The 137,088-nt window shown below is 44.8% G+C and overlaps 4 protein-coding genes across 7 annotated transcripts; 1 reads left to right on the top strand and 3 right to left on the bottom strand.

Moving 5' to 3' along the window:
• Positions 1 to 8,355: 8,355 nt before the first annotated feature.
• On the bottom strand, positions 8,356 to 51,115 carry SLC39A14 (solute carrier family 39 member 14). Of its 2 annotated transcripts, none has more exons than XM_081135928.1 (9): positions 50,939 to 51,115; positions 22,269 to 22,546; positions 20,191 to 20,377; positions 19,205 to 19,374; positions 15,048 to 15,170; positions 14,144 to 14,332; positions 13,810 to 14,017; positions 12,788 to 12,972; positions 8,356 to 11,452 (listed from the first exon to the last, which is right to left on the bottom strand). In XM_081135928.1, the coding sequence occupies exons 2-9, from the start codon at positions 22,530 to 22,532 to the stop codon at positions 11,306 to 11,308; spliced, it is 1,473 nt and encodes a 490-aa protein (XP_080992054.1). In that variant the 5' UTR covers positions 22,533 to 22,546; positions 50,939 to 51,115; the 3' UTR covers positions 8,356 to 11,305. The 2 variants fall into 2 exon arrangements, with proteins under 2 accessions (XP_080992054.1, XP_080992055.1); XM_081135929.1 differs by lacking the exon at positions 19,205 to 19,374 and adding an exon at positions 17,113 to 17,282.
• Positions 51,116 to 59,515: 8,400 nt separating this feature from the next.
• PIWIL2 (piwi like RNA-mediated gene silencing 2) lies at positions 59,516 to 93,571 on the bottom strand (the record flags this gene model as incomplete). Of its 2 annotated transcripts, XM_081135544.1 has the most annotated exons (22): positions 59,516 to 59,860; positions 60,917 to 61,024; positions 61,688 to 61,941; positions 67,145 to 67,250; positions 68,216 to 68,304; positions 68,851 to 68,967; positions 69,721 to 69,822; positions 72,082 to 72,270; positions 73,233 to 73,346; positions 74,506 to 74,646; positions 76,267 to 76,356; positions 77,041 to 77,125; positions 77,685 to 77,873; positions 85,447 to 85,553; positions 85,858 to 85,945; positions 86,775 to 86,899; positions 87,348 to 87,465; positions 90,379 to 90,489; positions 91,107 to 91,313; positions 91,900 to 92,034; positions 92,435 to 92,526; positions 93,380 to 93,571. In XM_081135544.1, the coding sequence occupies 22 exons, from the start codon at positions 93,566 to 93,568 to the stop codon at positions 59,704 to 59,706; spliced, it is 2,913 nt and encodes a 970-aa protein (XP_080991670.1). The 2 variants fall into 2 exon arrangements, with proteins under 2 accessions (XP_080991670.1, XP_080991669.1); XM_081135543.1 differs by lacking the exon at positions 60,917 to 61,024 and having other exon boundaries at positions 59,704 to 59,860; positions 93,380 to 93,568.
• A 14,333-nt stretch (positions 93,572 to 107,904) lies between these two features.
• Positions 107,905 to 113,001, bottom strand: POLR3D (RNA polymerase III subunit D). Of its 2 annotated transcripts, none has more exons than XM_081137165.1 (9): positions 112,863 to 113,001; positions 112,475 to 112,644; positions 111,485 to 111,528; positions 110,741 to 110,892; positions 110,463 to 110,587; positions 110,089 to 110,257; positions 109,457 to 109,722; positions 108,859 to 109,011; positions 107,905 to 108,695 (listed from the first exon to the last, which is right to left on the bottom strand). In XM_081137165.1, the coding sequence occupies exons 2-9, from the start codon at positions 112,637 to 112,639 to the stop codon at positions 108,573 to 108,575; spliced, it is 1,197 nt and encodes a 398-aa protein (XP_080993291.1). In that variant the 5' UTR covers positions 112,640 to 112,644; positions 112,863 to 113,001; the 3' UTR covers positions 107,905 to 108,572. The 2 variants fall into 2 exon arrangements, with proteins under 2 accessions (XP_080993291.1, XP_080993292.1); XM_081137166.1 differs by having other exon boundaries at positions 112,886 to 112,991.
• Positions 113,002 to 121,711: 8,710 nt separating this feature from the next.
• PHYHIP (phytanoyl-CoA 2-hydroxylase interacting protein) lies at positions 121,712 to 132,926 on the top strand. Its single transcript, XM_081135256.1, has 5 exons — positions 121,712 to 122,274; positions 125,739 to 125,932; positions 127,076 to 127,250; positions 129,064 to 129,181; positions 130,812 to 132,926. The coding sequence occupies exons 2-5, from the start codon at positions 125,768 to 125,770 to the stop codon at positions 131,344 to 131,346; spliced, it is 993 nt and encodes a 330-aa protein (XP_080991382.1). The 5' UTR covers positions 121,712 to 122,274; positions 125,739 to 125,767; the 3' UTR covers positions 131,347 to 132,926.
• The last annotated feature ends 4,162 nt before the right edge of the window (positions 132,927 to 137,088 follow it).

Genomic DNA, 137,088 nt, shown 5'->3' with positions numbered 1-137,088 from the left:
CACCCGCAGACAGAGGGGTCGTGGGTTTGATTCCCAGTCAAGGGCACATTCCTGGGTTGTGGGTTCACTCCCCACCCTCATCCGACAGCCAGTCTCACATAGAAGTTTCTTTCACTGCCTTCCTCCCTTCCTCTCTCCACCCCCCTTCCATTCTCTCTGAAAAGCAATGGGGAAAAAAATAACCTCAGATGGAGATTAACAAAAAAAATTAAGCAACCTAGAGAAAAGAAATGTTATTAAAATCATAAGAAAAAAAGAAAATTCTAAGAGAAAATACATTTACAGTATTTATTGAAAAAAATCTGCAAATAAGTGGACCCGTGCAGTTCAAACCTGTGTCATGTAAGAGTCAATTGTATATGATTTCATTTGCATAGGAAAATGGTTAAATAAAGTATGGAACATTATGCCTTATGGAAAAATCATATTTTAGATTAGAATATTTGATATGAGAAAAGCCTCAGGAAGTAATAGAAAGTGAAAAAGCTAGAATATAATCGTGTACAGTAGGGATCCCGTTTTGTTAACAAGGAACTGTACACGTAAACAACTAGTAGAAAATATTAATATAGTCATTCATTCAATAAATATTAATTAGGTACTGACTGTGCCAGGCACTGTGCTAGGTAGTAGGGATACAGTGATGAATTAACATGGACATAGTTCATACCTTCATGGAACATCTCTGAAGAGAAAAAAAATGTTAACAGTAGCCATCTCTTGGTGTGTTTAAGAGTGACTTATAAAAAAACAAATAATTTTCTGTATTTTACAATATTTCTATGGTGAGAAAGTACTGTATTACTTTGTAACTGGGTACAAATAAAGAAAAGTGCTCTTTCAAAGGCCTGTTTTCCAGGCCCGTTTCCAGAAATGCTAAATATTCAGACTTTCTGCCTTCTCTAATCAAAACATTAGAACCACTCAATGAAAATACAAAAGGAAGAAAAGTTTAAGTTCCTTACCCAAACAATTTTTAAAAAATGAGTAAGACTTAACTTTATTGGTGGTGGTGGTGATGTTTTTGGTCATCATATTACTAGTTCCAAACAACAATTGGGGAGTTCTGTTTCACTCAGCTTGTACAACTCCACCACCTGGCTGGGGTCTATCGTATTTTTACCTAATTGATGAACCTATTCTCTTACCTTTTACTTTCTGCAGTGGTCAGAATTGGCTAAATATTTGTAATTACCTAGATTCACGTTTAATTGGTGTTTCTACTAATTTCTTCAAACCTAGATTTCCATCTAACAGGACTTGTGAGACTTGGTACATTTCTTTATGAAACTCCCTAATCACTTCAGAAACCTTAATTAATGACCAGCTCTTCTGAGAAATAATTATGACTGCTTTTAATTTAACAAAAGCACAGGGAATCCTAGTTTCTAGTAGGCTTCAGTTTCCACTTGTATGAAGCCATTAAATGCTAAACTTCTGCGTCAAATGCAGGCGAGAGAACTGTAGAATATGTTTTAAACTAGAGTAAAATGAGCATTTCTAAAATAGCTACACAGAACAAAAGGTATTTTATAGTGTATAATTTCTAATTTTATATGAAAAGCACTACATAAAATGTTTTCATTAGTAATACATATTGTATGGACATCATATACTATGTTTTACTCATTTTCCTATGAGTGCCTTTAATTTTTATGAAATTACTTTGGCATGGACCCCACTCCATACAGCTCCCCCCCCCAAAAAAAATTGACTTTAATGGTGAGAACGGAGAGGGAGGAGGTGGTTGTAGCCCTGTCAACACCATTCTTTACAGAAGACAAAGATGTCAGTGGAAGGGTCTCACCTGACTCAATTCACTATTCACTAGTGGTTTGTATGATGAAATGGAAGGTTAGGGAGCATTGGGTAGGTGGAGGGTTAAGGGGATAGAAAGGGCCAAGAGAAATATGCTGTTTAAGGATATTTAGATAGCAATATGAAACATACATCCCCAATCTTTAGGATCTGGGAACCTCTCTGTACCCTCCAGTCTTAAGGTCTAAAAAAAATGAGTAAATCCAGATTATAAAATGTTTGTTGTAATTGGAAAGACATGGCCCAAAGCAACATTCTACCAATAATAGCCTTATATCAAATTAATACTCTCTTTAGACAACTTATAAGGGGAAAAAATGCTAATAAAAGTTCTGCTGACATAATTATATATTTATAAGTTTATATTCAGTTCATTTTGGGGATAGTGTATAAATCTCTTAACAGTGCTATTCCTTCCTTGGTCTTCCGGGGGAAACCCACTCCTCTAAGAACTGTGACAAAGATTGGGAAGCCCCAAAGCTGCCAACACTCCCTATTTTGTTTGCATTACAAAGCAGGAGATAATGGTGGCAGTCCTTTCTGGCTCCATAATACAGTACAGGAGAATAGAATTTAATACCTCCCTCATACATTCCAGCATTCCACAGGTAAGATGCCACAGGTAAAGGGCACTAGCATTCATCAAGTTCCATGGTCCCAAAATGCAGTGGGGGAAGGGAAGGCTCATTTCCTCACAATATCATATCCTGTCAACTTACTCCCCCTACTGTCCATTTTCCATACAACAGCTTTCTAAACTTAAACCATAAATCTGATTTGTCATTCCTCAGCTGAAAACCCTCAAATGTCTCCTTTCCCAAAAATGGGCTGACTCTTGTCTACTTCTTTGAACTCAGCTCAAACCTCTTCCCCTATGCACGGTACAGTTTAGACACAGTGGCCTGGTCTATACCGTGTATACTATAATTTATACAAACTGGCCTCAAACTGACCACGCTTATTTCTGTCCCAGAGCTCTTGCATCTGCTGTCACTTTTGCTTGGAACATCATTTTCCTAGATCTTCACAAAGCTGCTTCATTACTTACAGCTCAGCTCAAATGCCTTCTCCCAAGAGAGGCCTTCCCTGACCATCATAGAGGCTCAAGCTACAGCACTCTCCCCACTCTCTACCTCATTACACTAAGTTAATTTTTCTGGAGCACTTGTGTCTTTGTGCCTGCCCTCACCCCTTAAGGGGAGCACCTTGATCTGTCTTCTTCACCATTGTCATGCTGTACCTCTCACGAAGCTAGAATTCAATTATTTGTTGAATGAGTATCATCTTAACTCTTGTTTGGAGCAGAGGTTTTTAACCTGTGGTGCAAAGGTTTCAAATCATTTCCTCCCCATCCTGCTCCCAGTTGTAAATAAAATTAAGGTCTTGAGGATATTTAGAAGTGCTTTTGGGTGTGTTTGAGAAATGTGTGGGAAGGCATATATTTTCCAGATTCCCAAAGGAATCCAAACAAAAAATGTTAATTATCACTGGTATAGTGTTTTAATTTATAAAGCACTTGCTCAGACATGTAGATCTTATTACACTTATAGAGATAGGTAGTATGAAAGTGATCATTTCTACCTTATGATAAAGACACTGAGGTGCAGAGAGTTTAATCATATTATCTGACTTCACACTGCCAGTCAATTGTGGAATTGATGCAAATCCATTCATCTGGACTCAAAATCCTGTGCTCTTTCACCCAGAACCCTGGGCTAGTAAGTTTGCATTCATTCTTATTTATTTGCTTCTAAAGGCACCAAGCTTAAACACTTTTTAAAGAACTTTCTTATTTAAACTTTCTTATAAGGCTGCCTTAAAATTTCCAATGGAAAAAAATTATCAGCTAGATCAAGGCAGTTTTCAAGCAAAAACAAAAAAATTGTTTTTATTGATTTTTTAGAGAGAGAGGAACATTGATGAGAAACATCAATTGGCTGCCTCTTGCATACCCCCACTGGGGATCGAGCCCGAAACCTGGGCATGTGCCCTGACTGGAAATTGAACCAGCGACCTCTCCGTGCATGGGATGATGCTCCACCGTCACACCGGCCAGGGCATGCAAAATTTTAATGTATTAACTAAGGAATGCAAAATAGTTTTCTGTTAGGCTGAGTATAACTAGGAAAATTGATTTGCACGAATATAACACACCCTAAAACCAAATGAAAACAATGTTGAGATCTCTAATGTTTAGATTTTATCTACCCTTTTAGTTAGGATACACAATTGAACCATCTATACTGAAAAAGCAATTTTAATTTTTTTAAAATTAGTTTTTCCAGGAAAGAAAAATCTAAACTTAATCTCTCTCCTGCTCATGCAATTTTCAAAAGAAAGGGGTGGGGAGAACTACATTACTTGGAAAATTACTGCAAAATGTTTAAAGCGTGTGAATTTGGCAGCATGAGAAATTTATTTTCAAGGGTCATGTAGATAGAGTACAACCAAACACTGGCCTCAAATGAGCTTGTTTTATTAACCTCAAGAAGTTATCAGGAATATGCCACTTGAAAGAATCTCCCATTTCGGGAGGATACAGACCAGAGACCTTTTCCTTTCCCTACTAGCATCTATAATTAAAGACCTAATACTTTATCTTAAGGGGGGAAAGTCTCCATTATTGAATTAGTTGTTTTTCTTCCCCGTAAAACCCACAACTTAAAGTTATGTTTTGTAAAAAATTTTCACCTGACTTGGGTGTCATTCTTAAATTTTGATGTATTTAAAAATAGCTAAGCAGCAGCATTCCGGGTCCTGCTACCTTGAGTACACTCTGCTGCTCAGGCAGCCACATGCACTAGGTGGCGGTATGCAGGCTCAGCTCCAAGTACAGCACAGGCAGCAAACGAAAAGACAACCCTGTTGGCAGTTGTGGGAGGAAGAAAGGTGCATTCACCAGTTCACAGGTGGGTCTGCAGCTAGCAGGGGTGACCTAGTGGTAGCAGACATCGACAACCAACGTATCCGGTTCTCTCCAATGAGGGCCAGTTCAAGGTCCACTTTGGGGTCTGAGGGCACTCACCTGGGCAGCTACAGTGCTCCACAGGTGTGGCAGTGGACATTATCATGGCAGACAATACAGTTGGGTCAGCATCCCTTTCCCTGAGGGCAAGTTCAAAACCAAGATTAGAGTGGGAAGCCCCATGGGCCCCAAAGGAGTGGCTCTAGACCTGAATGGACATATCATTGTGGTTGACAAGTCAATGTGTCTTCACCTTCTAGCCCAATGAGAAGCTGGTTGGCCATCTTGGGGGACGTGGGGCCACTGACGGCTGGGCCCCATTTTGTGGGTGTGAGATTGCAGTGATGGATTTTCATAACCTCTCATTGAAGGTGTACAGTGCCAGTAGAGTTCCTCTTTGAGTCTGGTTTCCACAGCGAGGGCAATGGGCAGTTCAGCTCCCCCACGGGTGTAGTTGTGGCCTCCAATGGGAACATCCTGTAGCTTACCTGGTCAATAAGCCACATCCAGGTATGCAATGGCTCCTTCCTCTTTGTATCAACACATCTGCAGAGCCATAGGGCCTGGCACTGACCTTCAGACAGCAGCATGATGGTGGCCAAAGCTGGAAACCACTACCTTAAGACCTATGCTGCCTCCGATAGCTACATAGGCACACTGCCTTGTTCAGAGAGGGACAGACATAGGGGTGATTGGATAAGAGGGTATGGCCAGGTGTGCCAGACCTGGCATCACTAAATGTGGGCTGTGGACACTGGTGCACCCAGTGCCTTCCTGTTCAGCATCTCCCAACCCCAGGGTTGCACCTTATTTTATTCTTGCTTTGGTGACTGGGTGGGCCTGGACTGTGGTCCCAAGGATGTGTGCAGAGCTTCCCCCTATTACACACTTCCTATCCCCTCAGTGTGCTCCCCACATCCCAGCCTGTAGCCAGAACAGCCTCATACTCGGGGCAAAAGCCCTTCTGGTTGTCTCCTTACCACCCCATATATACTGACAGAGACTATAATTCCCCACCTCCCATGTTAAATAAATGTGCTCACAAAAGGAATAAAGAACCAAAAGCAGGATAATATATATTTTAAGAGTGCATTTCACATTTAGAACTACTTCATCAGAAGATTTTTCAGCGGCCTCCACTAGGAATTTCCTGAAGGCTTTCTATTACATGTGTATTTATTTAAAAATGATGTGGATTATTGCCTAAATTGATTCTTAGGCAACCTCCATGTTCCAAAGATCTATTAGCAAAACACTGAGTGGGGGGAAATCCAGAGCCTAGTGGAGGAGCCACTTCTTGGCTTATGATTGCCAGAGTGAGAACACTGGGTTATTCCTTAACTACAACTGATGCTACCATCTTAGAATCCCACCCACTTTGGCCAGGGTCAAAGATTGCTGTTATACAGGAAGGGTAGCCAACACCCTTCCTTCATTTAAAGTAACCCTAAATAGACATCTGGCAAGTAGGGGTTGTGATATTGGAAAGAAGAATGGTGTTTGGCTAGCAGCTCTAAACATACTTAGCTAAGGTCTGATAAGACCCGTGGATCTTTTCCAACCACCAATTCTATTTTAAATGGAATGTAATTCATTTTATTCTAGAAGGGTGGATTTACTCCTGCTGGGATTCTAACCTACCCTTCCTCAGAAATCCAGGTATTTCATACTAGGTCACTGAGAGTAGAAAATCTTTAAGATAGACCAACATCTTGTTTTCCCACAAATCAAAAGCCCTGTGTCCACATTTGGTGTCTTTATTATTTCTTGAAATGGATTTTGCTCAAATCAGATCTCAGCATCACTGAATGGTAAGGAAGAGCATACAGAAGCAACACAATAGGTCATTCACCTTCCACCAAAAAGGTCCCAAATGGCTTAGCTCTAACAGTATTACAAAGACACGGCTAAGATCCAAGTTTTAATCTCCTTAGTGACCTGTTTACATTGCTTAGCTCTGTTCGATATGGGCCACAATCACCTCTCTCAAATGTTTCTAAATGAAGGAGGACCAGGTTACAGGGCATAAGCAAGACCAACACCAGGGACAGGAAAACACAACAGGAACTGCTGCCAGTGGAAAAGGGGCATGCTCACACACACACAACTTATAGGCACTTCATGTGTTCTTTTCATTCATTCTCTCTGGGTGGCAGGTGCCGAAATCACAGAAGGAAACCAGACATAGCATCACCCAGAAGGAACTTGGTGTGTAGAGAACAGCAGCAATTACAGTTTAATTCCAGTAACAGGTGTGTGCAGGGAGGCACCAATCCCAGCCTGGGAAGGCTCTCGAGAGGCAGCACAAAGCGAAGGATGAAATGAAGGTCATTCTGAACAGCCGATAGCAGTCTAGTATAGTAGCTAGTTAATGCAACTTACAGGACCAATATGAACCGCTCAATCAATTACCCATGAGTTTTAAAAACTCATGCACCAAAATGTTGCTGGTCCGATTCCTGGTCAGGGCGCATGCCCAGGTTGTAGGATTGATCCCCGGTAGGGGGCATGCAGGAGGCAGCTAATCAATGTTCCACTCTCACATCTATGTTTCTCTCTCTAATCAAAAAAATTTTTGTTTTTTTAAATCCTCACTAGAGGATATTTTTTCCATTGCTTTTCAGAGATAGTGGAAGGGGAAGAGAAACAATTTGTGGGAGAGACACATCAATTCGTTGCCTCCCACAAGTATCCCAGCCTCAGGGCTGGGGATCGAGCCCGTAACTGATGGACATGCTGTTGGCCAGAAATGAACCAGGAACCCTTCAGTCCATGGGGCCGACGCTCTAACCACTGAGCCAAACCAGGTAGGGCAATAAAAGTATTTTTTTTTAAAGTGAAAGGACTCAGCAATAGGCACCTGGGAACCTCTAACGTATATAGCAGTAAAATCACCTCAATTCTTTTATTTTACTGCTCACTTACAGTGTCAAACAAATTCTTGGTCCTATGACTAAACATAAATAAGGATTCAGAATTTAAATCTTATGACAGAACTTTTCCCTGTAAGACATAGAGATGTGGTTAACATGAGCCAAATGTACTAAAGTTTTAATTCATGGATTTATAACAAGGGAAAGCTCTTCTTAGGAAACACCACAGTTCCATCATGCAATGTCAGTGAAATCACAAGACCCATAAAAGATAAATTAATCATTTAAAATAAACATGCTTGTCCTGGCCAGTTTGGTTCAGTGGTTAGAGTGTAGGTCTGCAGACTGAAAGGTCCTGGGTTCAATTCCAGTCAAGGGCATGTACCTTGGTTGCAGGCTCAATCCCCAGCCTGGTGCAGGTGCATGAGGGAGGCAATCAATTGATGTGTCTCTCTCACATCGATGTCTCTCTGTCCACCTTCCACTTTCTCTGAAAAGCAATGGAAAAAATATCCTCAGGTGAGGATTAAAAAAAAAAAAAAATGTAATGAACATGTTATATTTAAGATTCCTTCTAAAATCTCTCCTAGTGTAAGCTGGACCAATAAAACAAAGCTTTGAAGTCAGTGAGACACCATTGCCACCTTGTGTTTAACAGGCATCATTGCACCCACATTACTGCAAAGATCACGCTTAGAATTCAATAGTCACAGAATATAGCTTTATTTCTAGAATCTTACAAATAAAACATTTAAAATCCATATAACTTATTTTCTTTTCTAATTTATCCTCATAACTCCTGAGTTATTTTAAAAAATACTGTGATGGAACTGCAGAACTGTAAAAGGAAATATGAACAATAAAAACCTAACCTCTCTTGCAAAAATCAGACAACTTTTCATTTTTAAGCAGATTTCCAGCGTACTGCCATCTCTTTGGAAGAATACTTACTAAAAACAGGTCTTAGGATACCCAAACAGAGAAGCTTTCTTTTTTTTAAACCCAGGGTGAAGGACTAATGACAGAAAGCCCCAAGTTGACACTAGACACAAAAGGCCTTTGGAGGCAAAGAAGGAAGGCAACCTGCATGGCAGGGGAGGGTGAGAAGCAGCAGAGCCCCTGCTCCCAGGTCACTGCTCCTGCACATGACACTGACCTTCCTCGCTATCATTAACAGGAGCTGGTTCATCTGGGGACAGAGGTGGAAGATGCGAATGCCAGAGTTGCAAGTCCTCAAAATTCACTACCCCTCAGACTTCTAATATATACAAATGCTTTTAAAACAGCAAATTCAACACTTGAAAGTCCAAAAGAAATCGGCCACATTTTCAACTCACAAGGCAGGTCTGTTGCCAATGGCAACATACAATCAGTCACATGGTTTGAGTGTTTTCTCCCTTCCTAAGCTCCAGGCAGGACTGGCCTCGGGACTAATGACAGTTTAAAGAGAACTTCCCTTTGAGGCCTCTGTCTATGAAAGGAAGGTTCTTAATACATATGTGCACAGAAAGGAAAAGCACCCTACTACTTCAAATGTTTTTAATCTGTTAAAGATTATATTTTTGAGCTCCTTCTAAAACTAGAAACCCACTAACCCTAACTTAGTATTTTACTCCAAGAATAATGTAAGGAATGATCTATAGGGAATGCTAAAATTATAAGTTTAATATATCAATGTGAATTAAGGAAAGCAAAATCTTCTAAAGTCTTAAAGTTTGAGTGTTATTTTCTGCTAGCTCCTGAAAGCAAGTTGAGAAAAATAAAACAGAGAAGACAAAGAATCAGTAACAATAACAACGATATAAAAAGTTAGATTCCCACATTCAAGGAATTGCTTCTTTGGTAAAACTGGACCATAATCCTATCAGGAGACAGTCCTGATATTTAATCTAGAATCTGGGTAACTGTTTTCCTTCTTCAGCCCATTCTCAAATCTGTCAGTCACCCGGCTAAAGAAGGAGAAAAAGTATAAAGCATCACCAGCAGTTTTCCTGCTCATGTTCTTTTCAAGAGTATTCCTAGTTTGAGGGATGTTTCCTAAGGAAAAAAAGAAAACAAAATAGAGTCTGCTTTTAATTACTGTATAGTGGAAAGTTTTTCTGGGTATGAGAGAAAAAACCCACAGGTGCTGGCAATGAACCAGCCCCTGTCAGTCACACACACAAATCAGTTTTCGAACACAACCCCTGGGCTGCAACTGTGGGCACCACTAAGAAAGGCTTCTGGAGAGACTGGCTCCCCAAAGTGGCTAGAGAATCTCACATTATCAATATGATAATAATAAATCAATTCACCTAGTGAACCTGGAGATGAGCTCCCCTTGAAGCCAGAGTTCTGAGAAGAGGGCTCCACAGTGCCGAAGAGGCTGGCCTACAGTCTCACAGACAAGTCTATCGATCCACTTTCTGAAGAGAGTTAGAGCAATTAATATTCAATACAGGATTCGCCCTTTCTTGTTTGGGGCGAGGGAGGGTGACCTAGACAGTGCCATTTGAAACCCATTCAAGAGTAATCAGTAGGTCGTCTATTCTGCACACATCTGCAGAGCCCAACCAAAGTTCTGGATGTTACACCTCAGGGTTCTACTGTTCATACTTATTTGTGCAATTAGCAAATCCTAAATGGTGTCTGCATTCACTCCTTTCCTGGTACCCTTGTCAAAAAGAGCACAAGTTGTACTCTGACTCCGCAAGTCAACTTGCCACTTTATAGCAGGCGTGTGGGCCAGGGGAGGAAAGTTTGTGCAGTCTCCCCACTAATACCAGCATCGTGAATGTGCTCAGAATGTACTTCTAGGGAGGCAGCTCAAAAGTCTCAGAAGAAGGAATTGAGAAAGAGAGGTGGGAATCACAACAAAACCAGTTGATTTCCCTTCTCTGCCCTCTGTACTTGTTCTGAAAGAAGGGGAGGTCCAGGCAACTGAACCTACATGCTAGCTCTCCCAGACGGCCAGGAAACACCACATCCAGCCACAAAATCAACATCCAGCTTCCCGTGGGCACGAGCAACTGTCCGGGCAGGACACACACCAAGGGTTCTACCTCCCCTCTCACTCAGGATGACCTCACCTCCCCTTTGCCCTACTCTTCTGTTCCAATTCTGTGTTCTCTTTGAGAGACGAGGCAACTGAACTGACTGGAAAAATGGGTGGAACTCCTGTCTCTTGTACCTTTTCTGTAAAATACAGGCGAATCCACTTAAGGTCCAGGATACACATTTAGATTCATAGGCCTTAAACTATAGATTCACCTCCTGATATTTCTAACCAGGTTAGGACTGCTGCCTGCATTTTTGCATTGTGGGGCAAAGGGTCCCAAATCTCTCAGCACTGGTTCAAAGAGAAAGGGGCCAGGGTAACCAGAGAAAAAAATTAAGCTTGTCTGCTAAACTCCATTCAGGTTCCAGAGTCACTCTGAGAAGGAGGGAGAGGAAAGGGAGAGAGGTGCTACCTAGAGACCGTTACCAGGCAGCTTATTACCAGCACAGAGCATTTTAAAAACAGCTGACATTTTAGCGCAGGAATACAGTCCGTGTCAGTTTCTCACAGAACCGCCACTCCCGAGGTGCTTCGTGGGTGCCGGGTCCAAGGGCCAGGGATTCAGGCAGCCAAGGGCCCTACACCTCCAGTTCCTCTGACTCCTGCAGGGCCCTATCCGATCTGGATCTGTCCTGAATACATGGTGAGCAGCAGCATGATGGCAAAGCCAGTCAAGAGGCCCAGGTTCTGGATGACAAAGGGGACCAACATGCTGCCCTTCCTTTCATCTTCCCGGGAGACTTCATTCATCTCAGGGAACTGACAAAGGAGAGAAAACACAAGACCGCTGCAGTTCCTTTCCTAACTTTGTATGTCCAGGAGAATTCAGTCCCATAAAGATATTATAGCTAATAATTGTCATCACATTTATTCTATTAATATTTATACATGGTAATCGTAGCAATTAGTATATAACATGACTTATGATAATAGTTATTGTTATTGGGGTGAAAATTATATAATAAATAATTAAGATATATATCTGTCATATACATATAAGGTATCCCAAAACAATGTATACACACTTTAACAGCTGATAAACTCACTTAATTTTCACTCCTTTTCAAGTTTAACTGATTTGAAATAATGGGTGAAGGCAGACTACGCTTTGAACAAAAGAATTTTATCCTAAAGTTCCACTAGACTTTTTTATACCGGGACACATAAAAGATAAAGTTTACAGAACAAAACTGCAACAGTCGACAAGCTGAGGGTGCACAAATACTGAACGAAATGGTTCTTCATGTTTGCGATTCCATTAATTCATGTTATCAGCAGTGCCTGGACCAGCATGGTCATCACTTTGAAAATAGGTATTGACAAAAAAAATCATTCACTTCTATAAATTCTTTTAAATTTTGAAAATGAACTGTATGTTAATAAACATTGACTTTATAATCTTTCAAAGTGTGTATACATTTTTGGGGGACACCCTGTACATATCAATTGGTTTACAAAGATAATTAACAGCAATAGCCCCTAGAACTTGAATGTAACAGACTTTCTCCAAGGTGGTTACCACTACAGCTAACCCTTGAACATGGGGATTAGGGGCGTTGACCCTCGTGCAGTTGAAAATCCATGTGTAACTTGACTCCCCCAAAACTCAGCTGTCCCTTAGTATCATGAAGGATTGGTTCCAGGATCCCCCACTACACCACAGATAACAAAATCCGTGGACGCTCAAGTCCCCTATGTAAAATGGCTTAAAACAAAGCACATTGTCAGCCCTCCACATCCATGGATTCCCAACCGCAGATTGAAAGCAGTACAGGTGTTTATTGAAAAAAAATCCATGTACACATGGACCTGCACAGTTCAAATCTTTGGACCCTGGAGTTGAGTTTAGTAATCATTTTCTTTTAGGACATATGCTAATGGAAACATAAGTTTTTTGTTCTTTAAAATCTAATGTCCCTTTAAAAACATTGAATTGCACACCTTAAATAGGTGAGCTTTGTGGTATGTGAATGATTCCTCCATAAAGCTGTTAACAAAAACTAACAAACATCTCCTTAGCTGTCCTCCTAATGACTTCAATGACAAAGTCCAGCTTTTGTCATTTTCCCGCGGTATAAACTATGCAAGACTTACCATATCAGCCAGAGAAATATACAAGAACATTCCTCCAGCCAGGGCAAAGATCCAATTGGCAGAGAAGTGGCTGCCGGCCAGGATGCCAAAGGCCAGACCCACGTAACAGCAGCAGGCAGAAAGGAAGTTGAAGAAGAGTGCTTGCTGGATGCTCATGCCAGCATTGAGCAGGATGACAAAGTCTCCTAGGGTGGGGAGAACAGAGGGGAGAGTATGGACAGTCACTCTAGGATGTGGGACAGACAGGAGGATGAACACAGACTGCTTCAAGTATGGATAAAGTCTGCGTGAAAATCAAGACAGCCCCAGACATGAGATGGCAGTGACAAGTCAAAGGCATCTTCATCTTCATGTCCAGAGCTATCTCAGATTTCAAAACTGGCCATGTACGTCCAGACAAGAGGCTGAAAATAATGCAAAATAGGCAACCAACTAGCAACAGCCTCATTTCTCTTCCGATTGATGGTGAAATAAGAGCTTCCCTCCTCAATGAATGGTATTTTTAGGAAACAAAATTGAGACCAAGGGAAGTTAAGTAATTTGCCCACAGTCACAAGCCAATAAATGGCAAACCCAGGACTTGACCTTGAGTCTCTGAGCCTCCAAAGTCCAGACATTTTACACTCCCTCCGATAAAACTAAAAGCCTCCCAACAACCCCTGGCTCATCTACTTTCTTCCACCCACCAGCCTTCTACCATGCATCTCAGTCTTTGGGAGATTAATAGGATGTAACAAATAATGAATAGGAAGTGCCTTTCACTAGTTTCCCCTTTCATCTTCATGATAAACCTACAAGGCAGGTACTGTTATCTACCCCAACGTATAGGTGAGGAAACTGAGCCACAGCAACTATTAATTCAACTGTTAAGAATTAGTGGTTAGATTTCACATCGCATAAAGAACGTATTAATTAATTACAAAAAGCGGTTTGAAGTGAGGGAGGAGTCAGCCATAAGAACGGTGCTGGTGTCAGTAGCGAGGCAGCAAAGTGGAACGGGGCTGGGGGGCACGTGCACTCACCTAGCTCGTGTGGGAACTCCTCACAGAGAATGGCCACCGAGGTGCTGATGCCTTGGAAAACGGACACAGTGAAGGAGGCTCCGATGGCCAGGCCGTCGATGAAATTGTGGAGGCCATCGCTCAGGGTTATCATCCAGGCCAGAGTGCCAATATCAGAGTAGCGGATGCCTTTCAGCCAGTAGCAGGCACTTTGGGAAGCTTGCAGGTCCTACAAGAAAGCCAGTCCCCACAGCCCCCAGGTCAGGGGGCGGACGATGGACCTTCAAGGTAGGCCTGAGTCATCAAGGCCATTATCTCTCAAAGGTCCTCACCCAGCAGCGGCTGGCCCACTCACCTGGACAGAGAGTGAGCCCACGATGACCTTCTCGTCCATCACGGGGACCTTGCCGTCCAGCTCGCTGCTGCAGTGCTGAGGAATCATGTGGTCCAGGTCCCCATTCTGCAGCTTCTCCGTCACCCCCTCCTCCTGGTCCTTCTTGGAAGGAAGCGTCTCGGAGGCATAATGGCTATGTCCGTGATGATGCTGGAGGGACCACAAGAAGCGGTGAGGACAACACTCACCAAGCCCATCAAGCTTCCTGAGACCTGTCTGAGTCAAAGCTGTGAGCACTGGGAAGACCCCATTCCCACCATCAGAAAAAACACACAAGTAGGCAACACCCACAGAAACCCAGCATGTTAAGAAAGCTGAGCCAAGGTGAATGCAAGGGCCTGGCACAGGACAGATATCACAGCAGTGACCGCAGGGCCCACACTCATTCCAGAGAGGCAGCACTGATCAAAATATTTAGAGTCCTTTGCAATGGCTAATTTTATTCAATTCAACAACTACTTGGGGAATAACTACATGGCAGGCACTAACGGCATCTTCCTGGATCTAGACTATAAATATCAGTCTTATTTCTTTGCGGTCATACTTCATACACAGTGCATGTCCATTTCCAGCCCCTCCTGCGTCTCCTAAAGGTATAAAAGTATGTTAAGGAAATCATTTAGAATGAAACAGGGAATAAACTGCCTAGTAAAAGGCACACAAGCCAGATCTTGTTTCTGGTCCTCCCCTGCCCCCTGCTATTACCCTTGTGAGGTGAAATGGGGTGTCTGCTCATGAAACTTGTGGGCTCTGCTCCCCCGGAGTCCCCTGCAGCGGTGCTGAGGACCCACTACCATGACACACAGCATTTTGGAGACAGATGCTTTCCCCAGGAGGACCTCCCTTACCAACAACTGGACCTCACCTCGTTTTTCTGCTTAAGGAGCATTTTCAAGATCTTCTCTGTGAAAAAGAAAAGATAGAAACCCCCAAACACCACTGCGGACTTGTAGACGTAACAATCCTCCATAGGTCTGAAACCAAAGGCCTGTGGACCCAGGAAAAGAAAATGAGTTTAATAAACAGTCTCCACTGGTCCCCTCTCATCTCTTAACCACTTCTGTGATTGTAGGAAAGGAGACAAGCGCACTGGGAGATCTGTCATCTACCCATCTCCTTTCAGCAAAAGCTAACTCTTGATGTTTCCCGAATGTCCCATCACCAGGCCTGTTAGGTTCTCTCTAGTTTATTTTCTGATGCAAAAGACAGAACGTCTTCAGAACTGTACTGTCAGGAACAATAGCCTGTAGACAGTTTTCTGCTTTTAATGAGGATGCTGTCTCCACTTCTCCATTTGCCAGACTCTGCTGGCAAATCCCACATTTATAGAGAAGACGTGTTTATTTTCATTGCTTTCTCATGTCCCTGCATGATCTGCTTGTGAGCACAAAGGGAGGGGGGCATGTGTAATTATACTTTCTAAAATGGGAAACCCATCTCCCAGTTAAATAGTAAGAATTGCGGCATCTTCCTGACCACAGGCCTCCCAGTGACCACAAGGCAGAGAAAGCAGACTGTGTCGCTGCATGTGTCAATTTTGGGGGTTTTGAGTTCTCTCTGGAAACCCCAGTTACTATGGAAGGGGAAGAGAGATAGAATCCATTGGGGAGTAGACAGGAGTAGAAATCAGAAGAATTCCTTTCTCAGGGATGCTCCTGACCTGTAGTGGGACCTTGGGAGAGAGTTTAGTGACCTGCTCTTCAGTTTTCTGATAGGAAACTGCCCCCTTAAGGGAATAAATTCCAGCCTTCTCACGAATGGGTCCAAGATAAAAGTGATTGTAAGTACCAAGAGCTCTGGGCTGCCTAAAACTTAAGTGTTTTTCCTTTCTGATTTTAAGGGACAAAATGCAATGTCTACTCATTGGTATAGTTTTCTAAGAGACATAAAGGTCAAGTTCCAGGACAGTCAAATCATCTTAGGGAAAAGTGGAGTAAAAACAGGCAATTAACAGTTCTCCACAAAAAGCCACGACAGACGGCAGAGGACAGGAGCACGGCTTCAGGAATTATAAACCTGGCCTCTGAAATACGGGCTCTTGTCCAGGTCAGATTCCTTATCTGGTAAATGAGTAAAACATTACTTGTTCTCTAGACATCACAGAGTTTATCTAAGGATCAACTAAGAAAACACAGAAACGCATCTTGGAAAACAAAATTGTCAGAAGCAGCATGTGGCGTCATCTTTGTGCTTCATCTCCCGCCCTGTCCGGGCCTGTCAGACCACCTATGGTGAAACGCTTCCAGCCTACTGTCATTAGCGGTTAGTAGACAGCTTACTGTCTGCTGTAGATGACACCCAATCAGATGAAACTTCTCCGGGGCCGCCTGCCAAACTTCACAAAGTCTGAGCTTCCTCCGCTTTTGTGGAGAATTTTCTCACTAACCTGCGCCAAGGGGCAAAGGTGCCTTCAATACACGTGACACCAGACTTTCTATTTGGATTACCTTTGCCTCATAATACCCACTGAGAGTGGATCTTTTTATTGTGACCTATGGATTCTGTTGAGTGTGTGTTTGATGTGCGCCAAAGCCCTAAATTAGTGATATAACTTCACTACATCTTTTCACCAACAGTTAGACAGCACCTCCCAGGCATTTTACAAATAGTAACTCACATAATCCTCATGACATCATCATCAAGTAGGGCCTGGTATTTTCCCCATTTTACATTATGAGGAAACAGAGAGGCCAAGTGACTTGCCTGAAGTCACCCTACCTGTCAATAGTAAAGCTCATATTTGAACCCAGCTCTTAAACCTGTGCTAAGCTGCCTCCCCTAGCTCTGCCTAAGTCTTAGCTTCACTTTCCTAAATCCTAAAGGAAAAGACCTCCTTTCTCTGCCTTCCATCGAACTGGAGGGTCCTCCCACTGTGCCCGCTGCCCCAGGAGACAGTGTGCTCCTGGGTGAGGAGCCCTGGCTTGCCATACCTCAGGGATGAGCTGGAAGAGGGCGTTGGAGTAGAGGGTGCCAATCGCCAGAGCTATGAAGTAGAGCAGCAGCCTCTTGTAAAAGGTCTTCTTCATGAAGGGTACCACACTGGCCCCCATGAGGGAGCAGAGGGAGATGATGGTCACGCAGAGAAGACCATATCCCCACACTGCCATCGGGTGAGGCCAGCCCCACCCAGGACGGGGAGAAGGGTGAGCGCCCCATGGCACGACAACCACCATTTAGGGGAAAGAAGGCGGAAGGGATGGGGCAGCAACAAGGAAGGTTTTGGTGGATATTAACAAAGGCAACAAAAAGAAAAAAATCAGAGAGACAAGTAGGGAGGGAGAGAGAAATAGAAAATTTGTTAGTGATTCAAGTCTGATGAAATTTCCTTTAATTAATTCAGAAGAAATGAAGAGGAATTCAAGGTGGCCCTGAAACTCTGTGGCCTCTGCCCCCACCACTTTTGGTGGCCGAAGTAGCACCTGCCAGCTGGTGTGACTGGCAGGGCGGGTGCTACCTCGGCATGTAGCCAAGGTGTACACAGATCTATCCAGAAGCTGCCACAGCAGATATTGGACCCGTGGGCTCTCTCTAACAGGAAACAAGAGCAGCTGGAAAGAGCCTGATACCGGGCCTCCGTGTTTGCTTTGTGTACCTGAGCCATACAGCACAGGCACATGCACCCACACCTGGGCTCGGCCTGATGTGCTCAAAATACAGCAAAGTGCAGGGCCGAGCGATGGGGAACAAGTGAGGCCCGATGCCCGTGAAATCCAGATTCTTAACTCCTCAAGGTGTGTGTTTGTTCAGTTTTGCTTTGAAAGGGCTCCAGTGTAGAGAACAGAGTTCCAAGACCACCCTGCACAGCAAATATTTCCTCTACCATTTCCCAGGGTCACACACTCCAGTGTGAACAAAACTGAGCCAGGATGAGGCACTTCCCTGTGAGCCACAGGGCTGGAGTGTGTACAATTCTCTATTTCCATCCAATAGGCAATGAGGCCTTTCATTTAACATAATTATTTTAAAATTAATAAATTCGACTTCTGGAGCTAGAAAAAAAAAAATAGCCCAAGATGAGGCCTCCCCTGAGAAGTGCTTCATGGGGAATTTTGAGACAACACTGAGATGGTTTATCTTAAACCAGATTTCTCTCCCATTGTTAAGAAGGAACAGACAAGACCTGGGCACTGCATTTGGTACCTCTTCTGGCTGAGTTTTTTGATTGGGAAAGGATGGGCAGCCAATAACACAGGCTCTTTTAAGAAAAACAGCTGCCACCATCCCCAGAGGAGGTCCCCACATAATCACCTCCCCTGCCTGTCCCTGCCTGAGCTGGCAAGAGGGGCAGACTGTCAACTTGGGTCTTTTTTTTTTTTTTTTTAGCTCCACAGTGGTCACAATTAAAAAACAAAATTAACAAACATTTCCAGTCAAGTAAGGGCACCAGGAAGTCAGTCCTATCAGGAGAAAGTCAAGATGCAAGGCAGAAATGATGGAGCGCCCTTCTTCCTTTATCTCGTAATTTGCATTTTGTTTTTGTGGAAAATCTTTGTTCTGTATTTGGCACTGCTTAAAAATTATGGCCTGCTTAAAAGTAAAAATAGATCGCTCACCTTTTAGACCAGTTCTACTTTATCAGGTGGTAACCTTTCCCTTCCACCTCATTCCAGATGGATCATCTGTTGGTGGCCACCCCTGAGCACTGTGAGGGCCTCTACTTAGAACAGAGGGGCACAGAGTGCCAAGGGCATGGATAGAGACCACCGGCTGCAGCTTTCTTTTTGAGCCCTGCAAACTGGGCTAAGGAAAGGCACCGAGGCAGGAGGCTGAGACCCCCGCAGACAGGAGGGCAAATGCTAAGAGCCTTGCACCTGACATCACCTGAGGAGGCCAGAGGTAAACCTGGGTGCCCCAGGAATGAGAGTCAGACGTCATCTGTGCCCCTTGATCTGAGGGAGAAGTTAATTTGTCAGGAGGCAGCTGTCAGGTGCCTCGGAGCAAAGGGCAGGGGCAGGATGTCGGCCAGGGGGAAGGCTCAGCGGACGCCCCAGGGAAAGACGCGCACGTTCTGTTCTACTGCACCTCTGGGATGAGCTGGAAGAGCGCGTTAGAGAACAGCGTTCCAATGGACAGGGCGATGAAGTAAGTGAGCACACGGCTGAAAAACGCTTTCTCCGTGCAGGGCAGGACGAGGGCTCCCAGGAGAGAGGCCAGGTTAATCAGGGAAACGCTGAGGAAACCAAAGCCCCACACTGTGGAGGAACAAGAACAGACGAGGGCCTCCATTACTGGGAGTGGGGTGCCCCTGCTGCCTGGGGGGCCACTCCGAACCCAGCTGTGATCAGGGCGCACAGAGGTCTACCAGCCCATCAGTAAATATTTGCCGAGTCCACCTCTTGCTGGGTGCTGTGGAGAAGAATGGAAAAAAAACCCACAAAAAAATACAGCACAGCTGCTGTCCAGAAGAAGCTGACCTTTTAGATGGAGGCGGGTGAAAACGAGAAAGGCTAAGAGATAAAGAATGGACAGCAGGAAACAATGAGGCGTGACACAGGCAGCCTGGGCCAGGTATCAAGTGCCAGGGAGCACGCACCAACACGACAGCATTTCAAAAGGGCGAGCTGGGCCCCAGCGAGTCGTGTACACTCGCAGGCCACGGCGAGTCCGCTGCGGCTGGAGCAGAGGCCCTGGGCAGGGGAGGGGGAGAAGGGTGACGGGGGCCGACGCCAGGCCCTGGAAGGTCTGAAATGCTAAATGGAAAAGCCAAGGTACTGGCCCCTGTGTAGTTTCATGAAAACTAAAGTGGCAAAGTCGCCATAAAAAGCTGGGCTGGTGCATAGTTGGGCTGGTCCAAGAGCCCAACACTGAGCGTGCACCGGCCCGTCTGACGACACGCTGGGCCAGTCTTCTAGGTGCAAAGATGCCAGGATCGCGGCCACTCTAATTTGCCCCTCCTGATGGTCGTAACCTGGTCACCAGTTAAACACTGAGCGAGCAGCCCTACCATTGCGCAGCAGAGGCCCACGTAAAGACAAGCGCGGGGACCGGGCCTCCCCGTCCCAGCTCACCTTCCACCGTGCTCGGCCTCCCCTCTTCTGTCTGTTCATCCTCTTCATTCTCCTGGTTCTCGGAGGAGCAGGCCCGGGAATCCAGCTGCTGGAGGATGGTGGGGCAGAAGTCCTGGAACTCACTCGGCCCGATCCGGGACTGGTTGCTGAAGTTGTGGGCAGCAAAGAGGGCTCCAGAACTGAAGCACTGAAACGAAGGTGAGGGGCAGAGAGCCTCTCAGAACCCAAGGTCACACCTTGCCCTAGGCAGTGACCGACTCAGCATTCCAAGAGGGGGGAAGAAAAAAAAGAAGGAAGAATTGTCCAAATATCGGTGATTCTGTAAGACTAATCTCCACGGGTGAGAGCAAGGTGGTGCTTCAACTAGAAAAACTGGTAAGTTATCTTGAGATCAGCCATTGGATTCATACATACCTGAGGTACAACATCTGTAAATGACTGCCCAGAGGTTCTGGGAGTAACCGAATTCCAATCATTATGACCAGGATGTGTTTTCTAGAAAACATGAGGCTATTTGCACACCTGAAGATACAGCTTCAACCAGATAGCAAATCTGGCTGCGTATCGCAATAGCCCAGGGAACTATTCTATTAAAATGCAGAGTCCAGCCCGGCTCGTGCTGGCACAGTGGTTGAGTGTAGACCTACGGACCAGGCGGTCACAGCTCCATTCCCAGTCAGGGCACATGCCCGGGTTGTGGGCTCGATCCCCGGTGGGGGGCATGCAGGAGGCAGCCAATCAATGACTCTCTCTCATCACTGATGTTTCTGTCTCTCTCTCCCTCTCCCTTCCTCTCTCTGAAATCAATAAAAACATATTTTAAAAATAAATAAAATGCAGATTCCAGATACTTTTCCAGAGCTATTGAGTACGTGTGGGTCGGCCAGTGGACATGAGCTTCGGTCCCCTTGGGAGACAGCAGTGAAGTTACTCTCACACACTGTTCCTGTGAAACATGGCTATTTCCCTTCTAAATTATACTTTATACATGTCAGTCTTTATCTGAGTTTGGATTTACATGGGCCTACCTCTAGAGTCAGCCTTCTGGGCATGCGGACAAAGGAGTTTTGGGCCTTCAAAGCTGAGGATTCTGCTGACCCCAAGACATTGCCATTGTGCCAGGAGGCCTCTGGGGTGGGGCTGCATCAGCCCCTAGGGCAGCCTCCTCACCAACTCAAGACCCTCACCACACTCCTGTGGTTCTGCATCCAGGTCACATGGGGCCCTTGACCTCTCCAAACTCCTTTCTCCTTCAAGTTGAAGCTCCAGGACACCTCACCCATGAGCCTTCCTGGACTATTCTAGCGCACACTCATCTCTTGATCTCATTTTTTGAACCCTACAATGGCTGTCCAATCCACAACATTTAATGCTTCCTGTTAATAACAGCTAACTGTCCTCAGTTGGTTGCGCTCCCCGTCTTGAAAATAACCCCCTTAAACATGACACATTTTTCTCTATTTCTCACAACACTAAGCACAGGAAAAAAATTGAGATATAAAGCCATTGCTGGCTGACATATCTGACTGCCTCTAATAGCTTTAGATTCAGAATAGCCAAAATGATATGGGAGAAAGAACAGAGAACCAGAAGCCAAAAAGACCTGGGCCTTAGTCCTGGTCCCCCCAGGATCTCACTATGGGGCCCTCAGTATTCTGTCCCATAGAATAAAGATTTTTCCATTTGCACCTAGAAGTGCTGTGAGGCTCATCTGGGAGAGAGGAAGAAGGGCTTTATAATCTACAAACTCTTAGAGATGCTAGCTGCCCTGGGAAGCTCCAGCTTACCAGCAGTTCCAGGTGATCCCAGTGTAGCTGCAAGGAAGAGTCTGCAGAGCTAAGAGCCCTACTTCCAGGCTACCCTTTGGTAATGGTTTCAAAACACCCATGGAAGAGGGCAGGCAGAGCTGCTGGAGACTCAGACTTGCTGACCCAGACAACGGGAAGGACTGGCCTCTCTGCTCTGTCATCAAGGCCTGCCTATCCCAACCCCGCCTGCCCTAAGCAGCTCATCTCCGGTGCCCCACTAGACTGGGAACCCCAAGAGCACAGAGTGCTGAGTAGAGCTGGGAGCCTTACCGTGGACAGGTTTCTCTGTCCCTGTAGGGGCTGGGTGACATTGTTCCGGCCCACTCCCACATCCAGGTGGTTGAGCAGGGCCTTCAGCTGCTGCAGGGTGAGGCTGTCACCCTCCCCATAGCGATGCATGAGATCCTGCAGGAAAGAGGCTGCACTGATGGCTGGCGTTGCCGTGGACCCCGAGTGAGTCTCAGAAGCAGCTGTCCATAAGCTGAGCAGGGTCAGCAGGAAGCAGCTAGGGAAGGCTGGGTGTAGCAGCTTCATGGTGACAAATAAGCCTGCAAGAGCAAAAAGCCAGGTGAGAGTGAGGCTTAAAAACCCACCTATCGGCCCTGGCCAGGCAGCTCACTTGGTTAGAACGTCACCCCGATATGCCAAGGTTGTGGGTTCAATCCCCAGTCAGGGCTTATACAAGAATCAATCAATGAATGCATATATGAGTGGGATGACAAATTGGTATTTCTCTCTGTTTCTCCCTCCCTGACTGCACCCCCTCCTTAGAGTCAATTAAAAAAATAATTTTTTAAAAAGTCCTTATCTTTTAGAGATACTGAAATAACCATGGATTAAATAATATCCGTGTTTTGCTTCAAAATAATTAAGGAGGAGTATTTGCATGAGAGTGTAGATGAGACAAGATCGGACACAAGTTTGGTCATTCCTGAACCTGAGTGATGCGCAGATGGCAATTCATTATACTATTCTGTCAGGTTTTGTATATGTTTGAAACTCTCCAAAATAAAAACCTAAAAAAATTAATACTACAACTAAAATAGGGGGGGGGGGAAACACACTGGGAAAAACATACACCATCAAACATGACAAAGGATTACTTCTATCCTGCCTAAATTAGGGAAAAAACATGGAAAATACTCAGTCTCTCTGATTTGCTATGAGTACAAATGGAAAAGATGGATAATGCTACTGCTACTTATTAAAATAGCAACACAGATTAAAAAAAAAAAAGATATAAAACCAAATGTTAGTGAGGTTGAACAAATAAATAAGATACAGCTAGTAGTAGCTAAGTAAATAATATGACTCTTGAAAAGTTATAATTGAAGCATTTAAATCCTCTGAATCTGTAATTCTTCTAGAATTTACACTAACAGACGCAATTCAAAAATAAAAAGGCTACAGGCAGAAAGAGGCGTTAGAGTCGCGTGAGTTCAAATGTATCAGTTTCAGGGATTAGTTAGTATAGCTCTAAAAAGGAGACTCATGAGCTTAATGTTAAGAAGCAGAACAATTACGTAGCAGAGTTAAGAACTGAGAAGGAACAGAGAAAAGTGAAAGCTTTAAGACAGTAGGACTAACGATTTTTCTTTTGTTAACCACTTCCCTTAGTACAGTTATAATTTAATTAGTGAAATAAATATCAGGAAGGGAAAACGAGCCTCCTATTTAATCCAGACGCAGGAACCCAGCCACTGCAGTTGTTCCCACACCTCCCCAGCCTCGAGGCCTCACAATGTGCGTCACTCTACCTCCCGGCCTTTGCTTGTGACATAAGACCACACAGCAGAGTGGTTCAGAGCAGGCCTGCTGGCATCCCGGCTCTGCCATTTACAAGCTGTGTGATGTACGGCGAGGTATTAACCAGCATCAACATTTTAGAATCGCCCAGAGCAATGATGGCCTTTAGTGTGAGAAAGACCTAGCTCAAATTTCCGCAATGCTGCTTACCCAAAGTGACCTTGGCCAAGTTACTTTGGCTTCTCTCCACACCTCGGTTTTCTCATCTATAAATCTGGTAGCACTCATTGGATTACTATGAAGATTTAATGCCATGAGCTACGACAAGTCCACCGGGTGCCTGGACTTTAGAAAGCACTTAATAAAACATGGCTATTATTTTATGACTTATAATTAGCACAGTTCCTCTACTTTGACTCTCTCAGCCCAAATACTGAACTGCTAACAGAAAGATCAGAAATACCCCTGCGTGGCTATCTATTCCAGGCCTGCAGGACACGCACATCACACAAATACCCAACCACAAGCACATCTGGGACATTCCAGGCTGTATGGGGCACACACAGGATCCAGGGACACAAAACATCACTCTTCATGGAATATACTGAGTCGAACAAATGAACAGATTAGGCATCAGCAAAAACGATGCTTTGTAAAAGTGTTACCTTGAGACTAACAACTCTCAAATCTCCACCAACAACCAAAAGTTAAATTATGGTGTGCAGGGTGGATCTTAATCCAAAAATGGCTAAACCCCAATGTACAAAGAAAGCTGTTCTCCGTCTGACCACATTCATCTGTCTAAGGCCTGTGCCGGACTGTCAAAATGAAGAGCTGCGTGGGTTTAGGAAAGGAGAGGCAGAGGCAGCTAGCGATACCAGCGTGCACATCACTGAATGCTGATATTCACGATTCCTGTAAGAGAAATTGGGACACTTATCCCCATCTACTAAATGAGGAGACTGGGGTTCAGAGATTAGGAAACGTGATCCATAGACAGCAAGTAGAGCAGTGAAGTCAGAAACTAAATTTTTCATGAAAGGAAGCCAGGTCTCAACAACACTAAAGCCAGGGCACTCTTAACCACTGTCCCCGCTGGGTAGAGACACAAAAGTGCACGCTCTGGTTCCCATGAAGACCCACAAAATCCTATCAGCCCCAGCAAGCACTCTGTATGGGAACCCCCAGGTATGCCTTAGCGGCTGGGCTGTAAGGGCTCCTTATTTTAGGGCTCCTTTTGTAGAATCACTTCAACAAAAACAACTGTTCAACTTCAGCTATATTTCTCAAATTTATCTGTAGCAACTTCAAAATACCAGAAAAAAAACCAAACATAACAACTCTTCAAGTATGAATTCTGGCTTTACCTCAGTGGGTCTTCATGTCACGGTCAGCATTTATTGAGTCCCAGCCCTCCGCTGACCCAGTGCCCGAGGGTGCTGAGCGAGGCTGCCATGGCAGCCTGGAGTGGGCGGGCAGATTCAGCAAGTGGAGCCCTCCCGCCTGGCCGACAGTGACCCCCCCCCCCCAGTCTAATAACAGGGGGCAGTAAGAAGTCCTGGTCCAGGGACCTGGGAGTTGCTAAAGACACTTCAAACCCAAGTGACCCTGGACTTCTGGCAGATACGAAAGGGAGCTTTCTGCTCCAATGCAGATTATCCTTCCCCTTACCTACAAGTTATTCTTAGGGGGAAAAAAGTTTATAAAAGATTCTTTGGAGGAAAGAAAGAAAACAGGACGAAAGCACATACAGTTCTTGGTGCAGCTGGATGGTGCGGACGGTCCAGTCTTCGCCGAGTGGCCCCAGCTGCAGACGGAAGCCTTTTCTATCAAGGGCTTGGAAATGGGCAGGCCCTGGGTGGGGCACTCGAGTCCTCCCAAGGAGCTGAGCCAACTACCCTCAAGGACACCTTCCTAGAGTGCTAAGAGCATGTGGGACACGGCATCAAAACAAATTGGGAGGGACAAAGGCTTGAGTGTGCTGGTGGCTCGGAGGACCAGGCTCTCCCACTGAAGAGAAGCTGCAGCCTCTCCACTCCTTTGTTCACTTGGCTTGGGTTCAAAGAAGTAAATTATTTTAGTGCCTTAGCACTGTCTCCAAGGTGCCAGACCCAACCCTTCCCAGGGGATGGGGGGGGGGGGAGGTGAAGGACCCGCGAGAAAGTCCAACGCTCTGTGGAACTTCGGAAGTTTCCTGAACATCTTGGAGGCTCCTGACTCAGAACTGTACCTGCCCATCACCCCTTTCACTTGGTCCAGAAGCGTCTCCTAGAAGCAGCACTCAGGCCTGTGGACATACCTGACTGCTGGATTCACTGTGCTGCATTTTTTTAACGCCCGCCTGCCCTCTCAGAGAAGAACAAACACTTCTCTTTGGGGTGACAGTGACATGCCAATGCCACGATGCCTGGTCCAGAGGTTAGACATTGGTGTGAGCAGAACAGGCAACAGAGACCCGTGGGCCCTGGGAGCTGCTAGGCCTCCAAACGTCCACTCCCGTCCCTGACCTCAGGCTAACCAGGTAGCCCACTATTCTCACTCTCAGATTCCTCCGGGCCGAGGAACGACACGTGGGAGGGAAGATCAAATGCTCCCAGGACAAGCATGGCTGAGGCACAGCTGTTTCCAAAGCCAACTAGTAAGTCACAGAAAGTGGGTAAGATGTGTGTGTTTGAAACCCTACCCACTTATGTTGAGCTGGTGCCCCCTCAAAGTATGGGCTATGTGGGAGCACAATAAATTACAAGGCTAGAGCTCTTGAGCTGTGGTCTCAGTCAGCTGGGGAGGCAGTCTGTGTGAGGGCAGTCTGAATTGGGTCTTTACATAGTATTTTATATAAAATTGAGTAAAGGCTGAGTGCCACACCAAGTAATGGCCCCGTGGGTTGGAGAGGTAGTGAGCAGGTGGGGTAAAAGGGAAGCTGTAGTGATAAGAATGATGGTTGCCAGAGGGCTGGCCCCACTACTCCCTGGCCTTAGTGAGTCACCTTGAGCATCCCTCCTTCAACTGTCTTCATCCCCACCTGAAATCCCAAGAATGTAAAAAGAGGTGTCTAGTTCTTTTATATTCCTCTTGGGACAGATAGCTGGTGTCTTGGAGGCACCTGTGTCCTCTGCACATTTCTCCAGGGCTGGGAGTATCAATGACCCCCAACCTGACTACTACAAGGCAGCTCCCATCCCTCTGGGCTTCTCTCCTGCCAACAGAAGACCTCACTGCCACCCCATTAGGAGGCTGGGAATTGTCAACCAAACAGGACCATCTCCCCAGTGGACACTCCCAAAGGCAGGTGGCTCTGAGTGAGTCCAGAGGCAACATTCCTGAGCCTCCAAGAGGAGACATGTACAAAAATCCCTGAAACTTGCAGGCAAGAGACAAAGCCAGGCCTTAGGGTGGAGGTGGAAGTGGAGGTCCTGAAGAGCCAAAAACCCTGCATTTGTCTTTGCTACAGTGGGTGCTACTAACTAGGGCAGTGCCGACTTTGGCAACAGAAGGACCATGGACTTGGTGTGAGAAGTCCAATTTGCAGTGACTCCAAGCAACTCACTGATCTCACCAGGTCTGTTTGTTCAGTTTGGAAAGAGGAAAACAAACCCTCAGTTTTATGAGTTGTAAAGAAGATAAAGTATGTTGAAACATTATATAAAAATATAAATTTCTGAATTAAGATGGAGAATTGAAATGGCATCAAAAATTTCCTTCCCCTGATTTAAAAAAAAAAGAAAGTATAAAGCCAGTTAGAAAAAAAAAAAGAAAAAAAAAAGTCACCAACAGCAACCAAATAAGGAGATGGGCAAACTCCAATATAATAACTTCAAAACCATAGGCAAGGAAAGGAATGTGGCGGCACCCTGCATGGCTCATCTCCTAGCCCTGGCCCAGGCCTGAAAGCCACAGGGATGAAAGCAGAACCGGAATTCTCACCGACCTCCCCCAAATCTGGGGGTGGCAAAGTGCCGATTCTTTTTCATCTTCAATATAGGGAGTAATGGGAAAAGCTGGTGGGAAAAACACCAAACGGGTGAAATTCAAAGAACAATGGGTGACTCTCTGAGGGACAGCAGGGCTCCAAGGCCACATATTGAATTGAGGGAAACTAACCAATTCCTCCCCCTCCAACAAAATGGAACACGCGTCCTAAATAAGTGGGCTGAGCCACGCCACAGGGGCTGTTATCAAAATCCCAGAATAGAAGACGCTCCATCATCTCCCCTCCTCATACCTACAGTCCTCGATCATTCAGGCTACAAAAAACAGGTTATAAATACCCAGCTCTCAGCACTGCTGTGGTTGGGGTGGAGACAAATCTACGTCAACGTGGTGGAAAGAAACTCATGTCTTACTTTAGAGCCAACAGGGCCAGAGAGCACTAGCATGAACACGAAAGGAAACAACAGGCCAACCATGCACAAGACAGAGATGGAAACTGAAGGCAGATGCACCTCCACGTCACTGCCTCACAGAATAACTTAATCTGAATGTGGGTGCAACTAGCCGCTCAAAGATGAGATTATGAAACAAAATGAGATAAAAGGAGACGCGGGTTTACTAAAAAAACAAAACAAAAAAACCCATGACGACATCACTGAAGAACTAATAAATAAATTATAATGAACAGAATGAAATTCTGTAATTCAAAATAAAAATACCGACAAAGGAAGGTTTGAGATAACCACAGTGAATGCAGACGTTTAAGGCAAATGAAAGCAGATACAGTCACGTACCGCTTAACCACAGACAAACGCTCTGAGAAAGGTGTTGTCAGGCAATTTCGTCATTGTGTGAACATCAAACCTGGATAGGGATAGCCTATTGCTTTATAGGGGAGGAAAAAGAATTCTTCTTCTACCTTCTGGGTTCCAGGCGGAGACATCACTGTAATAAAAGGTTAACAGGAGAAAAACAAACAAAAGTGTAATAACACATATACCTGCTGCACACACGGGAGAGACCCAGGAAAACTGAGTAACTCACCCAAGTGGCTGAAGCCACCACCTTCAATCCTGTCTTCAAGTGAAGACGAAAGAAGATGCCGAGACCCTGGCCGGGGAGCTCAGTCGGTTAGAGCGTCATCCAGATACGACACGGTTGTAGGCTGGGTCCCCAGCCAGGGCACATACAAGAAGCCACCAATGAATGCATAAGTAAGTGGAACAATAAGTCGATGTTTCTCGCTCTCTCTTCCTCTCTCAAACTGGTAAAAAATAAAAAAAATAAACAAGATGTTGGGGGTGGGGAGAGTCAGTTATGGGAGGTTGCCAGGAAAAGCAGAGTAAACTCGGGTAGGGTTGTTAAGGTTGTTAAGCAGATTCAAGTCATTGAAACTCTTCTGCACTGATAAGAGTCTCTAGAGATAAGGTCACCCCCCCCTTTGTGGTACAGTGAGTGAGACATCCTTACAAATGAAGGTTTCCCTTACAAATGTGAATGTCTTTTACAACGGTTTTCAGAGCTTTTCACGTGTGATGTTTCTTAAAATTAGCCAGCCTAAAATAATCCTTATGCCAAAGAGACGTATTTTAGGGTGATAAACTCTATTCCCCTACAGCTCCTAGGTTATAAACCTGTACAGCATGTTATTGTACTGAATACTGTAGGCAATCGCACTACAATGCTATGACAGCTACCACAGGAATTTTTCAGCTTCATTATAATCTTATGGAAGCACTGTTATGTATGCAGTGATTCGTTGACTGTATGTAATGTCATTATAGGGCAGATGACTGTTTGACTGTAACAAGAAGACAAAGATACCAATATAGGGATAATTAATTAGTGTTCCTGAAATAGAGAACCTGAGAATAGAATAGAGGATATGTTTCAAGGTAAATAACACAAGATTTCCCTGAAATGAAAGAAAAAAAACCTGAATCTGAAGATTGCAATAACACACTGTATTTCACAAAAATGTGAAGACAGAATGCTCAACGCAAGACAGTTCATTTAAGCTACTCAACTGTAAGGGACTTTTTCAGGCATCCAGAGTAAACTTTTTTTTTTGGCACCAAAGTATTTTATTATAAAAATTGTTAAACATACTAAAACTTCTTCTAAGTGGCAGAAAATTCAGGTTGCCTTCATCTTCCCTCTAGTAACATTCAGTATCACAAGAAAATGCAACAATGTTTACACAATTCTGAGAGAAAGAAAATATGAACCACAGATATTATTCTCAGCCAAGATGAAATGCAGCTAATTAACAGAAAAATTTTAAAAAAGGAGCCCAGGAATGCAGAAACCATGGTAAGATGACTGATGGTAAGCAATAAACCCTTTAAATAAGAAATAATATAAAAATAACTATGGGGCCCCTGACTGGTGTGGCCCCATGCACCAAAAGGTTGCTAGTTCGATTCCTAGTCAGGGCACATGCTCATGTTTCAGGCTCGATCCCCAGTGCGAGTGCGCAGGGGAGAGCGATGTTACTCTCTCTCTCTAAAATCAATAAAAACCTTTTTTAAATTTAAATTAAAAAACAAAACAAAACAACTATGGGGATTATGGTCATAGGGAATAATCTAAATGTTATAAAAATGGACAATTTAATAATGTAATTAAAATAATCAACAGATGGAAAGAGCCTGGCCAGGCGTGGCTCAGCAGCTGAGCAACCACCTAGGATCCAGGCGATGGGGATTCGATTCCCAGTCAGGGCACATGCCTGGGTTGCGGGCTCGATCCCCAGTCAGGGGTGTACAGGAGGCAGCCGATCAATGAGGACTCTCTCATCACTGATGTTTCTATCTCTCTGTCTCCCTCTCCCTTCCTCTCTCTGAAATCAATAAAGATATATTTAAAAAAAAGGAGAGATGGAAAGGAGATAAGAAAAAATGTGAAAATGGGAATGTCTTCATTTTTCATGGCAATCAGTACTGTTTAAAATGGAAACAAGTAAATTAAAGATATGGCTCACAAGGTCTTCTTTTTTAAAATATATTTTTATTGATTTTAGAGAGAGAGGAAGGGAGAGGGAGAGAGAAGGAGAGAGAAACATCAATACTCTCTCACATTCCCTATTGAGGACCGAGCCCACAACCCGGGCATGTGCCCCAACCAGGAATCGAACCAGCGACCCTTCAGTGCATGGGATGCTGCTCAACCAACTAAGCCACACCGGGCAGGGCACAAGGTCTTCCTTATTGGGTCTTTGAGGAAATAATCTCTCTTATGAAAAACGCATTTCTTTAATGCGTTTAAAGCTTGATAATTCCTTTAATTTTGCTATGGTTTTTATATCTCACTCTCTATATTTGTTTATCTGTGAGTATGCTTAGAAGATTATCTAGAATAATGTTCGTTCACTTAATATTAGTGATGACTATTTGAGTGGTGAGGTTTTGGAGTGTTTTTGTTATTATTACTGTTTTTTTTTTTGCATCAAGTCACTGATGTCTCCCAGTGGGTAGGGGGTGAGGGGGATACAGCAATATAAAAAAACATGGTTGATTATTTTTATAATCAAGGAGTTAAGGAGAATTTTCTAAGTACGGGGCAAAGCCTTGAGGCAGTAAAAGCAATAATACAGTCAAAAACAAAAACTGCCAAGTGTTCTACAAATAATTAGTATATTCCCAGTAATGCTGGTCAATTGATACAGTCATCGTGCAAGTCCCAGTAGACCAAGTTAGAATCCAGTCCTCTCACAGCTCGGTACTCAAGTTATTATTGCCCTACAGACTCTCTGGAATTCAAAGGGTTTTGAGAAAAACTACCCAGCCTGTGGACCTCCCCACCCACCTAATGAACACGGTCAAGAGGCCACTCTCCTCTCAGACAGCCTAAAACCCGCTCCCAGGCATAGTGCAAATATTACAGCTTAAAAGCCAGGCCTTGCAGCCCAGGACTCAATGGGCCCTTTCTTCTCCTGCGTCCTTTGGCCTCCCACCTAACTGCTCTCCAGCATACCCTCAAAGGATGTGTTCTCTTCTTCCAGGTACCACTCCCAGAACCTCAGCCTCAAGCTTTGACCAAGCCAATGGCCGTCCAGGGTGGGAGATTTAGGCAGACAGCACAGGAGGGCTGCCAACGGCAGGGGGCGGGGGTACCTAGAGGCAGCGGCCCACTTACTCTCCGCATGAAACCTCATGTTGCTGGGAGGGATGGGATGAGAAAACATTTTTTTAAAAATTAGTGGTGACCCAGAAGCAGGGAACAAAATTAGAACCAGCAGCCTGCTGCTCAGTGACCAATATTTACTGAGCTCCCCACTGCGTGTATCAGTGCCTGTGAGAGGGAGGTTGGGAAGGGCCGAGACTGGTGTCAGCTCAGGGCAGCCAGCACAGAAAGCAGGGATGGCTGACTTAGCCACACGCTGAGCCTCAAGTGAGGACCAGTAGGGGAGACAGGGACTGTATTTGCCTGGCTCCACTGTTCTAGCCAGAGCCTGGGCTTGACAAAGCAAAGAAGTCTTCCAAAACTAACTGACTGAGTCAGGCAGCCCAGTGAGCAGCAGCCAGCCAGGGATACTCCACCCAGAGACCTCCCCTCCACCAGAGGCATGGCAAGAGTCACCGCTATTCTCATCATTCGTCCATCAACATTTCCCAGACACTCAATTGCAAAATTCTGACCTGTTGTCCCTGTAAGTCCACTCCTGTTTGTCAGGCCATGGGGCCCAGCATGTGGATTAGGAATCATGGTACTATGCACATCCACCGCTTACATCACCCACCCGAAGCAAAACTCCCTGACTTGTTATTCAGGGTCAAATAAATAAGTAAAATGTAGGGTCTAGTGGCTAAATTGACAAGCTGGGCAGCCCTGGGCTCAAATGTGGGGCTTGCCACTAATTTACCACATGTCCTCAGCAAAACTACACTATGAAACATCCAACCTCACAGGGGACTCGGACAAATGAGAGAGCTTAAAGGTACATTACACACTGCAGGTCTGTTCCTTCTGTTCCCTGTCCTCCAAGTTCTCAAGCCCATCCCCTCCCCTAGACCTGCCTGTTCTCACTGGCAGCTCAGTTACCCTTTCTCCCAGGAAGTCTTCTTGGACCACTCTCTGAGCACTATTCTCTAACTACTTTGGACTCCCAATGACCCACTCTCCCACAGTGCCCCTCCAGCAGACTTTTGTTCTTTGAAGGCAAGGAGGGCCCTCCCCTTACTCTTCCCCACAACACATGGGGGAGAAGCAGAGCATTTCTGCTGGGAAATGGGAAGCTTGACCCGTCTTCTAACTGATGCCTGTTTGCATAGCTCCTAGGGCTTGATGAGTAACAGGGAGCTCAGTACCTCCCTCCCACAGGGGTTCTAACTCTCCAGGGCCCACAGACCAAGTTTAACCCTGAAGTCAGCTGTCATGACTCCTTATTACTCTCTTCTCTAAACAACCTCCATTCCTTCCATTTCATTTATACTCATTGATCTAATAGCTAGCTACACCTACCAGACTTTTACAAACTCAGTCCAAGAGTTCTTTTGTTTAGCAAACACTCACTGCCTACCACTTTCATACCAGGAATTATGCTGGGTACTGGGGATGTCCAGTACCTGCCTTGCAGATAAGGGAAATAAACAATTCAACAAGTAACTTACAAGAACGATGATATGGGTTATGTTTTGATCAGGGTTCAATTAGGCAATTTGAGCAGGAAGGGATTTTGTATGAAGTATTAAATGGCTAAGAGAATCATCAGGAAAGCTGGAGAAACGGACTCTAGGCTGAGCTTCCAGGAGCTACTCCTAAAAATCACAGCACGGAGCCAGGCTGCCAAGGAGCTGCAACCATCATGTAGCTAAGGCACAAAGAAGCGGCCTGCTCCAGAATTATGCTGCCCCTGCCATGATCCACACCAGCAAAATGGACATCTCGAGGCCCATCCGGAGGAAGGAGATGGCCATATAGTCAAGACTGGGTCACGTGCAGCCAACTGGTAGAATCCAAGTCACACTGGGAATTTTAGTGCAAGGATGTCTGTAAAGTATATAGTTTTTGATTCTCTACTTCTAATAGGCTGGACTATAATTTATTATCCAAAGCAGTGTACTTGCTAGTGAAAGGAGGCCCTATTTTTTTTAAAAAATATATATATCTTCATTGATTTCAGAGAGAGGAAGCGAGAGAGAGAGAGACAGAAACATCAATGATGAGAGAGTCATTGATCAAGCCCACTACCCAGGCATGTGCCCTGGCCGGGAATCGAACCGCGATCTCCTGGATCCTAGGTCGATGCTCAACCACTGAGCCTCGCCCGGCCGGGGGGCACTATTAATAAACATGCCAGGACAACAGAAGTAAACCAGTTTCTTTCACATGGATGCCTGTGAACAAGCCCACCCACACCACCCCCCACAGATCACGATGGAGCAGAGTACAGGAAGCTACAGAGAACACAGTGGGCAGGTGAACCTAGTGTCAGGGGTCAGGGAACGCTTCCAAAAAGAAACATTATTCAGTAGAGACCGAAAGGGCGGTAAAAGTGGGCCAGGTGAAGGTGAAGGGGGTGGAATCAACGGTCCAGGAAAGTGCAGTTGCATCTGGAAAGACTCTGTGACCACGCACATCTGAGAACTTAAGAGTCCAGTGTGGCCGGGGGGACTCGAGAAGATGCGATAGAGACCAGGGCAGGGAAGGGCCTGTAGGCCATGATAAGGTAGCTGGACTTCATCTGGAGGGCAGTGGGATCATTTTCTGTAGAGATATGATCAGATTTGAGTTTTTGGTATATCCACGTGGCTGTAGTGTGGAGAATGGACTCGAGATGGGCAAGAATGGAAGCCGGAGACCAGACAGACAGCAGGTTCTCTGGTGTCCAGGTGGGAGAACACAGTACCCAGTGTGGTCTAAAGAGCAAGGTTTCTTTCTCCCAGCTTCAAACCAGCCTAGGGTGCCTCCCCTGCCTTTGGGGCTGCTGGCCTCAGTTCTCCACTAAAGAACTGAATAGGCTCCTCTTTAGTGGCTGCGAGGAGAAAAACAAGCCCCATCACTGTCCTCATAACCCAAAGTATCAGAGTGAGTTTGAAAGGACCGACCTACCCCCATCATCTCCTAAATCAGGCTGAGACTAGTCTAGCTAGTCTCTTTCTGTAGCAGGAGAGCCATTTATAAGTGCCAACTCCAACGCCTTGGCAGCTACACTCTGGGGGCAGAATTTGCCACCAAGAGCTTCTCACAAGAAGTCTCTCTATGCTCCCTTCTTCCCAAAATGGGCAAGAAGAATCCTCTGAGCAGAGCCCCAGGCTCCCTCTCGGGGGTGAGGCAGGCCCTTCCTAGTCAGTGAGCCTTGATAAGACACTGAGCTACAGCAGGCAGAAGCATGCTTGGTTTCCCTGGAGCAGTGAACCTCTCTAGTAGAAGCCAGGCCCCAGGGCAGATCCATGATCTGCCTGCAGCAAAAACTACCTGCCCCAACAGGCCCAGCCATCCTCCTTCCTCCCTGCCTCAGTGCCCTTCTGTACCACCATCTCCACCTTCACAACCCTCCCATCCTTAAGCCAGCTCAAGCCCCCAGCCTCTAGAGCTGAGAAGCTAAATTCTGTGTGATAATTTCTCTAGGGAAGTGGTTCTCAAAGTGTGGTCCCTGGCCCGGCCGGGGTGGCTTAGTGGTTGAACACTGAACCAATGATCCCGAAGATCACAGTGTGATTCCCGGTCAGGGCACATGCCCGGGTTGCAGGCTTGGTCCCCAGTAGGGGGCGTGCAGGAGGCAGCCTATCATTGACTCTCTCATCATTGATGTTTCTCTCTCCCCCCCTCTCCCTTCCTCTCTCTGAAATCAATAAAGACATATTTAAAAACAAAAACAACAAAGTGTGCTTCCTGGACCAGCAGCATCACCATCACCTGGGAGCTTGGAAGTACAAATTCTCAGCCCCAACCAAACTTGTTGAATCAGAAACTTGGGGGTGGAAACCAGGAATCTGTGTCTTAAAGAGCCCTCCAGGTGACCATGATATGTATTACTCTCAGAGGGAGATCTATAGCTTTCCTTTGATCTCCAGATTTCTTCACCAAAGAGGGCAAGAGCCACTGCTGTCCTGTGGTGGCCCTTCCCACCCAGCACTCAACCTTTGTGCGGTGACTGCTCCGGGAACATGGCCAGGGCCCCCGGTAGAAAAGCACAAGCTGTACCTTAGATTTCTCAGTGACCATAAATATTACAGGTATCAGCAGAGCAATGAAAGAGCCCTATTCCCATGAGAAAGAGGGCTACTGGGAAAAAGAAAGAAAACCCCCAGATTTCCAAATTGGAATAAGAAAGGTGGCAGGAAAGGGAGGGAAATTGAGCAATTGCATTTCTGAATCAATTCTTCCTTTTCCCTCCCACTGTCCAAACTTCCCAAATGGCTCATTCTCTGTCCCAAGGTCTCTGGCAGTCACCGTCTGATTAGTGAAGAGAAAGGCCTTCCCACATCCTCTGCTTCCTCACTGTGGGCCAGAGTGGCCAGAGTGCCCCTCTTCCTGAGATTCCTGAGAAACCACTGCAGCCCACTGCCTCCCTGCTCGTGCCCACTCTGTCACATCCCCTCCAATCCACCCTGCACCACTTGGATCAAATCACTCTCCTGCTACCTTTACTCCTCTACACATCACAAAATACATAAATATTTCACTCCCCTTCACCCAACAGCAAAGATGACCTCCTCTGACTGGGAATCAAGGGTCCCTCCAACTAGGCTCCTACCACCTTTCCCCCTCACTTGCCTGGACCTTGGGCTCCATCCAAAATGCTCCACCCCTGCCCTTCCCATCTCCACAATGACCCGCAGGACGAGGAAGTCTGATCAACATCTGTTAGAAACATCTATCAGAAAGTCGAACATATCTGCCTGTGTTCTAGACATGCTCTCCACAAGTGAGAAGGGCCTGGATGTTATAAAAAAAAAAAAAGGAAGCAGCACCATCTGATTCACCCCAACTCCCCCTGCCCTCCCACAAGTCCCACCCCACCTGGGAAACGCGCTCACCTTGCTCTGAATCCTACCACTCTGTCCCAGTGGTATGCTGTCTTGGAAGACAGTTCTAATACTTTCAGTTAACTTTCTTGGTTGTTTCAGTAACAATCCTAGGAGGCTGGCAGTACTTGCCACATGAGTATGTAAATACAAATACACAAAAAACAGCCCAGACCGGGTAGCTTATTTGGTTAAGCGTCATCCAGACACGCCGAGGTTGCGGGTTTGATTTCTGTCAGGGCACATATATGAAACCACCAATGAATGCATAAATAAGTGGAACAACAAATCAGTGTTTCTCTCTCCCTCTTCCTCTGTCTCAAATCAATCAATAAAAAAAATTAAAAGAACACATACACCCTCACCTTCTCTACAGAATGGCTGGGTTGGACTGCACTGAAGATGCAGTACTCGGGGCATGGGTGTCTTCTCAAAGTTCCTCCTGTCCAAGGTGCAAAGGAGAGCACGAGGACCCCAACCCTGTGCCCTCGTGGTCCTCCCGTCTCTGCCAGCCTATCAGCTCTGGAGAGAGGCTGTCAAGAGCACTCACAGACGGATTCCAGAGCAAAGGCAGCCAGGTTTCTGGCTCCTATCACTCCTGGATATAGAACAGGGCCAGAAAAAGACGCACATAAGCAAAGTTACTCTTCCTCAGGCTAAAATGCCCCATCAGGGCTGAGTGTGTACAGCGGCGGTCTCGGACAATATGGTGCAAAAGAAGCAACTTCCCCAACAACACAGCAACTTGTGCCTGTATTTCCATGTGCCCTTCCACTCCCCTACGTCCTACAAACTGCTGCCTATTAAAAAGAGATCAACATTCTCGCCAGACTTAAAGGCTTACCTCTCCGGTTAACACCAACCCCAAGGGGCAATCGTATTGCCACCTGGAAAGGGTTTCTGATTTTCACTTGAACTCAGACGTGCTCTAGCTGGGTGACTTTCAACCCCAAACGGAGAGGGGAAAAAAAAAGGTGAACATGAGAATTCTTATAGCAGCACTTTTCACAATAACAAAAACCTTGCAGGCAACCCACAGGCCCAACAGCAGGAGAGTGGATGAATACACGAACCCATCCTCACAACAGAACCATACACAGCGAAGGGAACAACGGCAGTGCCGTTGACACAGGCGCTCCTCGTTCCTCACGACCTCTCCTCTGGGAGGACCTGGAGGGAATGAGCTGCCCGCTCCCTGAGGACAAGAGCCCATTCCAGTTTTCCTTGCAGAGCCGACAGACAACAGGGCAAGAGAATGGAGGCAATGTTGAAATGCTAGTTGAAATAACATCTCTTAACCAGCCTTCCAGCTTCCACTGGGCACCTACCCCGTACTGTCAGAGTTTTTTCTCTTTTAAGTATAACAAATACAGATGCAAAGCACCCAAATCTTCAGTGTAAGGCTCAAGAAAAGAGTCATCCTTTTAAAGTGCCAATCTGATCACGGCACTTTCTTTGCTTTAAACCAGGGGTGGGGAACATCTGGCCCATGGGCCGTATATTCTTCGGCCTGGGAAATCATTTGGTCAGGCCCTGCAAAAGCCTCACCCAAGAGAAGCAGTTCCAGCTATCACATTAGGGGTTAGTTAAATGTTTGACCAAACATAGCAGGCTAATTTTTAAGCTGATAATTGTGTATGGCCTGTGAACGATGTTACAAATATCCAAGTGGCCCTCGGCAGAAAAAAGGTTCCCCACCCCTGCTTTAAACCCTCCAATGCTTCCCAGTATAAGTGGAATAAAATCTAAACTCCTGTTTACTGTCATCTGGTCCTTGCTGGCTCCACTGACCGTTATTATTGAGCTCTCTTCTCACTGGGATCCAGCCATCCTCCTGCCTTCTTTCTCTCCCTTTAACACATCAAGTGCATTCTGACCTCAGGGCCTTTGCACTTGCTGTTCCTGCTACCTAAAATGCTCTCCCCTTAGACCTTCGTATCAAATGTCACCTCTTCTAAGTGGAGGGCCACCTGTTTTTTTAATAAAACAAACAAAAAAGCCCACTCACAGTCGTTCAGAACCCCAACACACTGATTTATTTTCTTCTTAGTCTATTATCACTATCTAAAATAGTCTTTTTTCTTTTGTTTACGTGTTTAATATCTGTCTCCTCATACTAGACTATAAACTCCACAGTGGCAGAGACTTGGTCTGCAGGAAACTCCTAAGAGCCTGGAGGAGTGAGTGCCTAGTACGGAGGCTGCCCAAAGGATATCTGCTGAATGAGGTGTCCACCTCTCTGTTTAGAATTTTATTGTGCTTTGGTCTCTACCCCAGGTGAACTACTAGCATCCTCAGGGGGTAGGACACCCCTTCTCCTGCAGCTTCAATAGAACAGAGGACCCTAGGAAAGTTGGTCTGGAGTTGGAGTACAAAAAATAAGACAGAAAAATTAAGAAAAACTTAGGGGATCTAGGGAGAAGGTGGTGGGAGAGAGGCAGGCACAAACAGGCTGCCTCCCCTTCCCCACAACCCTGAAAACAAGCATGTGGAGAACAGGCAACCATCTGATAATCCTCCTGAAAAGAACACATTAACTCTTCCCTGCGGCAGAGGCAGAAAAGTTAAGGAAACCCCCAAAGTAAAGGCTGTTTCTAGAATTTCTCAGCTGCTCATGGAAAGTCTGAGTCTTGGTCCCATTGCACACAGCCTCTCTCAATGTGCCAAGTACACACATCCTGTAACGCTGGCGGGAGGGGCTCGTGAGCTGCTGCCAGGAGGGAGTGGTGTGAGAAGAGCCAAGGTCACAGGCACAATCTGGCCAGCAGAGCTGTGCACACACCATGGTTTACCCACGGTCAAGGCCTCTGCCTCGGCGCAGTGTCTGCTGGATGTCAGGGGGCGGTCGATGAGGGAAGAGCAAGAACCAGAACAGAATCTCTGTTCCTGGGGCTGGTCGGGCTATAATAGAGGGCATGTTGGCAAGTGGCTGGAGTCAGGGGGATGGGTGACTTTGTACTTGTTGCACCTTTCTGGGAAAGCTGCTGAGAACAGCCGTGGCCTGCTGTCCCTGGAAACTACCCAGGGATCTAATCTCCTGAGAACTTGCCGGACCTCTCAAATGGACAGTCTCCAACATCAGGGAAACCGTCAGCACTGAAATACACGTACCCCAATCAATGTCACCTGGTCCTGGGGTGGCGAAGCCCAGGACACACCATCAGTGAGCAGGGGGAAAGGACAGAGGCAGGAAGGGACGCCAGGGCAGCCAGCCACCTCTGGCTCACCTCTGGATCACCTCCTGGGAGGAAAAGCAGGGCTAGCCTCCCTGAAGGCCAACATGGCTCCACTTCTTGGAGAAAAGGAGAGTACATGGGGGGCTGGCCCAGAGCCCTCTGGTTTCCAGGAAAGGATGAGAGTACCGACAGTTCAGCCTGCTCCATGGTTTACAGGGCTCTCTTGACTAACTGGACAACACATATCCCGCCCTCTTTCTCTCACACAAACCAACCTTTCAGGCACCCAGTAAAAGACACAAGGTAAAAACAGTGGCTTGGGCCTGTCTGCCTCCCTCTTCCTTTGGGAGGGTGGCCCAGCAATCCTGGGGGTGGCGGGTGGGGAGTGGGGGTGGTGGAAGCCTTGAGGTGAGTTGGCTGCCGGCTCCCCCGCCCCCACCAGGCAGTGGGGCACAGGGAAAGGCCCTAAGGGGTAAAGGCGATCTTCCCAGAAGAAAAGGAATCAGTGAGATCCAGGAGCAAGTTGGCTGGGGGACAGTCTGTGTCCCCAGGACAGTAGTCAACAAATATTTACTAAGTACTACAAAGATTTGCCTGTAACCGTCCTATGACCATTTTGCTGTCACATATTCATCTTTTTTCTTATTGGCGTATATAAGAGTTCACTGTATGGACTAATAAAATATTAACCTTTTGTCACATATTACAAGTATATTCCTAGTCATCTGCCTTTTAATTCTATTAACTGATACTGTGGACGGAAAAGGGGCCATATGCTAGCCTGACAAGCCCAGGGAAGGCCTGTGTGGCAGCCTTGCAAACTCAGACACCTAAAGTAACCACAAAGGATGGTCTGAAATGAAAACTTTTTAACTGAAAGCAGTTTCAGGCAGGTAGTCATGTGTGTCCTAGGCTAGAATCTTCAGGACAAAAGTCCATCTTACTTTAACTGAACCAGTTTACTGTCTTTAGCATCTAAGGTAACACACCTTTGGAATGTCCCTTTTTCCAGACCCCTCAGGGCACAACCAATGCACCAGAGCAGAGACTACAGATCCAGATCCTCTCATTGTTATTTTTATCATGTTAATTGTTGACTATTAACTATCCTGCACTCCCTAAGTAAGATGTATTTGTGTATCATTTCCCTTTCATCCAATTCCAGAGGTGTCGTCGTCCGTCCCGTGCCCCCCCCCCCCCCCCCCCCCCCCCCCCGCTTTGCGTTCTCTCCCATCCCTAATGGATCACCAATGAATTTCATGTATCCCACTTACATCTCCTCTTTCTATTGTAATGTATAAAATAAGGTGTAAAACTGCCATTCTCTGGAGCATTATCTCAATCCATTGAGATTTTGCTTCCCTGGAATTGTTAACAGTTTGGCTCGAATAAACTCACAAAAATTCTTCACAGGTTTGAATGTTTCTTACATTGACAGTATTAAAAGAGGTAAAGTTAATACATCATACTTTTTCCTTAATATTTCTGCTTTTAGTAGCATGCCTGGAAAATCCTTTTCCACCCTAAAATTATAGAAACACACACCTATATTTTCTTGGGTTTAAAAAATTTAAATTACCCTGACCAGTTTGGCTCATGGTTAGAGCGTCGGCCCATGGACTGAAGGGTCCCGGGTTCGATTCTAGCCAAGGGCACACACCTTGGTTGCAGACTGCAGACTCAATCCCTGGCCCTGGTCGGGGCTCTTGCAGGAGGCAATCTATCTATGTGTCTCTTTCACACTGATATCTCCCTCCCTTCCTCCCTCCCTCTCTCTGAAAAGCAATGGAAAAAATATCCTCAGGCGAGGATAAAAAAATTAACAACAGTCCGGCCGGGCGTGGTTCAGCGGTTGAGCATCAACCTAGGATCCAGGAGATTGCGGTTCGATTCCCGATCGCAGCACATGCCTGGGCTGCGGGCTCGATCCCCAGTGAGGGGCGTGCAGGAGGCAGCTGATCAATGACTCTCTCATCACTGATGTTTCTATCTCTCTGTCTCCCTCTCCCTTCCTCTCTCTGAAATTAATAAAAATATAATAATAAGAATAAATAAAAAACTTAAATTTCTAATTCGTCTAGAATTTAATTTTGGCAGAGTGAGAAAGCAAATCTAACTTTTAAAAAACAGTTAGCAATGATCTCAATATTGTTTAATGAATGTCGATTTTCCTTGTAAACCTCAACCATGGAGTCTGTAGAAGGTTAGAAATAGAGGTGAAGTCAAATATATCCTTGCACAGAGGCCACAGGTGGCTGGTCTAGTTGCACAGTGTGGGTGAGAGCCTGGGTTCCTACAGGCATCACTGAAAAGAATATGGGCCTCCCACGATGCTTTACATGCTACCTGCCAACCAGCATTGGCTGGACTTCGTTATTTGCATTTAAACACCCCTTGTAATACATCCATAATACTTTTTTCCTTAATTTTATAAGAACTGCTAGGATTTATTGTTATCTACCAGGCACTGTGCTAAGCAATTTGTTTTCATTATCTCATTTAATTTCTCTACAAGACACATTTACAGTACTTCCCTAATTGTAAGTATCAATGACAGATTTTCTGAGTAGAGAAAGACACTGCATTACCTGTATACATCAATGAGACACCGTCCTATTTCAGAAACATTAAAACAACAAAAAGCATCTTAAAATTCAGCAAGTATTTTACAGATAAGGACACTGAGGCTAAGTAGATTTGCTCAAAATCACACAATTAGTAAGAAATGACACCATTGTTGGTTGCTGAATTCCTATACATATTGAGGTCTGGTTTTGGATATTCCTATTTTGTTCCATTTATCTATCCCCATGCCAATGTCACGTTTTATTTTCTTTATTATTTTTTTTTCTGGTAAAGCAAGTCCAACTTCCCTATTTTCTTTTTTAATTTGTTTTTGGCTATCCTTGTACATTTATTCTTTCAGGGGGGAAAAAAACCTTTTAAAATTATCTCACTAAGTCCCAATACTTCACTTTGGGAACTCATCCCATGGAAATTATCTTGAATGGGAAAATTCAGTTTTAAGGAATTGATGGAAGTGTAGGTAAAATAACAAATACCTATGGAGTGCCAGGAAAAAGGCAATGAACAAAACAGACAAAAATCCCCACCTTCACGGAGCATCCACCCTCAGAGCCCCTAGAGCAAAAGCTGTTTGGATACAGAGAGGAAGAGCTTACTGAGTGAGACAGACCCCAGTGTGAACCCTGATCTGCCGCATTCACCGGCTTCCAGGCTTGGGTCAAGTCACAACTTCCAGGAGACCTATTCTCCTAATTTAGAAAAACAAAGCTACCAACAGTCCCTCCTCACAGCAGTTAAGAAAATTAAATGAGAAACTGAATATGAACGATCCAGGGCCTGATGTACAGTAATTGCTCAACAAGTACTAGTTATTTGGAAGAATGACATGGAAAGACATTCGTATGTTACCTGAAAAACAAGAGCTTACAAAACTCTAGGTACAGCAAATCATCTTTCCTTAAAATGTATACATTCACAGAAAAAGACTAAAAATACGTAACAACAAACTCTTCAACCACTGGTGGGTTTAATGGTAGCTTATTTTTTATTCATCTGTATTTTCTACGTAATACTTTTAAGAAGAAAGTTAATTTTTGAGTCAAATTAGGAAAGGGGAAAGGCTTAAAGATGACCAAGTGGGAAGGCCTGTTTCTCCCCTTTGTAAGGTCTTCACTTAGAGTCTGGAGGTGGATTCCAGTACTAACCTGGCTGCCCGGGTAAGCAGGGCCTCACCTCAGTTCTCTGGAATCAGAGCTTCCTGGGTGAGATCCAGCATCTATACATCTAGTTCTGATAGATCGACCTCACTTGTCTGGGACACTGGTCTGACACTTCAGGACTGCTGGACCGGACAGGGACCACCTATGACATACCGTAATTTATCTGGATTCTTTGAAGTCAGCTTCCCCTTTCCTGCAAATGGGTACCGCGACCTCTGTCCTGCCCAGCCTGCAGGGAAACTGACACTCAGTGAGAGCTCCTTGTGCAGAAGCTGGTATTGCAGAGTGTCTGGATCCTAAGAATGCAGAGACTCTAAAGCTGGCTTTATAATTTATACCCCTGAGGGGAGCAGGCAGCCTGAGGCTGGGCCCTTGGCTCAATAGCAGGCAGGCCTGCTTTCTGTCTTAGGTTTAAAAAGAAATCTCCCTTTCCTGTATAGCAACGTGAACCAGAGTTTACAAAGGACATTCCCTGCATCCTGAGTGCGGTGGGTTGAATAACATCACCCAAGTCCATGTCCACCTAAAAGTGCAGAAGGTGACCTTTTTGGAAATAGGGTCTTTGCAGTTATTATTAAGATATCAATGACTGGTATCTTTACATGAGAAAGTAGGAGATTTGGACACAGAGAAGAGAAGGCCATGTGAAGGCAGAGATCAGAGTGATGTTGTCACAAGCCAAGGAACAAATACCTGGAGCCCCCAGAAGCTGGAAGGATTCTCCCCTAAAGCTTTCGGGGGGAATGTGGTCCTGCTGACATTTTGATTTTGAATTCCTGGCCTCCAGAACTATGAAAGAATAAATTTTTATTGTTTTAAGCCACCAACTTTGTGACAATTCGTTAGGGCACCTCTAGGAAACTAATACTTTGTACAGGGATTAAGGCCTTTTATCTCAGGCTCCCCTGCTATGGTTGGCAGAATTCTAAGATGACCCCCAATGACCTCCACTCTTGTGTGAGGGCAGCAACTGTAAATACGAGCTATCACTCCTGTTGTGTTACATTATCTAGGCAAAAGGGATTTTGCTGGTGTTAGTTGACCAATTTAGCTGACCTTAAGACAGGGAAATTATCCTGTATGGGCCAGAACTGATCAAGTGAACCCTTAAAAGGGACAGGCTCCTCCTGGCAAAAGGGATTTGAAGCATGAGAAAGATTCACATGGGAGAGAGAGTAACTTTTCTAATCCAGCAGACACCAACTGAACCAAGCGATCCAGGAAAACACCACCAGTAATAAAACACTGACATCCTGAATGTCTGGATCTGATGCTCTGAAAAGAAGGCAACATCGTGTTGGTGATCCTCTTGCCAAAATGCATGACCTCATTCTGAGAAACAAAGATGGACGAACTGTTACAGATTGGAGGAGACTAAAGAAAAATAATAATTAATTAAATGCAATGTGGGATTGCAGATCAGATCCTGGAACAGAAAAAGGATATTCGTGAAAATACTAGTGAAATTGAAATAAGGCCTGTGGCTTAGCTAATGTGCCAATGTTCACTTCCTGTTCTTGGTAACTGTCCGATGGGGTGAGGGATAAAAAGGCACTCTGCTAAATTTTTTACTCTTTTTCTTTAAGTCTAAAATTAGTCCAAAATAAAAAGCTTAAAATAAAAGGAAATGGTTGAGTAAATTAACAGAGGTTGCCTCGGGAGTAAGGACTTTTTCTCCTATGCTTCTTTATAGTCATCTTTACAATAAGTATGCATTACTTTGATAACCAGAGGCAGAGATTGGAATTAAGTAGACTGGTGCAAAGGATATCGGCATGGGACCATGGGAGCTGTTCGAGGTAAGAGTAGGCTGGACGCCAGGAGAGGCTGCTAAATCAGAGCAGTAAGTCTTGATATGGAAACAGAGACTATGGGTACCTTAGACCCAAGAGACCTTCAAAGTTGCTGGACACAACCGAAATTTCTAGCCATGTCACTTGTCCCTCTACCAGCTACTTTGGCCCATATGGACCACCCCTGCCCCAGGAATATACATGTTGGTGTCATTCGTTTTTCATACAACTCTCCTTGCCAGCACTCCTCCCTCTCTCCCTTCTTCCTAGGGTTCAAAATTTGGCTTAATTCCACTTCCAGGAAGCCTTCCCAGACCACTCCTGTCCCCAATCGCCTCACCTTCCTCTGGCCTCCTTAAGTGTCTCTTGTCTGTCCCACTCAATGGAGCTTAGGAATGCCACAAGGTAGCATGTAACTTTCCATGTGTACTCAGTTCACCCACACACATATTTTACAAGCACCTTTGGAAGAGCGACAGTGTTTTGCCTGTCTTTATGGAGTGGAAGCTCTCTTATAGCTGAACACCGTGGGCTTGGACAATCCCCTCCATTCCTCCTGCACATCCCTGAAGCACACAGACCCCTCTGCGGTCACAAGCTGAGGATCTATTGTGCTTATTCCCAAAACTCTTTATGCCACTTCTATTTGTTTTTATGATTATAATTAAGTTAAACAGTAACTGAAATATAAATGGAGAGAGAAAGTTTTGATTTCTACAAAAGTAAATGAAGTGCTCTAGAACAGCAATTCTGAAACTGTCGTCTGCGATGACACCTGGGGGTCACTGAGACCACTTCAGGAGGTCTGTAAGGTAAAAGCTATTTTTACTATAATGTTAAGATGTTAAAACCTTTTTCATGTTCATTGTTCAGAAGCTACAGAAAGTGTGATGTGAAGCTACAGAAAGTGTGATGTGTGCCATGTAGTCTTGAGTTTTCTAGAAATTTCTAAGGTAGAAGTTTAGAGTATAAATATATACATTTTCAGCCCTGGCCAGGTGGCTTAGTCAGTTGGAGTGTCGGGGTTTCGGGTTCAATCTCCCATCAGGGCACATATAAGCAGCAGCCAATGAACACATAAATAGTTAGAACAATAAATCGGTTTCTCTCCCTTCCTTTCTCTCTCTCTAAAAAAATGATAAATCGATAAATATATACCTTTTCAGAGATTACCTCATTTTGTTCTCACGATTTCAACTGAGTATTTATTGTCAAACTTACATCATACTTATTATAATTGATCTCATTATCTAACAAATAATTACTTTGAAATCCTGAAGATCTACAGAAGTGTAAAAACTTTGTTTTGGAAGTTGTTTTTCATAAAAATATGCTTTTTATGTTAACAAGTAATGACCTTATTTTTGTTATTTTAAATAAATGGATAATAAACTTGTTTTAATTTTCAGCATGGTAACGGTCAATAAGTATAGCCACATAAGCAAAAGACAGTAATTAAGGAATCCTAGGATCAAAACATCTCAGAATTGCTCACCTAGAAAGATGTGTAACAAATGAAAAGAAAAAAAAACACGGGGGGTTAAATTAGGTGTGTGCATTAACAAAGTAGGATTCTGCATGTGGATTTGCAAATGTCTCTTGAATTCTTGCCTTTTTTTAAAATTGAAAACTAACAAACAGATGTGTAAATCCTTTCTCCAGCAATCCCACTTCTGAGAATTTTCCTAGTCACATTTACACAATGTAGGACATGCCATTTGTATAGTTTTTCACTGACGGCAGCATTGCGCATAATGACAATGCTGCCAAAGTGGGGAGACCCGGAAGCGAACCCACAACCTAGGTTATGTACCCGGACAGGAAATCAAACCCACAACCTTTTGGTGTAGGGACAATGCTCCAGTGAGCTGAGCCACCTGGCCAGGGCACGTGTGTGACTTTTTAAACTGATTTTTAGCCTTTTGATTTTTGAGCCAAACGAATATATGGCCTAGTGAAAAACATTTAACAAAAAAAGAAGTGAGAAATCACAGGTAATACACATGGTGTGATTTTTATATACAAACAATTTGCAAGTCTCACTAGGGGATGTAGAGACCCAAAGAAAAGGCCTTGGCCCTAAATCAAAGTTTTGGCTAATAAAAATAAATGCACATGTTTTTAAGGTAAAATAAATTGTTTTAAAATATGGATTTTTTTTTTTTTAAGTTCCCAACTTTTGGCTGATGTTCATTTTTATGCATAGTTTCAAGTTGATTTTTAGAGAGAGAGTAAGGGAGAGGAAGAAAGAGAAACATCAATATGAGAGCAGAACATTGACAAACTGCCTCTTGCATGCCCTGCACCCAGGATCAAGCCCACAACCCAGGCATGTGCCCTGTCTGGGAACTGAACCAGCAATCTTTTGGTACACGGGACAATGCCCAATCAACTGAGCCACACTGGTCAGGGCTGATGTTCTTTATTAACTACTAACACTGAGTGCATTGACCAAGAGCCTCTAGGAACCCACTGGTAATAAACTCAAGACAGCCACCTTCTCATTCCACCAAATCCCAGGCTCTCCTGGGCGTGATGACGGAGAAAGGTTAGGAGGCCTGAGCATGCAGTCAGATCTTCAGTTTCCAAGGCAAGGAATTTGGTTTCCCATGGCTGGTCATGCCAAGCTCTCTCAAGCTAATTCTGTGGCCGCCCTTCCTCCCACCTTTGTGGGAGTCCCAGAGGGCCCACAGGGGGCTCTGCCTCTGGATCTCAGCTGGGCTCAACAAAGGGTCCCCTGTGGGAGCTTCCATAGCTCCAGTAAGGGTGGGGATGAGGCAGCTGGGGCTTGGAGACCTTCTGGTGAGACTGCCCTGCTTGTCCCCTGGGACAGCACAAGGCCCCTGGCTGGCAGCAGACTCTGGACTCTTTATCTGCCGGCATTCAGCCAGCTCACCAGCCTTGAGGGCAGAGAAGTCCTCTCTAGACATCTAGTGAGTCCTGGCAGGGGTCCCATAGCATGACCCTTCCTTACCCTCCCATGTTCCCAGGGAGTCTGAAAAGAGAAAGAAGTAGAGGACTTCTCCAGGAGAAACTTCACTCCCTAAAATGAGCAAATCGACAACTGGCTCCTTCCTTTCACATTTTCAAGGAAAACACTAGGATTATCAGCAATTTCACCATCCCATTTAGGAATAAAAATTGAACCTTTCTTTGGTGTTCACCATCAAGCCTCTTGGCCACTAGCAAGCAGTGTTACTTGGGACACCCATTAACCTCTCTAGATCCAATTTCTTTAGTTGTAAAACCAAGGGGCTAGATTTGAATCTTCCCCAAGTCCCTCCAGTTCAACATCCTATAGTCTGTGGTTCTGCAAAATGCCCAAGCATGACTATTCAGCCATCAAGTGCAAACAGAGTGAATTATTTTGGCAGGATAGGGAGAAGGTCCCAACTCCCAGACATACACAATCTCTTCACCGCACTACTACTTAGCTCCCAAGATACTAGACAAGGATTGAGGTTGCTTCTGGAACACAGTGAAGTGTGAGCAGGTAAAGACCGGAGTGGGAAGGTTTTGAAAACAGAACCAGTCCAATGACTGATATATACTGCGTGCATGCACAGTCCTTCCTGCCTTTTTATCAGTCCCAAAGAGGAGTGTTTCCATTACCTAAAGAAATCAGAGTGGCTCCAAAAACTTAATGGTGGGGGAAAAAAAACCTCTTTTCCCTAAGGAGGAGATGAACCAACCTTAAGTCTGGGCTCCTCCCACTCCTACAACCCAACCCACCTATCAGCTTCTGGGGCCCCTACATAATCCAGTCCATCCCACAGAGATTACCACGATGAAGATAAGGAGGGGAGGACCTCTCCTATGCTCCAGGCACAATCACAACATGCTGCAGGGTGGTGAGAACAGGCCCAGAGACTAAGTATTTCTCCCTGCTCAACAGTTATGGGGCCAGGATTTGAACACACATTCATCTGGCTCAAAAGCCTGGCATTCTCCTGCTGCCTGACACCACCTTTTAGCAGAGTGCTGCTCTCTCTGGACTTAATTGGACACAAAAATGTAACCTCTCTTGCACTGCTACGTCATTCTTCATGTATGTGTGGATGTTCTTTCTGCTCAACAGGAGTGTGCAGGAGCCGGGCCTCAACTCCTCTTTGCATCCTGTGGTGATCAGTGCAGAGCCAAACAAACACCAGGTCCTGTGCCTTATTTATATACTGGAGGATGAATGACCGCTCTGAATCATGGAGCTTCTTGCCTAAACGGTAAGGCTAATCATTCTGCGTTTGGTGCCCTCTAGTCAACCTGCAAACCAATGGCAGGAAGAGCAGCATTAGTCTATCTCCTGGTTTCCACACAATTTATGAAAAACTCACCTCCGAATCTCCAACAGGAAACAAAATGTGTGGTTTTTAATCCCAGCTGCTTAAAGTTATGATTCTGGACATTCTTTCTATTGCTTCACCAAGCTCCTCTCAGTTTTTATGGCTCTTGTTTTAAGAGGTAAGGATTAATGGATAAGAGACCACAGATCTAGTCTGACCTCGGCACTGACCCTTTCAGTGGACTAGGGCAAGCTAGGAGCAGAACTGGACAGAGGCAGTTTAGCAAGGCCAGTCCCCACTACACACTATCATTACCACTTCCCAGTAGCCTACCCAAGTAGCCTGAATTTCCTAGGAAGGGTGACCAAAGACAAACCCAAGCCCAGAGTGGCTCCAGAAGGAAGGGTCAGGTCAAAGCTGCTCCTCCTGCTCCCACCCTTCCTTAGATCCCTCACAAACGATGTTCACACAGTCCTCTTGAACACCCAGGCCCCGGCAGACTCTAAATTCTCAAAACTGTAGTCACAATCCAGAGATGAGGAAATTTTCTTGGCTTAACTGGACCCCAGGATCACAAGGTGAAACTGCTTGTAGGGCTATTTTGTCCTATTGCCCTAACCCACCAAGAGAGGGCAGCCTAAACCAGACCACCTAAATTGGTAGGTGCCGACCAAAAATAGCTAAAAAGCCATGCCCGCCGGGCAAGGCAGGTCGGAGTTGGTTTAGTCCCTCCTTTGCCATTCTCCATCTCCTGCTACCCGCCAGCCGGAAGATTTGGGTCCTTTATCTTCAGCTGGGACATGGTCTGGCCAAAGTGAGGCGGGGGCCGCTGTTGCTGGAAAGCAAAGTACGGACACCAGTGCCCCATCCGGGCCGCCCCAAGAGCTGCCCATCAGATTCGCCCATCTCCTCCCCACTTCTCCTGTCCTCGCGTCGGTGAGCGCCAGGAAGCCTCCGAGCCCGCGGCGCCGCTTTCCATGTTCCCGGCGCCGTCCCCGGCTCCCACACCCCGCGCTCTCCGGCCCACCCGACCGCCGCTGCGACCTCCCCTTCCTCTCCTAGAAACCGCATCGGGCCACCTCGGCCAGGTGTCGCCTCCATCCAGCGTCCGGGCCCAAGTGCGGGTCCTCCGGAGCGACTCGCAGTCCAGCGCCAGCCTTAGGGGACTGCGGCCGGCCCCGCACCCCCACCCCCACCCCCACCCGGTGACCCGAGCCGGCAGGCGCGCCGCTGCTCCGGGCGCTGCTGCATCCCTCCGGCCCCGCATGGCCCCGCCCGCACGCCTCCCGCCCCTCACCTGAAGCCGGGCCGGACGCCGCCGGGCCCGTGCAAATTCACAAGCCCGCTCCTCGGGCTGCCCGTGCTGGCAGCGGCGGCGGCGGCGGCGACAGCAGTTCCGTCCCGGAGTCCCCGCAAGGAGACCGCGTGCCCTCGCCCCCCTGCCTGCGTCCGTCCCGCCGCGCCGCGCATGCCCGGCTATATACCCTGCGCGTCAGCCTCGCCCCGCCCCCGCCCCGCCCCGCCCCACCCTGCGCTCCCCAGGGCCTGCCACGTGGGGCCCCGCGGGCGGGAGGGCTACGTGCCGGGGCAGCGGGCCCGCTGCGGGCTGGACGCGGCCCGCGGGCGGCTCGCCCCAGGCAGCCCGGGTGAGGCCAGCGCCCCGCAGCGCCTCCAGGCCCCCGCCTGAGACTGGACGGCGAATTCCGCTCTTCATTCACTGAGGCCGCACGGGCTCCTTCTCTGGAAACCTCCCAGGAAGGCTTCCTCGCCACCCACCCCCACCCCAGCCCCCTCACGTGGAGCTCTGAGAGCCTGCCCTCCATCCCCCGGGAGTAAGAGCGCTCCTCACCTGACCTGTAGGTGTACATTTTAACACACCTATTTGATATAAAAAGCTGCTCTCTTCCCTCCCCAACTCGATTCTGAAATATGCCCTAAAACGGGACGCACCTAGACGATGTTTCTTCCGCAATTTCCCACCAGCCAAAAGAACAAAAATTTCCTGTCCCCGTGCCAAATAAACTACATTACACTCACTTTTCGAACTGGATGTCATCACTCCCCCAAATGATCAGGCTCTGTAAGGAGCCAGATTTCTTAACCCAATGCTGGGAGAAATGTTAACTTTTGTGTGAGGACTATTTTAGAAATCTCTAGGATGTGGTATTGAGATGGATATCAGAAATGCTAATTTCTTGAGAAAATAAGCCACCCGTTAAACTCCCATTGTTCTGTTCTGCTGGACATCACTATTATTTCCTCTGCTGCTAAGCAGCTGCCACCTGGGTCTAGGGGACCAAAAAGAAGGGCCTTTTGGCAGAACTGTAGCTAGTTAGTGCCCATGTCCCTGTTCTAGCTCAATGACTAGTGCCCAGCTGGCACTGTGTCTGTGCAAGTTGCACAGGGAAGGGACACCACATCCCACTCTGCAGGTCTAGGGAGAGGACACTCATTAGACAGCAGTACTAATGGAAAGGGAAGCAGACAATCTCTGGAGCAGTTGACAGGAAGAATCCAGGGCTGGATGGCAGCTTGCCCCTCAGGACTTGGTAGAGAGGAAAAAAGAATGCACTGAAGCAAAGCCAGAACTGGAAGATTGTTTATGCCACTCATGAAGGGACTAACTAGGCCCTGGGTTTTTCTAAAATTCAATTATCCTCACCCTGCAATTACCCTGCTCCAGTTGGGTAAGGGATGGAGTGATACTCTCATTTTCCAAGCAATTTCAAAATAATCTCTCTTGCAGAATTTCCCTCAGAGCCCGGTCATCTTTGTAATAATCTTTTATATTTGTGTTTCTTGGTTAAATGTGGAGTATGTGGAGTATTTTTCAGACATTATGTCACCCATTTGGGATTTAAAAAAATTTTTAGGACTTATAAAAAATTGATTTGAGAGAGACAATGATTCTACTTATTTATGCACTCATTGGTTGATTCTCATATGTGCCCTGACCAGGGACCAGGGATTGAACCTGTAACCTTAGCATATCTGGATGACGCTCCAACCAATTGAGCTACCCAGCCAGAGCATCCATTTGGGCTTTTTTTTTTTTTTTCTTAAAGAATAGTGTATTGATTTTGAGAGAGAGGGAGAGGGAGAGAAACATCGATGTTAGAGTGAAACATCCATGGCTGCCTTCTGCACATCCCCTACTGGGGATCCAGCCCACAACCTAGGCATGTGCCCAGACCAGCACGTGTAATTGAACCAGCAACCTTTCAGTGTATGGGAGGACACTCAACCAACTGAGCCATACTGGCCAGGGCCATTTTGAAGCCGGACACAATGAGTCTGGGCTGCCTGTCACTACTTTGGCCAATTAAGCAGAGAAAAAGCTGAATCATATATGAGTGTTTATTCCTATAATGTTTGCAAAATGGGACAGCAGTAGGATTTGTCCACATAAAATCTGCTCTAACCCACCCCTCATAAGCCAGTTCCTTATATTGGTTAGAAGGACAAAGATTACATGGGGAAGTGGGCAAAAGGAATGAGAATGGGTATAATGGTTTGCGGGTTACAGGAAATTCGGGCTGGGGGTTGCAGGAGGGTGGGGTACCTCCTGTACTCCTTTGTTTCGGGAACCAGGTTGTTAACCTTTCCATGATGATAGGCAGTTAGGGAGCACGGATCATATTCCAAATGTCCCTGGGCGCACAACTCCCAGCTAGGTTAGAAAGTGCTTTTCCTAATTAGGACAGAACAACCACAGTTAACAGAACATGATCAATATTTCTTATAACGATAGCTAACAATCATGGTCGACAGAGCATGATTAATACTTCTGCCCCCAACAATTTGGGATTCTTAATTCCACCTCCAAAGGGGCTGTCAGAAGTGGTCCAATCTTTACCACTCCTTCCTGTCCTTGAAGTTCTGGGAAAAGGAGAAACTCACCAAATATTAAGTAAAACAAGCATGTTTCTAACACATAGAACTCTGAAAACTATTAAGGTCATAAATATATATTACAAAGGGTGTGAATTTCTTCTGAAAACTGAGGTTTAATAGCAATCCCATGGCCTTTCCAGGTCAGGCGTCAAGACTGCACATGGGAATAAGGCACTTGTCAGAGAGAAGGGTGGGAAGGCAGGACAAGACACCCACCACAGGGCCTATCACAGCATTCTCGCTTATTTGCAACCAGAGGAAGGGTAGAGCTGCCAAAGTCCACCAAAGCTGATAAGCTATCAGTATTCCATTTAGGGGAATACAATTAATTATTAACATAGCTTGAAATCAAAAGGTCTTAACTCTCCATATCCACCCACACACAAACTTCTGTAGGTGTACCCTAAGGCCATCCTTGCTGCTGAGTAGTTAGTACTCAGTCTTGCACACCTAGTGCCAGGTTTGGGATCCCAACTCTATCTTTTCTCTACCTATATTAGTATGCCCCTTTTTCCTCTCATTACCCCACTTCCACTTGTCAAAATTCTAACTCTTCAAAGCCACCTCCCTTCAGAAAGCTGCTTGATTTCTCTGAAGCATTATTTGATCTGCCCTTTCAAAAAATTTTTTTTACTGTAACCCACATTAAAAAATATTTTACACTGCAACTCCAGTACAATAGAGCAAACAAAAATTTTATAAAATCTCTTTAGTAGATGCAGTGTACTGATATTTTATATTCTATTTCAATTTTTTAAGCCCAGTAGGAGTGGCTCGGTTGAGGGTCACCCCATTCAATTTCCAGTCAGAGCACGTGCCCTGGTTTCTGGCTCTATCCCAGTAGGGGGTGTCCAGGAGGCAGCCAATTGATGTTTCTTATATCGATGTTTCTCTCTCTCTTCCTCTCTGAAATGAATAAAAACTTATTTTTAAAAAAGTGGTAATAGCCCTGGCTGGTGGCTCAGTTGGTTGGAGCATCCTCCTGTACACTAGTAAGGTTTCAGGTTTGATTTCTGGGCAGGGCACATACCTAGGTTTCAGATTTGATCCCTGTCGGGGCAAATACAAGAGGCAACCACTTGATATTTCTCACATTCATATTTTTCTCTCTCCCCTCCCTCTTCCCTCCCCTCCCTCCCTCTCCTCTCCCTCCTTCCTCTCTCTCTAAAATCAATAGAAAACATATCCTCAGGTAAGGATTAAATAAATTAAAATAAAAATAAAAAGCGGTAACCAACCCACTAAATATATTTCATGACCCATTGTTGGGTCATGATCCACAGAATTAAAACATTTTATATGGTTTGTGGTACTTACATTTTCCCCTTAAAATTATTTCACTTCTATTCCTAACCTACTTATTAGACCTTAATCTGTCTTGATTGCCAAATATTTCTGTATATACCTGCATCCTCCACAAACATAACATCTTGCACTAACAGATTCTCAATAAATATTCGTTGGATGAATGAATAGGTTAGCTCACTAAGTTTGATGTTGGGCAATATTTAAGAGAACTAAGCACAAAAATCTGACATTTTCAGGACTGCTATTTCCCTCTGGCAAGATAGCATAGCTACCTGACAAAGGATAAGCAAACAGATTTCCTGTAGCTGAAGGGAGTGCCAGCTTTGGGAAAGAAACCAAAGGAATGAGTCCCCCAGCCTTGTATGTGTATAGGGTGGGACTGGGGACTAAGAATATTAAAGCACCTTGTGGTTTATGGCAGCAAGGTAGGCAATTTGACTCACAGGCTGGGGAAGATCAACTCCCCAGCTATCAGGACTGTTTGAGAGGGACTGAAGAGAGAATCCAGTGACCAGCCAACCAGGTTTCTATAATATTTTCAAGGAGAAAAATGAGTTTTCTGTGTTTTGGCATGACTTAACTAATTTGAAGACCAGAGGGAATGTGAAGGTTCTAGTTTACCCAAATCATGTCTGAGGACCAGCAACTTCTGATGTGATTTTCTCTATTGTATTTCTGTTCTCGATTTCATTAATTTCTGCTCTGATCTTCATTAGAAAATATACTCTTGTTCTTGCTTTTGAATGAAAATAGCTGGGGACAGAATTCCAACTTGATGTTGCAGTAAATTATTTTTTTTGTCTTAAACAACTATTGTGGTTGATGACAGTCTGTGTTGAAACTTTTCTTTGCAAGAAATCTTTTTCACATCTGGCTGTTTTTGTTTTGTTTTGTTTTTTAATCCTTACCCAAGGATATGTTTGTTGTTAGAGAAGGAAGGGAAAGAAACACTGATGTGCGAACCACTGATTGGTTGCCTCCTGTACGCACCCCGACTGGGGCTTGAACCCAAAATCTAGGTATGTGCCCTGACCCGGAACCAACCCCACCACCTTTGGTTGAATGGAACAAAGCTCCAACCAACTGAGACACCAGCCAGGGGTCACATCTGGTTGTTTTTAAGATTGTCTTTGATGCTCTGGAGTTTCACTCCAGCAAACCTGGGAGTGAGCATGCTTCCCTTTATCCTCAAAGAGTTTTCTCAGGTAGAAGATTCACATTTGTCTCTAATTCTGGAAAATTCTGTCTTTGTGTCTTCCATATTGTGTTGCTCATTCTATTCTAACCCGCAGGAACTCCTTAGACACATATTGGACCTCCTCCTCTGCTCTCCCTTCTCTTCCATTGTCCCCATTCACACCTCTCCCTGCTGCAATCCAGTTGACTTAGCATTGGTTTCTACAGGGCTCAGGGAGCTCACCAGTCTGGCCCGATCTTCATGGTAATTTTTCCCACATGCTAGTAATGTAAATTAGGACTGCACACGCCTGTATGTGGCCGTTGGAGATTTTTCATGAATGCCTTATTACCTTTGTGTTTCCTTAACTGCTGCCCCAGGATGACTGGCAGGGACTCTACTCCCTTTCCAGGCTCCAGATCTCTTTATCTAGATTTCACTCCAGCAATCACACACCTAATAGGGACTGAGGCCACATCTCCTATCCTAACCTGAAATAAAAAACCTCAGGGCTCCTGCATTTTATCCATAACCGCGGGAGCTGTGTTGTCATCATCTATTACCATTCTGGCTCTTTTTTTTTTATAGTATGTTTTTATTGATTTGAAAGAGAGAGAAAGAGAAACATCAATGATGACAGAGAATCACCAATTGGCTGCCTCCTGCATGCCCCCCACTGGGGATTAAGCCTAAAACCTGGGCATGTGCCCTGAGTCGGAATCAAAGGAGCAACCTCCCAGTGCACAGAACAAAGCCCAACCAAGTCACACCAGCCACAGCTTATTATTGAGTTTTAAGAGCTCTTTGTATATTTTGGATGAGTAGGTTATCAGATATATCTTTTTGTTTGTGAATCCTCACCCAAGGACATTTTCCCATTGATTTTTAGAGACAGTGGAAGAGAGGGAGGGGGAGAAAGAGAGAAACATAGATGTGAGACATACCGATTGGTTGCCTCCCACACACACCTGGACCAGGGCTGGGGATTGGACCTGTAACCCAGGTATGTGCCCCTAACCGGGAATTGAACCTGTAACCCTGTGGTCTGTGGACCGATGCTCTAACCACTGCGCCATGCCAGTGAGGGAGCATCATGATACATCTTTTGCAAATATTTTCACCCAGTCTGTGGCTTGTCTTTTCATTCTCTTGATTTTCCTAATTTTTCAAAGAAAGAAAGTCCAGACAGGTAGTCACTAAGAAACTCAGATATAAAGCCACAAAGAGAGGGAGTAGGGTCTTCTTCAATAATCCCAAATCACTGAGAAATTTCCAGGCACAAATTTTAACGTTTTCAATATAAAGAGCTAGGCATTTGGAAAACATCTTCCTTGCCTGGCTGGATAGCTCAGTTGGTTAGAACATTGTCCTGATACACCAAGGTTGTCGGTGTATCCCAGGTCAGGGTACATACAGGAGTCATCCAATAAATGCATAAATGAGTGGAATAACAAATCAGTGTTTCTTTCTCTCTCTTAAATTAATAAAGAAAAAGGAAAAGAAAATGTCTTCCTTTTTTACACTGTTCAACAAAATGCTGCCCAAGTAAAAAGGGCCTGTAGCACTGTATAGAAATTAGGTTCTTTCTAGAATGAGTTCAAAAACCACTGCATCATTTAAGAATGGAGTCTCTAAATAACTAGAAAGGGATGTAGTGATGCAGCAAGCAACCAAGGTGCTTTGGTAAGGTGTTTTTAAGGGCTACAGACACAATGCAAAGAACATGCACAAAAAGGCAAGCATTAGAAAAAGGGGAGGGGAGCTGGCTCTCACACAGAAATTGTCTGACGGGAAAGAGATTCAAAACCAAGACCACACACACACACACACACACACACACACACACACACACACACGTGTGCCTCATTTGTCCCAGAAGTAAGACTGTTAGTGTCTCTTCCAAGAATATCTTACTACCCAGGTCACAGTGAAATTACCTGGCTACTAATACAAGAGTTGCACCTTGCACACTGAGGAAAAATTAATAATCCTAACAAGTGTCTCTCTCTGAAGGAAAAAACAATATCATTGTATTGACAACATTACTTTAAACACAACTACACATTTATACAAATTTGTTTTCATTTCCCACTTGGTGACCCAATCATTTCATATTGACTGAAAAAACAGCAAGAAAACCAGGAATAGAAAGTGAAGAAATTTTGTATTATATTCAAGTATTTGTGGGGTTTTTTTATTATTATATAAGAGAAAATGAGTATTAAGAAATCCAACTTCCAGAGAGAAAGTCAAAATGCTTTTAAAGAGAGAATCAGAAACCTGACAGACACCAATGCTCCAATGTGTCTGATTCAGAGGTTTCAGAATTCCAGGTTTTCACCTGACCTTAAGAGCCTCACTCCAAATGAAACTGGAGTGCACTTGAGGCCCATCAACACCAGAGCTTCTCAACCCCTGCTGGGCTCTGCCACAAACTGATACTTTGCTTGACTTTCTTCTGAGGAGGAGTTTCAAGCTAATGTTTCTCTTCTTACACACTGTCATATAAAATAGGAATTTCTGCTTAATCCCCTCCTGTCATCACACCAAAAAATAAATACAAATTTGAAAAGGTTAAATAAAACTGGCTTTTAAAACCCAGTTAAAGCAAGACAATACTGAAGTAACCCTGAAGGGACTGGAAGATGATTTTAAAACTGGGAAAATAAATACAAAAAAACACTGAAACCCACAGGCACGGTGACAACTTTCTAAACTGAAATGTGTGGACTTTGGCAGAAGTGTCGTGTTTTCCAAAGCCAACTTCTGGAAACCTTAACCTGGATTCAGAAAAATTCCTAACAAAATGAGTCAACAGCCAGGAAAAGGTTACTGAGCAAGGTTCAAGAAAAACTCTCACCCCATCATAAATCTTCCTTGCTATCGAATTTTACCTGTTCTGATTCTTAATTCAAAAAATGAAACTTACTAAAAATCAGTAACAAAGAGCAAGGGGGTGGGGGTGAGGGAAGTAGGAAGAAATCAACATAGTCTACTGTAAAGTAACTAAAATATATAGAAAAAAATGATCTGGCCTCTCTCAGGAGGCCACAGGAGAGCAAAACACCCCTTTCAAAGCCAGCTTAAGTTATAGGTTTCATAAACTCAGTCCCCAGAGAAGATTCGGTCAGCAAGGGCCTGACTATTTACCACCAGCTGCTCTTACTACGTTTTCCACACTTGCCAGCAATAGTAATATCTTGAAAAACTCTGCCTCACAGGCCTTTTTATTACCTTTCCCAGTCACCGAAATAAAGTAACTCTTCACTTTAAAAAACTTGTGGTGACATCATTCATTATCACTTCTGGTGTCAGAAATGGGAAATGCTTAGTAAGCAGAGCTTCTAGGTGTAATTGCTGCTTCTGTGTGTTTCTATAGCTTCTGTTGGCTTTGCAGGCTCTTAAAGGTTCCCCCATATTCACCCACTCCATCCATGCAGTAGCAGTATCACACCCATTTTCTCTACAAAGGCAACGTGACAATTTCCAGCTGATACTTAGAATGGAACTTGCTTCTTGGTGATACCAGGTTTAAAATAGAAAAAACGGGAAAGAAAGTATCTTATTCTACTGGGTTGACAAAAGGGAAAACATCTACACAAAAATCCCTTCAGTCTCTTGATCCTGCATGAGTCACGTGCAGAATCTAATTCCTCTAATCAGCCCATATCCTGGTTGTCCAGTCACAGGAAGAACAGGTTCTCACACAGCTGGATGGCTGGTTCATGATGCAAGATTTGTCCTGATAGGAAAGCTAGCTTGTGGGCATACTTGCAAGGAGCTGGAACTCTGATGGTACCAGGCCAATTCCAGTACATGTGGCACAGTTTGAAAGTCAACCTGCAGCCCAAGAAGAAAATATTATCCTTAATACTTTCCATCTTCATTCTGGGGCATGATTATGTACTTATGGGTGCATACTTTCCAGCAAACTGGGGAATTAAGGAATACATGATGCACCTTTTTTTAAAAAAAATTTTTCCTGGCCAGGCGTGGCTCAGCGGTGAGCGTCGACCTAGGATCCAGGTGATTAGGGTTCGATTCCCGGTCAGGGCACATGCCCAGGTTGTGGGCGTGATCCCCAGTCGGGGGTGTGCAGGAGGCATCTGATCAATGACTCTCTCTTCATTGATGTTCCCCTCTCTCTCTCTCTCTCTCCCCCCTTTCCTCTCTGAAATCAATAAAGATATATTTTTAAAAAAAAAATTTGTTTTTTACATGACTTAACTTTTGGAAATCATTTTTTTAACTGATTTTTTTTTTTTTTTTAAATTTTAGAGAGAGAGAAAGGGAAGAGAAACATCAATTTGTTGTTCCACTTATTTATGCATTCATTGGTTGATTCTTGTTATGTACCCTAACCAGGGATCGAACCTGTAACATTGGCATATCAGGACGATGCCCTAACCAACTGAGCTATCCACCATCGCTGGGAATCTTTAAGTGGAATTGTTTCTGTTTCCACCATTTCTAAGTCAAGAGGACATGGGTGAATTCCCTCACTTTAGGTGCCCCTGTTTTTATATTAAAACAAGAATTTTTTTTTTTGCCTCAAGAGCAGGCTGCAGAAGGGTAAATACCCCAGCAAAGTATTTATATAATCTGAGCTTAAGAGCTTTGTATATCAAATTAGGCTGTATCTCATAATCATCATGAGCAGTTTTAAAAAATATAAATGCCTCAGAATGCTTAGGGGTGAAGCCTGGGCATCAGTATTTTTTTAAGCTCTTCAAGTAAATTTAATGTACAATAGGATTACCAGTCACTCCTCAAAAAGACACCATTATCATGAAAGACATGAAGAAACAAACTCAAGGAGAAACTATTACTGGGGGTGGGCAGTGACTCTACCTTAGTTAGCTGGTCAGAGTAAGAAAGAGTTGCTGGTCAGCTCACCTCTGCATATGATCAGGGCTCAGGTTTGCAGTGTTGAGGACACACACGTAATGGGTAGGAATGCCACAGCCCTGCCGTACGTGATGGGCCAGGAGGTAGAAGTCCACCCTGTAAAGAAAAGAGCAAAGCAATGGTGCGGCTGGGTCTGACCAAACAGATGGGAAAGACCTTGGAGATCACTGCAGTTCAAGTAACAGGCACAAGGACACACAGGGACCAGACCATAACTAGAACTCAGGTCTCCTGACTCAACAGGCTATTCAAGAATTGTGGTAGAAACTAATGTTCTGTGTGCAGAGCGTTAAGCATGCATGATCTTAAGAAAATATATGTTCAACAGTTTATACCTAAGAGGTAAAAACTTTGTTGTTGGTTTGTTTTTTCCTAACAGTTTTTTTGAAAGCTTTATTTTTTTTAAAGATGGAAACATGTATGTATTTAGCACATTTTGTTTTCAATTACAGTTTACATTCAGTATTACTTTCTATGTTTCAGACATACAACATAATGGTTAGACAATTATATACTTTATAAAGTGTTCCTCCTGGTATTTCCAGTACCCACCTGGCACCATATGTAGTTATTACAATATTATTGATTATATTTCCTATGTTATGCTTCGTATCCCCATTAAAGCCTTATTTTTTTAACATAAAAATCTCTGAGGATTCCATTCCACATCTCTCCACACAACCTACCCATTCCAATACCCAGGGAATGGATAACTTCTGCAACCTATTCTTACTGAAATGTCACGTTTTGTCCACTTACCACTCACAGCTTGTAATTGTATGATCTACCACAGTCCCAGGGGAAGGAGTTGAGAAGTGTTCAGTAGCAGCCAGGTACAGATTGGTGCTTATTTTCTTCTGAACTACAAATACCACCATCTTGGGCTGATAATTCTCAAAAGCTTCAAAACACTTCTGCAGCTGAGGAATCTCATAGTTGGCAACTGTCTTTAGCTGGCCGTCAGACACTCCATCACGGTACACCACAATCTTCTCTGGGAGACAGTGGTTCACCTGGAATGACACCTACTGAGATGAGAGTGGAGCCCTGAGACTAATGACCAGGCAGTGAGAGGCTTACTCAGTGCACAGCTGGGAGATGTAGCAGGAGTGTCAGAAAAGCAGGGGGAAAAACTTTTCGTCATTTTTATACTTCCTCAGGGTAGTAAACAGGTCTGTACAGCAAAGGCATTACAAAATACGAAAGCGAAATAAGCACATTATTAAACACGTGCATATGACTCATACTCAAACAGTATGAATAAAGTTAGAAGGAAGGTAGGAAAATTGGGGGTTGAGTCAATCTCCTACTACTTGGATTTAACACTAATTACTGTCTAGACCAAGAACAAGGTGAGCTGTTAGAGAAATTCTAACACAGACCACACATCCCACAGACCCACCATTCTCACATTTTTATGTACCAGCAACATCCAAAGTCACTAACAAGTGAAAAGGGTCCTTTGCTAAATACCATCCTACGACAGGTATAATGTGAAACATTTTTACTATAACTAAGTAATTATCAAACAATCATGGTAAATTGTCCATGGATCCAAGTCAAATTAAATGCTGGCTTGAATCAGTTGGAAGAATAATTTTTGGCTATAATTAAAAAATGGAAAATAAAAACTGTTAATGAGCACATGGAGAAATTGGAACCCTTGTAATTGCTGTTAGGAATGTAAGGTAGTACAGCCAGTGTGGAAAAATTTGGCAGTTCCTGAAAAAGTTAAACACAGAATTACCATATCAGGGTGTAGGTGGAGGTGGGCAAAGGAGGGGAAAATGGGGACATCAGTAATAGTGTCAACAATAAAAATAAAGTTAAAAAAAGAATTATCATATGAACCATCAATTTTACTTCTAGGTATATACCCAAAAGAACTGAATATAGGTACTCTAACAAATACATATATAGGCATCTTCACAGCAGCACTATTCACAGTAGTCAAAAGGTAGGAAGAGTTCAAACGTCCACTAGTGATGAATGGATAAACATACTGTGGAACAAACATGCAGTGTAATACGAGTCATCCATAAAAAGTAATAAAGTACTGATATATGCTACAACTTGGATGAACCTTAAAAACATGCTCGCCCGGCTGGTGTTGCTCAGTGGTTGAACCGGGAGGTCACGGTTTGATTCTGGTCAGGGCACATGCCCGGGTTTTGGGTTCGATCCTCAGAAGGGGGCGTGCAGGTGCAGCCAGCAGATGATTCTTTCTCATCACTGATATTTCTCTCTTTCTCCCTCTCTCTAAATCAATAAAAACATTTTAAAAAAAACATGCTCGCCAGCCAACGTGGCTCAGTGGTTGAGCATCAACCTATGATCCAAGAGATGGCAGTTCGATTCCTGATCAGGGCACACGCCCAGGTTTCAGGCTCCATCCCCACTAGGGGGTGTGCAGGAGGCAGCCAATCAATGACTTTCATCACTGATGTTTCTTTTCTTTTTTTTAAATACATCTTTATTGATTTCAGAGAGAGGAAAGGAGAGGGAGAGAGACAGAAACATCAATGATGAGAGAGTTACTGATCAAGCCCGCAACCTGGGCAGGTGCTCTGACCAGGAATCGAACCCCAATCACCTGGATCCCAGGTCGAGGCTCAACCACTGAGCCACGCCCGGCCGGGCCATCACTGATGTTTCTCTCTCCCTCTCTCCCTCTCCCTTCCTCTCTCTAAAATCAAAAGATATAAAAAAAATAAAAACAAAAAACACACATGCTCAATGAAAGAAGCCAAAAATAAAAGGTCACATATTTTATGATATCTCTATATAATATATCCAAAATGGGCAAACTCATAGACAGAAAACAGAGCAGGTGTTACTAGGAAGGAGGGGGGACAGTGAATGGGGAATAATTACCCTCTTCCAGGATCAGAAAGTGGTTGAAACCAGCAAGTAAACATCCTGATGTGCTTGCTTGGGGCACCTGGGTCCATGAAATGAGTGGACACTGGGGGCTGTAGCAATGCAAAAAAGGGCTGAATCTAGACAAATTTCTCTTGCACCCTCTGAAGTGCAAAATACCACCAAGAACTGTTCTGTCTGCCAAGAGGAGAGACGGAGAATGCAGATGGCTCTTGGGCAGAATCCCTGAGTGGAAAGCCCTGCACAGAGCTGGCAAGTTGGACTAACCTTGGTCACTCCAAGATGCTATACAAATAGTTCCTGAGAAAAACAGACACCTATTCTGGACTGGGCTTTGCATAACTGTTTGTAGATGCCAATGCTCAAAATACTAAAAAAGAACTAAAACAGAAGATACTGCACCAAACTGGCCTGCCAAGTCACGTCCAAAGAAGACACTTTCATTCTCAGCATAACAGTATGACAGAGAATTAGAATAGGCAACTGAAACATTTCATTTCTTGTCTCAAATGGGAGGGAATAAAGGTGTGAGAGTTGGCTTACACGCTTCCGTGAATCTGTACTCACATTCAACATGGGTGGGGTCAAGGAAATGTCCCGTTAAGACAGATTCCTCCCCTTCTCTAAAGGACCTAGAGAAGGGGCTGGGGTGGGGACAATGCAGGTATAACAAAACTTTTCTAGTCTCTTGAAACTGCCTCTCCCTAGCCAAACCAACCAGAAGCCAGAGGGCAAGGAAGTCAATGATGCAATCAACATGGGCCAACCTTCCAGGGCACAGAGCAGGGTGGAAAGAGGTTGGGAGGAAAGCTGGAAGAGCAAATGGAAAATATTCAATAGTTTCTCTCCAAGACAAGAATCAGCGACTGCATTCTAAAGGTTAAGAAGTTCAAGAATAATGATCAGAGATAAATACCAGGCAGGATAGTAAAAAGCTAGGGAAATTCTTTGGCAAGTGGAATGGGGAAACTGAGACAGATAGCTGAACAAACTGGTCGAGCAATTTACAGCCAGATACAGGTCACCAGGGCGGAAAGCCCTGGGTGCCTAGCAACAGGGAAAACTGGCTACCAACCTTGCACCTGGGTGGCCTTTCCTCCCGACATAAAAAACTAAAAAAACCCCCACAATACTTTGTTTTCCCCCACATGAATGTAACACTCTTTCCTACCTGATGGAGTGGTTCTTGGATCAGGGCTGCAACTGCATGTGCCAGAAGCTGGACATGTATTCATTTGCTAGAGCTGCTGTAATGAAGTACCACCAACTGGGTGGCTTAAACAACAGAAATGTATTATCACCCAGGACTGGAGGCTAGAAGTCCAAAATCAAGGCATTGGCAGCAGTGGCTATTTCTGAGGCCTGTGAGAGTCTTCCATGACTTCCTCCTAGATCCTGGTTGCCTCAGGTGTTCCTTGGCTTGTAGATTGTGATCTCCCTATGTCTTCACATTGTCTTTCCTCTACATGTGTTTGTCCCTGTGTCCAAATCTCCTCTTTTCATAAGGACACAGTCATATTGGATTAGGGCCCCCTCTAATGACCTCACCTTAACTGGATAATCTGAAAAGACCCTATTTCCAAGTAAGGTTACAGTCACTGGTAGGACTTAAACATCTTTTGGGGGTGGGGGCACAATTCAACCTGTAACAATCTCTAAGCAGGAAACTTTATATTTTTAAATATTTATGTTAGAGTTTCCTAAGCGCCTAATGGTGCTTTCACCCTCTCTGGCAAAACTGAAGTTTGCTGGCTCCTCCAAATGTTAGACATTCATAATGATACTACTCAACAAATAGAATGCAGTGGAACTGATACTGCATGACTTTCCAAGCTAAGGTATAAAAGGTGACATGGCCCAGCTGGGCGTGGCTGAGCGGTTGAGTGTCGACCTAGGATCCAGGAGATCGGGGTTTGATTAAAGGCTCGATCCCCAGTTGGGGGCGTGCAGAAGGCGGCCGATCAATGGCTCTTTCATCATTGATGTTTCTGTCTCTCTCTCCCCCTCTCCTTTTCTCTCTCTGAAATCAATAAAGATATATTTAAAAAAAAAAAAAAAAAAAAGGCGACATGACTTGCACCTGTTCTCTCAGTCTCTTGGAATACTCATGCCTTGAACTCAGACATTAGGCTGTGAGAAAGCCCAAATTAGCAGATGTGGAAAGACCACATGAGGAGGACCACATGGAGAAGGACTGTAGCCCACTGTGCCCTGTCCAACTTCCTGACCATGAACACCATAAATGCTCACCGCATGTCACAGGTTTTACAGTAATTTGTTATAGAGCCATCAGTAACAAAACAGTCCTCAAGTAATTTACAACTCAGAGGGAAAGATATATAGGATTCAAGTAATTAATATAGAGCAGGATGTGCTAATCACTACACAGAATATAAACTAAGGGCCTTGGGAGAGGAATATAAAGATGTAAGTCTAGCTAAGAACTGGAGCAATGGCGGGGGGGGGGGGGGCTTCACAGAAGTAACTTTCAAGCATGGGCCTAAAAGGCAGACAGAACTTTGAAGAAAAGCAATCACAACAAGAAAAAGGTAGGTGTGGTAGAACTTGGTGGCAAAGTAACATATCATGGATCTCCTTAGAGACAAAAATTCAACTTACTTTCTACATAATCTTCAATCAATCCTGAAACAGTATCAAACTATTTGAAGGACACCATAGGAAATGTTACTCTAAAAAGAAACAAGATAGAGTTCTAGAGATTGACTTTAATCACATGAAACTATTAAATTTCTTGCTGGTTACTCTCCATGCAACTCTGATCCTAAGAAATTAAAGTTACTTTATCAGTGCTTCCTTTGATGTATTGGCCAAGGAAAAACCCAGTATTTTGCTTGTTCATTTTTCCAGACCCTATATCAGCTTAATGATAGCAATTCTCCATGGTTAGCATCCCTTTGAGTTCTAGAGGTGATTTACAGGGAGGCATTTATCTTGAACCAAAATGAAAAGAGCCGGCAGTGCCTAATGACAGCCATAAAGCTGAGTAAATTCAAACTGCTTTAATTGCTGAAATTTACCCCCAGTTTCCCTGATAAGGGCATGAAGACTATTTCTACAGGCATTAGGCTGACAACCTGGGAAATAATCATTACCTACCAAACCAGAGCAAAGCATTTTGCTCTTTAAGCTGCTCTGTAGAAACAGCAGCCTGAACGTAGTCCTGTTGAGCTGCCTGCTCAGCAATGACTAACTCGGTCTGTTTAAGAGACCCACCTTCAATGTGGGATCCCTTCCACTAAATCAGACTTCCTCTTAAAGTGTTCAGGTACGCAGTCCTTCAAAACCCCAAAACTTTAGAATTTACATTCTCCTCACCTCATAAAACTTTTTTAAGGAGCCCACGAGGCACAGCTTCAGGCTATCCACAATCTCTTGATGAGGCATCTGGAATACTACTCGAGAATACCATTTTGTGAGGGTGCTGGGATGAAGGCAGTAGAGAGAGAGAAGAGAAGGATGGATGCACTCACAGAGGAAGGCCCATGGTCTGAATGTCAGCACACACAGGCTTCTCTAGGCACCAACCCAACAACAAGTAGTAAATGCATTTATGTTACATGTGAAAACACAAAGTGATGTAGGGAAAAGATACACACACACACACACACACGCCACATACAGAATATAAAAATATAGGCATAACTGTGGATATTTGCTACAAAACTGCTTCCAGTTGAAAAAACTGGATAATGAGAGACCCACCAACAGAGGACTAGTTAAATAAATAGTGCTGTGGCATACAATCACTCCATACAACAGTTAGAGAACTGGTTGAGATTTATTTCTATTGGTGGGAAACTGTCCAAAATATAATTTAAGTACAAAAATGAAGCTGAGGAACAGTTGTACTATGCCATTTATATATACATATATACAGCACCTGTGTGTGTTAGTATATGCACACAAGAGAATCTGAAAGTATATATGCATTACACCTTAGGGAGTGGTTAATAGAAGATGAACCATGAAAAACTCACTTTCTAAATTTCTGCAGATATCTGCATGAGCATGCCTTATTTTTACAATTTCTGCAGATATTTGCATGAGCATACCTTATTTTTACAATCAGAAAAAATAAACAAAAAAAACCCCTTCATTTCTGGGGTGAAAAAATAAATCACTGATAAGAGACAGTTCCCATTCTGAAGGAAACGGCACTATAGCCAGGAAACAAACTTACACCTCTGCAAGTGTGGTAAATACACTGTGTAAACTAATACCACAGGAAGACAGAGGAGGAAGGCCTTGAGTATACTTTTATGTGTTAAGTAAAAGTAAGTACACTTTTACTATAATATGAAATACTCAAAAAGTATTTTCTGTATTTATAATAAGATTAGGTATCAAAATGTAGCCAAACAAAACGGCAGGATAAGGAGTGCTTACAGGTTGATGCTTGCCACGAAGCCAACCACGGAGCGCATGCCTTTGCCGGGGTCATGGTAAACATCCATCCCGATTACCATTAACTGTTTCTGTTAGAAAACAAAAAACAAATTAAAAAAACCCAAATCAATCCATCATCCCATCTTTAATTATTATCTGAACCCCAAAGCAACATATGAAAATAAGTTCTGGTAAAGGAAGAGAAAGATTGGAACCAACTCGACTATACGAAGTCAAGATCTAGATCAGGGGTCAGCAAGCTTTTTCTGTAAAGGACTAACAAGTACATAAATGGCTTTGTGAGCCACATGGTCTGTGTAGAACTATTCCGTTCTGCCATCACAGCACGAAAGAAGACATGGATAGTACGTTCCAATAAAGCTATATTTAAGGACACTGGAAACTGAACTTCACATAATTTTCACGTGTCAGAAAATGTTACCCTCACTTTTTTTTCACCATTAAAAAATGCAAAAACCTTTCTTAGCTCATAGGCTATACAAAAACAGGCAATGAGCCATCTAGATTACTAAGCACTGAAAGTAGGGCTAGCTCTATGAGGAAAACAGCTAGACAGGATTCTCTGGAGAGATGAATTGAATGAAGACATAACTCAGCATTGGAGCATTACTCACCAGAGGAATATCCACTCCCCAGAGCTCACCACCCAATTTACAGTTAATTTGAAGTAAAATTTTCTGGGCCACACTCCGAAGCTTGGTGGGTTGACCAATGGTTCGGACATTGATGACCTATAAGGAAGGGTTCAAACAAGGTATGAGGAAAGAGAGCACCAGTGACCCCTCAGGCAATGTAAGCAACTCAGAGTATATACTACCTTTGTTTAAGAAACTCCAGCTAGTAGTTAATGCACTTTGCATTAATAATTCTAGGGTTTCTAGGCAGACACATGTGCACATACAAACCAAAATAAAAAAACAACACACACTTTTAAAAGATCTCATGCAGAGTAAAAATTTTTTTCAATTTCTATAGGAAAACAGCTTTTCCCTTTTTTAAAATCCTCACTCAAGGACATGTTTTACTGATCTTAGAGAGGGGAAGGGGGGGAGAGACACACCCCAATGGGTTGCCTCCCGTAGTGGCCCCCACTGGGGATGGAACCCACAACCTAGGTATGTGCCCAGACCGGAAATTGAACTGACAACCTTTTGGTGCACGGAAGGACGCTCCAACCCACTGAGCCACACCAGCCAGGGTCGCTTTCCTCTCTTCGAGTGAAGCCTACACTCTCAGAACCCAGTTATATGGAGACTCACCCTCTGAACAAACAAAAGTACTCATTTTGGAACATGAAGGCTGCATTTATGAAGAGCATCTGCTATTCTCCAGGTTATTCTGATAAGGGGAAGGCTTTGTAGGAAGGTGTTCACATGTTACCTTCTAATCGCTACTTTTGACTTTTTGCACACACGTGTGGATCCCTCTTTTCCAAGCCTCAAGGAGGCTTTTCCCTCTGTGCCTCCAGCCCAGCTCCCACTCACCTGCGAAGGCACTGGAGCCTGCACACAACACAGCTTTTTAATGGCACCATAGAGATCGTCACGTGTGCCCATGATGATGCACACAACCATCTGTATCTTCCCCTTGAGGAGATAAAAGTATATGTAAGTCCAGCTTGGGAATTCTGACAAGGCTCCAGTTAGAGGCAGTTTGAGACACCTTTAAGGTAGAAAGGGGACTGAAACAAAGATGGTGGGCATTCTAACACAGAAAAGGGTCCTTGATCCCAAATGTTGGGCCCAGTGCTTCTTTGCATAGATACATAATATGTTACCAAAAATTATCAAGAGCTGACTACCTCATTTATTTATTAGGAGACAAGATGCCTGGAAAAGGACCAGACAAATATATGCAAGGTTTACTTCTTATTTGTTGCTTTCAATTCTCTGTTATGTTTTTACCACTCTCTTTAGTAAACTAAGCACCTTATTACATTCATACCACAGAACTTTAACTGAGGATACATGGAATGCAATACCACAAGAAACAATTCGGGGCCAAATGCAGATGGAAATGAAGCTACTGCCAAATCCTTAAGTAGTTCTCTCTCCCTCTCTCCCTCTCTCTGGTTAGGAGAGAGAATGATACTGCCAGCAGCACCTCTCATATCAGCACCCTCTACCCCTCAATGCTTTAGAGATCCAGTATTAAAAACAGGATCTTTCAAAGTCTGAATAAAGAAAAGTAGCACTCAGGGGAAATAAAGTTGCCAACCCTTTATAGCAGAAACAGCTATAAATGGTGAAACAATAGTATTCTTTCTAAATCAAGATTAGTGTTAGATTAAGACTTCTCACAGAACATTCCAGCAATCACATCAAAGAACTTCCAAAGTCATATAGAACACAGGCTGCACACGGGGAACCTATGGGCTAGATCTAGCAAACAGATGTGGTTTTTCAATCCCTACAATGATTTGCTACTTGTTATATTATTAACATTTAAACACAGGGAGATGCACACATATGCAAATCTAGATTTCTGGCTTCTACTGAAAACAAACAAATTAAAAATCAATTTGACAATGCTGGGCTTTTATCTAGTCATGGGGTTTACTCTTTTTAGTTCATTATAGTTCCCTCCTGGCTCACTCATCTGTGTTACTCATCTGGCTCCAGTAGACATCTGAGTTTGTGACCCTTAACAAAGAGAATAAAAAAAATGCCATAAAGATTACAGAGAAACAGCAAGACCAATAAGAGTCAAATCTGGTAAACATTATGAATGAAACTCATCCATGTTGCATGAAAGCTGTTGGCAATACACTCTCAGGAAAAGAACACGAGAAGTTGTGAAATGAGGGCGTTGATGCACTAAACTGGGTGGTTTTTTTTGAAAGCAGAGCAGACTTTATCAATGATCAGGCCCAGGGGGAGGCCACAGCAAGTATAGTAGGCATGGGAGTCAGGAGGAAATTAAAAAGAGAAAGAGAACATGAGTGTGCTGCTATTGATGAATATACTCAGAGTGGTGGATCAAAAAAAGCTATGATGCCAAGATAATCTAACTTTAGTATTGATCCCACAAGAAATGATCAAGGACTAATTACTTCCAAAAACTTTCCTCGACTTTTGTTTCCTCCTTAATCTTCTTCCAGTTTCATGTACATACAAATAAGAACTACAGGCCTGAACTACTGAGATGTGAGGACTATGACCTGCTCAGCTCCAGTGATCCTGATCGACTATCAGCACAAAGCTGATGGGCCACCTGCCAAGTTCATCACTAGAGCAATTTGAATCTAGAGCCAGACCGGGCTGGAACAGCTCAGTACTGAATCGTGCAAGATGGCACCTAGCCCAAGAAACTGCTTTCTGAGCACGACATGTTCTATATAGATAACAAACTAAAGTTAAGTCAGCTATTCTGAGTCAATTACGTGATGAACAGAACACCAGAGTGAGAGTGCCAACATAGAATGAGAGAAGCAAAATTAACTGAAGGACATAAAGGCTATTTTCTTTCTTTCTTTTTCTTTTTTAAAGAGAGAGGAAGGGAGAGGGGGAGAGAGAGAGAGAAACATCGATGTGAGAGCAAAACATGGATCAGCTGCCTCCTGCACGCCCCCTACCAGGGATTGAGCCCTCAACCCGGGCATGCATCCTGACTGGCAACCGAACCAGCAACCTTCTCGTGCATGGGATGATGCCCAGCCAACTGAGCCACACCAGCCAGGGAAAGGCTATTTTCTTAGTTCAGTATTTCATGTGCAGATGAGTAAGACACAGGTTTCTGAACAGCATCAACAGCTCACAGATAACCAAGGTTATTTAAAATCAAGTATTTAATGTATTTTAGAACAGGCATCCTACAAATCTACTCAAATTAAATGAATTTATTACCTCAGCTCTCAGCATGGACTGAATGGTTCTGACATAGGTTTCTATTCGATCATCCTTTAGTTCAACCCAGGCCGGAGGGCTCATGCGCATGCCAATAGGACCAGCCACCTTCTCTAACATGTTAACCAGTTCTTGGGCCTGGTCCATTGCTCTCTTTGGGTAAAAGAGTGCCCAGAAATGCATGGGGACCTAGGAACAACCACAAGCTATTTTTAGTACTTCTCATAACTTGAACACTCCAGACTCACACCCAGAGATGTTATTAGAAAATAACTTGCTTTTTATTCTCTCAGCGTAAGTCCTACCTTATCTACTTACTATTACTAAGAGATGTGTATGATAAGTAAACTGGGGCATGGAATACTATACAGCAATGAGAACGGAGCTCTACAACCATACCTAACAATACAGGTAAAACTTACTAATACAAGACTGAAGAAATAAAGCTGGACATACAAGAACGTTTACTGTATGATGTCGAATACAAAAACAGTTGAAACAAATCTATGCTGTGAGAAATCAGGGTAATGGCTATTCTTGGGGTGTGTAAGGGTGAGAGGTAGGTAGTAACTAGGAGCATGGATGGGTGCTTCTGGGGTGCTGGTAAAGTTGTGTTTCTTAACCCTTGGTGTGGATCATACAGGTCCATTTAACTTGTGAAAATTCATCAAGCTATACACTTGAAAATGCAGATATTTTTCATATTTCAATGAAAAGTTTTAGAAACAGATGTGTGTACTTTATGTATGGCTATAAAGGCCAGGTTAGCTGAAAACATTTAAAAATAATTATATACCATTTTGTTCTTTGGTTCTCTTGGTAGGAAACTGTTTTAATTTTGCTTGTTTCACAAATAAAAACATCTCCCAGGAACCCCCAGGAAAAAGAGGGGGGAAAAGAATGGAAGAGTGGGTGGTAGGCTGGCACCATATGCAATTTATTTTCTTTTCCTAAGTCTATGGTCAAACAAAGAGCTTACCTCTAACAACTCGTCACTTTACTCTTTGAAGGACCCTGTTTAGTAGATAATTAAGGATGGGAATTTAGTTGAAACTCTCTCTCAAAAATAAGACACTAAACCATTCCTCCTTCCTAATTTCCACCATTTCAGAAATACTAGTCTTCTCTTTAACACCTTGAAAATCACTTACAGTCAAGATGGAAAGGTCTCTGGTTATTTCCTTAATCCAGTTTACTTCCTGAGATGTGATAAATGAAGTATTTCTTAAGTTAATTCTTTCCATTGGCAGAACACGTCCTTCAATCTAAACAGAAAAGAAAGTACCTATGACATGAGCCATCTGCAAACACTGTTTAGAAAAACATTGACATTGTTCTCTCTGGGCCTGGTCAGCTCCACAACATAGACTCGCCTCCGTTATAACTGCTGAGAATGGCAGAAAAATGAAACTGCTAGCAGTGGGAGTCCATGTCAATAAAACCCTGCACATATGCAGGTAAAATTTTTATAGGCACTGCTCTTTAATTATTGAAGCTTCCAAAGTGGTCTCCCAAGAAAGGGATTAGAAAACATTGTCTTTTAGAAGCAGAGACTGCATGTAAAACAACCATAATTTCAAGGTGAACAGGAACATAATCTTTAAATATATTTTAAGGGAAAAATTGAAAGTAGAAAATTAAAGGTAAAGTTTCTTAATAATGCTGAACATAAACTACTATTCTACTTTACACAAAGAAAAAGCTGGAAGGAAAAGGCATAAACATAATGAAAGAAAAAATTAAAGAATAATGAATCAGTTAGATCTAAATATCCCAAAATAGGAAGATAACTAGATTGATGATATATCAGTATGACAGACTATTTTGCAATCTTTAAAATCACTACATGTACTATAATCCCATTTCTGCAAAAAAAAAAAATAGCAAGGTATGATGCACCATAGAAAATTGAATGAGTCCCCACTCAGTAGTGATTATCTCTGGGGAAGTGTAATTATGGAGGATTTTTACTTTCTATGACCTCTACTGTTTGCTTTTTTTAAAAAAAGAACATATTTTATAATCAAAAAAATTTTAATGGTTTTCTTAATATTATAAAAGTCTATCTAACACAATGAATAACAATACACCTATTAGCAAGAGTGTTAAGAATCAGACTCATCTTATGCTTATGAGAGTAGTTTGGAATGGAAAACTGAAAATGAGGCCAAATTTAAGTCAATATTCCTCTACTACCTAACTGACTGAAAATTCACAGCTGAGATCCCTGGGAAATACAGAAGAAGAATCTGTAAGAGCTAGTAGGCAAATTAAATCCAGGAAATTCAAGTATTATGACTAGGACCACAAAGAAGTAAAATAATAAAGCAAGAATTCCAAAATAAAGACAAGATAGGAAGTTATCACTTAGTCTCACAAAGCTCTGAAACCGCTGGTTTCCTACCCCATCATCTTCTGGGTTACCTTATGTACATCCTTCTGCAGACAGAGTCCCCAACGTGTTAGTTCATTGCTGGCTGTCTCATTCTTTGAAATTCTCTGTATCAAACATTCCAAAGCATTATGGTGCTGTTTAGGGCTCAGGTTGATCTGCTGGGTCAAATCCTAAATAGAATTTAAATGGAGATAATTAGTTGTATTACTTTCTCCAATATGAGGTTAAATAAACCCTAATGAGTCTTAAATGTTTCCATAAGAAACCTCCTTCATATTGAAATCTGTAGAAATTTTCAAATATCTTCAAGGACTTAAATAATCTCTCTCAGAAATGTTAATAATCATAAAAGAATTCTTATTTTTAATCTTTTTTTTCTTTTTTTTCTTCTTATTTTTAATCTTAAATGTTGTTGCTCTCTCCCTCATGGCATCTGAGTCTTATCTCTTTTTCAAAGCTATGTTTGCTTTTTAAAAATATTTTCATTGCCTGGCCGGGCGTGGCTCAGTGGTTGAGAGTCGACCTAGGATCCAGGCGATCGGGGTTCAATTCCCAATTGGGGCACATGCCCGGGTTGCGTGCTGCAATCAATGACTCTCTCATCATTGATGTTTCTATCTCTCTCTCTCCCTCTCCCTTCCTCTCTCTGAAATCAATAAAGATATATTTAAAAAATAAATAAATAAATAAGTAAATAAATAAAAATATTTTCATTGATTTCAAAAAGAAGGGAGAGGGAGAGAGACAGAAACATCAATGATGACAGAGAGTCATTGATCGGCTGCCTCCTGCACACCCCCTACTGGGGATCAAGCCCACAACCCGGACATGTGCCCTGACCAGGAATTGAACCAGTGACCTCCTGGTTCAAGGGTCAACACTCAAGTACTGAGCTACAACATCCTTCTGAATCACATAAGCGAGTTCTTTATTTATTCTGGGACTAATAAATTATACAGCTCTTGTTCCCTGGGAGGCAGTCAGGGTAAGGAAGTGTATGGAACTATATAGATATTTCTGTCATCATAAAGTCATTAGGCGGCTGGGAGTTGTAAGGGAGGACCTTGACCCACATATTAAAATGACAAGTATCAGAAAGTAAACACGAAAGAAACTCTTACATGAATTTTAAGTGTCACTTCAGGCTCTTTATGATGTTACTAAAAATAGTATGTGGCATCCGAGTCAAACATGGTCCAAGGATAAGCTAGACATTGATTGGCAAAGTGAGGAAGAAGAGTATCTCAAGTGTGGAAAGCCCTAGGAGTCACAGAGTGACAGAGTGTGGAGGTGACACACTCAGCATCTGGACTCGTTTTTCTCCTAGCTATTTCCTACAGAAACTTAGCCTAAAAAACTTCCAGGTCACTCCCAGGCCCCACAAGATAAACTTCTATCCTTTTACCTCATCCTCTGACTTGCTGACTTTTTCCTACATTATCTCCTCCATCCCTTCAAATAAACTGAAGGCTTATAGCAATGTTTTTAAAAATGCAGTGCTCTCAAAGAATCTCATTTATGATCAGATGACCAGTTTACAGTCATCTATCCGCTCAGTAAGGGTGTTTGTTTCCTTTTACCTTACTCTCCTCTCTACTGTTCTAACCACTTTCAAAAGGAAGCTCCAAATGGTTTTTTCAGTGTGTGGGAAGGAACATGGATCATATTTTATGGAGAGGAAAATTGAAGCTTGGAAGAATAGACTTGCCCAGGTAAAGATGCAAGCCTAGCACGGTTCTAGCTCAATTTGCTCTTGAAAAAGTCTCCCACTCAAAGCAGGCATTTCTTACCTTCATGGCCCTGAAGTCCTTCTTCATCTTCTCAGGGATCCCAGTCATGAAGGAAAGCTCAGGCAGCAGCAGGATTTCACCTTTTAGAAGCTTTGAATAAAGAACGAAGAGGGAAAAATAAGGCAGGAAAAGACGATCCTGTTCCCCTGCCCTATACAGGACATGCCATGCCATGCCCAGTGCTGGCCCTGCAGGGCTATCACTGGCAAAGTAAGGAAGATAAAACCCCAAAGGGCAGTGAAACACTACAAGTACTTTACCCTTTTACCTTCAGTCACAATACTCACAGCTGTTGTAGTAGGTAAAGGGAAAAATATTGAAACTGTAAAGGAGAGGAAGAACTAGAAAAAAAATTGTCCCTCTTGAACCTCCAGACAAGCCAAGACAATACATCCTATCAAGCTGGTACCTCCACCTTATCTTCGCCTGTCAATCTTCACCATTCACACTTAAGACAGAAGAGTCAGGTGTCAAGACACTGCTCTGGCCACAGCCCTCTTAAAATGTCTAAAACTTCCCTAATGAATCCAGGGTTTTAATCATCTTTAGCAGCAAATTCTCCTGATTCCTTCATCTAACTTGCTCATGTGAATATTTAGCTCTTCAATATGGAGATCTCAAAAGCAAATCCTATAGAGGTGGCACCTCTGGCGAGAAGACACACACAAAACTCTGCAACAGCTTTCTGCAACCACACTATAATCATGTTCACTGCTCCTCGGCTCCCAGGGCAGTGAAGAAGGCTAAGAGTGGCTGATGAACACCCCCACTCACCATCCCTTGGTTATTCTGTCTCTCACTGGGCCTGTGGATCAGCAGTGGCTGGTCCTCTTCCTTAATTGTGATCCCATAGTTTTTGCTACAGTAGGATAGAGGCAGGAAAAAATTTCAGAAGCAGCATCACTACTCTTATAGCAACATAGTCTGATTCTCTTAACCAGCACTGAGGTACAAATCTGCATAAGACCCTTGTAAAGGGTCCACTGGAAACTCATCATAGCATATTTGCAAAAAGCAGGTTCAAATTACTGTTACAATTAAATAGAGACGAAACAGGCTAATGGTCAAGGAAAGAATTTGTTTAGAACTACATCAGGCTAACGGACTTAGGCAGCTAGAAAGGCAAAATGGTAGTTGAATGATTAATGACTTTCATTTAATCTCTCCAACCAGACTTCTAACCAAACCAGCAAAGGAAATACAATTCAAAGGCCTGAGATTAATTTATGAAGTAACTTCCAAAAGTACTAAAAGGAATGAAACTGTAAGGGGTGGCATAGTCAGGTCGAATCTCACAAAGGAGTTAACTACCAAGCCAATTATTTTAAAAGTGTCCTGTTGTATGCCACTAAGGAACTCAATATCCTGTACCGAATGGCAGACTATGCTCACCCCCTGCCAAGCCCAGTCTCTTCTACCTGTAGTATTCCAAGAACGTGATCTCCTTCCCATCAGACATCGTGAAGCTATCTTTTGGAGTCTTATTCCAATCTACATCATCAATACGATAGGTACGGTTGTTGTATCGGGTTATGACAATATTGCCAACAAGAAGCTTAGTACACTCATCCTGGAAGTTTTCTTTGTTCTGCTGATACATGGCATGCCTTTGGAAACAGACAAAAGACATTTGGATCACATTTGTATACACAGAACAATATGAAAGGGATTGGTGAGGCAAATAAGGACTTTAGCGGTACACTCACAACTACATAGCACCAAAAGGCTCCAATTATCTCTTTTAAATAGAGAGTTTTTTTCTCTCTCTCCTTTGGATTGGATACCCTCTGCTGACTTATCTTTATGTTCGTGATTATTTACTTTTGCCATTTTCAAATGTGCTGGTGAGCTCATCTTACCAGTTTTTCATTTTGGTTATTTTACTTTCAAATTCTACAATTTCTACATATTTTGTTTTGCTTTGCTTTTTAGTTTCTATTACTTTACTGAGATTCCATATTTGTTGACTCATCATCACATTTCCCTTTAGTTATTTGAATTTATTTATAATTGCTGCTTTGAATTCTTTGTGTGTGAAGTCCAGTATCTGAGCGCTTCAAGGTAAGTTTCTACTGACTTTTTGCATGATTACTGGTCACACTTTCCCATTTCTTTGTATATCTAATAGTTTGTAATTGAAAACTAAACATTTCAGATAATACATTGTAGCAAGTCTAGATTTTGTTTTATTTTTCTGTTGGTGGGGATGTAAAATGGTATAGCCACTTTGGAAAACAGGTAGTTGAAGCTACAATATGATCCAGCAATTCCACTTGTAGGTACCTACACAAGAGAAATAAAACATATGTCCACAGAAAAACTTGTACATAAATGTTCACAGCAGCATTATTTGTAATGGCACAAAGGTGAAAACACCACCAATGATCAATTGATAAATAGGTAAAACAAAGTAAGATATAACCACTCAATGGGATATTATCCAGTCATTAAAAAGGAATGAAGTACTGATACATGCTACAATGTGGATGAACCTTGAAAACATGCCAAGTGAAAGATTATTATACTTACATTATGCAATTACATTTATATTAAATGTTCCAAATAGGCCAACATATAGATATAGAAAGCATATTAGTTATTACCTAGGTCTGGGGAAGGATGAAGAAATTGGGAAGTGATGGCTAAGGGATGCAGAAGTTCTTTTTGAGGTCATGAAAATGTTCTAAAATTGATCGTAGTGATGAATGTACAGCTCTGTAAGTATACTGAACCACACTTAAGATGAGTGACTTATACAGCATGTGAATTATATCTAAATAAAGCTGAAAGTTAAAAAGGAGAATCACACATATTTATTATCTTATAGTTTCTGAGGGTCAGGAATTCAAGTGTGGCTTAGTTGGGTGCCTCTGGCCCAGGGTCTTTCATAAGGCTGCAAGCAAGTTGTCTGCCAGGGCTGCAGACATCTCAAGGCTCAATTGAAGGGTAATCTGGTTCTAAGCTCACTCAGTGAGCTGCTCCAGAACATAGCAGCTGGCTTCCCCCAGGGTGAGTGACCCAAGAGACAGTAATAGAGAACACTTAAGACAGAAGCCATAATCTTTTTATAATCGCACCTAAGAAGTGACATTCACTAACACCAAAAGAAAAGGCAATAAAAGCAAAAATAAACAAGTGGGATTACATCAAACTAAAAAGCTTCTGCACAGCAGAGGAAACAGCCAACAAAATAAAAAGGCACCCTACTGAATGGGAGTAAATATTTGCAAATCATATAGCTGATAAGGGGTTTATATCCAAAATATATAAAGAACTCATACAACTCAACAGCAAAAATACAAACAATCCAACTGAAAAATGGGCAAAGCATCTGAATGGACATTTTCCCAAAGACGAAATACAGATGGCCCACAGGTATATAAAGAGGTGTTCAACATCCTTAGTCATCAGGGAAATGCAAATCAAAACCACAGTGAGATATCACTGACACCTCTTAAAATGGCTACTATCAAAATGACAAAAAATAAGTCTTATCAAGTATGTGGAGAAAAGGGACCCTTGTGCACAGTTGGTGGGAATGTAAACTGGTGTAGCCACTATGGAAAACAATATAGAAGTTCCTCAAAAAATTAAAAATAGAACTATCATATGATCCAGCAATTCTACTTCTTGGCATTTATCTGAAGAAAATGAAAACAGTAACTCAAAAAGACATAAGATATATGCAACTCTATGTCACTGCAGCATATTTATAACAGCCAAGACATGGAATCAACCTAAGTGTTCTTTGACAGATAAATGGATAAAGATGATGTGATACACACACGCATATATATAATATTTATAGATAAAATATTTTTCAGCTATAAAAAAAGGAATCCTGCCATCTGTGACAATATAGATGAACCTTGAGGACATTATGCTAAATGAAATAAATCAGACAGAGAAAGGTAAATACTACATAATCTCACTTATATGTAGAATTTGCAAAAAGAAAAAAACAGCACTTATAGATACAGAGAACACATTGCTGGTTGCCAGAGGCAGGCAAAATGGGTGAAAATGATCAGAAGGTACAAACTTCCAGTTATAAATAAGTCCTGGGGATATAATGTACAGCATGGTGACTATAATTAATAATACTGTATAGTATATTTTAATGTTGCAAAAAGAGTAGGTATTACAAGTTCTAACAAAAACTTTTTTTATGACAAGAAAAAACCATGTGTGGTGAAGTTAACCAGACTTATTGTACTGATCATTTTCCATATATATATACACACACACACACACACATATATGTGTGTATATGTACATATATATGTATGTATATATATATGTATATGAAATCATTACTTTGTATATCTCAAACTAATATATGTTGATAATATCTCAATTTTCTTTATTAAAAAAAGTGACATTCCATCACTTCTGCCATATTTTATTCATTAGAAACAAGTCACTATAGGTTCAGCCCATACTCAAGAGGAGAGGATTACAGAAGGGCCAAGCAGTATAAATACTGGGAAACCACATCTAGACACACTATAGTAAAATTTCTGAAAACTGAACAAGACAAAAAAAAAAAAAAGGACATAATACTTAAAAAAAACCACCCACTAGCCCAGCTGGCCATGGCTCAGCTGTTGAGCATCAACATATATATGATCCAGGAGATTGTAGTTTGATTCCCAGTCAGGGCACATGCCCGGGTTTTGGGCTCGATCCCCAGTAGGGGGCGTGCAGGAGGCAGCCAATCAGTGACTCTCTCATCATTGATGTCTCTCTCTCTCCTCCTCTCTCTGAAATCAATATATATTAGAAAACAAACAAACAAACCCAGTAATACTGGTAGTTGATTTGTCAATAGAAATACTGTATGCCAGAAGATAATGGGATATTTTCAAGTGCTTAAAGAAAATAACTGCCAAACCCAGAATTCTCAGTTTAAGGCAAGATATAAAACACATTTTTATTTTTTTTTATTTTGTTCTCTTAAAAATATACCTTTATTGATTTCAGAGAGAGGAAAGGAGAGGGAGAGAGAGATAGAAACATGAATGATGAGACAGTCATTGATCGGCTGCCTCCTGCACGCCCCCGACTGGGGATCGAGCCCGCAACCTGGGCATGTGCCCTGACCAGGAATCAAACCCTGATCGCCTGGATCCTACGTCAACGCTCAACCGCTGAGCCACGCTGGCTGGGCTCACATTTTTATTTTTAAATAAACAAAAACTGAGAGAATATGTCACCAGCAGATTCCACACTAAAGGAAACACTACAGGGGGTTCTTCAGGCAAAGGAAAAGTAATCAGATTCCTAAGAGATGTGGAAGAAATGAAAAATATATAAAATTTCAGAAGACTGGAGTAAAGAGACACTCCCAAAGCTTCCAAGAGGATGTGGGGGAAGGAATGTATGAAGATTCTGGCATCAGAAATCAGAATGGCTTTATATCCCTTTCAGCAGCAAATTAGCAAGCAAAACAACAATGGAGCAAAATTGCAATGGCATTTTTGGGGAGCTCAACAAAAAGATTCTAAAATTAATCTGGAAAATAAATGTGAAAATAGTTACAGAAAAGATAAAGGAAGATAATAAAAATATGAGTAGGGAGGAAGAACCTGTATTACCAGTATTAAAATACATTACTAACCCATACTAATAATTTTTTGAAAGTGAATACCTATACAACATTTAACAGATAAAGTTGGGGGGAAAATATGGAAAAAAAGAAGGGATGAGACAATGTCAAAAGCAAGTTTTGGGCTTGCTCAAAAAGTAAAATAAGCTTAAAAAGACAGAATAATGCTGTAGAAGATGGTTGTTTACTCATCTACAGGATGAAGTAGAAAAATCCAGAAATAAGGCGTATTCAACTAGAGCATTACAATGAGAATAACCAAAGAGTTAGATTTAAATAAGGAAACAGTTTCACTGTGAAATATGTAAATGTAAATAAAGATTATTTTTTTAAAAAGGGCAATGGAAAAATGCTTTAAAATTCTGAGGGAAAATTATCTCCAACCTAGAATTTTATGCCCAAGCAAACTAAGGTAAAATAAAGACATTTCAAACATGTAAGATCTCTTAAACATCTGCAAATCTACCCTTCCCCAGAAAAACAGTGGAAGCTACACTCTACACAAGACGAGAGAGTAAACCAAGAAAATAGCCATGGATCCAAACTACAGATTTGGTGTACGAGGGAAAAGGACTCACTACAATAAAGAGGAGCCCTGCCCTGGTCAGGTGCTCAGCTGGTGGGAGCAACATCCCATACTCCAAAAGGTGGGGTTCGATTACCAGTCAGGGCACATACCTAGATTACGGGTTCGATCCCTGGTGGGGTGTGTACAAGAGGCAACCTATTGATGTTTCGCTCTCACATCAATGTCTCTTTCTTTTCTCTCTCCCTCCTTCCTCTCTCTCTAAAATTAATAAAACATATCCTCAGGTGAGGATAAAAAAAAAAAAAAAAAAAAATGAGGAACCCCAAGACAATGGTTGTCCAACCAGCCTGGAGAGCAACCAGTCCAAATTAAAGCCAATCAGGTTTTAACAGAGATTCAGAGATTTCAAAGACAATACTGAATTTTGTAGGGATGGGTCATTAAATGCATTAATAACAACATACAAAACTTAACCTTATTTGGCAAGCTTTAGTTCCTCACTATCCTCTGAACCATTCCTGGGTCATTCATGATAAAGATAAAAGCTGCTGCAGGCCTAAGGACTGGACGTTTCTGACCTCCAGCAAAATAATCACTCCTTTGTGGTTTCCAGTGGTTTATAAGAACATAAAGGGCACAGGGGAAGAGAGGTGGCAGAACCCCAAGTCTGTAACAGTTGCAAGGGCACAAGGGAGGCCTAGGACACCAGAGCTCCACACCAGACAGTGTGGTCAGCACTCTGTGCCCAAGTGCTTGGGCTCTGGAGCTGGAGTAAGGACCAGGATCACAAACACCCTGGAGTTCGTGTGTGTGACATAATGGGTTGGTACCTGACACAGGACTTCTTACTATCTTGGAGAATGGGTGCTCAAAGCTGTATCTAATTTTATTTAGACAATCCAAGAAATATAATTTGGGGTGGGGGAGTGAAGGAAGATAAAATTGACAAGATACACAGCATTGGAATGTAGAGTGAGGAAAATTTGGAAGTTGAATTAGTGGTAAGCATACATATACTTATGTACTTAGAAAATGAAAAAACAATTTTCATATCCAAGATAAACAATTATGCAGAAAACAAAAATAATCATAGTATATACTACATAGCTCACCTATGTATAGTTTTTGCGTAGTCACAATAAAATATGACTAAAAGTTTTACAGAAGTAAAACTTAAGTTAAAAAGTATAACCAATTTCAATAAATGGAAACACATGCCACATATGTGAATAGGAAGACTCACTGAACATTCTCCCTAGTCAGTGCCAATCAAAATGCCAACTGACTTTTAACCACTGGATCAAAATGAAGTTTTCAGAAATAATTCCAAGTACTTCAAAAAATGATAAAGGTAGTGATTTAAATCTAAAGAAAAATATTTTTCAATAAATTGTCTAATAATACCAAGACAATAATGATGATCCCAACATCACACCAAGATAAATTCCAGAAGGTTAACATCGGAAAACATTAAAACATAAAATAAGTAGACCTTTCTAAGCAGGAAAGTGAAGGCAGAAAACATAAAGACAGACATAGTGATTTTAAAGACTTCTATTTTTATTCAGTATTCTTGAACATCTACTACATGCTAGGAATAAACTAGGGTTGGGTGTACCATGTGAGAGAAAGAGATGCAGGCCCTGTCGATCAAGCAGAGATAGAATGAAGCATTATAAATTCACCCAAAAATGTTTGAGCCATCCTCAACCTCTCTCTCACACCCCCCATCAGTCAGGAAATTGCCTGAGCGCTACTTTCAAAATATATCCAGAAGCCAACCGCTTCTCAGCACCTCCACTGCTGCTTCCCTCATTCCCCCACTGGATTACAACAGCCTCCTGGTTGGTCTCCCCACTTCTTCCCCATCCTACTAGTTTATTCCCCTTATGCTCAAGTCACAGCATGTCACTGCCTGGCTACAAGGCCTGCATTTCAGTCCGGATAAAAGCTACAACCCTTACGCTAGCCTTTCAGAGCCCTCTGTCCTCTCCCCCATCTGCTCCATCCTCCCACTACTTTGACCTCGCTCGCTCCGGTTAGGCCACCTTGGCTTCCCTTCCTCTTCTGGAGTGAGCCAGGCATTCTTCTGTTTTAAGGCCTTTACCCCAGCTGTCCCTCTGGCAAATTCCCTTCACCCAAATATTCACCTGGCTAACTCTCTCACCTCCTGCAAGAGTTGGCTCAAATGAGCTTCCGTGACCACTCTAAAAATTACAGCTCTCCATCCCTCCCCAGCCAGCCTCTAGTACTGTTCACCTCTCCCACCCTGTGTCATACCTGTTCTTTCTTCCATAGCTCTCATCACTTCTAGTGTACTACACAATTTACTTATGTTTATTACTTATCTGATATAATAATATATAATAAATATAATTAATATAATATAATATAAAATATAATATAATAAGTTATTTATGTAAGCTCCATGAGGAAAGGGATCGTTCTTTGTTTTGTTAACTGGTACGTCCCAAGACTCTGGTACACGACTGAAGTTGAGTAAAGGAATGAACAAATTTACCGGATAAGCAAAGATTATAAACCTAGTAACACCCAGTAGTTGTACATAGCTGGTGGGAAAATAAACTGAATAAATAAACTTCTAGAGAGTCAATATATACTTAAATATCTTGTTATATTAAATATTTATTTAAAATCTTTAAAATGTTTAGCATTTCCATTAAATAATTCCATTTCTAAGTACACAGCCTAAAAAATGAATCACAGATGCACTTCATGTAGCCATTACAAATTATACACATCGATACTTACTACAGTAAATATTTGATATAGTAACACATTTAAACAAAAACGTAGGGTGTTTCTGTTTAAACCAAGTCTTCTTAACCAGAGACTTAAACACAATTCCCCCTCTATCTTGGCAGGACGTATGGAAATGGAGCACTTCCATTCAGCATTCTTCATCTGTTCTACAATTTAAAAGTCAAACAGAACATTTGCTATTATGTATTTATTACCAGCTATTACTGAACTTTTCAGAAAACTGTTAGCATGTTAAAGATAGATCCCACCATTCACTCACATGACATCCAGCACAGAATCATTGCGAATGACCTTATGGGAGACATCAGCTAGCAGGAAGAGACCACCATCTGTCCTCCGGATGCTAGCTGCATAGCCTGGCCAGATCTGCAATCTGAAGAGAAAGGCGGGCTTTACCTTACAGTTTTAAAATAAGCACAGACACTTCCATGCCCCCGTCTGAAATTTGGCGCAGATACTGTCCTTCCCCAGCAACGAAAAAGCACCAGGAAACAAACTCAGTTAAATCAACATCATTGTAAACTTATTAAAATACTAAACTATGGAAGAGATTTAACTGATAAATTGTATTCACTATCATAACATACTGATGAGATTTTTGTCCTAAATATGGTGATTTCAATGCAAAATTTCTTTCCAGAATATTTACAAGTGAGGAAGAGGAAACCACCACCAACCTGTGTTGCTGCAGTACCATAGCACTCGTCGGGTCATAGAAGTTTCTCCCCACAAGCTTCATATCTAAAAGTTTCATTACCCTGAAAAGAAGAGCAAGAATGGGTTTTCTAGTAGAAGAATCCAAGAAATTAAGCCCAATTACTTTTAGCTACATTTCCTTTGGCAGCCTAAAGGGTCAGAAACGTTGGTGCCCTTTGCACAACATAGCTTTTATCATGAAAACACTCTTGACAAAAGAATGAGAAAAATTACCATGGCATTTATCTTGGGGTGTATGTAACTGACTACAGCTTTTCCTATTTACCAGGTAACCAAAAACTGAGTTGATTTCCCAGGTTCAATTTATATTACTTTCATTATTAACTAAAAAGTGTGCAAGAGACTCAGTTTCTAAATTTGTGAATATCAGTCTAGCAAAGAAAGTTATGTTTGTTCCTGGCAGTTCAGCTTACTAGAGAGAAATTAGATTCTGTGTTTCATTAAAAAAGAGGTGGTTAGGGAATAACATTATTAGTCTAAAAGAAAGTTTAAAAATTATGAGCTATCTGTATCCCCAAATTCAATGAAATGGGGAAAAAATTGTTCCAGCAAAAATTTTTACCCACAATCTCTCCAAGTAGCCCCATCACTAATACCATTAAATATGCACTTTAAACACCTGTTTTTAAAGTTCCTGAACTCATCCCTTATCCAACTAACTCAAACCTACTTTCACATACCCAAATCTGGTAAATCACTTAAGATAACTTCTGAGTAACTTAGCCTCAGTATCATCCATTTATTTGTTAAATGTTCCCAAACTCATCTATACACCCACTGTAGTGTAGCACCATCTAAGCTTCTTGAAGAGTATCATTCCAAATACAAGACTTGAGGGTAAGGAAAATAAGACATCAGCTGTTTTCTCACCGACGGAAAACAACATTGTAGAAGGGGATGCACAAGTCAGAACAGGGCTCCAGGGTCTTGGTCAACTGAATCTTAATGCTGATCTCGGCACCATCAGTCTTCCTTTGGCTTTTTAACTCAAGAACCTAACAAATAAATATATGCAAGTAAAAAGAAATGACAAAATTACCAAGCCCTAACCTAATCCAACTGTGTCCCAGAAAACACTCAAATATCTTAAATATGTTTTCTATTTTCCAATCTCACTTTGCTGCCCACTGGAGAAAATCACAGCGTGACTACCAGAATTTAAGACTGGATTTGGTGAGAGAAACCCAATGGAGAACTAGCAAAAGATCCCTTTGAATTTGAAATCTTAAACCATCCTTTGCCACTGAAGTCAAAGGCTTCCTCCAACTACTCCTCTCATGGAAGAAGAGACTCCTTGAAGAATACAAATGTAAAAGTTTCTCACTTTGTCATTTCTTTGTTATGGAGAAGTCTAACTTCTCCCTAAGAATAGGAAAGGGCAACTCAAATGTTCAGGAAGTTTATGACTTCCTACCACTCAAAGCACCACTCTTAAAGTCTCACTTGTTGAAGCTTAACAGGCAGATAGAGAATAGATCCATCAAAAGCAGTGACATTTCCGGTGACAGCTTGATGGTCCTTCAACATACCAAACTTCATGCTTTTGCATTCCACATTGGGGCTAGAAAATAATAAAGAGGATTTTATTTCAATTTGACTCAAATAGCTGTTCAATAGGTTTGAAAGAAGTAGTCTCTTGTAACTACTGCTCCATCTAGTGGTCATATTAAGAATTCAAATACTGCTAGGCTGGCATGCTCAGCAGTTGAGCGAAGACCTGTGATCCAGGAGATCTCAGTTCGATTCCCAGCCTGGGTTTTAGGTTCAATCCCCAGTTGAGGACATGCAGGAGGCAGCCGTTCAATGACTCTTTCATCATTGATGTTTCTATCTCTCTCTCCTTCTCCCTTCCTACCTCTGAAATCAATAAAGATATATTTAAAAAAAAAAAAATCTAAAAAATAACAAGACAAGCCTTAAAAAAAAAAAATTCAAATACTTTATCTAAAACAGAACTTTGACCCAAGGATACTTGCTCACAAAAAATAAAAACGCATAATTCCATCCCGAAAATACAAGTGCTTTAGTATGTTAGTATATATTCTTCCAGAGTTTAGACCACAGAGTCAGAAAAGTTTTTCTATAAAGAGCCAGGCAGTGAATATTTTAGGCTTTACCAGCCATATGGCTCTGCTGCAAATACTCAACTCTGCCAACATAGCACAAAAGCACCACAGACAATATGTAAACCAGTAAGTATAGCTACGTTCCAGTAAAACTTTATTATGGGATTTTACTCTAACCTTTTTTCACTCGTGAAAATTTCAATTTTTTATTGATTAATTACCACGAATCTTACAGTTATGAAAAACTCTAGTAGCTCCTTTGTACTATGACTGCCCCATTACATCACAATAATACAAAACCTTGTTCTACAATGAAAAGTTTAAACAAATCCAAGGCTTACAAGGGTCAAGCACGTTCAAGTACATGAATAAAGATTAAAAAAACCCACAAGTGGTAATCCACAATATTGTTGACCCCAAAACCAAACATTCACATTTACATTTTAAAATGCTTCGTAAAAATTTCATATACATGCATTTATATGAACACAATATTTAAAGATGTCTTTCTACGCCCAGCCAGCATGGCTCAGTGGTTGAGCATCAATCTATGATCCAAGAGATTGCAGTTCGATTCCCGGTCAAGACACATGCCAGGGTTTCGGTCTCGATCCCCAGTAAGGGGCATGCAGGAGGCAGCTGATCAATGACTCTCATCCTTGATGTTTCTCTCTCTCTCTCTCTCTCTCTCTTCCTTCCTCTCTCTGAAATCAATAAAGATATATAAAAAATAAAAAATAAAGATGCCTTTCTAGACTCCCTTCCTGTTGTTCAAGGAAGCTACAATATGACCAGTCCACTGTAACAAGTCCTCTCAGTATTCCCTGTGGCCTGGCATCCTCTTCACACTGTAGCTTCAAAGATCCAGATCTATGATCTCTGAATTTAAAGAATCCACGTCTTCTCCTGGTCAACGCAGAGACCTGTGAAGATGCTTACTCTCTTTTCTGTTTCACTAACATCTGTCAATCCATTTCCAGATAAAGGGTTCTTCCCTCTTGTTAATGCTCAGCTCCTTCCCTTACATTCCAGAAGAGGCCCATTCCCATTCCCTTCCACTCTCCAAGGTTCAGTTTCATCCCTTTCCAGATACTTCTCTTCAGCTGTCACATGTGCTCAGCTCCACTTTCTTACCTCACAGAAACCTTTAAAGCAATCCTGCTACCCTCTTTAATCATCATTCCAGTTCTCATTCCTCTTACGCACTTTTTAAATAATAGCCAATTCACTGGCTATTCCTATGCTCTGTTTTTTTAGTCTAGCTTTTTCTTTGTAACGTTAACAAAGTACTAGAAAATCACCCAGGGTGCTCTTAGAAGCCAATTCAATAACTTTTTTTCCTGTGGTCAAAGTCAACCACCTCCTCTCCGTTAAAATGGGCCCTTTCTTGGTCTTTATAACCTGTCTTCTGGGTATTTTTCCCTAACTTCCTTTCTTCTCTTTCACTCCACTTCTTCCTCTTGTACCAATTAGTAGTTGTCCTTCAAAAATCAAGTCTTCCATCTTCCTAGTTTCTCCATAGATATTCCAAAACACTCATCCCAGCTAATAATCTCCAGCTAATGACTCTCCTGAAATTTTAAGAGAGAACACAAACTAATATGAATTCTTAATTTTAAAAAAGTACGATCAGCCCTAGCCAGTTTGGCTCAGTGGTTGCAGCATCAGCCGGTGGACTAACGGGTTGAAGGTTCAATTCCGATCCAGGGCATGCACCTCAGTTGCAGGCTTGATCCCAAGCCCCAGTCAGGGCTTGTGCGGGAGGCAACCAATCGGTGTGCCTCACATCGATGTTTCTCTCTCTCTCTGTCTCTCCTCCTCCCTTCCTCTCTATAAAATCAATGGAAAAAATATCCTTGGGTGAGTTTAACAAAGAAAATGAAAAAGTATAATCAGTCCTAAAGTTACTGATATAACATTCAAATTATATTCTCTGATTTTCTCACCCTTAAATTTAACCCTAGATTGTCACCGGAGAACCATCAAATATTGATATGAGACTCATATAGGGAGGATCCAGGTTTTATGGAATGTGCGTCTTATACCATTGGGGAAGAGGGACTCTGTTTAAGATGAGGAATACAAAATTACAGATACAAAATAAGTTAAAAGGTCATGGAAGGGGGTTTATGTAAGTACTAGGCCCTGAACTTAAGCTTCGTTTACTTCACAGTAAATCACCTCTAATCTCATGCATAAAACTGCACCTATTAAGTTAAAATCAGAATTGGTAATATAAATAAATAAAATGTTAACCTTAAACTTACTATGAGGATCTACATACATGCATTACTGTTGGGGTGGGGGAGTTCACCAGAAATTATGCAAAAAAATATTCAGCTATTCCAAGGGAATGATTTCATTACTTCTAAAAAGTGAACAATACAGAGAAAAAAAGCTGTGAATACCTGAAAGTCACATGATATTGATAAACTGCTTCATTATGACACTGTATTTTGATAAGGTTCAGTCCCAAAGGTTGAGGTATTCCTTTTGATCCTTGCTTCACAAAAAACTCTCTGGAAAATAAAAAACAAAAGCACCCAAACATACCAAAAATAAAAAAACCAAACAACCCACACCACATATATATGAAAATAAGATAGGGGAAAGTAGTATTTTACACTTTGCTTACAGATACACAAAGCAAGAATTGAGACATACAAAAGCAAGCTTTGAAGACTAGTAGATAAATAAATAGTAATCTCTGATTAAGGAAGCAAGGTCATCCTATTTGTCATAGTAATATCACTGGGATAAGTTAGGCCAGCTAACTAGGAACACAAGAATGAATTCTATTTAAAAAAATGAATTGCTGTAGTATTTTTCCTAAATGATTTCCTTATCTTCAACATGACAAAGAATTGTCTATGTCTGAATTGGGAAGGAAAGGGAAAGCCATGAGTCCACTCTCCAGTACACACTATCTCTATATCACTAATCCTATTTCACTTCATCAGGAATTGTCCCAACTCTTTGTGATTCTCCCCAAGAGCAAAAAAACCAAAATGAACAACCGTGAAATACCTACCACCCATGGAGAACTTCAGACACAACAGAAACAATGTTTATAATACTATGAGAAGGCTCCCTCTCACATCACTACCAAGCAGAGATGGCTGAGCTCCCGACTTACTTTTCCTTGTGTTCTGCAGTCCCCAGTGAAAGGCGATCCAGAGAGTGTAGTGAGGATGGGGGAAGAGGTGGCGGTGATGGCTGCTGGGCAGGACCCCGAGAAGGCATGCTGATAGCACCGGGAGCCTTGTATATACCTCTGCCTACACCACCAGTTGCTCTTCCTAATGGTAATATAGGTACATCCAAATTCCCTCTTCCAAGCATTCTGAAATGTTGAAAAGAGGTAAATCAGGACTTTTCTTTTTTCTTTTTAAATTTATTATTCAAAGTATTACAGATGTCCCTTTTCCCCATTGACCCCCATCCCACCCCAGGCCTTTCTTAATCATAATTCTATCTCTACCCTGTCTAAATGATTCCCCCAAGTCTATGTTCTCTTGCTCTCTTCCTGGAGGAGTCAGCAAGAGAAACATAAGCCTTGGGATTCTCTCAAAGTCCAATACGCCAATATGACTCACTCACCAACTGCTACTAATATTGACTCTCTAGGCCAACTTTCATGGCAGAATTGAGGTGGGAGTTTGACTCCCTTAGATTAAAGAACCACTACAATCAGGTTAACTTCTTATGAGGGCAAATGAAGCTGTGAACTGCCCAGTGGAGAACTACTTTTTCACCCTTTTCCAGTAACTAATTGGATCAGTAGCTGCTCACTACTTTTGGAAAGTATCCATTATTTAATATAAAACCATTCATTGTGAGATACTATAACCTTTTTAGAGTTGCCCTTTGGACTTATAAAGACACTTCATCTGAATTTGACAGCTCCCTAAGAAGGGAGCTTTACTCACCTATTCCAACCAACTGAAGCCTCTGCCATCTTGCTATCACCAGCTGCCAACACTGACGGATCCAGAAAAGTGGGATGGGATTCTTCTTTTCCCTTGTGTACCATACTGATAGACAAGCCTCGACCTAAAATGCCTCTACCTGAATGGAAGGATCAAACCCCAGCTATAACTGTGAGTTGAACATGTTGTAAAGTATAGTTATTTTTCTGAATATCAATTGTATGAATTTTAGAATAAAGCAATTAGCCTGGCCAGCGTGGCTCAGCAGTTAAGCACCGAACTATGATCCAGGAGATCGAGGTTCGATTCCCGGTCAGGGAACATGCCTGTGTTGTGGGTTTGATCCCCAGTAGGGGGCGTACAGGAGGCAGCCTATTAATGATTCTCTCATCATTGATGTTTTTATCTCTCTCTCCCCCTTCTTCTCTCTGAAATCAATAAAGATATATATATATATATATATATAGATATATATATATATTTAAAATTAAGCAATTATACATACCACCCATGTTTTCTCAAGTTAGTTTTCCACATACCTAAAGAGGGCATTTCCCGTTTTGGAGGAGTCTGGGACATTGTTTCAAGGCCCAGTCCTTGGAACATGGAGACCAAACCAAAAGATTCCTGTGGAAAGTCAAAGAATTGTCATAACTGTGTTATTAGGTTTTCCCTATACTTACTAATTCTTTATTTTTGATATTAATTATAGCATCTTAAAATTCCTGTATAATTAGGAAATTAAAAATGCACATATAAGCAGTACCAATAGCTGAAGATCCTCTTTTTTAAAGATTTGGGCAAAGAGCCTTCTAAAGAAGACCAATCTTAACAATTATTACCTTAAAGGCAGGAGTGGCTACTAATACCACAGAGCCAAATCCAGAGTAAAAATCTAAATACTCAGAGAAGAGCAAAAGGATGTATCTTTAAACCTATTATTTCTATATTTATATGTATATTTATATAAGCTAGAGGACTAAGGCATTTATCCAAATCCATCTAGCATTCATTATGAGGCACTTTTTCTAGACTCACAACTAGAATTTGAAATATATGCCCAGAAGATGCAACTACCTGTTAAAGGAAAACAACAAACAAACAAAACCCAACCAAACAAAAAAACCAACTCTTATTTCCATATATAAGATTTCAGTTTTCTAAGCACTTTTAAATCCATTTACTTTTTTTTTTTTAAATTTAAACATATCTTTATTGATTTCAGGGAGAGGAAAAGAGAGGGAGAGAGAGAGAGAGAAACATCAATGATGAGAGAGTCCTCTTGATCTGCTGCCTCCTGCACACCCCCAGCTGGGGATTGAGCCCGCAACCCAGGCATGTGCCCTGACTGGGAATCGAACTGCATGCGATCTCCTGGATCCTAGGTTAACACTCAACCGCTGAGCCACACCTGGCCGGGTGAAACCCATTTTCTCTGATAAGCTACATGCTGCTACTATGCACCCAGACATGGTCTTACCCTTTGTGCTGGCCCACTCTGTGGGCTTGGTTTCTCTGGCTTTCCAAATACATGGCCTCTGCCTAGAGGTCTTGCCCTGCCCAGAGTCGAGTCCAAAGGTTTAGGAGCTTGTGGCCAAGAGCCTGGCATCTGTACACACTGAGATGGGTGCCCAGAAGGGCCCCTGAAGGGTGGTCGGACAGGATCCATTGAAAGGCTGGAGTACACGGGTGTCGATCCTGATCTGGTTAATTACCTGTCGGCATTTTATAAAGATTAAAGATTCCCAATTGTTTTCCTTTTCTTTCAAGACAGACTTATAAAGCATTAAAAAAAAAAACACCCTACTTTGGATCAGACCAGTGATACAACCAGCTTCCTATATCATGTTCCCTTCAAAAGCTTCTATTTATCCCAGAGTATTCTAAACACTCCCCATTAGCAATCCCTTAAATTTTCCTATATTTTCTACCTAAACAGCCTCTTGGAGAACTTAGTCCTATGTTAACTACCTGTTTTAGAAGGAAGTACATTTTATGGATGAGCATAAGAAAACTTATAGTTAACACAGACACATCGTAATGTTCACTCGATAAATATTTATGGATTTTGCTTTGTTTTTTGGCCTGTCTTTCCTTTACCAGAATCCTAATTTTTTTCCAGTTCATTATCACATTAAACTATTCCATCTCCTCCTTGATCTTAGTGGCTTCTCTGAATCTTATCCAATTCCTTTCTGTAAAACTTTACAAGCTCACCAAAACTGAGGTCTCCACAGTACAGAACTTTTCTGCTTTGAGCCTACATAAATTTCACGTGACATTTAACACCCTCTTCTCCCCCAGGTAACCAGAAATGAGGCCCTTCCTGCCTCCCAAATCTCGGGTCCTCTTCAAAATCACTTTATAACCTATAGATTTCAGGAATCCTTCTTGGACTTTCTTCATTGTCCTGACCCACCCCTGATCCCTGAAGAATGTTTCTTAACTGAAAACTTAAGAAAGCCTCTTCTTAACTTTTGCAAACCTGCCTTACGTATTATAGAGAAATTGGGCCATGGACATAAAGACTAACACCTAATTCTTAAGTCAATACTGTAAGTGGAGGGAGTCCGGGATCTGACAAAAAAAAACTTTAACTGAACTATCCTCTTTTACACTAAAACGGCAGGATATGCCTCCCTTCCTCAAAGACTCTCCCCTTAGCCTGGCCTTCTGCTCACACCTTCCCAGCACCACCCGAAGAATCCAGAACAATCAGTTGCCTACCTGGGATACACTGAGAGGCGCTTTAACACCCACCAAGGAAGGATTTCTGGAAGCTTCCTCTTTCTCCACCCCTCCCTCATCGCCATCCTCACGTTTTTAGATGTGGGCACCTTCTCCAGAAGGCCCACCTTCTTGTGGATTTTCTCCTTTGATTTAGTTAGAAGACAGTTGGCTGACTATAAGGTCCAACAGGTAAGGCTCCCAGGGACAGGCGAGGCCTACCTTCCCCACCTCCGAGTCGGAGCTCTGGGCTGAGCCAACAGGACCAGGGCCTAACGGGAAAGGAGCCCCCCGAACCCCAACCCCCACCCTGAAGGCAAATCCTACCCTCCTTCCACCTCAGAGAAAAAGCACCATTCCCCAAACCTGGAGTTCCTGCCCACCATTTAGGTCCAAATAACAATCGAGCCCACTTAAACCCTGTGAATCCCTCCCTCCTCGGCCCACCACCTTTCTACCTTTTCGAGGTCCCGCGTCCTCCTATACACAAGAGGGAGCTTCCAGCCTCAAATAACCACTTCCCTCCCCTCGGCCTCCCCCCGAGCCCGCGGCCCCTCGCGCCTGGGGGGGGAGGGGGAGGTCCGCGGTGCGCACGGAGGGACACCGCAGGCCACCACTAGCTTGACTGGAGGCCCACTGGCCTGCACCGGAGTGACCTCCGCCTCCCCTGGCCGTCCACACCCGCGTCCTATCCACTCACCACGGCCCGAGCCCTCGCCCGGCTCCGCGGGCCTCAGGAGAAGTCTGCACTCGAGGCGTCCGCCACGCCCAAAGACCCACATGCTCAGACCCGAATTTCCCGTCCTCTCGCGGGGTCTCAGCGCCTGAACCCATTGGCCAAACGATGTGCCGCTCACAAGATCCAGCCACCTCATTGGCTCGCCTGCAGAAAAGGCCACTCCCTTTCTAGGAGCCTCGCTCCACCCGGAGGTTCCAACCAAAAGGGTGCTAGAAATGGGGGTCCAGAAGTTAGAAGGGAGTCTCGGCATGAATATGTGTCACGTTTTTAAAATTCTGACTCCCTTTCTGCAGGCAACTCCTTTAGCTTACACGCTCCTGTTGAAATTGACTTGCCTCACCCTTTCCAGTTAGAGGATGTAGGGATGCGGTGGTGAATAGAAAAGAGAAAACTTGAGTTTACATTTAAACACCTCGTTGTGTGATCTCTGCGCCCCCCTTTCCATACATATAAAATGGGAATAAAAGCATCCATTCATAGAGTTGTATGGAAATGTACATACGTTCATGAGATGATGTTCAGGAGTAGATTGCCTGCAATAAACATTGGCTATCGTTAATTTTTGATGCCTAAATCTGTGAGCCAAGAAGTTTCTTCAAATTATATAAAAGTATTGGCGTTTAATTCTGCTATTTCTGAATATTTTCACCCAAAGAAACACTTTTCTCCCCCTCTCCTAACCATTTTGACAAATAATTGCACCCCTCTCCAACCCCAGTGTTTCTGAGGTGGCTGGAGTCAAGATTTGAGAGATCTTGGCTTACCCTGTAGAGACATGCAAATGCTTTGCATGATATATGGCAGAAGAAGGCTTTTCCAAGCCTCAGATATCTCATACCTTGTTTTAATCCATACATCCCAAGGACTCTCCTCTCCTTCCCAAATCAGAATAGAATTCAAAAACTACTGGAGTGGGAGGATTTCTAAAGCAGAGATCTATTGGCAGAATACCCCTTCGCTCTTTCTAGATGTTTCTTGGTTCCAGACAGAGATAAATACCAATCCTCCAGGAGAAGTACACCTTCAACCTGGCCCCCAAACTGCCATATAAAAAGTTTTAATTAATATGAACTAACAAGAAAAATAAAGCACAAAACATGTTAAGGTTCAATAAGAAAAAGACAATCCAATAAAAAAAATAGGCAATGGATAGGAACTGATCTTTCAGCAAAGAAGAGACACAAATGGCTATTAAATATATGAAAATGTGCTCAACATCATTAGACATTAGGGAAATGCAAACGAAAACCACAGTGAGATATCTCTTCACACACACTAGAGTGGCTACAATATGACAAGTAATAACTGTTATGGTTAAATTCATGCATCACCATGACTGGGCCATGGGATGCCCGGATATTTGAACAGACATTATTCTGAGTATTTCTGGAAGGGTGTTTCTGGATGAGATTAACATTTGAATCTGGAGACTGAGTAAAACAGATTGCCCTCCTTAATGTGGTGGGCCTCGTCCAATCAGTTGAAGGCTTGAATAGAACAAAAAGCCTGATCCTCTCTGGAGTAACAGAATTCCTTTTACCTGACTGCCTTAGAACTGGCACATTAGCTTTTTCCTGCCTTCAGAGTCAAATTAAAGTATTGACTCTTCCTGGATCTTGAGCTTGCCAACCTTCAGACTGCAACACCACCATCAACTCTCCTGGTTCTCTGGCCTTCAGACTTGAACTGGAACTACGCCATGAGCTCTCTTGAGTCTCCAGAGCGCCAACTCATTCTGCAGAACTTGGGACTAGTCAGCTTCCATAATCACATGGGCCAATTCTTTATATATTCTGTGGGGGTCCAGTATGAGTCACCCCAAAGTGTGGTATGGAGATTGTTTTGTGCTAAAGGTAATTTTAACTGCAGGTTCAAGAGAAACTTCTGCCCCTCCCTTGACTATCTGGAAGAACTTGAATTAGGGGCCTTGCCCATAATGGGAGATTATGAGAGGTAACCTCTTTTGACCTATCTATAGGGCAGGAAAAACTTCTGTTTGCCAAGTATCTGTTGTTTTTATCAACCTGCAATGACCCTTTGAAGCCCTTCAGGTGCATTACCTTATCCCTAGCTCAGGGTGTCTTATACACCTCAATCTCCCTTTCTGTCTCTAAATCTCTCCTACATGGGGGGGTCTCTGACTGTCTCATGTCTGCAGGGATTCTCATACATACGAATGTATTAAATGTGTTTATTTTCTCTTATTAATCTGTCTCATGTCTATTTGATTATTAGACCAGACAGACAGAAGAAACTTAAGGGGAAAGTTTGTTCCTCCTCTGCAATCTTAATGATTGTGTTTCTCTGGAGAAACCAATACAGATTTTGATACTGTGAAATAGGGTGCTGATGTAACAAATACATAATGTGGAATGGCTTTGGAATGAGTGATGGGGATAGACTGGAAAAGTTTTTAGATGCATGCTGGAAAAAGCCTAGATTGCCTTGAAGGGACTATTGGTAGAAATATGGGCATTAACGGTGCTTCTGGTGAGAGCTCAGACTGAAGTGAGGAACATACCATTGGAAACTGGAGGAAAGGTGATCCTTGTTATAAGTGGCAAAGAACCTGACTGAATAGGGTCCTGGTATTGTGTGAAAAGTAGAACTTGGATATTTAGCTGAGGACATGGCCAAGCAAAGTGTAGAAGGTGGTGCCCTGGCTTCTGCTTACTGCTTATAGTAAAATGGAAGAGGAGAGAGATAAATTGAGGGAAAGAGTAAGCAAAAAGGAAGCAGAACTTGAAGATTTGGGGAAGTTCTCAGCCTATCCATATTGCAAAAATAAGAAAAGTTATTCTGGAGAGAACAGCACCAAGTGCATGGCTAGACAATCGCTCCACTAGGAGATTATCCGTGGTTAACCTGGAGTTCATCAGCCACCTCAGCAGAAGCTAGGAATAGAGATGCCATGATACCAGCAGAGACACAGCCAGTCTGGATCAAAGGGAACAGATGCTGCGTGAAATAAAGGCAGTCTTTCTAAAGGGAGGATTTTAGATTTCTGGGATTCTACAGGACAGGACAGTAGGGCTACTCAACATGCTTTATCTTTAAAGGAAACGGGAGAATAACACGAAAGGTGATTCAGATTCTCAAGGCTGCCACTTCTGCCACAGGTCCTGGAGGCAAAGCTGTTTCCTCTTCACAAGTTCACAGCTGGAGTGGAATATTGCCTCAAGATGATTTATATCTCAACTCTCACCCATACCTGATTTTGATGATATCTAGATGAGACTTTGGACTCAGAATTAATGCTGGAATGGGTTAAAACTTTGGGGGCTTTTGGGTTGGGATAAATGTATTTTGCATGTGGAAAGGACATAAATTTGGGGGGACTAGAGGGAAGAATGTTATGAACTGAATTGTGTCCCCCTTAAAATTCATATGTTGAAGCCTAACCCCCAATGTGACTGTATTTGGAGACAGGGCCTATAGGGAATTAATTAAAGTAACTATAAATTTATCATTTGTCACACCCAGAACTTTTGTCCAGAAGAATTGAGTACAAGAGGAACAAGGGTATTTTTATAAAATGTAATCAGTTGTGCTCCTAGAGTCTCAGTAATTTTTTCATAGCAACTCAGCTCAGGACAGTTCCATTTAAGTTGTCAGGTCCAAATATCTTAATACCTATTTATGTTGTTACAACTTTGTAGTCATTTTAAAAATGATACATACAAATTGAAAGAGAATATTTTTATTCTATGTAAAAAATTTTTTTATTGATTTTGAGAGAGAGAGGAAGGGCAAGAGAAAAATCGATGTGAGAGCAATGTTGATCAGGTGCCTCCTGCACGCCCCCAAGCCAGAAATCCGGGCGTGTGCCCTGAACTGGAATCAAACCGGCAACTTTTTGACGCACGGGATGAGGCCCAACCAACTGAACCACACTAGCCAGGGCTTAAAGTGATTTTTCAGGAGGCAGATCCAGTGCTCAACAAACCAGATGCCTGTGGGTAGTGGACAGTGCTGAAGGTCCATCAAATACCTTAAATGGCTTGAGAGCCCATTTTGATCAAAGGTGTATCATCATTAGACTGCAAATACCCAGAAAACCAGAAATATAACAAAGACTAGTTTAAAGGGGCACAACAGTCTGGCGAGAGTCAGTGCATTGGAATGAGACAACACTGCAAACTGGAAGTGTCAAGGGTGGTGAGCCACCACCAGTAGCCCCAGGAGGGGGTCAAAGGTTCCATGGACTCAACTGCCTCACCCTGTGCAATGAGCCTCCCTCACCGAGAGACTTTTATTAGGAGTGACAGGCCTGGCATGTAGTCAGAGCTGGTACATGTAAAAGATAGAGAACTTTACTTGGTGCCCAATCTATGGTGGTGGGTGTGTTGTGTGTCTGGTTCAATGGTATGTGTAGGCAGCAGAAGTCTAGGCAGTGCAGGCTCAGTCCGCAGCTTGATTCCAGTTGGTCTCATCAGAGAATGGATCCTCACCATGGGCACCTACATGGCGACTTGAGGCTGTTCCATCAGCAGCCATGGTTCATAGCCCAAAAGAAGGAAGTCTATAGTTTAATCTGCCAGTCTGTAATTTTCCAAATGGTCAACCGAACAACTAGACCATTATCAACAGCCCAAGAGTCAGTAAGAACATAACAAGGTTCACAAGGCCTACTGGCCAGAGTTGTGAGGGTGGCTTTGAGTTCTGCCTCCTGAGTGAAGCAACCACATCTGTTTTCCATTCCACACAGCTGGCACTGATACTGAATAGCCACAGCAGCCCAGTGGACACCATGGGTTGCAGCTTCACCACACCATCAGTGAACCTGGCATTTGGGGGAACTTCTGTGGACTGAGAGTCCCATTGAGAGACTGGCTTTCCTTCGGGTTGTGGAGTGGAGCATAACATTTACCCTAAAGGGATAGCTGCCTTTTTTTCCTCACATGAAGCTGAAAATGCTGGTTGGCCAAGGCCAGGCGCAGACTTACAAATAACATTTCCATCTGACAAGTGAGGCATGTTGGACACTCCCCACATTGTTAGTTGTTGAGTCTGAGTTAACTTACCCCCCAAATAGCGGTCACAAGGCCTCTTCCTATGGGTGTGTGTTTAAAAAGTCTCAGGTGTTCGGTTTTGACAAGAATCCAATAGCAAGAATCTAAGAGCTGCTATTTGAAAAAGGTGTATCTCTTAGCCACATCAGGGAGGCAACAACCCCTCGGGGACACTTCCAGAAGGAGGCTGTCTCCTTTGCCAAATGTTCCAGTTGGGAAAATGACCAATCAGGAAGATTTTTAGCTCAAAGGGGTCCCAGGGCCAGCAGCACTTTTCTACAAGCACCAATTCCAGATGGTATAATCCTTCAGACGTTTCTGAGCCTTCACAGTGGAAAACACCAGGGCCAATTACACACTCAACAGCAAAAGCCACAAGGACAGCACATAACATTGGCCCAAAGCCCTGCCAGCTGGGTTGGTGGGATCCTTTCTTCTCCCTGGAGAAGAGACATTCTTCCCTGGAGATGAAGCCAGCAGACTTGAAAAGTCCTGTTTTCACTTGCTCAGAAATGTGGTTATCAATTCTTATCATACACAACCAAACACAATAGTCATTCCTTTGTTGTTTCAACAAACATTTCTTTGGTGCCTATTATGTAGGAGGAGCTATTTTAAGTTCTGGGAATAAGGTAATGGACAACACGGTCTACTCTCACATAGCTTATGTTCTAGCGGGGTATCAGACGAAAAAGGAAGTCAGGGGGCGATACATGCTATGGAGAAAAAGAGAGCAGGATTGGGGCATAAGGAGTGTCGGGTGGGACATTACAAGTTTATGTAGGGTGCACAGGGAAAGTCTCAGATATCTTAAGGGAGTGAGGAAACAAGACAAGAAGGTATTGGGAAAGTGGGTTCTAGGCAGGGGGAAAATAATGTGAAAATCCTAAAGCTGGACCAGCCTGCTCATACAAAAGTAGCAAGAGTTGTGTGGCTGAAGAGGACTGACCGGGAGAGCAGGACATGAGGTCACAGCAGTCAGGGAGGATCCCATGAGGTCTTGTAGATTGAACAGACTTGGCTTTTACTCCGAATGAGATGGGATATGACAGGATATGGCACCTTTTCCCAGGATCTCTCTGGCTGCCCTGTTGAGAACAGACTGGTGGGAGGTGGGATGGGAAGAGGTGCAGAAGCAGGCCCACCATTTAAGAGGCAAAATCCCACAAGGAAGGATGTTTGGTCAAGAGTAATAATGCTGGAGGCGATGAGAAGCAGTTAACATTCTGGATAGATTTTTCTAATTATTACTTTGGAAAATATAACCAAAACACCATTATCCCAGCTAAAAAAAAAAAAAAAGGTAATAATAATTATTCAATGGTATCAAATACCTAGCCAATATACAAATATCCCTGATTGCCTCATGATTTTTTTATTGTTAGAAATGTCAAAGATAAACAAAGCTGGATATTAAAGTAGTGAAAACAGATTTTATTCAGTGACTATAGGGGAAAGAGATAAGCTCCATTTCAATTTGCAAACAGATGATTGGGCATTTTAAAGGGAGAATGGGGGTGGGGTGGAAGGGGGAGAGAGAGCGGGACTCAAGTAGATTACAAAGGGTTGGTCATTGTAACTGTGACTAGTCCAGCAGTGTCTGCTGGCTGGAAACTATGGAAGTTAGGGTTCTATCTTCCCAGACACTGGGAGACAAAAGTCCTTTCTTTCATGATAACCTTTCAAAGGAATGGTTTTCCATTCCTTGAAACAGACACTCTGGAGTTACAGATTATGAGTGTACATCTCAAAGGAACAGAGGGGGGTTCAGAATTCTAAGCCTTTTTAAGGGCTTAGATCATAGATTCAGTAAACGCTCTAAGAAAGGGAGGTCAGGGCCCTTTGTCAGGTGTTGGCTAGAACAAAATGCAAAAATTTTTTAGTTTTGACCTTTTCCAAATAGAAACTCAAACGGGACTGGGCTGTCCCAGGGACGTGGCCTTAAGCTGCCGGAAGCCACGGTAAAGTCTCCAAGCTGAGTTTTTCCTGCAGTTCTCAGACTCAGTGTCTAAATAATGTCCCTACACCACAACTGAATGACATTCTCTCTCAAATCTCTTATAATCTATGGGTTCCTCCTTCATTCTTCCCCTTTTCCCCCCTTACAATTTGTTCCTTGAAGAAACTGAGTCATTTGTCCTGTTGACACAGTCAGGATTTTGCTGACTGGACTCTCATGGGTTATTTTGAATCCTCTATTTCCTAAAATTGGTAGTAAGGGTTGAATTGCTTACTAGACATAAGAAGAGACAGGAGGGTAAGCAGTTGGATGTCACAGGAGAGAGCTCCAGGCTGGAGGTAATAAATTGGGAGGCACAGATATAGAGCTGAAAGCCATGATCTGGATGAGATCGCTGAGGGAGTAAGAGTGACAGACAATGGAGACACTCGAAGGCCTGAGCCCTGGGCACTCCCATGTTTAGAGGCAGGGACATGGGGAGACACCTGGAAAAGGAGATGAGGAGCACATCCAGGGAGATAATAAGGAAAAGTTAGCACAGCAACCCCAAAGCCAAGAAAAGAAGGCATTTGAGGAAGGAAGGAGTGATCAACTGTGTCAAATGCGATCATAGATTCAGTAAAATAAGGATTGCAAATTTACTTTTGAGTTTGGTAAGGGCCTCACTGGTGAGCTTGAGAAGAGCTGCTGGGTGGAGCGGTGAAAGGCTGGTATGAACGAGTTCACGAGAGAATGGATGAGAGGAAGTGGGGACAAGTAAAGGCAATTCTTTCAAGCTGTGCTGCATGAGAAGCAGAGAAAAGTGATCCCTGGAGTCAATGCAAACTTGAAGGGAAATCTGCTGCTTTCAAGATGTATCCATAGGAGCCTACTTGTATCCTGTGAGGCTGATCTAATAGAGGGGGAAACTGGTGCGTGTGTGTGTGTGTGCAAGTGCACATACACTTGTGTAGGGGGTTGCTGAGCAATATCCTTTGAGTAGGTAAGAGGGGACAGAATCTAGTGCCCAGTGAAAAACCTGGTCTCAGAGGAGTACAGTTCATCCACAGTGACAGGAGAAAGACTGCGCACCTGGACACAGATACAAACAGGCAGCTAGATGTGGCAGTGGGAATGTGCGATGTTCTCTCCATTGCTTCTATTCTCTTAATGCACCAAGAAGCAGGGCCATCAGCTGAGAGAGGGGAGAGGTGCAAGAGGTTTGAGGACTTAGGGAAAGGTGTTAGGAGGTACTCTCTGGGCAGTGGACAAGGAAAATGTAGTAGAATATTAGTCTCAAGGTGAGACCACTCCATTTGGTTGTGGGTGTTTCTCCAGCCATGTCTAAGCCCTCAGGGCAGATGCTGAGCCAGCAGAAATTTACTTACCCAAAAGTGGGGTTTTGTCAGATGAGTAAGACAGGCGGGGTCAAGGCACTGAGTGTGTGGCCCAGGAAGTGGTTACAGCAGCACGTGGTATCTGCGCTGCAGTTGAGGGTGTGCTTACGTACGTGATGCACACTGGAAGTTCTTCTGTCACAATTGGGACCAGTGGTTGTTCAGTTATTCTTAAAATGTTAAATAGATGTGACAGAGGCTGCTGGTTGGTCCTGTGTTCCTTCTTCCATGATAATGAAACTTGACTTTTAGGAAGGTGTCTGCTCATTTAAGATAAAGAGAACATTTCTCAGTCTCCTTTAAGGCCAGGGTTGACTACATCCCCACTCTCTGGACTATGGTATATGATCATAAATGTTATGGGACATCTCCCAGGAACCTTTCTGAAAGGAGATGAAACGCCCCGTCATCTGGAGGATACGAGCCTTTCATTCATCTGACTGCCTGGGGTATGGTGCAATGACTGGAGGTCTGGTCTCCCAACACAACATGAGGATGTGGGCCACAGCCCAGAAACCATGGGAAGATAAACTGAAAGGAACCGAACATCCTTGAGGCTTTGTGGAACAGAGCTGCCATACTGGTTTATACTGTGCATCTTTAGGCTTTAACAAGAGAAAAATAAAATTCTATCTGTTAAAAATCACTGTCATTTGGGGGCTCTATTTCTCATAGCTGAACCTAATCTTAACTGATATTTTGGAGGAAATTTTTAAATTAAAAAAACCATTATCTATTTTAAGTATTTTCTTTTAACTTGTTTATCACTTATAAATGGTCATGTGTCCACTAGTGATTTGGTGTAAGGACAAGTCCTTTTCTTTGAGTATGGGTCCACTGGTTAGCACTCCACAAAAACTACACAAACCCATAAGCACTGCTAAGATCACCTGTTTTGGTTTCTCCAAAAGTAGGTGAAAAGGCAATCTAAATGCAGAATTAGAATTAAACTTAATTCCACAGTATTTTTTAGCAACTCATCTTTATTAAGTCTTTCCAAAGCACTCACCTTGGTTTTCATAGAAATAACTTCCTTTTGCCACTTATATTTTATCAGTTTATAAATTCAATTAAACTAGGTATTTACCCTATTTTCATCAAAAATGCTTTTTCTAGCCCTCCTGTTTTACTAGTTTATACAATGTTTAACTGCATTACGCAATCACAAACACAAGTGGCAAAAACAGCTTGGGAAAAACACAACTGAACTTGGAAAGCATGTACCCCAACTGTGGGAGCCAGGCTTCTTTGCCCATCAGTCCCTTCTGATGTCTGATGGAGGGAAAATAGAGAACATTAGTTATGTATTCAGAGGGTCAGAAAGTACAGGTCAGCTCTCCTTCTCAGTGTCTTTTTAAGTTTATATAGTTTCAAAACAGAATTGTGATTATACCTTTAACTTTATAAGTGCAAGAGCAACTCTTATACACTGTTGATGGGCATGTGATCAGGTACAAACAGCCTGGAGGTGAAAATGTCATAGAATTTTGATTCAGCGAAGACATTTTTAATAAAGAATCCTAAGGAAATATTTAAGGATATTGGCAACAATTTTACAATTGTTTATCACATCATTATTTATTTATTTATTTTTCTTTGGTGTTTTTTTTTACATCATTTTTTAAAACAGTAAGCTGGAAAAACCAAAATGTTCCCAAGTCAGTGATTTTGCGATGAATTTTAAAAGTCCACAGATAGATTGTAATATAGCTTTTCCTCTTATGTTGTACAGTGCAAGAGACATTTCCAAAAGAATTCCTATAATTATCCTGCTCTGGGGGAATGCTTGAGATTGAATGATTCAATTGGACCATGTGGGTAGGTCTGTGAGTTATGTTAGTCAGTCTAGTTTCCTGTTACAAATGCCAACCACATCCTGATAGAAGCATTTTTCTGTCTGGCACCAAATAAACGCTTTAAGTCCACTCTAATTTAAAAGCAACCCTATAAAGAGCTACTATAATCTCATTAAATTTTTTTTTTTTAATCTTCAGGTGAGGATATGTTTTTATTGATTTTTAGAGAGAGGAAAGGAGAGAGAAACATCAATATGAAAGAAAAACATTGATCAGTTGCCTCCTGCACACCCCTTACTGGGGATCCAGCCTGCAACCTGGGTATGTGCCTTGACAGGGAATCAAACTGGTGACCTTTTGGTGCATGAGATGATGCTCAAACAACTGAGCCATGCTGGCCAGGGCTGTTAGAGAAAAGAAATAAAACTGAGCTCAGGGAAGTAATTTCCCCAAAGTGACTGGTGGAGTTGGATTCAAGCCCAAACCTGACTCAAAATCCCACATCTGTCACTTAATCATGTAGATAAAAAATGACCAGGCCTATAGTTTCCTCTTTTGGTGCCTTAAAATGCACACACATGCAGGAAGTGATACATTTGCACCCATATATGAATGTTGCTTTGAGTTTTTTATTCCCATTACTTGCATTGATTTGTTGGAAGAAATGTATGCATCAGAAGCTCAGCCAAGAAAGCCGACTTGCCTTCTATTTCTTCCACACTTTGACACAGGGTCATTAACGTTCAACCCAAGATACCCGAAATGGTGAGCATGAAAGTGTACACACTCCTCCTCGAGCTTTCCTGGAAGAGTCAAAGAACTGAAGACGGAAAAATACCAAACATGTAACAAGGCAGGGCCTTCAAGTTGGCCTAGAAAAGCAGAATATTTTTGAGCCAAAGAAACAGAAGAGAAAGAGGATTACAATGGAGACTCACTGGCAGTGCATTAACTATATAAAAGAAAGCACTGAAGCCCAGAGAACAAAAGCAGTTGGCTCCTCAAAGCTCAACCTTAGACCAAATAGGACTTCCACATATGTCTCCAAGGAACCTTCTGCTCCAGTCCTCTACAAGAAGAGACCAGATCACCACCACCTAACAGATCTCCTGTGAGCTCTTGGCTACAGAAGGGGGCAATGTGGTGATTAAATATTCTATTTCCCCCATAGCTGCTGGCTAGGCAGCTTAAAGGGCTCAGTGTAGGAAAAGCCCCAGCCATGACAGAAGGAAGATACTAAAGGAAGGCATATCCACCCAAAACCTCTGAGGTTACCTGAAAATCAAGAGGATGTGCTCCTACTGAGCGCTTATTGTGGTCCATCCCTGTTCCAGAGGGCGCTGCCTAAACTCACAGCAAAGGGAGTTATGACACTGGCATCTAATAACCAGAGACACTGCTGCAGGAGGCTTGCCCTAACCACTTAAGATGTCCCACCTTTGCTGAACCAGGGAAAAACCTAGCCCTGTGGACAAAGGAAGGGGGCAGAGAAGCTGCTTCTCCCGGGCCTATACATTGGAAGGATCAAAAGTGTGATGACCTGGTGAAAAGAACAAGACTACAGACCCATGAACTAAAGGCCAGCATGGCCAGCGGGCATTGGGATCCGAGCCAAGTGGGCGAAACCGGTGATGCTAGCACAAGAGACAGAGGTGTGCCTCTCAAACTCAAAGCTTTTGAAGTGTGATGTCGCCTGTCAAGTGTCAAAGAGGCCATTATTTAATAAATTTCTTACTTCTTTTTTTCTTTTATCCTCACCTGAGAATATGTTTTCCACTGATTCTAGAGAGGAAGGGAGAGGGAGAAACATCAATATGAGAGAGAGACATTGATTGGCTGCCTCCCGTACACTTTCTGACTAGGGATTGAACGGGAACCTGGGTAATCAAACCTGTAACCCTTTAGTGCATGGGACAATGCTCTAACCAGCTGAACCATACCGGCCAGGGCTAACTTCTAGCTTACTATAAGGGCTGTTCTTCAGCAGTATTTGACTTAGTACAGTGATAATTCTCTGAGAATTATTAATTGCTCTTTTGAGAAATACTTCAATGGAAGCTAGAAGACTACTGCTACTTATTGCAGGGGTGAGGGTAGGAAGAACAAGTCCTGGGACCACTGTGTCACCTGAAGGCATTTGCAGGTGCTGGGAGGAGTCCCTGACTTCTTTGATAGAACCTATAGCTAGCACCTCATAACAACAAACAGGAAGCACTTGGCTAAGAATGCTCATGAGAAAAAGGGCACAGAAGGGCCTGAACCTGTACCTTCAGAGCATTAGGCCCAGGGTGGGGGAGTGAGATGTGGAATAAGAATGCAGAGACAAAGCAGCTCTGTTCACTTCCTCCAGAGACTCTCAGAATCTCTACTTTGTTTGAAAACAGACTCAGGCACGGGAAGGGAAACTAACATTTATTGAGTGCCTACTGTGCATGTCTGGCCTTGTGCAAGGAGTTTCCATCTACAACATTCCATTTAATCCTCACACCAACCTTGTGAGGTAGGTATTATCCTCATTTTTGTCAGACGAGGAATATGAGGCTCAGAAAGGTTAGGTAGTTTGTCCAAGGTCACACTACTAGTTACTGACAGAGCTGGGCTTGAGTACTGAGTCTCAGACTCAAAAATTCCCTGCTCTCTCTCCGACACTGCCCCTCAGGAGGAAGGAGGGAGCGAGAGCAGCAGCAGCAATCTTTACACTTCCCACAGTCAGAACCAAGATGGTCACCACGAGGAGCTTGTACTCTTCCACAGACCCTCCCCTCTCTACCTGGGGAGGATGCAGTCAGTTGAAGAGATAAAACATAAATATAAAAATAAATAGAAGGGACAAGTCCCCCAGCAGCAAGGACATGCAGTATCCATGCTGTGGGAAGGTCACTGTGCATAGCTGCTGTGGGAGGGAGCCACACAGGCCCTGTGCAGAAAACTGGGACAATGGCTGCCAAAGGCTGGAGTGATGGGCCAAACAGGCTCCTTCTGGGTCACATAGATTTTAGAACAAAACGTCTGGAGCAGGTAGCAGCCATGGGCACAGTCACCATCCTCCTCCATCTGCTCATTTTACCGGTGTTTGTGATCCAAGAGGGATTCAAAATCGGGGGAACACACAAGTTTGTGCTTTACATGTCCCAGGACTGTCATCTCCCCCGTCCTACTGTCTCCAAGGCCCACGGACACCAGCTCCTGCCAACAGACAGAGAAGGTGATGAGAACCAAAACCACATAGCCCATCAATCAGTCCTGATTTTAATGTGATAATTCCAAGAATCCTTCTCCCCCATTTAGCACTGATTCTCAACACTCAGCCTCTTAAAGGGCCTTTGCCCTTGAACCTACGGGCTCTTACCTGCAGGAAAGAGCAGGTGGTTCCCATTGTTACATCCAGAGTCACCTTGCCCAGGAGGAGCTGAACCTTTCCAGACTTGCGAATGAGCAGCTTGCCAACTTGACCCTCTGTCAGGTCAGCCAGGGTACAAGCATTCTCTGCCAGCCTGGCTTCCTGTGAGGAGAATCAGGGTATGGAGATGGGGTGTTTCCTCCATCCTTCATGAGCGAACCCTTTCCCAAAGGAAGGCATCAGCAACAAAAGTTAGCATAAGCTCCCCCAAAAGGGCCTTTTCCTAGGGCTGTTTGCCACTGGTTAAGAAACAAAACCCACAGCAAACGAATAAACAAATGGACAAAATATTAATAAATGCTGAAACTGGGTACATGAGGGTTTATGTTCTCTCATGTACATGTTCAAGTATTTCATTGTAAAAAGTAAACATATATATAATTGAGTTAGACGTACAAAGCCTTAAGCCCCTTATGGGAAGAAAGAACAAATGCATATTATTCTTGCAATTCAGCTTGGGTGGGACACCACTGCTTCACCCTATAGGTCGCAACTTCCCTTCCTGATCGATACCCCCGCATTTTCAGAGAACTCATCCTGAGCATACCCGGTCTTTTTCTTGCTTCACAACCACTATCTGTCCATCCTCACTCTGCATCTCTGTCTTGATAGGCTTGACGTCCTGAGTTGGCGGCTGGCCAGGGAGCGTGTCTGGTAGTTGGAGGAACAGCAGCTCTTCATCCTGTGTAAGGCTCAGTTCCCTGAGCAGCTCTGCCACAGACACGTCCTTCGGGAGGCCTGGGGTCTTTCTGGCTGCTCTGGGAGGAGCCTTCATCTTGGCCTCCTCATCCTCATCTCGTGGCTCCTCTTTCACTGCCCAAGGTAACACAAATGGAAGGGCTATCAAGTGACCACCCATGTCATCTCAATGCACCCATCCTTTTACTCCCAGCTGTCCCACTGTCACTCAGCCAGGAAGCTGAGAGAAACACTGGTTGTGAAGAGAGATCCAGGAGTTGTGTGACTTGTCTAATAAGGGGTATCTGTGGCTAAGCCCACTGGTCCATGTTAGCATGAACCCTCTGAGAGTGAGACTTTAGTGTCATTGTTCAGAACATGTATTTTACAGCTGGAATAGGAGAGGACCTGCTTATTAGCAGCAATCTGGGAGACCCATGGGGCAGTGGGGAGGGGGGGGCAGCCGCAGAAAAGGAGACGTGACATTAACTGACACAGTACCTTTCACAACAGGCACATCCACCTCCATGTCCTCTTCCTTGGGGCCAGCCAGCCAAGGTTTAACATCTGGTTCTTCATTCTCTTCCTTAAACAGCCACCCGGAGTGAGCCAGAGGCAGCTGTACAGGCATGTTTCGAGTATCATTCCTCAGCCCAGGGTCATCGATGAACTGCCAAAGAAGAGCGAGCGGTTCACATGGCCTGGCCAGCATACACATATACTGGGATTGCAGTCCACTTTACCCTTTTCTAACTGAAGACTCCTCTGCTCACTAGGCTTCCAGGACATCAGAGAACAATTCTTCCTCCAACCCTGACTCCCATAGGTCCTTTCCACAGCCATAAAAGCCATGCCCCCAGCCTGCTGGTACCTACATCATCCTTCTCCAGCATGCGCAGGATCTGTTTTGTTTCTTCATCTGTCTCCCTCTTCTCCTTTTTGATGTTGATGATATGAGAGGGCCCCATGTCCGACACATCCACTGTCTTATCCCAGTTCCCTGTGGGAAATCACCCAGTTCACCAGGGGTAAGGAAAAGGCCAACAGCAAGGAAAGCTAAACTGGGAGCAGGGAATCCCTTGCCCTGCTCTCAGGCAATCTGAACTGAAATTCCATTGATCCCTTCCTCCAGGAGCCCTAACAGCTTTTGTACCTTTTTTCTTCATCATTTCGGCTGGGCCTTGCTCAAAGATGGAATGGGACTGGATCACTTCTGGTCGACCCCGTCCCCGTCCATGCCCCTCTCGCTGTCGATCTCTATCCCTTTCACGCTTCTCCTTCTTGATGGCTATTTCTTCCTTAGGCCTGGAAAAGAGAATGGATTAAGGGAAACCCCTCACTTATCCTGCCTCGGAGAACCAGTCTTATTCTCCCACATATCTCCACTCCACCTGAGCCAATAACTACAACATGAGAAACAGAATCCAATCCTAAGTCTAATACCCTTCTCACTTCCTTGATGGGCAGAGTCCTTTCAGTTTGCTTTATCTTCTTGTTTGAGGGTATATATAGGACCTATAACTCTAAAGTTGAATTACAGAGACTGCCCTAAAACGAAAATTTTTTTTGGTATTGATTGAAAACAGGAATGCTGTAATGTAATAGAACTTAAGGGAAACCTTAATACATCTTTGTCTAAACTAGTGGTTCTCAACTCAGGCTGTAAAAGATAATCACTGTTTCACCGCAAACAAGTTGCATCACAAATTCTGGGAAGGACTCCCAAGCATCAGTATTTTTGTAAAGCTTGCACATTAGAAACAGCTGGGAGCCAGGGTTGAAAAGAACTAAATACACAAATTTAAATTTCTGTTCCACACAGCTAGTCATTTCCCAAAAGGTCCAAATTCAGAACAAGTAAATAAGGGGTGAGAATTCAGAAGGCCTAGCTACTTACTCTTCCTTGATCTTCCGACTGATGATATTTGGGGTGAAAGTTTTCTGAAAGTGAAATACAGGAGTCACTGATTTGGTAATTTCTGATCCCAAAGCACTGAGGAAAAGAAAAACTCCCAAAGGGGATCTGCTATGGACCAAGACCACCATGGTTCTCTTTTGTACATTCCACACTGTTGTCAAGAGATTTCCAGAGATAGACACAAGCTTGAAAAGGAAAATTGTGAAGTCATGGTGGCAGAGTTACACACAAAAGGACACCAAAACCTATTTAAACTAGCAGCTTCAGTTCTCCCCTCTGAAAGGAGAGCTCCCAAGACTTCTAAAAGTAGAGGAATTTATCTAATCTCCCCTCCTGTCTTCAAACTGCTACAGAGAGCAGTCAGTATCCCAGGAAAGTGCTCAAGCTGGAAAGGCAGAGATCTGATAGTACTCACAATCAGATGATAGTTTAGACTGCCACCAGAATTTACCTAGGCAAACTTAAGTCTTTAAAAAAAAAAGGCTGCTTTATGCTTGTTAATGCCCCACTCCCTACTTTCAGGGCTACTCTTCACATCTAGTCCTAAACATAAGGGAAGAGAACACAGAGCCTCTAATGCCACGCCTAGAATTCATTATACTCTAGACCAAAAGTACACACACTGGGATTCATGGCAAATTCAGAACTCTGGAAAACTGCAGGCAAAGTTTATGCCTGTGTAACTTTCATGGGTTTCTTAAAGGTGTCCAAACACCAAAAAAGTAAATAAACATTGCTCAAGTTGCTTTTAAACTAATTATTATTCTCTGCCCCGCAGGCATCCCTGAGAACCACGTCAAAAGCTTGTATCCAGCATCTAGACTTCAAGGTAGGGCAGGCTCCCCAGAATTTGCAGGCGAAGTCCGGGGACGAGATCCGTGAGGCCCTACACCAAATCTGGCACACGGTAGGCCTTACATGAACATCAGTTGAACCCCAGGGGGCCTGGAATTCAAGGTAGTCGGGTACCTTCTTGACTCCCCCGAGGGTGAGATCCCTGGAGCGGATGGAGGGAAGGCGGCCCGGGGTGAGGTGTGGCGCCGGCCGCTGTCCAATAAGCCCCCGGGCCCCAGAGAGGAGGGTGCGGGGCCCTCCAGGAGCGCTGGGCTCGCCCGCGGCTTTTCCTCCCGACATGTTGCCTGGGAGGGAAGAGGAAAGGGACAACAACGTCAAACGAGGGGATGGATACGCGGATCCAGGGCTGAACCCCACCCACCTGGTCGCTCGCCCCCCTCCCCGTCAATGCGTCCCTCCCCCGAATCTCAGCTCCTCCCCTCCCACGTGGCGACTCCCCGGACCACCCCAGCCAGAGCCCTTGGCGCGCCCTCTCCCCAGGTCCCGCGAGGCAGGGCCGCACCCCAGAGCACCCCGACGCTACACCGTGCGGGTCGCGACTTCAGCTCCGGCGCTGCCCGCAGCCGGCCCCAGGTCTCGGCGTGGGGCGGAAGTCTGCGTGGCGGGGCCCGGGCGCCGCCATCTTGCCGCGAGGCGGAAGTGAGGTCGGTGGGCGGGGCCGGCCACACTATTTATCCGGCGGCGCCCCGCTCGCCTCCGCCTTCTCTTCCCGGTTCTTCCCGGAGTCGGGAAAAGCTGGGTTGAGAGGGCGAAAAAGGAAGAGGGGACTGTACCTGGTTACGCCTCGGGGTCTCGGCCTAGGGCGGAGGGAGGCTGAGGCGCCCAGTTCTGCGCGTGGGGGTCTCGGCGGCCGCCGTCACGCAACGTGGGGATTCTCCGCGGAGGAGCTCTGGGTCACTGGGGTCGGCGCAGCGAATGGGGCGAGGGGCGCGGGGCAGAGATTGGGCCCCGGACTCACTCGGGGAGCCCTGGCCGGGCTGCGGGCTCGACGGTCACCTTGGAATGGTCACTGCACCTCTGGGCAGCGGCGTCGCCCTCTCTCGGGGGTCCCTTCCCTGGATTCCTGGTGGGGTCCTGGGGTGAGGCTGTGGGGCTGCGCTGGAGCCGCTGCAGCGGATCCACTGAGCACCTAAACGGTGCCCGCCCTGGGCTCTTCAGTGGGCTCTTGGTGCAAGTCTGGAACCTGGAAAACCAAGTTTGCTCTACTGGAAGGGACGAATTCAAAGAACTTTAATTGTGACTCCTACATTTGTAATTTAACATTGAAAATATCCTTGACACTTACTCCCCCCACCCCCACACCATGTAAAAACCGGGGAACAACATTAGGTAAAGTTTGAGGGAAGGAAACACATTTCTACTTTAGTTCCACATGGACTACTATTAAAACTTTTGTAATGTACTCCAGCCTCCTTCACAGAGCTGTCATATATTGTACTACAATTTTGAATCCTCCCTTTTCAAACATTTCTTTATTGCTGTATCAAAAGGCTACGGTACTTCTCAGGTGGCTATATCGCGATGCCTGTTTTCCTGTTTGGACACTTAATTTCTTTTCCCTGTTGTAAATAACGCTGCAGTGAACATCAGGTGCAGTTAACGTTTTTTCTTTTGGATTATATCCCTAGACGAAGTTCTAGACGTGTGATAACTGGCCACATGATGTACTTTTTTTCTTCAGTATTTTTTTTTATTTTGAGGTAATGGTAGACACACGTGCAGTTGTAAGAAATAATGCAGAGATCAAGAATCTGTTTTCTATTCCCAGTCAAGGCACATACCCAGGTTGTGGGTTCTATCCCCAGTCAGGGTGTGTATGGGAGGCAATGGATTGATGTTTCTTTCTCTCCCTCCGCCCCCTCATCAATAAACATATCATCTGGTGAGGATTAAAAAAAAGTAACATTGATACAGTCAAAATACAAGACAATTTCCATCACCATAAGGATCCCTCCTGTTGCCCTCTTATAGCCACGCCTTCCTCCCGCCCACCCATCCCTGGCAACCACTAATCTGTTCTCCATTTTTTAAAAAAATATCTCTTTTTGATTTCAAAGACGAAGGGAGAGGGAGAAAGAGAGAGATAGAAACATCAGTGGTGAGAGAGTCATCGTTGATCGGCTGCCTCCTGCACACCCCATACTGGGGATGGAGCCTGCAACCTGGGCTTGTGCCCTGACTGGGAATTGAACCGTGATCTCCTGGATCCCAGGTCAATGCTCAACCACTGAGCCACACCCAGCTGGGCATGGTCTCTATTTTTATACTTGTATTATTTCAAAAGTGGAAATCATTAAAAAATGGAATCATACAGTATGTGACTTCTTGGGATTGCTTGTTTTACTGAGCATGATTCCCTGGAGATTATCCAAGTTGCATTTATCATTAATGTGTTCTTTTTATTGCTGAATATCCATGGTTGGTTTAACCACACTTTGAAGGGCATGTGGGCTTTTACGAATAAAGCTGCTATGAACATATATGTAGAAGTTTTTATGTACACATAAGTTTTCATTTCTCTGGGATAAATGTCCAAGAGTGCAATTGTTGGGTCAAATGGTAGTTATATGCTTAGTTTTCTAAGAAACTGCCAAACTGTTTTCTCAGTGGCTGTATCATTTTGAACATGCACATTTTATATTTCTTCATCCATTTTGCTAAATTGTTTTAAAAAAGGGTTGTGCTAATATGCATCACCACTAAGAATGTACATGTATATAGTATGTAAGAATATATATAATATTTTCCACATCCTTTTGAGTCATGCTCTTAAAATTTTTGACAACTTAATAATATATTAATATTTTACGATTTCTAACCAGATTTTTTTCTGGTTAGAAATCATAACCAGATTTCTTCTCTTCTTACTTGGTTTTATGATTACCAAACTTAACCTAAGAAAATCCCTTCCTGTCCCCTGCAGAACTACATACAGCAGCCTTTAGCTTCTGACTAGAGCACTAGAAGGAATTGCTTTGATTTCATTCTCTGGGCTTTGAGGTCCACCAACCTTTTAGCAACTCCTCAAATTTGTTTTATTTTTTTTACAAAGATACTTATTCATTGTAGAAAATTTGGAAATTTTTAAAAAAGCACCCAGAAGAAAATTAAAACCACTTACTATTATCCCATAAACTGTTCTATTACTTGAAGTTGTTTTTCTTTCTTTTTTTTTTTTTCCCTAACCTGGAATCGAACCCCAATCTCCTGGATCCTAGGTCGATGCTCAGCCGCTGAGCCACGCCCTGCCGGGCGAAGTTGTTTTTCTATGCATGTAGATATTTAAAATTTGGGATATTTTGCATATAGTTCTTCAATCTTTTTTCTCTTAACATACTGTAAACACTTTCTGAGTTATTAAATATCCTTCTAAATTATGGTTTTTAGTGGCTAAATAGTACTCTACATTGTTGTCTTGTAGAGTAACCAGTTTCCTTCGTGCAGTGCTTTTTGAGTTTTTCCAGATTTTTCACCCAAAAAGGACAAGAGGAGAGAAGACCTAAATCATGTCTTCCAACTTTAACATTTGGGCTATAATAATGATTTTAATTTCCCTTTAAGAAGATTCTTCAGCTCAGGTAACTCATTTGGTTAGAGTGTGGTCCCCATATGCTAAGGTTTCGGGTTTGATCCCCAGTCAGGGCACAAACAAGAATCAGCTAATGAATGCATAAATAAGTGGGACAACAAAGCAAGGCTTCTCTCTCTCTCAAAATCAATCAAATTTTAGAAAGAAGATTCTCCAACCTTTCCTTTTATTAGGCTAATATACTTTCAGCACCATTCTGCTTTTTTCTTTACTTGTTTCAACACCTCCCTCTTCATTTTCTCCCAAAGAGTGTTCATTCTTTTATCTAGCCTCAAAAGAAACCTATAAATCATTACTAACTGAACCCTGTGTAATCACGTCTGTGATTCTAACAGATCTTAATTTGTTTTTAATAACATGTTATTTTTACATATTTCATAGTAAATACAATCTTATTCTTTTCTGATGACTTAATGAAACTAATAATCAAACTTAAGAACAAATATAGTTTTCTGGGTCTAAGTGCAGGTTTTGAGAGGGTGTAAACAGATTCTGTCAGAAGCCTCTTCCTGTGAATTCTTTTTTTTTTTAATCTTCACCTGAGGACATGTTCATTGATTTTTTAGGAGGAGGGGAAGGGAAGGAGAGAGAGAGGGAGAAACCTCGATGTGAGAGAGAAACATTGATTGGTTTCCTCCCACACTCTGGGGCCAGTGATGGAGCCCGGAACATAGGTCTGCGCCCTGACCGGGAATCAAACCAGAGACCTTTTGTCGTGGGCAGTGACGCTCCAACCAACCGAGCCACACTGGCCGGGGCCTGTTCCCATGAATTCTTCATGGGCGTTGCAAATACTAATTGAATAAAGAACTGTTTTGAATATGCATCAGTAGAGTAAGAGGAATGTGTGGTATGAGGATGCCATCCAAGTTCAAGCTGTAACATGTTCTTTATGAGTAATTTGTCCTAATTTGTTGCCATCGTTTTGCAAGCCATTTACCTGCAGGTTCCTCCTCACCTTCTTGAGCTCTACGGATTGGATGTCTGTCCTTACCCAAACTTTTCATCTTCCTCCTGGAATTACTCAAGTGTTCCCCACCTCGGTACATGGCAACGCCATTCCTCTACTAGTTCAAGTCAAAAGTCTTGCAGTTGTTCTTGACTCTGTCTTTCTCTCAAGCAGTACATCTAAAATGACGGCTCTTCCGTATCTATCCAGAATCTTACTACTTCTCGCCGCCTTCACTGACATCCCACCTTGGTCCAGGCTACCCCCGTTTTCTTTGCTGTGATTATTATAACAGCCTTCTAACTGGCCTCCCTGCTTCCACCTGTGCCCGCCTCAGTGGAGTCCCAACACAGCATACTTAACATATTTCACACCAGTTCAAGTCTCTGCTCCTAAATTTCCCAGTAGGTTCCCATTTCAGAGCAAAAACCAGAGGCTTTGGACCGGCCTACGCAGCCCTGCATCATCTGTCCATCCAACCACCTCTCTCTGTCCTCAGCTCCTGCCTTTCTTCCTTCACTCACGCTGCTCCAGCCACACTGGTGCCCCTTCTGTTTCTGGAACAACGTGACATGCTCCCACTTCAGGGCCTCTGCACCTGCTGCCTGGAATGCTCTTCCCCCACGTAATTCTGCATGGTGCCTTCCCTCCCTCCTGTCAGGGTTTTTTTATTTATTTATCCCAAAGTCACCTTTTCAAGAAGGCCTCTCGGATGGCTCTACTTAAAATTGTAACCTCCCACTCCCCCAGGACATTCGCTATTTCTATTTACTGACTTATTTTTCTCCGTAGCACTTATCATCACCCAACAGAGTTTGTTTATTTATTTGTCTTTCTTCCCCTTACCAGAAAGTAAGCTCCAAAAGAGCATGGATCTTTTTCCTCCTTCCACTACAGTGTCTTCATTGTCTGAAACAGTACCTGATACATAGGAAGCACCCAATACATTTTTGTTGAATGAATAAATAAATTTCAGTTTGTCACGAGACCAAGTAACAACGTGGATGTACATGAGGGAAAGCAGGGTGGCTTGTTTCCAGGCCGATTGCATCAGTAATTTACCTTCGGCGCCACTGATGTAAAAGCCCTCTTTGTGTTGTATTTTCATGTGTCTTCTCTATAGGTTCTTCTCCATGCAACTCTGTGACAAGGATAACTATGACAAATACTGGGTGAGGGGGGCAGAGGCCTTTCCACCATGGCAGTGGCTTATGTATTCAGTATATGTGTCTTGCCCCTGGTGTCCCACCACGCAGGGCCCAGTGCGATTCCACAGTTTCTGTTATGCTGTTCCACTCGGGTACAACTTAGCGACTACCCCAGGACCATGGTTCTATCATGTCAGTCCTTCCCCTTTTCATTTCACCTGTGATTCTTTCTTCATTGTTCTTTATCTTCTGCCCCTGGAGTTTCTTTTGCTCTCTCAACATTTCACTAGTGTCTCTTCTCTAGTTTATCAGAGATCCTGAGAATAATTTGGAATATTTCCATGTCTTAAAATTGTTAAATATTTCAGTTTTTAAAAGCTAAAAAAAAGTATTATATTCTTTAGTTGAGTGAATACTCAGAGATGTGTCTAGTTTTTAGAATTACTTTAATGCTCTTTAGTAAGTTTAAAATAGGCAACTGCTGAGGGTTGTAGGAGGTCTAAACATAATTTCAAAAAACTAAAGTAAATAAGCACTGAGAAATTCATACCGTTCTTACAAGGAGTCATTGCCCACTCCTGTCACTGTCAACACATGTAAATAAGCAAGGTGGTTTTTCTGGCCAGTCTGGATGTGTATGCATTCATTGGCCCGTGAGATCGCCACACTTAGATCAACCATAGGAAATACAAGTGCACATTTTGAGTCTATAAAGTGTGTAAGCAATTGTAAGGCTGTGGGTTTTGTTTTCACTTACAGCGTCATCTCTATTACATCAGACTCTATATTTGTTCTGTGCCCTCTACCATGAAGAACCAGCCTTTGTGCTCGCACCTGAATTTAAATCTAATTTTACTTCTTATGGACTGAGTCTTGTTTCTCACTCTATCATACTTTTTAAGTAGGGTTAATGGTTCCACCTCTCAGGGTTATAAGAATCACATGCCTTGCACTGTGCCTTGGTGCTTAATAAGTGATTTGTTATTATTAATATCATAGCTTAGCTAAAATATTTAATATGGAAACTTCCAAGCATGCACAAAAGTGGAGAGAATAGCTTATTGAATCTCAGAGTACCAGCTTCAGCAGTTAACCCACTCCTGCTGACCTTGTTTCATCTATTCCCCCACCCCTCCACCCCAATTATTTTAAAACAAATACAGATACCATGCTATTTTGCCCATAAATACTATAATATGTAATATAAATTATTATATCATAACATGATATAATATGAAGCATATTCTTTTAAAACAATAACAATAAAATATCATCAGAGCTAATAATTCCTAAATATTATCAAATATCCAGTTAGTATTCAAATTTCCCAATGGTTCCATAGGGTGGTTTTTTGGTGGTGGTGGTGGTTGTTTTATAACAGTTTGTTTAAGTCAGTATTCAAATATGGTCCATACTCTTAATATTTTACTGGAAATATAATTAAGGCACAGGAAGAGATTTTTTCTATAAGAATGTTCATTGCAGTGTTATTTAGAATGGAGGAAAAGTAAGATAACTTAATCACAGAAGAGTAAGGAATTGGCTCCCCCAAAAAGGGTGTATGACTTGACAATCGAACATACACAGCAATTGAAAACAATACCGTAGAAAGGCTATGCAATGAACAGAAAAGGCATTGGCAACTGAGAACAGCAGGTTATAAAACAGTATTCCTTTCTATTTTTGTTAATAAGGTATATAGCTCATTTCCTATATCTGAATAGCAAGGACACAAGAGACTTTAATTTTCTCTTAAGTTTTAGAATTAAATCTCATCCTTCTATAATGATCACGTATTACTTGTGTAATAAAAAGTTATTAAAGACAAAAACGCGGCAGCAGTGCCTCTTGGCAGTGGCTTGGTTTCACGCGGAGTGAGTTATGTTTGGCACACTTTGCTTTCTTCCTACCATGTGTTTCCTCATGTGATCTGCTGAGAAGTCCTCTGAGGTAAGAAGAGGCAAAACCCCTGGGAGGGCTGTGCCTTCACCTGACGCCAGTACCCAACTCTACAAAAGCGCATTCAGAGGGCTATTGTTCACTGCTTGGGACACATGATCTCATGTGCTCTCCACATGCCATCCTGCCAAGGTAGGAGGCAGAGACGTGCTGGGACTAGCCTTCCTTTCACAGAGGGGGAAACTGAGGCGCAGAGAGCTTGACCTTTTCCTCACATCGCCCCTCGGGTTGGCCGTAGGGACAGATTTTGGCCCTGCTGCCTAGTGCCGGCCATCACCGGGAGATTATGTTTTGCATCTCTTTGGGGTTTCACCATCTCAGTGTAGGCTTGGCCAAGGGAGTGCTGGGTCCTGCCTCAGTGTGAAATGCCACACCGCATTCTGTGGTTCGGGATCTGACCAAACTTGCTCAGGTTCTCCACACCCATTTAGGGTGGGATGGACTTCTGCTTGTCTCTGCTTTCAGTGAACTGTTCACTTTCTGTCCACTGTCACCTCCTCTAACCTTTGCTGCTGATGTCTGCAGCCCCTGAGTCCCTCTCAGTGAGTGTCCCTTATGCTCAGCTCATGCCTCCTGTGGCTCTCTGAGGTCCTTACCCTGCACAGTCTGTTGTCTCCTGCCTGCTGTCCCTGTACCAAGCCCTCCCTACCCCCACCACACACTCCTGCTTCCACAAGTCTCCACTTGGCTTGGCCCCACCTGTGCCCTGGAGCTGGTCCTGACTCCTCCTTCTCAAAATTTTTATCTGTACCCTGCAATTTAGTTGTCTACTTCTTGTTTCCTAATCATGTCTCTAAATGTCCATCTTTTCCTCCCTGAAAGACTGTGGGCTCCCTGCAGGCAGACGCGCATTGATATGATGGCAACGACAGCAGCTCTGATGGGTGACTGGGCCCTCCTCGTGCACCAGGCCCAGAGCTGAGTGATTCACGGATTTATCTCATTCAATGATGACAATAAACATGTGTTATTACTCCATTGGACAGATGGAGAAACTGAAGAAACTGACAGATGAAGAAACTGAGAGGTTGAGTAACTTGTTCAAGGCCACCCAGCTAGAAGTAAGAGAGCAAGAATTTTAACCGTACCTGACTGCAGAGCCCATGCTTCCCCACACTGCACATACCCACTATTGGGTGCTTGGTTCAATTTTCTTTGAGCGTTGTTCACGGTGGCATCCGCGGGGTCCTCATTTCCTGGTGGTAGGAAAACCTCCTGCAGATCCTTACCAGCAGACAGTACTCTCTCTGGCCAATGTGTTCAGGGCTTGGCTTCTCTGAGCCCAGACGGTTGGCTAGAATTCGAACACTCCAAGCTCTGTGCGTCCCCCCACCCCCACTTTCTTGCCTCTGCACACCCTTCACAGCCCCACAACTTCTCTCTCCTGTCCCTTTCCCCTGGGGACAACTAAGCAGTCAGAGGATTTTCCCTAGACCACCAGGGTTCCTTGGGCTTCTGTAAGATATCTCTTGATAAAGTCAGTAAGAAAATGGAGCCACGGATTAGCCAAAGGCCCAAAGGAAAGAAACCAGACTAAGACGCTGCTGCCCCCCCACCCCACTCCACACCTGTAGGGGCTCCCATACCCCATCTGTACCCTGTCCCTTCACAGCCACCCCCTCCCCAATCAGAATCTTTGCTTCAGGCTCTCAAGCCCTTGGGCTAAGCCCCACCCCTATCCCAGCATCCTAAAGTTTGGGGGCTGCATTCAACTGAGAGATTTCCAAGTAGAGGTGTGTTGGAGGGACTTCTGTCCTGGCACATGTCCTGGGAGAACAGGGAAAGGGGGCAGCCACTACCTCTGTCTCAGAAGACAGCTGAGCGTGGCTCCCTTCGAGACCTTCTGCCCTTTCCCCCTCCCACCAGCCCGGGCGAACAGGGACCAAGCTTGGTTATTGTCACCTGACGCTGGGCAGCCGCTGATCCCATTGGTGGAGCCAGATTGGGTCTGGCTCTGGCGTTCCTTCTCGTCTTCTCTGCCTCTCTCTCCTCCACACCGCTTGGATTTCGTTCTCGCCTCTCCTTGCTCTCGACTGGGAACCTCGCCTCTCCCGGGGCAGCGGCGCGCCGCGGAGCAGGCAGGGGCTGCCTGTGGGGCATGGAAGAAGCCTCCTTCGCAGCCGCGAAAGCAGCCAGGGGAGCCAGCGAGCGCAGCTGCCTGTGACCCGGGCATCCGGCCCGCTGCCCCTCTGCCTGGGGAGCCCATCCACACCGAGCTCTCTCCCTTTCCTTCCTTCCAGGTCTTCCTCTGCAGAGCCTGGTGGAGCAGGTGAGTGCCCTTCCTCCCCAGAGCATCCTGCTGTCAATCCTGAGAGGGACTTGGGTGGCCGGGGGCTAGCAGCTGGGGGCACCAGGGTCCTGCCACTGCTTGTGGTGCCCACCTGGATTGCCAGGGCTGACGACCTTGTCCCCTCCCTTTCCCCCAGGCCCTTGGCCAAGGGGTTAACAGCTGGATCCGGTCTCCAGGGCACCACAGTTAGTCACCCCGTGACCATTCTGCTGCAGTCAGCGATGCCAACAGGAACAGTGGGGTGGGGGGCAGCTTCTTCTCTGGCATGGCTTTTCTGAATGGGCACAGGCAGAGGATATCATGCCAGTGTGTGCACCATGTATGCAGGCTTGGGAGACAAGGGTTGCCTGCGTAGATAGTTCTGTCTGCATGCACTTATGTTCATGTATGGGTTTTGACTGCTGTGTGGCATGTCTAGGAACATATGTTTTTTGTACATGTGAAACACATGTGTGGGGGATCACTTACCTGAGTAGCCTGCGAGTACATGTCGGTGGGGACAGTGTGAAGCAGTGTGTTTATGGGGTGGACATATCCCTTGTCATGTGTGTGGGAGTACGTGTTGATGAAGGGTTTCTATGTGGGAGGTGCGACTTGGAGCAGAAGGGGGTAGGTAGGTGGAGAGTGTGGGCAGAAACCCCTGTCTTGGGCAGAGCTGCGTAGGTATGCAAACCTGTTGGCATGTGAAGGCTCAGGACTGGCAGAGTGTGGCCAGAGACAAACACATTTTCAAAGTCTGCGTCTTTGAGCCTGGAGAAGACTTGAGGGTGAATACCAGAATATGGGCAGAGGTGGATGTGTGTGCGAGTGTACACGGTGTCCAAGCAGGCATATCAGCTGCCTTTGTGGAGGTGCCACGCATGCATGTTGGGGTCTGTGGTTTCCCCCCCAAATTATGGCTTTGTGAGAAGGTGTGCATACATGTGTATGTGTGAGAGCCTGGGGACATAAACATGTGTGGATGTATGTGGAGGTGACAGCTAGTGATAGTGGAAGGGAAATTGCTGGACAGTCTTAGAATGTGGAGAGTGGGAAAGTCCCTGAGTGCGTAGGTGAGTGTGTGGGAGTGAGAATGTCTGAGGAGGTGTGTGCAGCCTGTCGGTGGGGATACTTGGTGCGTGCGTGTGTGTGTGTGTGTGTGCGCGCTCACGTGCGCGCGCCTCCCTGCATGTGGGTGTGTGAATGCTTGTCTCGGGGTGGATTCGTACAGAAGTGTGGGTGTTTCTCAGGTGTTGTCTCAACCTGCCTCTCACACCCTGCCCTTCCTCGATCATCTGGGCTTGGAAAACTGGGGTTCATGCCCACCTTTGGCCCACACTGGCTTTACTGTTCTCCCGGTGTCACTCACTGCCACTCTCCCAATCGCACATGGGTAGTCTCAGCTCTCCTAGAACTGTAGAGGGGAAAGGATGACCCAGGTCCTGGACATCTCGGCACCGAGCACAGCTGCCCTGTCTCTGGGAGACTGAGGAGTATTGAGGAAGCAGTAGGTGCCTCCCCATGGAGCGGGCGTGGACTGCATCCCATGTGGGTGGGAGACAGCCACTGAGGCCCTCCCTGGGGTGGGAGTGTGTCTGTGTTGGCCTGTGTGGGTGCATGTGGGGGCACATATATGTCTCCTTGGGGAGCTCCTCACTGGGACATCAGGGGATGGCAACTCCTCACCATTTCACAGCTGTCCCCATGAATTACAAACTGGTTTACTGTATAGTTGTTTCTAGATACCCTGTCCCATTCTGTTCTATTTTGTGGTGGACCTGGTAGCAACCCCCATGCTTATTTACCATAGGATTCACAAGGCCACTGGCATTTGACTGAACCTCACAACAGGCAGGCATGCGCTTTAGGGTGGAAGCTAAGATGTAACAAAGACTCAGGCAGCACCCTGGGACAGGTAAGGGCTATCACCCATATCTTTTGCCTTGTGCCTGCCACTCAGGCAGCCCACGGGTTAATTTAGAGGTGCCAGGCTCCAGAGCAGGCTTAATTGACAGGAAAGTGTGGGTTGAATCTTCTGGAAACTATAAATAGAAGTACCTGCTTTCAAAGGCACAAGGTACCCTTACCCTTAACGCCTGGGTGAGGAGAGGAAGAGGGAAGGGGAGAAAAGGAGGTAATATTCCAGAAATCCGAGGTGTGCCAGGACTGGGCTGGAGGAAGAGCTGGCGAGCATGAGCTCCACTGGGTGCTGAGCAGATGTCCCAGGAGAAAGTGCAGCCTACACTCATGCAACTGTCCCAGAGATGGTCCCTTCCCTCCTCTCTCCCCTCTCCCCTCTCCCTTTTCCCCTCTCCATCCCACTCCCCAGAGTCCCAGTGAGCCAGGCCAAAGTCAGGGCCAGAGTCAGTGCTTCGTAGCTAAGCACCAGTGAGAGTGATGGTGGTGTGGTCCTTTCACGCTGGGAGAGCAGCCGGGGAAGAAGCGAAGGAATGAGAGGGGGAGGTGAGAGAAAGTGCCATTGCTTGAAAGAAAAAGACAGAGAAGGAAAAATAAATAGTGGTAAAATCGTGCACCTGTGCATGCATGCACACAAGCCACACATGTGACACACACATGAGGAAACATAACCTTTGCTTAGTGATAAAGGGCTTGAGTGCTCCGGCGTCAGACAGACCTGAGTTCAAATCATTTTCTAGCTGTGTGACCTTTGGCATCTTAGTACCCCTGACCTCAGCTACCTCATCTGTAAAATGGGGATAAAAATGGTACCTACCTATAGTGAGCTTACATGAGATGGTGTTTGTAAAATTATCAGCACATAGTCAGACTGCAGTAGATGTCAAAGGTAAAACTAATTCTTTAGAAGTCAAGTGACAGAGGAAGGAATGATAGTGGAAGAGTTATGGATGGGAGAAGGCCTGTGGCTTTTACTGCCCTCCCCCCCCCCCAGTGCATCCACATGCATCTCTGTGGCACTTGCACTCCCAGCCCTGTGTCGTCATGACCCCTGCTGAGTCACCCCAGAGAAGAGGGGGGACTGACCCCCAGAGCCCTGGCACCCTTGGCTGCTGGTGTTCTCCTCCAGATTGCACACTCACACCCATCCCCTGGGTGAGTGCTTCCTGTCTCTCCTACGCCTCATACTGTTCTCTCCAATCCCCCCTTTCTCTTTTCACGCCTGCTGGCTAAGGGCCCCCTCCTCGGCTCCATCTGCTGCAAATCTGTCCAGCCTGGCGTTTGCAGCATTCCCACTGCCTCTGCCACCTGTCAGGTGCCGTCTGCTCTGCAGACCCCTCCTAGGAGAGCCAGGAGCCTCTGGGGGCCACCCCATCCCACCTTCAGTCCTACCCCTCCAGTCTTCCCTGTGCCACCTTTCCGCCAGATTTGATGAGACAGGTGCAATCGACAGCTCCTAAAGGTCCCACCCGGAAAGGGATGTTGGGAGCAAGACATTCCAGAAAACTCCATGGTGAGGAGGGAGGTGCTGATTCTTCTCCTCTTAGTCCCCACGGGAGCCAAAGCGAAAGGGAGCATGGAGCTGCTGTCCACGCCCCACAGCATCGAGGTCAACAACATCACCTGTGACTCCTTCCGCATCTCCTGGGCCATGGAGAACAGCGACCTGGAGAGGGTCACGCACTACTTCATCGACCTCAACAAGAAGGAGAATAAGAACTCCAACAAGTTCAAGCACCGGGTGAGTGTGGCCAGGGGGCGCCTCCCCCTCGCGCGCGTCTGCTCTCTAAGGGGGCAGGGTGACGTGCCCGGAGGGGACAGCAGGGAGCTGGCCAGGCCCAAGTCCAACCCAGGCTCTCCTTACTGTGTGATCCTGGTAAAGTTATTTAACCTCTCTGAGCCTGAGTTCCTTTGCTGGCAAAAAGGGAGTAGTAATAATAATGCCAGCCCCTGCAGGCTCGTGAGAGGCTTCTGCGAGGTAATGTTGATGTGGCTTTTGGCTCAGGGCCCAGCGCGCAGTGAATACCTATAGGCATCGCGATGAGGGCTTCTCAGGGGCGGGAAAACCCCGGCGGGGGCCAGGACATCACACCTGGGGACGCCTTGTGGATTGTGTGGGTAACACGGGCCCTTTGCTGGGTCCTTCAGGGCCCTGTGAGCCTCTGCTCCTGGCCCTCTGGCCTGTTTGCTGGGCTTAGAAAATGAATGTGAGAGAGTCCCCTGTCGGCTGGGTGTCCTTTCCCTGGGCTAAAGCTGGTGTGGGGGTGGGTGGGAGGAAGGCTCCCATCTTCTAAGCTGGCAGAAAGGCAGGGGGAAGAGTTAGGTGGGAAGAAGCTGGTTCCCACGACGACGGCATCATGTGGGTTACTCACCCTCTCTCTCTTTGGAACTGGCTCCCCTGATCTGGGTGTCTTTTGGCAGGCCAGTTGCCACGGTGACGTGAATGTTCAACACCACCCCCTTAACCTCCTCCCGAAAGAATAAGGCATATTTTCCCTTCCTCCCTGGCTTCTCAGCATTGGCCGTTGCCGTGGAGACGGCACTGCAGTGTGCAGCGCTCTCGAAGTCTCCCTAGAAAACCGAGGTCTTGCCGCTCTCAACTTTGTGGGTCTCCACCCCAGTGGCCTCTCTCCTAAGTTCCCAAGAGCACGGGCATCAGGGAATCAAGGAGGGGTGGAGGCTGGGGAGTGTCCCTATGGCCTTCCCAAGGGCCCCCGCTTCTGCTGGAAAATGGTGGCCAGGACACCGCGCCATCGAATCATTGAGACTCTGGCCCTCTTCTGGAGGCATGGGGCCACCTGGGGGTGGAGGTCTGAGGGAATGCCAAGGTTGAGAGTGACCCCCAATTTGACTCTTGTCTCTTGGTCTGCACCCCATGTCTCAGGATGTCCCTACAAAGCTTGTGGCCAAGGCTGTGCCACTGCCCATGACAGTGAGAGGCCACTGGTTCCTGAGCCCCCGCACAGAGTACAGCGTGGCGGTGCAGACGGCTGTGAAACAGAGCGACGGGGAGTACCTGGTGTCCGGCTGGAGTGAGACGGTCGAGTTCTGCACCGGAGGTGAGGCCCTGCAGGTCTGCTGGGGGGGGGGGGGCTTCATCTAAACACAGCAGACACTGTGGCCAGCAGACACTGTATACCAGCACCGGGCTTAGGCTGTCAGGGAGACATGGGCAGACAAGACCTGCCCCTGCCCCCCAAAAAGCCTGCACACTGGTGCAGGAGGCAGATGTGAGCACTGCTAATCATGGTGACAACATCACTTCCATAAGGGGATGGAGTCGCTTTTCTGTCTTGAGGCAAGCATGCTTTTTTAAATTGTGTAAAATACACATAACATAAAAGTTACCATCTTAACCATTTTAAGTGTATAGTTCAGTAGTATTAAGTACATTCACATCGGTACGCAACTAATCTCTAAAACTTCATCTTCCCAAACTGGAACTCTATACCCACTGAGCGCCAGCTCCGCCTTTCCCTTCACTCCAGTCCGGGCAACCACCACTGCACTCTCTGTCCCTCTAAATTTGACCATGCATGGTACCTCATGTGAGGGTAATCGAGCAGCATTTGTCCTTCTGTGACTGGCTTATTCTCTCAGCATGATGACCTCAGGGTTCATCCATGTTGTAGTATGTGTCAGAATTTCCTTTGTTCTTAAGGTGGAATAATATCGCAATGTGTGGCTAGACCTCGTTTTGTTTATAATCGTTGGTCCATGGGCACTTGGTGGAACAATCACATTTTGCTTGTCTTGAGCCTCCACTTGGCCTGAGAAAATGTTCCTTATTCAGCGATTCCATGAACTCTCTTAGCAGAACTTAGCTTGCAAATCCCAGCATGGACAAGCGAAAAAACAGGCTCAAGTGTGCTTGGTCACTGATGACCCAGGTTTTGTCCCCACAGTATTCCATTCTTTTGGTGTTCATGGTGAGAACTGCCCCAGATCTCCCTCTGTCATAAGGAAGGGGTAGGGGACAGTTTTAGCCCTGGGCCTCCGCAGCTGCTGGCTCCACCCTCTGCCAATGTCTGTGCCCTTTGCTTTGTCCTTGAGCTTTTTGTCCGTTGTCTTTTCAATGGTGTTCTTAGCTCAGCTGCACACCCCACTCTCTGGAGGTGCTCCCTCTCACTGTGGGGAAAGCCTCTTAGTTTACCCCAGAACTCCACGTGTACTGGGAATTTAATTCAAATGGAGGAGCTGAGGATGGCTGCAGTCCAGTCCATACTCCTCTTGCCAAACCCAGCACCCTGGCCAGGGCTGCCTCAGCAAGGAGGAAAGGGCACCTTTTTCTAATTTGCACAAAGGTAGTAGCAGCCCTACCTGGGCCTCTGGCCCTGGCCCTGGCCCTGGCCTTGGCCCTGGGAAGGGTCCAATTTCACTCCCCGGTTTCCAGGCTTCTCTGCTTTTCCTGGGATGCTGAAGTAGAGTCATCACCCCAGACCTGGTCTGCCTAAACACTCATCTCAGTTGTCAGCTGGTTTCCCCGTGGGTGGTGTGGGCAGCATCCGCCTGCTGGGTTTGAAGGCTCTCCCTAAAAGACCTCAAAATCTCACCCTCTCAGACCTTCCCTTACCTGCTGGTCCTCCTTTCACACGAGGACTAGGACGCCTGGGATTACAGCCCCGGGGGTCCAGTATGATTGTGTAACTGGGCAGCCCTGCCCTTGTCTGAGCCTCTGGCACTGAGGGTACAGAGCTGATGAGGACAGACGGCATACAGCTGGCCCGTTCCCATGTGGTTCGAGATGCTGTGAATGTTCGGTGTCCCCTGCTGCTCTGAGCACAGTGGGTTGGCGTTCACATTGTGGGTGAGGAGGGGGGAAGGGCTGTGATCGCTGCCTGGCCCTCGGCTCACCCACCTGCTCTCTTACAGATTATGCCAAGGAGCACCTGGCACAGCTGCAGGAGAAGGCCGAGCAGATCGCAGGCCGCATGCTGCGCTTCTCTGTCTTCTACCGCAACCATCACAAGGAGTACTTCCAGCATGCCAGGTGTGTGCAGCCCTGCATGACCCACCAGGTCCCTCCTCCCTCCCCCAGCTCTACCTCTGTTTCCCAGGCTGTTTGATGTCACCCTAACTTTGTCACTTGCCAGATCCTCTGCAGAGTTGCCATGCCTTCCCATCACAGGCTCACTCTGGGGGGTGGAGGCTTAGGATTGAGCTCCAGGGAAGGAGAGGGAACTCAAGATAGGGCTGCCTGGGGAACCTGTGAAAACAGCCTGGGTGAATGAGGACCCAGGTGGGATCCTCCTTTGAGGCAGTTCCTGTCACTGGGTTCTAATGTGAAAGGCCAGCTATCTCTCCAGTTCAGGCCCTGGATCCTAAGGGGAGGTAGTGAGGCGAGGCATAGAGTGTGAGTGGGTTCTGGGCATGAAGGCGTGTGGTCTTCACACTGTCTGCTGGGGAGCCTGGAGGTTTTAGGGTGTGTCTCAGGCAGCCCTCAGGGTGGTGCGGAGGGCTTGCTGAGGAACTCTGAGGATGGACTTGGTGGACCTCACACCTATCATTCAACCTGAGCAGGTTCAATTTTATTGCTTATGGCCCGCCTATGTATAATTCCCTTTGGGAAAAAAGAGAGGATTCCACATCCAAAAATTCTTGATCCAATCGATGATGTCATCCGACATCTTCAGCTGACACATGGGAAGCCTGATACCCAGAGGGCCGGCAATTCACTAGCCACTTAGGACAGCCAGGACCAAGCAAGAGTGAGGCTGGATCAGGGCTGCCCTCCCCGCCGTGACTGCTGACACTGCTCCAAGTGTCCTTCTAAGGTTAGGCCAGGACAAGCCACCGCCAGTACTGTCTTTATCATTACACCACTCTGACCCTACCCCAGGGCAGTGGGGGCCTGGAAGGCCTTTGATGTTTGCATTGAAGAAGAGAGGCAGTGAGGTGAATGGTGAGGGCACTGGCCCAGTTTGGGTTTCTCCATCAGAAAACAAGAAAGAGACAGAGAGCACCCATGTGAGATAGGATATAAAGAGGGATAAAGGCAGAGTCCCCCTTTTGAAAACCTAAGGGACAGTACTGACAGATGGAATTATTGAGTAAAATTCAGTATCCTGCACATAGTAGGCAGTCAAAATTTTGTTAAGTGCAAGTGCTTGATGTTCCCCAAGGTTTTAGAGAGGAAGGGACACCTGTGCTGGGCTTGGAAGGATGAATAAGAGTTTGCCAGGCCAGAGGGAGAAAGGTGGGAAGGGAAGTCCAGGCAGAGGCAGAGCACTGCAAGTGCAGAGGCAGGAAAGAGCTGGGGCGGGGTTCCCATGTGGCTGAAGGATGTCACCTGTGGGTGTGGGGGTGATAGGAGGTGGAGCCTGAAAGACCAGATTGTGAGGCCTTTGCTTTTCACTCAAGCTCCATCAAAGGGTGTTATGCTGCGGAACAGCAGGTTCAGACCTCTCCTCTGTGAAAGAGTGGGCTGGATCAGCCCATCTCCAGGGCCCTCCCTGCTCTCGCATTCTGGAATGTTCTATTTGTGATGGGTGGAGGCGGTGGCTGGTGGGAGAGCTGGGAACTGGGCTGGCTCCCTCCTCACCACACACAGCAGCCAAGCCTCGGCCCAGCTAACCAGTGGCATTTTCCCTTCCCTTTGGCATTGTCCCTGGGGTGGGTAGGACCCACTGCGGGAATATGCTGCAGACCTACCTGAAGGACAACAGCGGCAGCCACGGCTCCCCAACCAGTGGCATGCTCCACGGGGTCTTCTTCAGCTGCAACACGGAGTTCAACACAGGCCAGCCCCCACAAGACTCCCCCTACGGCCGCTGGCGCTTCCAGATCCCCGCCCAGCGCCTTTTCAACCCCAGTACCAACCTCTACTTTGCGGACTTCTACTGTATGTACACAGCCTACCACTACGCCATCCTGGTGCTGGCCCCCAAGGGCTCCCTGGGGGACCGCTTCTGCCGAGACCGATTGCCCCTTCTGGACATTGCCTGCAACAAGTTCCTGACCTGCAGCGTGGAGGATGGGGAGCTGGTCTTCCGCCATGCCCAGGACCTCATCCTGGAAATCATCTACACTGAGCCCGTCGACTTGTCCCTGGGCACCCTCGGGGAGATCAGCGGCCACCAGCTCATGAGCTTGTCCACTGCCGACGCCAAGAAAGACCCCAGCTGCAAGACCTGCAACATCAGTGTGGGCCGCTAGGGACTCCGGGAGAGCTGGGGGGCTAGAGAGAAATGACAGGCAGGGTGGTGATGGGTGACATAAGTTCAGGGAGCTGGCTTTCTCTCCCCGGCCCCCTACCCCCTCCACACAACCATTTCCCCCCTCCCCCACTCCTTGGCTATTCGAGGCAACAGAGGGTGGTCTCCTTGGTAGGCGTGGCCCACCCATGCCTGGTAGACTTGGAAAGGCTCTTAGCTTCAGTAGGTTGGTGGTGGTAGGGGATGGGGGTGGATTTCTGGAGACTTCCCCTTTCCTCTGGTTTCCCTGTCCTGCTATTTCTTGCTTCATTCCAGGCCTTCATCTCATGGAGACTTGTGGCCTCTGAGCTCTTTCCTGGAAGCCTCTCTAGGCTAAAGCCCACATGTAGCTTGCCTGCCTCCAGAGGGGACACAGAGCTGTGGGGTGGTCTTCCTTAGCCCCACCTACCCCACTCAGGACCAACACAGGATGCCCTTCTCTGCTCAGCTGGCCTGGGGGCTTCCCATTCCAGACTTGGCCCCTCCTCTCTATAAATAGTCTCCTGCACTGCTGTGACTTCCTGCCCCGCAGCACCTTCTCCTGCATGGGGAGAGCTGTCCCTCCTTCTCACCTGCACCCTAGAAAGGGGCCCTCTTTTTTCTCTTGGCTTTGGGGCATCCAGGCTGTTGGAATCTTCCCTTTGTTCTGGAGATAATATCAGACCCCAGAGGACCTTCTCCCTTGCTCAAAGCACTGGGGCCTGGAATGGCAGCTACTGGGGTTGAGGAGGGGGAAAGAGACCCCTGAGACCCAGAGGGACCCCTTTCTAAGGTGGGGGTGGGCTGCCTCCTGTCCTGAGGGGACCTGGTGTGGAATAGACCTGAGGGCTTTCCCACAGAGCCCCGGCACCCGCCTGGCTGTGAACTTTGCTAGCTCTCTCTCTCTGACTGCACTGTGCCTGTGTGTGATCTGGACTGTGGCTTCCCTGCCACCCCTCCTGTGGCCCCACCCACTGGCACTGTCCGCACCCCACTTGAGCCTATTGTTGGAGAGCCCCGTCCCTGGGGAGCTCCTGATGAAGATTTTCCTGGGCCTAACAGTGTTTTTAACCTGTTTCCTACTTTTGTACGGGTCACCAGGGTGGTGAGGGTGGACCCCCTGAGACAAGCAGACCAGGTTGGCTGATGAGGAGAGGTATTGATGGAGGCAGCTAGCTGTTTGGGGATGATGGAGGTGATGTCAGGTGGAGAACAGCCTCCACAGTGACAGCCGGATTTCTGTGAGGAAGGACAGAAGGGGCCGGCAGGCCAACAAGGCCATATCTCGGTAAGAGGCAGGTGGGACAGCTGGCCGCCTCTTCTGTAGCCACAGGGAGTGGTGTGGTCAGCTGTCTCTGTGGCATGGATCAGGTCTGGGGGCCCTGGGAGATGCATGGAGTAGGAGAGGACATGGGCCCTCAGGCCCTTTCCCCCTCTGTTGGCAGCATTGCTGTGGGGGTGGCCCGCTGCCCTCCCTTCGCCCTGTGTCCGCCCCAGGCTGGGGCCCGCCTGCCTGTGCTGTGCTTGCGATGTGTACCAATAAACAAACCACCATAGCCTGAGAGCCCTGCCTTTCCTTGGGCTCTGGGATGTGGGATTCAGGGCTCAGGAAGCAGAGCCACATCTCCTGCTTGGGAGGGACTTCGGAGGTCATTTGGAGCTACCCTGCACTTTGCAGAAGGGGAAACTGAGGCCTCTTAGGAGAGAATCTATAACAATCTGGAGGCTAACCAAGGTCCCCAGCCCCCCTCCCATTTGGAGACCTTTCCACTGCAGCATCAGACCCAAATGCCACTGAATTTCCCTCCCCCAGAGCCCCTGTCCCTTCCTCAGCAGGGCTCCTCTTTTGCAGATGAGTCACCTCTGTGTCTATTATCATGGATTTATTAAAATGATCCTCTGCTGGAGTGGAAAAGCTCCAGAAAAGTTAGAGCCACCTCCCTGACACTTCCTGGCTCAGGGCCAATGAATATGTGTCACCCAGAGCCTCCTAGGGCTAGGAAGGAAAGCTGGAGGGCAAAGACCACTTCCTGAGGGCCTACTATGTGTCAGGCATCGCGCCAGGTGCTTTCACACATCAGCTCTTTTAGTCTTCACAGTGGCTCTGAGCTGTATTCACACTTAACAGATGAAGAAAATGAGGCACGAAGAACTTAAAAGGCTCGCCCATGTCTTACAGTCAGTAGATGACAGTAGCCAGGATTTGAATCAGAAGCTGGAATCTTCCCATTTCACTGCCCTGTGTCCCCTAGTGTGTGCCAGGCCACCTGAGACAGTAAGCAGGGCCTGTCTCAGACACACTGGCCCTCTCAAGGATCTCCTCTGGCTGACCAAGGCCAGTCCTAGTTCCTGAATAACACCAGGGGGGGCTGTGGAGTCGAAAATGCCCAGGAGGCTTATTTAAAGGGTTTGGGCAGCAGCTGGTGTACAGAATTCCCAGGACAGGGGGTGACCATCATGGTCTATCCTTTCACCTCTGAGCAGGATACCCTACCTCCCACCATGAGCTGAGGGGGTTTCAGAGTCCTCCAGAGGAGAGGTGCAGGCTTCAGGCTTCCTTTTGTGAATCTTTGTGGTTTTCTTAGGAGATGTTGGCTCTCGGTGTCCTTTTACTGGGGGACCACGGCGGCTAGCTGAGGCAGGGTGGGCGGGGTTGGGGGGAGTGCAGGTTTTCTCCAGAGAGCCTGCCTCTCCTTCCTCTCTCCAGATGGCTGCTCTCTGGCACATGCATGTCCTGCGCTGCAAGAGGTGCCGGTCAGACCAAGCTGCGTCAGGGCATGTGGTGGAGTCTTCTGACCTGGAAGGAGAGGTCTGCACGGGAGCACATGTGCGCGCACACACACACACATGCTCTCATGCACCCTCCTTGGGCTGGATTTAGAAGATAGCCTCGGTAGCCACAGAGACCTGAAAGGTGAGGGACAACCTTGGACTGAAGTTGCCAATGTATAGAGCAGGGCCCCCCGAGTTAGCCCTGCTCCAGTGCAGGTGGGGAAGGAAAATGAAACAGTGGCCACCAAGGGTGGGTGTGTTCTGCTGTACAGACACAGACACACAGACACAGCCAACACATACACATAACCACATGTACTAATGCTCCCAATACACACACGTACGCACGCGCATGCGCACACTCTCTCTCTCTCCCTCCTCTGCCCAGATACCCACTTCTCTGCCCAGCATCTTTCTTTGAATCCTGGATGGAGTACAGTGCCCACCCCCCATAGTGGGAGGGGAGGTACTCTGCTCTGAGAACCCTCACAGTGTCTTTTCTCCACGTTGGAAAAAGAGGTGACTGGGGACAAAAAGGGACCATTCCCCAAAGTGGAGGGAGGCCTTCAGGAAGCTGAGCCGAGGTGATTGGCCATAAAACAGCTTGGCCACAGCATCTGGAGGAGATTGGAACCAGATGTTCCTGGGATGGGGGAAGGGAGGCTGTGGGGCTGGGAGGGGGCTGGAGCAGGAGAAGCGGGCTGGTCCACAGGAGGCTGGGTTAGGGGGCCTCGTGGCTCTCTGGGGAAAACATCTGGCTGCCCTCTGCCCCGCTCCCCAAGTCAGAAATTACTATTTTTGCAAACTGGAGCAACAAATCTTTTGACGGATTCCAGTCAGCCCTGTGTGTGTAGGGACAGTCAAGCACAGGGTGTGACTTGGGAGGTGCCCAGAAAGGCTACCAGCTAGCCAGAAACAAGTCCCCTGCTCTGTAAGCCCTGCCTTGCTGTGGGTTCAGCATCATCCTGACAGTAGTTCTGTGCTACTCCCCTAATGTCCAACTGGAAACTTGTGTACCCAGAAGTTTCCTTTTGCCTTGGGAAGAGAGTAGTCCAGGAACTGGAAAATTTTCCAGCAGAGGAAAGGAAAAGAAGGCCCATTTGTAGAGAGCCTTGTGTTTGCCGGGCGCTGGGACAGGCTCGCTTCAAAGGTTATCTAGCCTGGCTCAGTAGTTGAGCGTCCACCGAGGAACCAGGAGATTACAGTTTGATTCTCAGTCAGGGCACATGCCTGGGTTGCGGGCTTGATACCCAGCAGGGGGCATGCAGGAGGCAGCCCATCAATAACTCTCATCCTTGATGTTTCTATCTCCCTCTACCTTCCCCGCCTCTCACCAAAATCAATAAAAACATATATTTTTTAAAAGGTTAATTCATTCCTTCCTTGAAACCCTGTGAGGTGTCATCATCTTACGTATCTAGGTAAAGAAACCGAGGTTCGGAGTGCTGAAATGACTCACCCAGGGGCACAAAGCCACCAAATGGTAGAGTTTGTTCTTGCATTCAAACTTGCTATGAGGAGGGGAAGGGAATCAGAGAGGAAAAGGAATGAGGGGCAGTGCAGGGCATCAGCTTTCCTTCTACAGTTGAGCCAACAGTTGGCCCTGCAAACCCCCACCGCTGCTGAGGATCCCAGCCGCTTCAGTAGCCTGGCCCAGCCCTCTGGCTGCCTGGAGACCGGACACTGGGTTTTCTCCTTGCCTGCGGCAGGAAGGGCTGCTGGGCAAAGGCAACAGGCTTAGGGAGCAGAGGCCCAGGGAGGGGCAGCTGGCCAACATCACAGGGCGAAGCATGGCAGAGCTAGGTCTTCTGACTGCCAGGCTGGTGCTGTCATTCTGCCCTTCTAGGACTGGAGAGGTGCTCCCAGAGGGAGGAGACGGGAGCTCCACGGTATGTGGTTATCTCAACCTGGTTACCAGTGTTGGGAGCATAGCCTGGGGCAGGTCTGTCCTAGCTCTTTCACTACACTCAGGGTCCAGGGAAACCCAGGGCTCCTCAGGGGCTTGGAGACAGTTGGAGTAGCAAGGGTCCCTTCCTCCAATGTGGAATCACGTGAGTTGATGGACGGCTGTGCTGAAGTTGGTCTAGTTTAGAACCTGAAGCAGCCAGAAGGTGAGGGTGAGCTGGGCCCTGAGAACACATTAAGTTTTGGAATATATATCAGTGGCCTGCAGCCCTCTACTAAGCAGCCTCCACCGCCTGGTGGGAGCCTTTGAAGATGGGCCCAGGGGAGACTGGGAGAGCCTGCCAGCCCTGGTCCCTGAGTCATTACAGGGGTCCGAATCTATGGTGGTGATGATTTTGGGGCAGGTGCTCGGGGTGGCTGCATGGGGCGATCCCGAGCTGCCCCTAGCTGTGGAGTTTATTCATAGAGCCCCTGTTCGAGGTGAAGAACCAGGTACTCTCTGTGGGCTGGAGCCCAACAGTCTGGACGGGTTACGATCCTGGTTCCTTCTGTACCTGTAGCTTGTGAACTGGGAATATGGTCCTCTGAGCTTCGGAGGAACCAGGAGGGCTGGTGAAGTGAGCTGTGACCACTGACTACAAATTCAGCCGTGGAGGAGCTGATGCCAAGTTGGTTGGCAAAGTGTCTGGGTGAGATGCCCAGGCGGCTCCAACAGTTTGGGGGCCTTGCCATTTTGCTCATGGCCCTCCAGACTGTCCTAAGTACCCCAGTCAGAGGAGGTGGAGGGATGGAGGGGGTGGCCCTGACATCATAGCCTGTGACCCCACTGGAGCAATGGCAACCCCTCTGCCATTGTCCACTGCCTCAAAGGGTTTCAAGGCCTCATGTGAGGTCGGGACTGGAGGACAGGGCTGCAGCCTGACCACCGGAGGGGGTTCTACATGCACATCAGATACTAGCAATGTGTCTGGTTTCCACCACTGCTTTCTGCTTAAAAGGCCAGTGTGGGGTGTAGTACTTTCCTGGGGTGGGTCTCCCCACATAATCC

Source organism: Miniopterus schreibersii (assembly GCF_964146895.1).
Source record: "Miniopterus schreibersii genome assembly, chromosome: 4".
NCBI classification, from domain to species: domain Eukaryota; kingdom Metazoa; phylum Chordata; class Mammalia; order Chiroptera; family Miniopteridae; genus Miniopterus; species Miniopterus schreibersii.
Note: the sequence above shows the minus strand (reverse complement) of the source record. Positions and strands in the feature narration are given on the sequence as shown.

Coding starts and splice junctions, on each gene's coding strand:
- SLC39A14 (XM_081135928.1), bottom strand. CDS start 22,532: ATGAAGCTGCTACACCCAGCCTTCCCTAGCTGCTTCCTGCTGACCCTG. Junction 20,378..22,268: donor GACAGAGAAACCTGTCCACG/GTAAGGCTCCCA, acceptor CCTTCGTTTCAG/TGCTTCAGTTCTGGAGCCCT. Junction 12,973..13,809: donor GGAGTTCCCACACGAGCTAG/GTGAGTGCACGT, acceptor TCCCCACCCTAG/GAGACTTTGTCATCCTGCTC.
- POLR3D (XM_081137165.1), bottom strand. CDS start 112,639: ATGTCGGGAGGAAAAGCCGCGGGCGAGCCCAGCGCTCCTGGAGGGCCC. Junction 111,529..112,474: donor CCCTCGGGGGAGTCAAGAAG/GTACCCGACTAC, acceptor TTTCACTTTCAG/AAAACTTTCACCCCAAATAT. Junction 110,258..110,462: donor GCATGCTGGAGAAGGATGAT/GTAGGTACCAGC, acceptor CTTCTTTGGCAG/TTCATCGATGACCCTGGGCT.
- PHYHIP (XM_081135256.1), top strand. CDS start 125,768: ATGGAGCTGCTGTCCACGCCCCACAGCATCGAGGTCAACAACATCACC. Junction 125,933..127,075: donor CCAACAAGTTCAAGCACCGG/GTGAGTGTGGCC, acceptor CCCATGTCTCAG/GATGTCCCTACAAAGCTTGT. Junction 127,251..129,063: donor GGTCGAGTTCTGCACCGGAG/GTGAGGCCCTGC, acceptor GCTCTCTTACAG/ATTATGCCAAGGAGCACCTG.